Raw genomic sequence first — 144,179 nt, 5'->3', positions numbered from 1 at the left:
CAAGTGAAACAAGTGAATGAAAATTACACTGTCCACTTCTTTCAACCCTAGTTGTTATGTGCTCAACACAACATGTACCATTTAGAACACAGGCAGAACACATTCAAGGGCGATTCAGTTTAATATGCATTATATAAATAACAAGCAGCCTCTTGGCTGAGATAGCTCCGCTGTTAGTTATGCACATTTCACAAGAAATCTGTACCACAGTATAAAAAAGATGACCTGTATGCAGAGTGAATTGAAAGGCATGAATTTGATGTAGGGGATATTTATAATAACAATCAAAATTTAAAGCTGTGAACAGCGTTACACAGGTTCAAGCATATGAACATGAACCAATTGAAGACCCCATCAATTGATAGACAATCAAGAGAATTGAAGATATCATCACGAAATGAACAAATCTAAAAGAGGTCTACCCAAGGTTAATATACACCAAGTACCAAAACAATCAGACTTGCGGTTTTCAAGAAGAAGTCGAAAAAGTAAAAAGTTGACGTGAACAATCAGTAATTTGATTAGCTCCGCTTGACAAAGTCGACAAACAAACATGTTCAACTTCAGCTTTGGAAGGGGAGATGGCCAGTTATCATTTAAATCTAAACAAATTATAAATTACTCATGTTCATATCATTATGTATTGTAAACCATCAGGTCTTTGTACAAAATCATGTATGAGAATTAATAAACATGTGTTCCTATACGTGCACCATGGTATGAGTGGGAACAAATAACACAAGTTCAAATACCAATCACTTACTTATAGCTTGGTGATATGTATTGTTGTACAGCTGTTCACATGCTGGAACACTGTCCACCCATTCTATACCTTTTGTTTCAGATAGCTTACTAAATTCATCAAATCTTAGTCGAGATTTAATGGTTCGATGGGAACGCTCAACCTAAAAGTAGTATACATCAAAGAATGATTAGAAATTTGCAATCAATAATTTTATACTGGATTGTACCAACCACTGTTCAACAAGCAATTTATAAATTTAAAGAAGAAAAATGCTAGTTGAATTGTTTATTTACATGAAATTCAAAAATGCACTACCCGACAACAACCAACAATTCAATGTTTAACTGAAAATTACACAGAAACAGCCTGGATTGACACCGATAAACCCCCACCACCAATCATCACATACATACATACACACACACATGCATGCATGCACACCCATATAATACATACCTTCCCCTGAGATTGAGGATGTCTACTTCGACTTCTGATCATCCGTATATTGAAACTGCTACACAGTATAGGGAGATCGCCTTTAAACTCATTGCCCTGATCACATTGAAGTATTCTGGGGGGACCATAGGAATTGTAAATGGGAAGTAGAACTTCAGCAACTGTAGTTGGTTCTTTGTTGGACAAAGCACGCGCAAAAATATAAACCTTGAAAATATGTCCTCCAAAGTTAGAATGTAGCGGTATGTAATGCCGTTCCGTTCACATGGATGTTTGGACATATCTATGAGATCTATCTGATGAATATCCATTACAGACTGTGCTGTCACAGGTACTAAGGGTGCCTTCCCATCAAATATGGGCTTTTCTCTACCATGTGTTTTACTTTTGTTCAACTCCACTTGGACTACCTTTTCACTGATCCCTGCAAACACTGAATTGAGTCTATAGTGAATTGCACGTGCACCTGACCCTTTCATTGTAGTATAGTAGTACATAACTACTTTGGACACATCTTCCTTTGGCACCAAAATTCTACCATTAAATAAAATCAGTTCAGTTGTTTTCCCAGTCAAAGGATAAATTGTATTATCAACAGTGTAGCCATGGTCAGCTTTGTGAAGTGTTTTGTAAACACTCCTTCTGATTGGCCCCTTTGGTAAGTCTGTCAAGACTTTTTGCTTAGACAAAATATCAAGCATGACCTTGTACTTTTCACGTGTTGGAGAGATCACAGAGCCTAAATTAGGCATGCTGAAACCTAAGGGAATAAAACAAATTAGTAAACAATTAGAAAATCAAATGAACCAATAATTTCAGCAAACATGTGACAGAGCTATAGGTACCTCTCCTTATTACAAGCCTATAATGACTCACAACCTGGAGCCTGTGTTTTAGAATAGGGATATTTCACATTTTAGGGAGGTACACATTTACACTTGTTACTAACATTTATACATATTTTATGCTTGAACTCAACATTCTGGCCAATTCTCTGACAAATGTATTGTTTTAAAGGATACCCCCCTCCCTAAAAGGCATGCAATAAAAAAAAATATATAAACAAGGTTTACTTGAGAAAAAAAGCAGGAAAAATAGTTGGTCAATACTTGCTATTTAAACCCTCCACTATGAATGTGATTGGTTCATTAGTGATTTGAGAACTCTAAAGCAGCCCTCTAAGTAGCTGTGGCAATCACATTTTCAGACTGGCCACAACAAATATTTTCTTGGTAGCCAGGTGGCCACTACATTTATTTTACTTGACTACCAATACTACATATAATTTTCAAGGCTAAAAATTAACAGTAGTCTAAGGCACATAGGCTACCAGTTCTTCTCCAGGGGCCACCATTGTTGAACATTAGTAGCCCAATAGGACTACTAGAAATTTATAAAACTAGAATTTATCATCAAAACAAAGTATGGAACAACAAACTGGATATCATTCATGAAATGAGTATTGACAGTCACATCTGTTTATGACTTGAACCACAAATGTTGGCTACTAAAAATTATTATGGGCTACCAGTTTTCCAATTTACCAGCTACCGACAGAATTTCCAATATTTTGCGACAACCATACGTTGCCCCCCCCCCCCGAGACTACATATGATTTTTTTCAACATAGGTCAACGAACATATTTTTCAGATATGATGGGATGTTTCTGTCAAAGGAACCAATTATAAACTACCCAAAAATGAATTTTGGGTCATTTTGTGTGTGTGGAATAAGGAGTTAACATAAGAGTACATTAGAGTAAAGCAAATCCCTTCTCACTGGTTTTCCAGGATCTCTCAGTTTTGTTTCAAAATGGTAGCGAACAGTCGGATAGTTTAGCGCAAGATGTTGTGTTGCCCGATATCTTGACGGATTTTTTTTCAGTTGTAAACGGGTACTGTCAGTGAGTCGACAGTAATCAAAGTACATTGCGCTGTTCAGGTCGACATGAATCAAACTAATAACATACTACAAAGTAATACAATGAACACGGAATATTTCGCGGGCTCGAATATTGCTTGACACAGCCCGTACCACTTGGCCTGTACTGTACAGTGCGCCCGGGACACTGCCGTTCCAGCGAATAGATCCGTCGGTCAGACAATCAGACTGATTCACTTGCCCGTTTTTCATATGCTGGAATTTCCACTAATTATGAATAACTCACCTGTACTGTGTTGCTTTATGTCACCTCTCTGTACACCTATTTTATCGTATGCCGATCTGAAATCCGGTCTGCAGGTTTCGCGTTCTGAGAAAATAAAAAAAAATGGCGACCTTGTATGTGCGCCCTAGGTAACTGAAAACTCGTAATTCGGCGTAAATGTATGGATAATTGCACCAATACTGTTTGAGAAGAAAAAATATTAAAACAATTGGTATACTATCTCACTTTTGGTAGAATATGTATAAATTTTCTACAAAATTGTGTAATACGTTCATTACATGCAAAATAATTACGAAAAACTAATGAAAACTTCGAAATATACTGTAATGTAGGCCCCTATGGCGTTAAAAACCCCTACGGACGCTTAACAGTCGTGAGTGGCTGAAATACCAATGGACTCTAAGTCCCAGTACTTGGTGACTAAACGTTCTTCTGACGATCGCGTTTAATACAGAAACGTAGTTCAATTTAGACGGTCCGGGCAGTAGGTATCCTAACTTGGATGCAACGGCGGTAGGTCTACGACCTCTAATAATAAGTCATCAGCAGAAGACAAAATCAGTAATGAGGTTTTTAAATGTGGTGGTTATTACCTGTCAGACGCACTACAAAAACTTTTTAACATAGTGTTCATGTCTGGCAAATTCCCCGATTCTTGGAATACTAGTCTTATTGTACCCTTGCACAAATCTGGATCAAAATTGAACCCTTCTAATTACAGGGGAATAGCAATTTCAAGTTGTTTAGGTAAATTATTTAATAGTATTTTAAACACAAGACTAGTTTCATATCTAGAAAAAAATAATATCCTCTCTAATAAACAATTTGGATTCAGGAAAGACTGTCGGACAACAGACAATCTGTTTATCCTGAAAACTATTATTAATAAATACCTCCATCAGGACAAGGAGATCATCCATCAGGCAAATGATAAAAATAAATTGAAAACATCAAATAAAATTTATGCCTGCTTTGTAGACCTCAAAAAAGCCTTTGATAGTGTTTGGCATGAAGGTCTTTTTTATAAATTGTTGAAAAATGGTGTAAATGGTAATATGTACAAAATTATAAAAGATATGTATGGTGATGTGAAATATAAGGTAAAAACAAGAAATGGTTTAACAGAATCATTTTGTTCAAATATCGGAGTAAAACAAGGATGCAACCTTAGCCCAAGTCTGTTTAATTTATTTATTAATGACCTGCCTGATATTTTTGATAATGATCATTGTGACCCTACACTGTTACACAACACACCCATTAATTGCCTTCTTTATGCAGATGATATTGTGATTCTTTCAAAATCCAAAAGGGGATTACAAAACTGTTTGGATAAACTATCAGCCTACACATCAAAATGGCAGTTGTCTGTCAACACAGATAAAACAAAAATAATGATATTCAATAAGTGTAACAGACTCCTTAACAAGGAAATATTCTTTTATGAAGGAAAAGAAATCAATATAGTTAAAGATTTCAATTATCTTGGCTTAACTATGAGTCCAAATGGTAAATTTAAAGATGCAATGAAAAACCTAAAAAGAAAAGGAATAAAAGCCTTATTCTCATTAAAGACCAAAATTGGATCTGGTAATCTGGACATGTCCATACTACTGTCACTATTTGATAAACTTATCAGACCAGTTATTGTGTATGGGAGTGACATTTGGGGAGAAGAAAGCTCTACAAAATCAATTGTAGAGGATGTTCAGCTTACATACTATCGGTACATTCTTGGTATCTCAAAAAATACACCAATCATGGCAATATATAGTGAATTGGGAAAATTACCTCTTGACTCTTTTATTAAGAAACAAATGATAAAATATGCCAATCGTATTGCAAATTCCACAAATACTCTACTTCAAGAAGCATACTATGTCAATAAAATTATTAAAAGTAAATGGTTTAAAAAACTTGATCTGATATTAAATAATATTAACCATTCTTATCTTTTAAATGAAACAAATATTATCTCATTATCAAAATTAAAAACAATTGATGAGAAATTAAAAGAAGAGTTTACAACTGAGTGGAAAAATGAAATAAATAATGACAATAGGAAAAAATCAAATTCTAAAAATAAACTAAGAACCTACAAACTTTTTAAAACCAAAATAGAACAAGAAAACTACTTAACAATTATGAAAAACAGTGAACTTCGCAAATCCTTAACAAAATTTAGACTTGGCAACCACTGTCTGAAAATTGAAACAGGCCGGCATACAGGATTGGATTTTAAAAACAGAGTCTGCAATATGTGCGACAATGACCATGTTGAAGATGAACAACATTTTGTCACAAATTGTCCTCATTACAATGAAATAAGATCAAAACTTTACATTGTAGCTAATAAACGTATACCAAATTTTGACAAATTTAGTAATGAAAATAAATTCATATCATTACTAAGTGACGAGAAAATGTCAATTCCTTTAGCGCAATATTTAAAAAACTGTTTTAATACAAGACAGCAGCACCTACATAAACTAAGCCAGTAATACATTCCTTGTATTCAACTTATTATCTTTTTTTTTTTTTTATGCCTTTTTGTTCCCTTACTCTTTATGTGGTTATTTTTCTTTTACTAATATCTGATTTGTAACCCTTTTCATCCCCTCCGAGGGATGTTGTGTGTTAATAAATAAATAAATAAATAAATAAATAAATAAATGACACGGTCTTCAACTATAGACCAATAACAGTCTGCCCCGATTAGTAGGTCAATTTCGTACGTATTCCGTTGTTTGTTTTCCCGAAACTGCCTAAGCTGAGATGTTCAGTTTCACAGTCTTCGTCCTCTACGCGTAAGCGACGAGCGGTTGCTTCTGTAATAAATGTTCGTTGCGCCCTCCGTCCAACAAAAGATTCAATTTCGCGTTTACATGGTTACGGGCGACGGTTGTCTTTGCCGGTTTCAGCAATATAGGTCCCGATGTTGGTGTAACTTTCACATGAGTTGTATCGGGTTTGTCAGTCGAGTCAGTTCTGATACGGAAACTTTCAGTGTGTTTCTAGTGTGGCCCAGTTCCCACATGAAGGTTAGTAGCAGTTTCGGTGGTCGAATCGATCGCGGCTTGATTTGCGTGTATTTCTTTCAACAAGACTGTTTTTAGATCGGTTATTGTCTACGCTTGGTCGCCATGTTCCCGTGAAACTTGAAACTTGAAGTTTGATGGTTTGTGGCAATTTGTCGAGCACAATAGGAACCAGCAGCTCTCCGTAACTTTCCTCGGTTTTTCCTAACGCCTAGGCCCCATATATGAGTTTCCATAGAGTCATAGAAAGAACGCATACTCACAGGGCTGTTAATTGGTTTCGGTAGTTGCCATAACGCTGCCATATGACAGGCAATAAGTTTATGTGGTTGGCCATAACGATTCTTCAGCAACTGCAACGCTTTATTATAATTAGCATTGGTGAGTGATAGCCCTTCTATTGTTCTCGCTGCTTCGTCTTTTAGTTGCGCCATTAGATACTGGTATTTCTGGACGTTTTAAAGTGTGTCATTTTGATCGACCGACGCTTTGAATGTATCTATGAAAGTCGTCCATTTCATAAAATCACCATTGAATTTAGGAAGTTCTAGTTTGGGCAGGTTTACCTTTCGGTGTGATGTTGTTGGCGCATCTGATGGTGTTGATGTTATCGATATATCTGTCGGGTTATTCACGGGTTCTGATGGTTGCTGTGCTCTTCGTACATAACATTTGAAACTTGTTAGGCGCTCCACTACGCTAATATTGTAGTCATCGGCTTCTTCGTAAAGTTGGTCATACGTGTCTTGGTTAGGAGTGTTTTCCAGAGTCGTGTCGTCTACTTTTTGTATTTTCAGGATCCTCTCGTCGATACCGGTTATCGTAGCTTCCAAAACATCCAACTGGGTTTGGTTCGGGTTTTCCGCCGCAACGATCTGTTCGGCTTTCTTGATAAGTTTTGTAATTGACTTCGTTGGATCTTTGAAGATAAACAGCGTTTTGAAGATAAACAGATTGTCAATCATTTGTGAAAATTTCAAAACAAAAGGTCAAAGCGTCTAGGAGCTATTTTTTAAAGTTCTGGGATGTGCACTAAAAATAAGCTGAGTTATTTGCTATTTTGCATAACAATTCACTCAGTAAGAAGTTTGCTTATGCTCATAATTAAAATGGCTGTAATAGTTCCAAATGTAAATATATTGTCATGTTGTTAAAAGTTAAGTATAGTGCATAATATGGAGATCCCGTCATTTCTTTTTTTCACCATGTTTTTTTTTAATTATTTATGTACAGCTTGCTAAATCTTGCTATGCATTCAAAAAAGAGAATGTTTGCATCAGTTATCTATATTTTTTGAGTATGTTCCAATATTTACAATTCTACAAAACAGTCTATAGCCAGACTGTTTGGATAATAAAAAGCAAAGAAAAATCACTCCCAAGTACCCACGAACTTACGTATACGTTAGCAAATAATTCGTTATACTTGGTGTTATATCTCCACAGGTCGCCTTGTTGGGGGTAATACTGTCAAGCCTGCGTGGGGCTGGATTAGTACTATATGTTTTATTTAAAATTACATTAATTACTCCCAAGTTTTGTTGGTATTACTTTGGACTGACCATAATTTGCTAGAGTAATAACGTCTTTTTGCCGACTTGAGTAGTTTTGTTAAAATATTTTCTATACTCAGTTTGTAAATTAATGTTATTGGGAATTTTTGTAGTTTTCTAAATATTTCATATTTTGTGTGAATTGAATTGATTGACCGTTAGTAAGCCAGGTTTTTCCATTTAATTTAAACTTATCACGAGTGGATTTCAAATGATGATATCTGAATGAGAACTTGTAACATGTGCTGCAGAATATCGAATACGCTTCATTTGGGACTTAGCAGTCATAAACCAACTGCCATGACTCATTGATCATGTATCATAGAAAGCCGTTTAGATCATATTTACTAAAGTCGCAATAAAGGGAAACGGTCGATGAATTCGCGTCTGACTCATTATTAGTATTCGAGTGTTGATTATTGGAAGAAAATCATACTTGTTTAAACGGATCTGGTACTGTGTTGTGTTGTGTTGTGCAGATGTTTACGTCGCCAACAATAATACACTCAGTGCCATTGACAGACGAATTGTCAAATAATTCAATGTAAGGGGTATTTGATTTACGGTAAATGACTCCTACAATTAGTTTTTTGTTAACGAGTGTCCCAACAAAGAGATCAATTGTTTTAATGGTTGTAAAAGGCAGACAGCTGTGGACATACTGTGCCACATACAGTGCCCTCCCTTGGGTGTTTTCCGATTAGATGTAAGTAAATAAAATGAATTGAAATGGATCATGGCACAGAATGCTCAACGGCGCAACAAACTCAAAATGTTTTGGAACGAGATCTGATAGATGAAGTAAACAACATGGTTTGGGATAACAAGCATGCTTTAAATTGAACTGATCAATAGAATATGATTTGAAATCGGATTTGATCGGTAACAGTTCTTAAATTCATCACCAATATGTGGCTAAAATTGGGAAAAAAACATGGGGTTATTTAAACTATACAAACAAGGTCTTTCTGGCTTCGAATATGGAGGACTGAAGACAGCATCACATTTCAGGCTATTTTGGGTTCACTCTCTGTCAGCAAATTGTTGATTTTTGTATGTAATCAAAACGTACTATCTTTTTTTTTACCACTTTTCTCTTTCTGTATTTCATAAACAGCATCTGACAGTTTTTCGACAATCATGGGCCTTGTCATCTTTGTTGCAGCTACGAATCGCCCTTTTCTTTTCTTTTCTTGGCATGAAATCTTTATAAAATCGCCTCTCTGCAACTGCTTCCCAACAAGTCTCTAGTCATACTTTCGTTTCTGGCGTTTTGCACAATTTAGGATGTATCCACTGCAAATTATTTCTCAGCTTTTCCACATAATCTGTTATTATCTCTTCTCCCTCAGGTACATCGGTTTCATTAGAGTGTGTAAATAAAGGTAGATTCCTGTATCGCATTCCTATAGGACACTGTCTATATGGGAATATACTAATTTCAATCAGTTTGAACCACCTTGATGTATTTGGCAATGAAATCTATCAACGTTTTATTATAACGCTCAATATAACCATCATATTTTGGATTGCCTACTGTCGTTCGAGTCATTTTCGTAGCTGATATAGCTATGCTAACACATTGCTGTAAATAACCTAATAAATTTCGTGTTACCAATGTATGTGCCACAGTGACTTGGTTGCCTCTTGATTTAGAAGCACAAATGCCTCTATCTATTAGGTAAAATAGTCACAAACCACCACGATAACTTTTTTCCTTTGTGTGTCCCTCGTGCAAGTGGGGATATCATGCAATTCACTGCTATACTCACGGCCCTGGAAGTCACAGCGCTATGTCTCCCCAGCCAACCACATTGCCACATTGTGTTTTACATTATAGTTGTATTCCCCAAGGACTTCAACCCACTTGCCGAGTTGCCCTTCTGCACACTTAAAACCAAATTATATCTGTATGATCTGTCATGATTGTGAATTGCCTGCTGTACAGGCACTGCCTGTAGTATTTCACAAAATTCACCAATGCCAGTAATTCTTTTCTTCGCATCACTGAGCGACCTGATGCCATGCGCTATCACACTTTCCTTTCTATCTTGGACCTGTGATATGACAGCACCAATACCTTTTTCACTTGCTTCCGTATCCAGCACATATTCCCCTGTTTCCTGTGGATACGCTAGTAACGGGCGACCATCAGACACTCCTCTAATTCTTGAAAAGCATCTCACACTCTGTTTTCCAGTCAAACACTCCGTACACTAATCTATTGAAATGTACTACATTCTTGGCAAAACCCTCTACATGCCGTTGGTAGTAGAACGCCGTCCCCAAGAAAGTTCTTACATCCCTCACGCTCTTTGGTATTGGTCACTCTATTATGGATCTTTCTTTGTCTGGATTCATCACTACTTCATAGCTTGACACTATATGACCCAAATACATTACACTGAGTCTGGATTGGTTACACATATCTGGTTGAGTTTCAAACCAGCTGCCCGTAATCTGCCTAATACTATTTCCAACTCCTCTAACTCCTCGTCTACATCTCTCTCATACACAAGAATATCACCTACAGAAATGCTGCCATTATATGCCCCATAAGGAGCTCAAACGCATTGCGAAGCCCGAAAGCCAAATATAATATGAAAACTTTTTATAGAGCCTGCCAATCACGTCGTTCTGTTTGAAACTGTCGAATATTTAACTGCAACTATATTTAGTATTCCCCACTACTCATTGAAATTGATCACGAAGCTGGCTTATGTCATACCCATTCTACCTAGTAATCACACCATATTAAAACTCAACTGGTATGGGTTGTCATGGCAATATATAAAACTGCTACAAACATAACAAAAAACTGTTCATAGAGCCTGTCAATCACACCTCTCTGTCTGATATCATCAAACCATTAAACACACATGTATATATACTTTACTGCTCTTCTTTAACACGGATCACGTTGTTGGCAGACCTCATACACACATAAGGTGGCAAAATGGGTGTCATTTATATAATTACAATGGAATTAATACGTGCCCCACCAATAAAATGTTAGCACTGATCCAACCAGCGAATCCACAAAATTGTATTCCGGTTTTTGAAGTCCCCAAATGTTTAATTCCATTCCAATGAGTCGAAGACTCTAGTAAGAATGTTATTTTCTATTGTAACGTTATATAATCTACAAGTCAAGCGCAATCACCAATATGTTTTTGACGACCACCGTTTGGAACTTAGAAATCAGGCCCCGGACAAGTTTTTCCACGCGGAAATCAATATATAATATTGCAATATATTATAGTCCAGATTTACCAGGGAGACGGGTCTCCAGTTTTTGTATGTATTCACAATCAAAGAAATACCTTTCGCATGAGAAATATCTCTGTGTTGAAATACATAACCACGCACAAGTTGCCACAAAGTAATATAAAACTATATACTAAGGTTGTTTTTTCAAGGACTTTTATATCCGTCCTCGACCTAATAATATTCCCCTCTGAAATATAATCGTGCTCTGCATTCAGCTCGCCACTTTTCATTTCAATTAATTTACACTGAGTTACGTTCATAAAAGGTTTCCAGTAATGACAAACTCTTTATGCAATGTTTTTATTTTTGTAATTCTTGCAAGTGCTTTATTTAAAAAAAACAAATGTTTCGTTGCCATTACTTACCCATCGTACTACAGATATTCCAGACTTATTTATCAACATTTTACAAAATGTATTATTTAGACGACCAGTCGAGTGAACTTATTAGAACTTACCTGGACTCACAAATGCTTTTGCACTTAGCTCCACGCGTCTGACCGTTCGACACACACTCGAATACAATATTTTAAAATGATAAGTAATACGCCTGACTATTTTGGAATTTTCAAATAATAATAATTGATATGGATGTGTGTTTTTTTCAAAATCGTCTGTCTTTTGAATATTACCCACTTACTTTTACAGTGGAATACAGTGGAAATTCGGGGCCTCTGGACACGTATATAGTAAATGAATTTTATCCTGCTAATAATCAAAGAAATGTATTCGGTTGCAAGGACGGCCTATGAAAAGGCTCGTAGGATTATGTAGAACATGTCATTGAATTGTATATTGAATGTTTTGAGCCTGCCCGTACGGCAACGAGTCATTTGTAGTAAGCGTAATTTACGTTCACATCACATTCCCTGGATCAGTGAATTATAGTCCTTCAATTACAAGAACTTTCAACGGAATGTGTCCTTGTTTTAACCACATTCCAAATAAACACAAACCAATGATTACATATTTTTGACAGAAAATCCTGTATTGCCACATATTATATGTGTGTTTTTTACTAAATAATACGGTTCCATAAATTTCGGGCTAAAATGTACATTTCTCAGGAGAACATATTTGGATTTCATTAAAAAGATCGCACCTTAGTTATTTTTTTCAAATATTACATTTTTATTTTTATTCAGTTTATTGTAACAAAATAATTATTTTAATGTTTTGTTTTTCTTTGTTTCTTAGTGTTACAATTATCATTTTATAAACGTCCATATTGAAATCAGTTTGACATTCCCATATTTTTTTAATTGAAGCCAATTCACCTACGTCGAGGAGTTCTTAATATGTCACTATGTGACGGTGTCTCAAAATACATACATTTTACCACCGCGCATGCGTCATTACGTATGATCCCTTTTTGATTCAGCAAATCAAGACTGTAATATGAATGGACATAGACAAACGAAATGCGTGAATAATCAAATAAAATGAGAGAAGAGGATAGTAGTCGAAAAAGTTGGTACCTCGCCATGCCTGTGTCTGACCTCTCATATTGTTAGATAGACTGATATTTCACGATGTTATGTTCCAATATATTTGTTGAACGTGTTAGGAAAATGATTCGAATTCACCCACATTTGAAGACACACAGAACTATTGTTTACTAATTGTTCTATCATTTATAATTGCAGCCTTTACAGCAAGCATGAGATCTATAATGATTTTTGCTTTATTATTATTACTGGTCATCAATATTAGTGGTGAAGAACAGCAATTGACTTGCGTTGCCTTTAATTTCCATTTCATTATGCGAGGCGATAAACTGTCAAGTTAGACATTTTGAACTAACATTTATTGCACTATTTTAACGATCTAAATCAACATTTCTTCATTCAATTCATGTAACGAGTTTCCGTTCGAATACGAACACTGCGATTGCTGACCGTTTACTTCAAAGGCTTGACAGTATTGTTTTCTTGTGGCAATATATATATATATATTTGTATCTATGAATGATTATAAATATAATTATTTCAAACCAATTTATTATTTTCAACAGGATTTAGAAGGTGGAGCTGTCGAACAAGGTTTGATACATTCAGTTTATAAATTTATCAATTCTCGTTTCTTAGTTAATTAAACATTTCACTTATCCTGATCTACAATCACTTTCACTTTCAGATGTAAATGATGTCCGAGCACCTAATTTGCCGGTAAGTCAATAATCACAATGATAGGAAATAATGGTAATAATAATATATTGACTTTCTACTTCATAATTTACTCTGTGTGCATTTTCCACACATCGGAATGTATTTACGTAATAAAGCGCAGAATTAATATTCATCCCATTGTGTAATGCATCTGTGTTTCTCTCTTAGCATGATGTGACACAGGAAGAACATTTTGATGACCTGAGTAAGTAGTTTGCGACCATTTGTTGGGAAAAAGAATCAATGATAAAGTGTTTTATAATGGCATAAAAGGCATATGATATGTATTTTAACACACGTATTTCAACACATACTAACCTTCAAATAACTATTTATTATAAATCTCGTTTCAGCAGAAATTCTGCAGTTGAGTTGGGTTTATTCTTTAATTATTGGCCTGTTTACTGGTCGTGTTTGATTGGCCGATTCGAAATCGTGTGATTTCTACGTCATTAATTTATAAACAAAATACTAGCTTATTTAACATAATAATGCTTATGGTAGATATATTTTGTTATGTGGAATTTGTGGAATACTATACGGATTTAATATTTTTATATAAATTTGTTCACTTGTGTAAACTTGATTTTTCAGGCGCTTGGCCAAGAATCCATGTGTCATAGTTACAAATATTTTGTGGGTGGTTGTTGCTTTTGCATTGCCTGTTAGTTAAAGTTGTTGTACTCATTGTTTGTTCCTGCTTAATCAGGTGTTATTTTGGTGGTTTTAGTGCCTAGTGTGCATAGTATGTCACTAAGCATTGGCTGTCACCTATTTGTAACCTGACCAACATTGCCTTCACAATTCTCATCAACTCGTACAATATTGAGACGCCGGATACATTGCATAATTATTATATTTTGTATTATTTAATATAAACAATATAGGACATATGTTGGCTGCAGAATAATCAAACTAATCGGTGTAAAGACATGATGGATACTTGGCCATGCAGAACAAATGTGATTAGTCGAAAGATTCATTACATGTAAATTCACAAATGATATTGCTTGATAAATGAACGATTCATGTTATGAGGATGAAATACAAACAAATTGGACTGAATTCACTCAATAATTCTCTTGATGTGTACAACATGTACTTATGTGATTGTCTTTATGAATACATAACAGTTTTATTGCAGTGAATTGCCTACTGTACAGTTATTGTGTTTTCTAGGGTTTTCCTTGGGCAGGTAAAAATAAAATAAACAACGAATGGACCAGTCTATATCCTGTTGGAAGACATCACCAGTAAAATAATCAAAGATAATATCATAGTAATAGTGTTAATTATGAGATCAATTGAATAAATCACATGAACATTGAAAAACACAAGCTTAGTGCATAATTTCTCATAAGATTAACCAAAATATCATCAAAAGTACATTTGTGCATGTATTAGTGTTCTGACATAAAATTCGGGAAAGGGCCTTGTGGGGCAACCCCGAATTCAAGAGCTAGGAGCGTATCTTCAATGTAGGTCCAATAATAGACGTCTCTGATTGCCTGTCTATCTTATAATCTTCTCCCTTTCAGTTCGTCCGCTCTCAAGGGGTGGGGATCGATTGGTGAAATCATATCACCACAAGGCAAGGCAGGGACGGAAATATACCGGATTGGTTGTCTAGAAATAGCGGTCAAATCAGTGAATAGAGAATGCTAATTCAGTGGAATTAACTACTTTTTATTCAAGCTCTACCAATTTAAAATAGGGGCCTAAGCTCAAAGAAATCATATTTGTTTTCATCGCCAACAGCACTTGCCTCAGCACATTCCAACCACAATCACCATGCAACTGTCCAAAAAATACTGATATACTACAACTTAAATTAGTGACTGTAGTTGTGCAATTCGTTGTTGCTAAGTATCCAAATATGTGTGCTTTTCATTCACGCACCAAGGTCTCTGTGTTCTAAAAGTACTTACTTTAAAATGCATGCCCCATCATTCCAAATTGAATTCACCAGGGTTAATTACATAGCATTTTAAACAGACAAAGATTATCGTCAGGAATTGAAATTCGTTATACATTGGGTTGTAATTAATATCTGAAGCGTATTATCTCAATTAAAAAGATACACACTAACAAGGTGACGCTGGCTGCCATTTATTTATCCATTTCCCCAAACATAAAATGCTGGTCTGCAGCTCAGCAATAGGAATGTGGTTTGAGATAATTCTGACAACAAATAAAATAATGATTGTATTTTATGGATACAACAAACATAGAGAAATATAGAAAAATATATACTACTTTTGTTCATTGTAAGTTCAGTTACACAAAATTAAAATGTATATATATATATAGTAATAGTTACACCTGTATATATATATATATATATACAGGTGTAACTATTACTAAGAAAAATTTACTTTTTTTATATTAAAATTACTGATATACATACATATATATATATATATAGTTAAATAGTAACATTTTTCAGGGCAGTGCGAATTTTCCATACTACTTTGTTCACTCACAGTTTATAGTGCAGTCATATTCTGTGTTCTCCTCATCCGATTCCACAAAAATGCACTCTGTCTGGTTTTCACTTTAAGCCGATCTCCCCTACGGTCTTCATCACAACATCTCTGCATCTCTGCATCTCCCCGGTCTGTGTGGTTGCATCCCGATGTACTACCTCTGCTGCATAGTCTCTACCTACGCCGCGTCTGGGTCCGACTCCGCGTCTGGCTGTGCTTGTCAGGTTCTAGTTTTATTTCTCTTCCTTCACATGCGTTCTCATATGCTTGTTTCATCACGTCCATATCTTTTCCTTTCCACTTAATCACCGGATGCTTCCTCGGCGACGCTATTTCTTCTCAATCCTTACCCTTCATTCACCCTCTGACACTGGAGACATTCCGCAACCATCCCAGAGAGGTCTTGATTCGGGAAATAGTATAATTGTGCAGTTTCCTGGTATCAGCCGTTCCCATCCATATCGACGATGCAGCTGCTTTCCTCGCGTTTCGTTTACTATATGTAGTCTTGTTCAGTAATGTCTGTATCACCTTCACGGTTGTTATTATTTCATGGTGCCGCGTCACGTGGTCTTTCACTCGCCTTTCCGACCTGAAGACAGGATCACATTTCACACATTTCTCGCTATTTTGGGTTCACTGTCTGTCAGCAAATTGTTTAATTTTTTATGTTATCAAACTGTATTTTTAAACAACATTTGATGGTTTTTCGACTATTAAGAAGGGGCCATGTTATCTTTGTTGCAACTTAGGGGATCTCCGTTTTCGTTTCTTTGCAGAAAAAAAATACAAAATCGCATCTTTGCAACTGCTTCCCAACAAGTCTTTAGCTATACTGTCGTTTCAGGCATGTTGCACTATCTTGCAATTTAACATGTATCCATTGCAAAATATTGTTCAGCTTTTTTCCACATAATCTGTTATTATCTCTTCTCCCCCAGGTACATCCGTTTCGCAATGTCATTAGGAAGTGTAATCGCCTTTCCCAGCATCAGCAAGTTTTGTGTAAATGAGGTAGATTCCTGTATTGCATTCCTATAGGATACTGTCGAAATATAATAATCCCAATCAGACTGACCTACCTTAATATATTTTCCAATTAAATCTATCAACTTTTTGTTATAACGCTCAATATACCCATCATATTTTGTGAGTAATTTTCTCAGCTAATCACTATGCTAACACATAGATAATACATTTCTTCAAATAACCTAGATTAACAATTTCGTTCTTAATCAGAGTGTATTTCTATGGGAACACCATCACGTGAAATTAAACTGTGTTACCAATGTATGTGTCACGGTAACTTGGTTGCTTCTTCTCTTGGAAGCCCGAACGTCCATTAAGTAAAATAATCACCAACCACCAAGATAACTTTATTCCTCCGAGGAGTCACTGGCAATGGTCCCATTATATCAAGGACAATTTTTTTTCAGTGGGGCTCCTACCTTATACTGCTGCAGTGGTGATCAACGCCTCCAAGGTAAAACACTATGTTTTGCACAAACAGTACGCTGTTTCTTATTACTGCATATCAGTCCCCAATTATGTAATTTTTCTGGTTTACTCTCTCTCTCTGCAGTCCTTATCATGTGTCCTACAGTTATAATGTACCTACACCATTATGTAAAGCTGCAAAACCATGTATTTCAGTTGTAGGACATTCGGTAACAACCCGGTTTTCCAGGTTCTTACTCTCCATACTTATATAAAATGCCTTCCTCTATTCTGAGTTGCTTCATATTTCTCCAGTAAGCTTTCACGGTGTATGTCAACCGTGACATCTTTTCCAATTTCGATCTGATTCTGCATTCCTTTGCCGTCTTTACTGGACCTATTTTCACATCAGAAATATAGACTTCTTTTATCTGATCGCCGCCCATGTCTGGGTGAATGCTGACAGCTCGTGACTGGGTCACCATTTTCGTGTCCATCTTCTCGGTATCTACTATCCATTGTTTCCATTCCTGATTTTATATTCACATTGTCGTGTCCCTCATTCAAGTGGGAATATCATGCAATTCCCTGCACACTCTCGGCCTTGAAAGTCACAGCGCCATGTTTCCCCTTCCATCATTCCCGTAGATTTCCCATGTCCTGTGTATTACTTTATATTTTTATTCTACTAAGATTTCAACCTACCTGTCGAGTTGACCTTCTGTACACTTAAAACTCAACAACCAGCTTAGAGCTGTATGATCAGTCATGATGGTGAATTGCCTACTGTACAGTTACTGCCTGTAGCATCTAACAAAATTCACCAATGCCAGTATTTATTTTCGTTGTGATGCGATAGTTCCATTCCACTTTACTAAGCAACATGCTGCCATGTGCTATCACCCTTTCTCTTCCATCCTGGACCTGTGATATGACAGCACAAATACCAGTTTCACTTTCATTCATATTCAACACATATTGCTCATTTTCATGGGGATACGCTAGTATCGGAGCGGACATCAGACACTTCTTTGATTCTTGAAAAGCAATATCATACTTTGTTTCCTTTGTCAAACACTCTGTTACTCTATGCAAAGGTGCTGCTATCTTGGCAAATCCTTCTGCATGTCGATGATAGTTGAATTCCCAAGAAACTTCATACATCCCTCACGCTCTTTAGCATTGACCTCACTTTATGTCCCTCACTTTGTCTGGATCCGTTGCTACTCGTCGATTGTTCGGTTTGCTGTTGTGATAATCTACTTATATATGAGGCATTTTCTAGACGTTCACTCAATGTTTTCCACATCAAACTGCGGGGATGTCATGATTATGACACAGGTTAAATACACAATTAACTCTGACAACATTTCAATCGCTTCTTCCAACATTGCACACTGTTTTCTCATATTTTACGGTCAGCTCATGTGAACATCTGCTAATATAGGCTGCTTTCAACTGCCTTCCATTACAATCATCGATTTTAAACTGCGTCGTTCTACAACGATCCTGCATTCGTTATTACTGTTACGTCTATCACTTATCGTAGATAATCGTAAAATGTTTGTATTTTTTAAATTAATGGAAATCCTAATAATCCTAATAATCTTCAAAGAAACAAATTGTTGATGCCGTCGGTACGTACTGAGATTGAAGCTGTTAACGCACTTTGAAAAGTTGTGCACAGTGACTGCAAAGTTGTGCAAAGGGATTGCAAGAATGGTAGATGTATTTGTATATAAGAGCTAAGTTCTTGGCATATAGAACCGTGCAGTTTTCAAGTCGATAAATTTAATAAAAGCCAGTTAGAGGATGTTCAAATGAACTGACCGCAACATTTTAGAAACCAACGTGCAAAGCTGGAAAAAGCGATTGAAATGTCGGCGGATTTGCTTGTATATTTAACCTAAGTCATTGTCATGACAACTACGCAGTTAAATGTCCAAAACAATAAATAACCGTCTCGAAAATGCATCAGATATTAGTAGATTATCACAACATCGAACCGACAAATCGAGGACAAACTGCTTACAAAGTTGTGAAAAGGAATGGTAATGTTGGTAGATTCATTTGCGACTGTTACCTGTGATATAATATTAACATGTCCCTGGGTTAAATGTTCGAAAATGTGAATAAATATTTCGTAAATTGGCGTTAAATTAGCGTAGTGTTACTCGGAACATGTAGAGGTCATAGATCAATTTTAGAATGTGCTTGTGCAAGCGATACCAATGCTAAAACATTCTAAAACATAAAATATCCGCCAATTCGACTAAATTGTGGATAACCCATGCAGCTGTGTGGCTAGGTAATCGACCATTGTAAAGCACAAGTAAAGAACAATCAAGCGTGGTTAGTACTTGCATGGGAGACTCCATGACTCAACAAGGTGTTGGATTTGTTTTCTTTTTGCTTCAACAGACACATGGCAAAAATATAAAAAAAAAGTTTCCGCATTCGTTGTTACTGTTATGTCAATCGCTTATCGTAGATAATCGTAGAATTTTTATAATTTCCTAAATTAATGGAATGTTTTCAAATTCATAATAAGCTTCAAAGAAACAAATTGTTGATGCCGTCGGCACGTACTGAGATTTAAGCTTTTAACGCACCGTGCAAACTTGTGCAAAGTGACTGCAAGATTGGTAGATGTATTTGTATATATGAGCTTGTTGGCATATAAAATCGCGCAGTTTTGAAGTTGATAAATTTAATAAAAGCCAGTAGAAATCCGCCTATATTAGCGGTTGTTCACATGAGCTGGCGGAAAAATGTTAGTAAACGATGTGCAAAGCTGTAAAAAGTGATTGAATGTCGGCGGAGTTGCTTGTATATTTAACCTAAGTCATTGTCATGACAACCCAAACCGTAAAATCGACGACAATCTGCTTACAAAGTTGTGAAAAGCGATTGCAAAGTTGCTAGATTCATTTGCGATTGTTTCCTGTGATATCATATTAACTTGTCTCATGATTAAACGTTCTGAAATGTGAATAAATACTTTGTAAATTGACATTAAACTAGCGTAGTGTTACTCGAAACATGTAGAGGTCACCGCGTAATTCTAGAAGGTACTTGTGCAAGCGATACCAATGTTCAAACATTCCAAAATTTAAAAAAGCCGCCAATTCGACTAAATGTCGAATAAATCATGCAGCTATGTGGTTGGGTGATCGACCATTGTTTGAAGAAAATCACAATGAGGCGTTGTTAGTGCTTGCATGCTACTTGTGCCAGCGATACCAATGTTAAAACATTCCAAAACATGAAATAGGCGCCATCATTTAAATAACTCGTTTAGCTGTGTGGTTTATGTGATCGACCATTCCATTGGTATGTGTTGTCATGACAGTATACAAAATGACTAAATAAAAAAATAAAGCAGCTCATACAACCTGTCAATCACACCACTCTGCTTGAAACCATCGAATATTTAACTGTATAAATTATTTACGACCATTCTTTGACACGGTTCGCAGTGTTTTCACATTTCGTATCCAATTGAATAAGGTAATGTATCATTTCACTGCACATTACACGACGTTGGTCCACATTTAAACACACACTGAACTAATGCATACTAATTTATAATTTTATTATTAACATCATATACATCATATACATACCAATATCATAAATTTCTTTGAAAAATACATATCTGCCTTGAATGTTAATATATCGCTTATTTTAAATAATTCGTTACTTATAATTTCTGACCAAGCCTTTGACACGTGTTCGGGGAAAAATGAGTGTCAATTACATAATTAACAACAGAATAAAAGCGTACCCCACCAACTGACGCAAGATAGCTTTTAAAAATGTGTTCCATGGGTGTTATTTTTTGTCGAAATATCTCATAACCCAATTTGCCTTTCGTACTGTATATTTACTTAGTATATTGCTCAAATCAAGACTGTAATATGAATGGACATAGACACACGAATTGTGTGAATAATCAAATAAAATAAGCGAAGAGGATAGTAGTCAAAAAAGTTGGTACCTCGCCATGCCTGAGTCTGCCCTCTCCCGATGTTTAACTCTCACTAATATTTCACAATGTTTTGTTCCGATATATTTGTTGAAAGTGTTGAGAAATTGATTCGAATTCACCCAGGACTAGTCAACATTTGTACCTGATTATACAATCACTCATCAAGTAAACAGTCTAAGCTCACTTGTTAAACGTTCCACTGGTAGGTGTTGTCATGACAATATACAAAATTACTAAATATAAAAATAAAAGAGCTCATACACCCTGTCAATCACACCACTCTGCCTGAAACCATCGAATTATTTACTACCATTTTTTGACACGGATCGCAGTGTTTTCACATCTCGTATCCAATTGAATTGGGTAATGTATTACTTCATTGCACATTACACGTTGTTGGGCCACATTTAAACACACACTGAACTAATGCATACTAATTTATAATTGTATTATTTACATCATATACATCAGTAATACCAATATCATAAATTTTTTTGAAAAATACATATCTGCCTTGAATGTTAATATATCGCTTATTTTAAATAATTCCACTGTCATTAATTCATTACCTATAATTTCTGACCAAGCCTTCGACACGTGTTCGGCGAAAAATGAGTGTCAATTATATAATCGACAACAGAATAAAAGCGCATCACACCAACTGAGTCAAGATAGCTGTTAAAAATATGTTCCATGGGTGTTCCATGGGTGTTATTTTTGTCGAAATATCTCATAACCAATTTGCCTTTCGCACTGTATAAATACTTAGTATATTGCTCACTGCTGTCTTTCGTGAAATCATATAAGAACCATTCATCGGGAAGTTAAAAAGAAATTATCAGTAGAGTGGAATTAGATACAGCTATGAAATTGAAAGTATGTGTGAATTCGGACATTACCAATGACGTGATATTATTTAGTTTGCCAATTATTGTCAGGTTAGAGTAACTCGAATAGTTCAAGAGTTGTTTTATTGACAGTACATATTTTCACAGTTCATACATGCAGCTAAATAGGTGTTTATAAGAAAAATAAACCCGATACGCTGCTTTCGCAGCTAGTTCACGCGTATTCCACCGTTCGGCACAAACACAAATAATATTTTAAAATGGTAGACGCTTGAATATTTCGGAATTTGCAAATAATGATAAAAGATATGGATGTTTTTTAAAATCGACAGTCTTTTGATTATTACCCACTTAATGTTAGTTTACAGAAGGCGCTTAGTCGGGGCTTCTAGACACGTATATTGTAAATGAATCCGAGCCTGCTTATAATCGAAGAAATGTACTCGGTAGCAAGGACGGTCTGTGCAAAGGCTCGTAGAATTATGTAAAACATGTCATCGAATTTTTGATTGAATGTTTTAAGCCTGTCCATACTGCAACGAGGCATTTGTAGAAAGCGCAATTTACGTTCACATCACATTCCCTGGATCAGTGAATTATAGTCCTTCAATTACAAGAACTTTCAACGATTACATATATTTGAATATTTTAAATCACTTATTGTCGCATATTTCTTTTTTTTTACAAATCAATACGGTGTCATAAATTTCGGGTTAAAAATGTATAATTTTCATATATAATTTGATTCAGTTTAATTATTCAATTTTTTATTCTTAGTGTTACAATTATCATTTTACAAACGTCCATATTGAAATCAGTTTGACATTCCCATATTGTTTTTAATTGAGGCCAATTCACCTACTTCGAGGAGTTCTTAATATGTCACTATGTGACGGTGTCTCAAAATACATACATTGTGCAACCGCGCATGCGTCATTACGCATGATCCCTTTTTAATTCAGCAAATCAAGACTGTAATATGAATGGACGTAGACAAACGAAATGCGTGAATAATCAAATAAAAAAAGCAAAGCGAAGAGGATAGTAGTCGAAAAAGTTGGTACCTCGCCATGCCTGTGTCTGACCTCTCCTATTATTCAACTCTTACTGATATTTCACGATGTTATGTTCCGATATATTTGTTGAACGTGTTAGGAAATTGATTGGAATTCACCCAGGACTTGTACACATTTTCACCCGATTATATAACAACTCAATTATACAGTGTAAGCTTCCTGGTTAAGAATGCCACTAGTATGTGTTGTCATGACAATATACAAAAATACTAAATGAACAAATAAAAAAGTTCATAGACCCAGTCAACCACACCAGTCCGCCTGAAACCATCGAATAATTAACTGTATGCATTATTTACTACAAACCATTGATACGAATCGAAGTGGATGTATAATTTTATTGCACATTACACGATCGTTGTTGAATGACGTGTCCACGTTTGAAGACACATAGAACTATTGTTTACTAATTGTTCTATCATTTATAATTGCAGCCTTTACAGCAAGCATGCGATCTGTAATGATTTTTGCTTTATTATTCTTACTGGTCACCAATATTAGTGGTGAAGAACAGCAATTGTCAGTAAGTAGACTTACGTTGCCTATAATTTCCATTGCATTATGCGAGGCAACAAAATGTCAAGTTAGAAATTTTGAACTAACATTTATTGCACTACTTTATGGTCTAAATCAACATTTCTTCATTCAATTCATGTAACGGGTTTCCGTTCGAATACGAACACTGCAATTGCTGATCGTTTACTTCAAAGGCTTGATAATACAGTATTGTTTTCTTGTGGCAATATATATATATATATATATATATATATATATATATTTGTATCTATGAATGATTATAAATATAATTATTACAAACCAATTTATTATTTTCAACAGGATTTAGAAGGTGAAGCTGTCGGACAAGGTTTGATACATTCAATTTATAAATTTATCAATTCTTGTTTCTAATTTAATTAAACATTTCACTTATCCTGATCTACAATGACTTTCACTTTCAGATGTAAATGATTTCCGAGCACCTAATTTGCCGGTAAGTCAATAATCACAATGATAGGAAATAATAGTAATAATATTATATTGACTTACTACTTCATAATTTACTTTGTGTGTATTTTCCACACTTCGGAATATATTTACGTAATAAAGCGCTAAATTAATATTCATCCTATTGTGTAATGCATCTGTGTTTCTCTCATAGGATGACGTGACACAGGAAGAACATTTTGATGACCTGAGTAAGTAGTTCGCCGACCATTTGTTGGGAAAAAGAATCAATGATACAGTGTTTTATGTTGGCATAAAAGGCATATGATATATATTTTAACACACTTATTTCAACACAACACAAATAACTATTGATTATAAATCTCGTTTCAGCAATAATGTTGAAGTTGAGTTTGGTTTATTCTTTAATTATTGGTATGTTCACTGGACGTGTTTGATTGGCCGATTCGAAATCATGTGATTTGTACGTCATTAATTTAAAAACAAAATGCTAGCTTATTTAACATAATAATGCTTATGGAAGATATATTTTGTTATGCGGAATTGGTGGCATACTAAACGGATCTATTATTTTTTTATAAATTTGTTCACTTGTGTAAACTTTATTTTTCAGGGGCTTGGCAAAGAATCCATGTGTCATAGTTACAAATATTTTGTGGGTGGTTGTTGCTTTTGCATTGCCTGTTAGTTAAAGTTGTTGTACTCATTGTTTTTTCCTGCTTAATCAGGTGTTATTATGGTGGTTTTAGTGTCTAGTGTGCATAGTATGTCAGTAAGCATTGGCTTTCACCTATTTATAACCAGACCAATATTGCCTTCACAATTCTCATCAACTCGTACAATATTGAGACGCTGGATACATTGCATAATTATTATATTTTGTATTACTTAATATAAACAATAAAGGACACATGTTGGCTGCAGAATAATCAAACTAATCGGTGTAAAGACATAATGGATACTTGGCCATGCAAAACAAATGTGATTAGTCGAGAGATTCACTACATGTAAATTCACAATAGATATTGTTTGATAAATGAACGATTCATGTTACGAGGATGAAATACAAACAAATTGGAATGAATTCACTCAATAATTCTCTTGATGTGTACAACATGTACATATGTGATTTTCTTTATGAATACATAACAGGCAGGTAAAAATAAAATAAACAACGAATGGACCAGCCTATCTCCTGTTGGAAGTCATCTCCAGTAAAATAATCAAAGATAATATCATAGTAATAATGTTAATTATGAGATCAATAAATAAATCACATGAACATTGAAAAGCACAAGCTTAGTGCATATTTTCTTATAACATTAACCAAAATATCATCAAAAGTACATTTGTGCATGTATTAGTATTCTGACATATAATTCGGGAAGGGGCTTTGTGGGGCAACTCCGAATTCAGGAGCTATGAGTGTATCTTCATTGTAGGTTCAATAATAGACGTCTCTGATTGCCTGCTTATCGTATAAGTCTTCTCCCTTTCAGTTCGTCCGCTCTCAAGGGGTGGGGATCAATTGGTGAAATCTTTATCACCACAACTGAGGCAATGCAGGGACGGAAATATACCGGATTGGTTGTCTAGAAATAGCGGTCAAATCAGTGTATAGAGAATGCTAATTCAGTGCAATTAACCACTTTTTATTCAAGCTCTACCAATTTAAAATAGGGGCCTAAGCTCAATGAAATCATATTTGTTTTCATCGCTAACAGCACTTGCCTCAGCACATTCCAACCACAATCACCATGCAACTGTTCGAATAATATTGATATGCTACAACTAAAACCAGTGACTGTACTTGTGCAATTGGTTGTTGCTAAGTATCTAAATATGTGTGCTTTCCATTCACACACCAAAGTCTCTGTGTTCTAAAAGTACTTACTTTAAAATGTATGCCCCATCATTCCTAATTGATTACATTAGGGTTAATCACATAGCATTTTAAACAGACAAAGATTATCGTCAGGAATTGAAATTCGTTATACATTGGGTGGTAATTAATATCTGAAGCGTATTATCTCAAATGAAAAGATAAAGAGTATCGCTGGCTGCCATTTATTTATCCATTCCCCCAAACATACAATGCTGGTCTGCAGCTCAGCAGTAGGAATGTGGTTTGAGATATGTCTGACAACAAATAAAATAATGATACAATCATTACAACAAATGAATACAACAAACATAGAGAAATATAGAAAAATAAATACTACTTTTGTGTATCCATCACGCACAAGTAGAAGTTCAGTTACACAAAATTAAAATGTATATATATATATATATATATATATATACAGGCATCACTATTAAGAAAAATGTACTTTTTTATATTAAAATTATTGATATATATAAATCATATACATATAGTTAAATAGTACAATTTTTCAGGGCAGTGCGGATTTCCCATACTAATTTGTTCACTTACATTTTATAGTGCAGTCCTATTCTGTGTTCTCCTCATCCGATTCAACAAAAATGTACTCTGTCTAGTTTTCACTTTAAGCCGATCTCCCCTATGGTCTTCATCACAACATCTCTGCATCTCCCCGGTTTGTGTGGTTGCATCCCGATGTTCCACCCCCACTGCATAGTCTCTACCTACACCGCGTCTGGGTCCGACTCCGTGTCTGGCTGTGCTTGTCAGGTTCTGGTTTTATTTCTTCTCCTTTACATGCGTTCTCATATGCTTGTTTCATCACGTCCATATCTTTTCCAATTAATCAACGGGTGCTCCCTCGGCGACGCTATTTCTTCTCCATCCTTTTCTTCATTCACCCTCTGACACTGGGGACATTCTGCAACCATGCCAGAGAGGTCTTGATTCGGGAAATAGTATAATTGTGCAGTTTCTTGGTATCAGCCGTTGCCACTCCTATCGACGATGCAGTTGGTTTTCTCACGTTTCGTTTACTATATGTATTCTCGTTCAGTAATGTCTGTATCGCCTTCACGGTTGTTATTATTTCATGGTGCCACGTCACGCGGTCTTTCACTTGTCTTTCCGACCTGAAGTCAGGATCACATTTCACACATTTCCCGCTATTTTGGGTTCACTGTCTGTCAGCAAATTGTTTATTTTTTTATGTTATCAAAAATGTAGTTTTAAACAACATACGACGGTTTTTCGACTATTATGAAGGGTCCATACTGTCATTTCAGGTGTGTTGCACTATCTTGAAATTTAACATGTATCCATTGCAAAATATTGTTCAGCTCTTTTTCCACATAATCTGATATTATCTCTTCGCCCCCAGGTACATGCGTTTCGCCATGTCATTAGGAAGTGTAATCGCCTTTCCCAGCATCAGCAAGTTTTGTGTAAATGAGGTAGATTCCTATATTCCTTTCCTATAGGATATTTTCGAAATATAGTAATCCCAATCAGACTGACTACCTTAATATATTTTCCAATTAAATCTATCAAAGTTATGTTATAACGCTCAATATAACCATTATATTTTGTGAGTCATTTCTAATCACTATGCTAACACATAGATAATACAAATAACCTAGTTTAACAATTTCGTTCTTGATCAGAGTGTATTTCTCTAGGAACACCATCATGTGAATATAAACTGTGTTACCAATGTATGTGTCACGGTGACTTGGTTGCTTCTTCTCTTGGAAGCCCGAACGTCCATTAAGTAAAATAATCACCAACCACCAAGATAACTTTATTCCTCCGAGGAGTCACTGGCAATGGTCCCATTATATCAAGGACAATTCTTTTCAGTGGGGCTCCTACCTTATACTGCTGCAGTGGTGATCAATGCCTCCGGGGTAAAACACTATGTTTTGCACAAACAGTACGCTATTGGCACTATAACTGCATATCAGTCCACAATTATTTCATTGATATTTCTGTTTTACTCTCCCTCTCTCCTGGGTGAATGCTGACAGCTCGTGCCTGGGTCACCATTTTCTTGTCCATCTTCCCGGTATCTACTATTCATTGTTTCCATTCCTGATTCTATATTCACATTTTTGTGTCCCTCATTCAAGTGGGAATATCATGCAATTCCCTGCACACTCTCGGCCCTGGAAGTCACAGCGCCATGTTTCTCCTGCCAACCCAACCACATTGCTTACATGGTATTCTCATAACGTAGATTTCCCATGTCCTGTGTATTACCTCTAAGATTTCAACCTACCTGTCGAGTTGACCTTCTGCACACTTAAAACTCAACAACCAGCTTAGAGCTGTATGATCAGTCATGATGGTGAATTGCCTACTGTACAGTTACTGCCTGTAGCATCTAACAAAATTCACCAATGCCCGTATTTCTTTTCGTTCTGATGCAATTGTTCCATTCCGCTTTACTAAGCAACATTCTGCCATGTGCTATCACCCTTTCCTTTCCATCCTGGACCTGTGATATGACAGCACCAATACCAGTTGCACTTTCATTCATATTCAACACATATTCCTCATTTTTTGTGGATACGCTAGTTTCGGAGTGGACATCAGACACTTCTTTAATTCTTGAAAAGCAATATCATACTTTGATTCCTTTGTCAAACACTCTGTTACTCTATGCTGCTATCTTGGCAAATCCTTCTACATGATGATGATAGTTGAACGCCATCCCCAAGAAACCCCATACATTTCTCACGCACTTTAGCATTGACCTCACTTTATGGCCCTCACTTTGTCTAGATCCGTTGCTACTCGTCGATTGTTCGGTTTGCTGTTGTGATAATCTGCTTATATATGAGGCATTTTCTAGACGTTCACTCAATGCAGCTGTGTGGTTAGGTGATCGACCATTGTTCAAAGTAAAGCTCAGTCACGCGTGGTTAGTACTTGCATGGGAGACTCCCTGAATAAACTAGGTGTTGTTGATTGTTGATGCCGTCGGTACGTACTGAGATTTATCTTATTAACGCTTTCTGCAAAGTTGTGCAAAGTGTCTTCAAGGTTGGTAGATGTAATTGCATATATGATTGCATATATAGTAAACGATGTGCAAAGCTGTAAAAAGTGATTGAATGGCGGAGGAGTTGCTTGTATATTTAACCTTAGTCATTGTCATGACAACCCCGCAGTAAAATGACGAAAACAATGAATAACCGTCTCGAAAATGCCTAATATGGTAGCAGATTATCACAACGGCAAACCAAAAAAATCGACGACAAACTGCTTACAAAGTTGTGAAAAGCGATTGCAAATTTGATAGATTCATTTGCGAGTGTTACCTGTGATATCATATTAACATGTCCCATAGTTAAAGGTTCGAAATGTGAATAAATATTTCGTAAGTCGGCTTTAAATTAGCGTAGTGTTACTCGGAACATGTAGAGGTTATAGGTCAATTCTAGATGGTGCTTATGCATGCGATACCATTGTTAAACAGTCCAAAACATGAAACAGCCGCTAATTCGACTAAATTTCGGATAACTCATGCACGTATGTGGTTAGGTTATCGACCATTGTTTATAGTAAAGCAAAATAAGGCGTGGTTAGTATTTGCATTGGAGACTCCCTCAGTAAACAAGGTGTTGGATTTTGTTTCTTCTTGCTTCAACATACACATGGAAAAAATAGGTAGAAACGTTCCTGCATTTGTTGTTACTGTTATGTCAATCATTTATCGTAGATAGTCGTAGAATTTTTTGAATTTTTTGAGTTAATGGAAAGTTTTCTAATCCTATATAATCTTCAAAGAAACAAATTGTTGATGCCGTCGGCATCTACTGAGATTTAAGCAATTAACGCACTGTGCAAAGTTGTGCAAAGTGAGTGCACGATTGGTGTATGTATATGTATATATGAGCTAAGTTGTTGGCCTATAGAACCGCACAGTTCTAAAGTCGATAAATTTAATAAAAGGCAGTTGAAAGCATCCTATATTAGCGGATGTTCACGTGAGCTGAACGTAAAATGTTAGAAAACAACGTGCGAAGTTGGAAAAAGCGATTGTAATGACGGCTGAGTAGCTTGTATATTTAACCTAAGTCATTGTCATGACAACCCCGCAGTTAAATGTCGAAAACAATAAATAACCGTCTCGAAAATACGGCATATATTAGCAGATTATCACAACAGAAAACCGAAAAATCGACGACAAACTGCTTACAAAGTTGTGAAAAGCGATTGTAAAGTTGATAGATTCATGACGTGTCCCATAGTTAAAAGTTCGAAAATGTGGATAAATATTTCGTAAATTGGCGTTAAATAAGCGTAGTGTTACTCGGAACATGTACAGGTCATCGGTCAATTCTAGAAGGTTCTTGTGCAAACGACATCATGTTAAAACATTCCAAACATGAAATAACCGCCAACTTGTAAAACACTAAAACTAACAGAAACACATGGTTTTGCAAGGTTTGCATAATGGTGTAACTGCAGGACACATGATCGGGACTGCAGAGAAAGAGTAAAGCAGTAATATCATTGACATAATCTGGGGACTGATGTGCAATTATAGTTTAAACAGCGTACTGTTCAAATCATAGTGTTTTACCGTAGTCACATAGAGCACCACTGCAGCGGAATAAGGTATGAGGCCCAATGAAAAGAATTGTCCTTAATATAATGGGACCGTTGCCAGAGACCCCAAATGGGAATAAAGTTAACTTGGTGGTTGGAGATTATTTTACTCAATGGATAGAGGCGTTTGGGCTCCTAACTGAAGAAGCAACCAAGTCACCGTGACACATACATTGGTAACACAGTTTATTTAACGTGATGGTGTTCCTAAAGAAATACACTATGAGCAAGGATGACATTGTGAATCTAGGTTATTTGCATAAATGTGCTAGTGACTCGCAAAATCTGATGGTTGTATTGAGCGTTATAACAAAACGTTGATAGATTTAATTGCCAAATACATTAAAGTGGATCAGTCTGATTGAGATTTATACATTCCCATATCGATAATGTCCTTTAGGAATAGGATACGGAATTCTACTTCATTCACACAAAACTGAAGATGGGAAATAGTACAGTAGAAATGACATGAGAATAGTCAAACCCATACATTTTCTATAACAACCATTTTTTTTGTTTTAAACTCAGATGTTGTTTATAAAATACATTTTTCACCATACATAAACAATTAAACAATTTGCTGACAGGCAGTGTACCCAAAATAGCGAGTAATGTGTGAAATGTGATGCTGTCTTCAGGTCGGAGGGGCGATTGAAAGACCGCGTGACGCAGCACCATGCGTGAAGGCGATACGTACATCACCAAACGAGAATGCGTATAGTAAACGAAACGTGAGGAAACCAGCTGCATCGTCGATAGGGGTGACAATGGCTGATACCAAGAAACTGCACAATTATACTATTTCCCGAATTAAGACCACTCTGGGATGGTTGCAGAATGTTTCCAGTGTCGGAGGGTGAAAAAAGAAAGAAATAACGCGCCGAGGGAGCATCCGGTATTAATTGGAAAGAAAATATAAAGACGTGATGAAACAAGCATATAAGAACACATGTGAAGGAGAAGAAATAAAACTATAACCTGACAGGCACAGCCAGACTCGGAATCGGATGTAGATGCCGAGATAGTAGAGACTATGCTGTGGAGGTGGAACATCGAGACGCAACCACACAGACCGGGGAGATGCAGAGATGTTGTGATGCAGACCGCGGGGGAGATCGGCTTAAAGTGAAAACCAGACAGAGCGCATTTTTTGTTGAATCAGATCAGGAGAACACAGAATAGAACTACACTATAAACTATATATATATATCTGTTTTAATTTTTATAGAAGCACCTTCCCAAATAAAACAAATTCTAAAATTTAGATAACCAATCCCGTATATTTCCGTCAATGCATTGCCTCAGTTGTTGTGATATACTTTCACCAATCGATCCCCACCCCGTGACAGCGAACGTACTTAAGGGAAAAAACTTATAAGATAAGCACGCCACCAGAGACGTCTATTATTTGAAGATAACCTCCCACAAAAGTCGTTCTCGAATTTAATGTTACAATACTAATACAAGCAAAAATATACCTTTGATGATATTTTACTTAGCATGTGTTTGTCAATGTTCATAGGGTTTATTCAATTGATCTCATAATTAAATTATTACTAAATAGAAACACATAACACACTATGATATTATCTTTGACTAGTTCACTGGTGATATCTTCTAACAGGAGATAGACTGGCCCATTCGTTGTTTATTTCCTTTTTACCAGCCCATGGGTTGACCTAGAAAACACAAGTTGACAAAACTTTTAACCATGTATTCATAAAGAAAATCACATACATACACGTTGTACACAACAAGACAGTTATTAAGTGAATTTATTTCCTATTTGTTTTTATTTCACCCTCATACCATGAATGCTTAGTTGGCACTAGTCAATAAAACACCATAATAACACCTGATATCGAAAATTAAGCAGGACAAAACAATGTAGGCAGGAACTATAACAAGCAATGCAAAAATAACAACCACTCACAAAACATTTGCAACTATGACATGGATTCTTGGACAAGCCACTGAAATATCAGGTTTCCATAAAAGAACAAATGTCTAAAAATCATTAAATATGTTTAGTATGCCACCAATACTACATATATCTATATCATATACAGAATATATCTACCATAACCATTGGGACTATGTTGATAAAGCTAACCATTTTTTTTAAATTAATGAAGTAAAAATAACACGATTTCGAATCAAAATCAAATTTGCCGATCAACATGTCCAGTTAATAGGCAAATATTAAATGAATAAACCCAACTCAACTTCAGCATTTTAGTTGAAGGTTAGTATGTGTTGAAATAAGTGTGTTAAAATACATATTACATGACTACCTGATATTTCAAAATGCAACATTTTATAATTGATTCGTTTTCTGTCATGAATTTGTTTTCGCGTATCTGTTGACCGACTTAATTAACTGATTATTAGCTGAATTGCTGTGTTATGTCTGTCATCGTTTAGGTCTATTTGAAGTTTTGGACGGAACTTGGCTCAGTGATTTGGAACTAATTACAAGATACCGTCGCTATTCTGACATCCGTAGTTATTAATGTAGTGAACGATTAATCAAAAGATATGACGTATTCAGTGCTTAGTGTGATTGGCTTTATGATTGAAGGTTACGCCCTAGAGTCTTTTTACTGTTTTGTAATTGGTTAGAGTTTTGAAAATGAATAAAGAGAGTTTGAGTTGGTCTTGGCGAATACTCCACGATAGACGCAGTCGAGTGCAGTCCTGGGCAGTCGAGTCGAGTCCGAGAGAGTCTTGGGGCGAGCCTTGACGCAGTCCAGTCTTGGGCGAGTCTTGGTTCAGCCTTGTGAGAGTCTTGGGGACTTTTCCCCAGGGCGCTGTGTCTGGTAGAGTGCTCGATTGACCGACTAAGACGAGAGCTGAAACGTATTTCGTTGTGTGTGTCTTATTTGACTGTAAAGTATAAGTGACTTTCCCGATCCCGTACCTCAAGGGGACGAGATAGAGAGACGAGACGAGTTCCCCCCTGACAAGTGTGGAGAACCCGAGAGAAAGAGGTTTTACTCCTGATATTTCTAACAAATGGTCGGTAAACTACTTACTCAGGTCCTCAACATTTTCTGCCCGTGTCACGTCATTCTAAGAGAGAAACACAGATGCATTACTCAATGAAATGAATATTACTTCTGCGCGTTATAATGTAAATACATTCTGATGTGTGGAAAATATACACAAAGTAAATTATGAAGTAGTAAGTAAATATATTATAATTATTATTAATTATATTATAGCATTGTCAATACCAGCAAATGTTATGACGTCATTGCCACAGATTATTCGCGATAATGTATTGCATTATTGAGTGAATGCTTTGTACCATGTATAGAATAAAATGTTCGAAAAACAAATAAATAGACGGGCATAAGAGAAATTATTGGATGAAAACGATTAAATCAAAACTGAAAATGAATAACTCTGAGCTATATACAAAATAATAATTTTTTCTTAGTTTACATGAAAAATGTCATTGCCGCCACAACGACAAACGCAAATCGTCGTCTGGCCAATCACAACTTCGCGAGAAGCCCCCAGTACCGACGTCCAACGCGTAAACAAACGTAGCTCAACAACGGCAAACACAATGGCTCGTTTTATCGATGTCGACGAATCCCAGTTAAATGTGCTCGAAAATGCAAGAAATTAAAAAAATACTTCACAGCAGACTATTTGGGGAGTACGTGTTACGCCACCCAATTTGAAGACCTCCCTGTCGTTGAGCTCGCCGACTTGCTATGGGATATTTTCGCCTCAGCCGACAAGCAAGATAGGGTGATGTCTAGTTTACGAGCTTCAACCCATCTACACATCACCCCCCCCCCCGATCATCGCAAAATTAACATCGTGTAGAATATGGAGTTCCAAGTTTGTCTATTTGTTGTATACGTGTTATGTTGATATGGCCGATGCACACTGTATTGTGCTTGTGTATGTGAACGGGAATCGTTGCATGAACGCGTTGACGTTATATACAGTATACAGATTACAAGGCCCACGGGCGCTTGCAACAGGATTTATGGTTAAGGGAGATAGGCTTGGGTAGGGTTATATACTAGTATAGAAATAAAGACAGGGTATGAAAAGTCCGCACTTGGAATCGCTGTACACCAAACGAATACGGCTGGTTTGTGAATAAACTCGCACACTACACTCACCAAAAAAGCAATCCACTTGACTATCAGACTCTTATTTATCCAATTTTGTCATACGTTTGTAATAATTTGTCTGTAAATTCGCAAAAAATGATAATTTCTGGCGCTATGGAGCGTCGCGGCGTGAAAAACACAACTACTCCCTGACAAGCTCCGCCCATCGAACGCTCATTGGTAGAAAGGGTTCGGGTCAAAGGTCATACTCTCGCTCACCTCACCGGGGGATATCACCCTATATAATCAAAAGGTGACTCGTTTCGTTGACAGTGGTTGGTGCTCTCTCCGCTTCGTCGCAAGTCTGGCATCTCGCCGTTGATGCTTAATGGTGTCAATGTCATTGAATTCTTCGCCCAGGTCAATTTCACCGACATATTGATTTTTGCCGCCCTTATTTTCAAGCTGCAAATCTTCTTGTATGCTCATTTCATCCATTATTATATTGTCGTATATCCACCTAAACACATCTGGGTTGAATCCAGGCCTTTGATTGATGACATTTTTATACATCATTAACAATCTCGTGGACGGCAGAATCAAGTACTTGTTGTCAATGATATCCTAGTAACCTTTGAACTCCTGCACCAAAGTTGAATTGCAAACTGGATTACTGCCCTGTCCCAACTACGTTCTTTGGGTTGCACTTTACTACTATTGATTATTGGAGTCAATAACGAAAGCATGTTTGAATCATCGTTCGGTGCTATTATGTTTAACACATCCCTTACATTAATTTCCGAAACGACACATTTCTTCCTATCAGGGCTAGGCTCATCTAAAGTTTTTGGCTGGTAGCTTTTCTGATAGCAGAACTTTGCTGACAGCCACTACAAATATCGGAAGCAGAAGGCTGTGATAATATGCGACAACACTTTATATCACGCACACTTTGAACAGTTTTACTATTTACTGGATTAGATTCAATTAATAGGTTTTGTGTGACAATAATATTACATGGTTTGGTCACACCAGTGCATAGTTTTATCCTGTCTAAGAAGAGTACTAGAATATCTAAGTTATATTCTGTAGAAAACATGGCTGTTGGAAACCCATACTGTTTCAAATCAACTGCCGTGTCATTTATCTTAACACTAAAGGAGTCATCACTGGTAAACGTTACAGACATAATGTTGATAGCAATCAGCTTCTCTCGGATAATGTGCTTTCACAAGGTTACAGTGTTACTGGTAATATCAGACTGAAAGAACCTTTTATTCAACATTAATGTTGCGATTTCACATATATCAAGTGATTCGTTATATCCATCCTTATTGTGGCACCATGTTATACCTCTGTATATTTCTGAAAAGAAAATACACATCGTACTCAACTAGACTGAAATACAGTCAGATTATTATGACAGGGACCATGAAGAAAATTTGTGAAAGCCTCAATCACTTGGAAAAATATACTGCGAGTAATAATTGCGTATAATAAATTACAAATTAACTGTATAATAATTAGCCACTGCAATTATTGTTTAAATAACGAAATACCCGATTGTGATTTCGCATTGGAATTGTGCACGAAGAAGGATGGGCAAATCAACGCGCACGCATACTAACCGATTGAATACATTGATTTCTAAATTAGCTACAAAGGCTTGCAAAAATGACGACGATACAAGTTTAATATAAACTCATAATATTTCAATTTCACGAGGAACCGGACACCTTACAATCAGATTATTTTGTGTATGGCTATGCGATGGCATTTTCTCTTTCCATATAAAAATGCTGAATTTGGAACCCCATCTGGTGGCACATATGTGTATATCTTTTCAACGGGAGTACCCCCTAGAGGCCGAACAAATCCAGTGACGTTAACGACTCAGTCACGTTGTGATTGGAGTTTGACTGGAAACACAAGCTAAGGTAACGAGGGTGATTGTGACCAGTCGTAAGCGTGAACAATGTGACCGGTTTGTCTACGTTCCTTACACACCTTCAACGTGTCTTTTTTCACTTCTCGGTATATATTCTGTCTTATTATTTCCAATCACAGCCAACTGTTGTCTAGTGTGGTTAGACCTATATATTGTTGGTACAAGACATTTCAGAGCTCTAGAAAATATCTGCCATTGAAATCGGAAAATAATGATATTATACATTACTAAACAAACAAAGTCCTAGTCTATGTACCTTTTTACTGACAATCTTGTCGCTCCCAGTGGTGGCCGCAAATAACGTAGAACACGCTTTGTAAACTGACCCACACACAATACAATCACTCTCATTTGCACTTCTCAAGTTTGACAAAATCCTGTATATACATATACATGTAAAAACAGAATTTCAGTAAAAGGAGACGAACTAGCTTGTAGTGTATATACTGTGTAGATTGATGTATACTTATGGTGAAAAATAAATTCTAATTTATTCATATTAACGATTACAGTCATATTCGATTATCTATTCATTATAAGATATACATGTAATAGCGTTTTAAACGTGTTTTACAAGTGTTGTTTTAACTTTAAAGCAATCGGTACAAACGCGAGACCGTGTTCGACGAAATGCTACTTTAAGAGTGGGACCCCCTGTAAAGCAGCGAATTTTCGAAAAAGCATTTACCAACGCGTTGAGATTGGTGTAAAATAGTTGATGTTATATGCGATAGTACCTACCAATAACTATAAAATGCCATCTTCCAGCTTTCATAAGAAATGAAACGCCCATTTTTTCCGGATTTTGGCTCCCGTATTTACATTCGTAGTGACCGCTATTGTATTTGAAATCAGGGTGACCCTTTGACCCGAGCCCTTTCTACCAATGAGCGTTCGATGGGCGGAGCTTGTCAGGGAGTAGTTGTGTTTTTCACGCTGCGACGCTCGATAGCGCCAGAAATTATCATTTTTTTGCGAATTTACAGACAAATTATTACAAACGTATGACAAAATTGGATAAATAAGAGTCTGATAGTCAAGTGGATTGCTTTTTTGGTGAGTGTAGTGTGCGAGTTTATTCACAAACCAGCCGTATTCGTTTGGTGTACAGCGATTCCAAGTGCGGACGTTTCATACCCTGTCTTTATTTCTATACTAGTATATAATCCTACCCAAGCCTATCTCCCTTAACCATAAATCCTGTTGCAAGCGCCCGTGACAAGGCCCACATAATGTAGACGCAATTCTGTTGAATGTTTTTGGTCGTTTATTCAAATTATCTTAGTTTTAACGTGTGAAAATTCACTGGCATCGCCAAAGCAAAAAATAATAACAATAATGTACTCCCGGTGGTTCATACTGAACTCAAGGAAATTTTGCACTCCATAATGTGCTTTCGTTCATTTTGAGCCACCAGGGAGTACATTATTGTTTAATTATTTTCATTATGATTATAGACTTACCAGCAAATCTGCTCGAACATCATTTACGTCTGAAAGTGAAAGTGATTGTAAATCAGGATAAGATAGGGTTTAATTAACTAAGAAACGAGAATTGATAAATGTGTAAATTGAATGTATCAAACCTTGTCCGACAGCTTCACCTTCTAAATCCTGTTGAAAATAATAAATTGGTTTGTAATAATTATATTTATAATCATTCATATATATATAAATATATATATATTGCTACAAGGCAAAAATACTGTATTATCAAGCCTTTGAAGTAAATGGTCAGCAATCGCAGTGTTCGTATTCGAACGGAAACTGAAATAAGACATGTGGATTTAGGTAGCAAAATAGTGCAATGAATGATAGTACAAAATTTCTAACGAGACAATTTATCGCTTTGCATAATTAAATGGAAATTATAAACAACGCCGGCCTACTTACTGGCAATTGCTGTTTTTCACCAGTAATATTGACGACCAGTAAGAATAATAAAGCAAAAATCATTACAGATCGCATGCTTGCTGCAAAGGCTGCAATTATAAATGATAGACAAATTAGTATGCATTAGTGCGTGTTTTTAAATGTGGCCTTTTAATTCAACATCGACCATGTAATGTGCATTAAAATAAAACATTACCTTATTCGATTAGATACGAGATGTGAAAACACTGCGATTCGTGGCAATGAATTGTAGTAAATAATTTACACAGTTAAATATTCGATGGATTCAGATAGAGTAGTGTGATTGACAGATTCTGTAAGCTGTTTTATTTTGATATTTAGTATTTTTGTACATCGTCATGACAACACATACCAGTGGAATTCTTAACCAGTGAGCTTAGACCGTATTACCGATATATCACCATTCAATGCAGATATATATGTTTCAAACAATTTTATGAAATTGGTATTGTATACATCTCTGATTTATGTGATGTACAAACTACAATTACAAATGATAGACAAATTAGTATGTATTAGTTCAGTGTGTTTTTAAATGTGAACACGTAATTCTACATCGAACTGTAATGTGCAATAAAATAATACATAGAGTAGTGTGATTGACAGGCTCTGTGAGCTGTTTTATTTTAATATTTAGTATTTTTGGACATTGTCATGACAACACATACCAGTGGAATTCTTACCAGTGAGCTTAGACTGTATTACCGATATATCACCATTCAATGCAGATATAAATTTTTCAAACAATTTTATGAAATTGGTATTGTATACATCTCTGATTTATGTGATGTACAAACTAAAATTATAAATGATAGACAAATTAGTATGTATTAGTTCAGTGTGTTTATAAATGTGGACCAACAACGTGTAATGCGCAATGAAATAATGCAATACTTTATTCAATTGGATACGAGATGTGAAAACACTGCGATTCGTGTCAATGAATAGTAGTAAATATTTTATACAGTTGAATATTCAATGGTTTCAGACAAAGTGGTGTGATTGACAGCTCTATGAGCTGTTTTATTTATTTATTCGAATTAAATTTTTCAACATGTTCAACAAATCGTAAATGCCACCAATAAATATACTGCCTGACCGTGTCCGACCAAAACATGGTGACTAAACTCAAATGTATACAAGTGAGGTTATATGGTAACCTTGCTACCTGTATCTCTACATACATTTGGAATGCAGATGCTTGTAAAAAATATGATAGCTGTTGATAAAATGTATCCCGTATCGTTTTCGTGTGTATTTAAATAACATTTTCCTCAGTTTATTGCCCCAAAATGAAAAAATCACAAATTTATTTAACTGAATGTAGTAATATTGCTGTCAGGCTCTAACGGGCGTTGGATTCTCTTAGCTTGGCAGTTTGGGGTAATATGGGGGATATTACGCATCAATCACAGGGTAAAACATGTCTAATTTAGTAATAACATAGGTCGCTTAAAAACATAGTTTACTCTGGTATCAGTGGGGTTAAAATTTGGGGGTGGTCACTCTCAGTCATGGCGAGGTACCAACTTTGTTGACTACTGTCCTCTTCTTATGTTCTATTGAACTATTCACGCATTTCGTTTGTCTCTCTATTCATATTACAGTATGGGTTTCCATATTCTAAATTAGAAAGGGATCATGCGTAATGGCGCATGCGTAGTGGCACAATGTATGTGTTTTGAGACACCGTCACTTAGTGACATAATAAGAACTCTCCAAAAGAGGTGAATTAGCCTCAATTAAAAAAAATATGGGAATGTCAAACTGATTTTAATATGATATACAATGCCAATAGTAACACTAAGAATGAAAAGAAAAATAATGTAAACATTAACACATTAAAATAATTGTTACTGTTACAATAAACTGAATCAAAGTAAAAATGTAATATTCGAAATGACATCTAAGATGCTATGTTTTTAATGGAAACAAAAGATGCTCTTCATAGCATTATCTCTTTTTAGCCCGAAATTATGGAACTGTATTAATATGTAAAAACAGATATTAAGCAGCAATAAGTGAACATCATGTGATGCCTTAGAAAAATTCTGCATTAAAATCGCATTACCTCTAAACTGAATGAAACATCATCTATAATTTCAATACATAAAGCTTTGAGTCTAGCCGCAGCATCATTTCTGAAATATAGCATTTTCCAGTCAGCAAATCACATCTACTGTTAAAATTAAAATTAAATATTGAAATTAATTTATCAATATTACAAGCAGTGAACATCAAGTGATGCCTTGAATTAATTATTCATTACAAGCCTAATACCTCTAAACTGAATGAAACAGCACCTATTACTTGCATCCATAAGGCTTTGTGTCTAGCCGCAGCATCATTTCTGTGATATACCATTCCTTACAAGTAAGTTACCATATACAAATTAATTTGTTGAACACTATTTCATCTTAATAGTTTACAATCAATATCCTTATATTTGAATATATTTGAATCTGTTTCAAGACATTTTAAAAATTTAGAGGCATAACAATACAAGGACTAGATGTGGTGTCACAGTTTGCTCCCAATTCATACTGGAATATTGCCAGCAATAATTAATAAAGCTTGTTCAGCATACCATTTATTCTCGACATTATAGGATTTACAAAAGTAATAAATAAACATGTTTTTAGAAGACACCGCCATATTAAATTGTGATTGGCACCATACTATTTACAGCTGCAGGGTGTCTAAACAATGACCCAACAACCAATTAACACATCTTCCACAAAACATGTATTCATAATTGAACAACCAAAAAAGCAAATATCAAGCTGCATCCTGAAAACAAGACATCACTACCCCTCAGAATACACTCTACAACATTAACGGTTCCTATACTCATTTGAATGTATGTACAACAAGCTTAGCTAATAGATACACACGAATCATCAAACTTTTGACCATCCACTCATTATAATTATTGTAGGTGAGGGCGTTATTTACTAATGAAAAGGATCTTTGAAGGAATTAAACACATCTAATATAACAAGCAGTGAACATCAAGTTATGCATTACAGCCCCCCATATACTCATAGTGTGTGCATATCTGCCGACTTGTTCGAATAATAATTTTTCTTTTTTTCTTTAACTTTTTGGCAATAACAATTTATTGTATTGTTCAAAATACAACGCCACAAATGATATTATTCTGGATGATTTTAATGCAAATCTAGGATCGTCATTTGGGCGTGTACTTAGAAAATTTTGCACAGAAATTTCTATACATCGGATATATGTTTCCTTGGTCTTTCCACTGAAAAGTTTACATATTACAGCGAAGCTCATGAGAGTACTGTGTGGTTAGATCACACCCTCTGCTTACAATGCAATATTTAAGAAAATACGTATTATGAATGATTTCATGTCGTCGGATCACTGTCCTTTCAGCGTTTATATAGAGTATGTACGTCTGAATCAATTCAAGCATTGATTTGGCAATTCCATAAATCATGCTGAAATGATCTGAGGCGACTCAACATCAAGCTACAAGGTACTAATCTAGAACTACTCATCTCTGTGTGACAATAATACACCAAATAACGTACTGAGTTGTCGTGATCCTAATTGTGAAAATCGAGACCTACTATACTGACATTGTTCAATCATTGCATGTAGCGCCTAAGGATAATATGCCAACTGTCAACGCTAAACGATGTCACGAGATCCCAAGATGGAATGACACAGTTCGTGATTTGCATAACAATGCTATGAATGTATTTATGGTGAGAGTAATGAATGGAAGACCACCTACTAGACCAATATATGTATTGATTATAAGTTATCCCAGGGGAAATGGAAGTTTTGGAATTCAGTTAATAGTATGTGCTAGCATCATATGTTTTTGTCATATTACCTCAAACCCTGCAAATAGAAGTGTGCATGGGAAGCAACGCTGTGTATTGCCATGTTGTAACTGTCATAAAGGTGATTAACAGGTCATAATTGTTTTAAACTCTGGGAGAACAGTTGGAATATACAGGATGTGCACGTGTGTTTGTGATTAACATAACAACAAATGTTTACAACTTTGGAAGGAGAATTGAAATCTACCAGATGTGCTGTTCTTTGATGTTTATGATCTACTGCGTTGCCTACGTGACACATCTACTACCCAGATCACATTCTGATTGGCTCATGTAGACACCCAGGTGATATCACTGACTCTGGGCCATTCATGCTTATAAATTGGAAAGACCGAGGACAGTTAGGGTCTATCTTTTCAACTTAGTATCCTTTGTGTTTCTGCTACAATATTGTAAGGCAAATGATATAGACTTAAACCACCATTTTGGGAGACTTGTATGAACTGCTTTGTGATCTCTTGATTTCAGCAGTGCCCTCCAGAATAACAGCGTTTCTCTGCAAGTAAGACTCCTGTATTTCTTCGTTGTTGTGTCGCAGAAGCCATTGACTGTCATTCATTTCTACATCCTGGAACTGTGAGTCATCACCAATGCACACTTCTCTAAACAATCCACTATTTCAGTGCCTTTATTCATTGTATTTTTCTGTCTTTTATTTCTTGTAATTATTTTGAGAGGTATTAACTCGATATGTTTGTGTATGTGTATTTCATTTCCAGTACTATTGTCTTGTCTATCCCCATTCTAGCAGTGAAATAACCTGTGAAATGACCTCCTGTTATGTGGGTGCCCTCGCATTAGCAATAAGCAGGCCTTACATTGTTACACTAACAAAGTTGGCCCTATACCATCTACTATAGAGATTGTGATAAGCAAACAAGCATTTGTAATATGTGGAAAAAGCATTATGAATCTCATTTCAGTCTGTAAAAAATTACCAAAACAACAATCATATGATATCAGCTACGAATGTCGTGAATTACCATGATGTTATGATATGACGGTCACCTATAATGAAATCAAAGTAGCCGTTAATAAATTTGAAAAAGATAAATGTTTCGGAAAAGACAGACTGTGCTCAGAACATATCATATATGCTGATTAAATACTGTGTGACAATTTCGAAGATGCAATGATTGTCTCAATTATTAAAGATAAAACTGAAGATATCACAAGAGTGAATAACCTGTTGCTATAGTAACTTTTATCGAAATTATTTGAATCGAATTGAAGAAATTATCGTGACTAGTGATTATCCGTTTGGGTTTAAACGTAAGCATTTAACAGAGTTGTTTCATGAACGCAACAAAAGCGTTTGATACGTTAAATTATTTGAAGTTATTGTATCGAGGTCAAACTTTTTGACTTCAGAAATATCTGCGTTCTTTAGAGTAAGTAACCAATGGAGTTCGACAAGAAGGTATTTTTTCGCCGACGTTAATTCCTATTTATAGTGGTGATCTCAGTACTAGGCTGCAAAAAGCAGGTGTTGGGTGTCATTTAGCTGGTAAAATAACTAATAATTTTTTTATGCTGATGATATTTTGTTAGTTTCACCTTCTGTCAAATTATTGAAAAAGCTTGTTGGGATCTGCGAGTGTTATGCTAAGAAGTTTTACATTCTTATCCACACTACTAAAACAGAATGCATGTCATTCCTTTCAAAAACATGAGAACAGAGAAGGGTTCAAAGCGTGGCAATCCTCTCGTTTTCGTCTCAGTATTCTGGCCATATGGTGTTATTAGATGGCAAGGCTGGGTCAAATTTTATTTTAAGAAAATTTATAAAAAGCTCAGATCACGTTAAGTGTATGTTATTTAGATCTTATTTATACAGTATATTTTGCTTGAATCTAGTGCGAGTGACTTATAACAACGTCAACAAATTGATCTTTAGCATTACATGGGCTAGCAGATAGTGGTAATAGGGTAAATAGAAATTTTTTAAACTTTGAATCTCTTCAGCACAAAGAATTAAATAACTTAAGGTATAGATTTCGTTCGTTCGTGGGCACTTAGGTCTTAATGTTTTTTTTTTTTTTTTTTTTTTTTGCTTTTTATTATCAAAATAGTCTTGGCTATAGACTATCAAAATTTCGCAGTATTGTGAATAGTGGTACATACCCAGAAGACGATTTTAAAATATAGAAAACAGGTACAGACATTCTCTCTTTTTGCATGCTTAGCAAGATTTAGCAAGGCTGTACATAAATAATTAAAAGTAAACATGGTGACAAAAAGTAATGGCGGGATCTCCATATTATGCACTATATTTAACTTTTTACAAAACGATAATAGGTTTAAATGTGGAACTGTTACAACTATTTTAATTAACATGAGCATTAGCAAACTTCTTACTGTGTGAAAGGTTATGCAAATTAGCCATTATTTCCACTTGCATTTTTCGGTTTACAATGGAAGTTCAAATTTAAATAGTTCTCACAATTCTTGTTTATTTCGAGTGATACTTTCACACAACGTTTATCAGCTGTTTATTAACAAAATGGCGTCCAGGCGTATATATAGTGTGTTTTGTTTTCATATTACAAAGTTGTCAAGCAGGATGTGTGCCGTATATTGAATCCCGGTCAGTATTTCACACTTCGATTGTCATTGTCCTAGAATGCAAAGCTTTGAAAATAAGTCCAGACGTCCTTTTGTTCGTAGAGACGTTGTGAAAATTTCAAGACATTCATACAGTTATATAAACATGCGATCGACATTGGATGGGTTGAGTCTAAATTTACCTTTCCTCAAATCTTTTAAAAAAATACTCTGTATGACGCAGTTTTTTACGATCTCCTGTGAAATGGACCCCTCAAGATTAGACGGCCAGACTATTCGCAGTTTTTACTACTTAATTTCTTATACGCCAGTGAGAAAAAGTTGAAATGAAAGGCAAACTATTGTAAATCGAGACAGGTTTCATTTAACAATATCAAAAATGTACATACCATGTCATATGTCTGTACTATCAAAATACAAAACAGTCTCGTTTGTAGAAGTTACAAACTGTACTGGCGTGTTAAAAAAACATCAATAAAACCAATTCTGGGATGAATGATTCAGAAAGATGGGAGAAGGGGTTCTCAGACGAGTCCAGTGGTTTTACTGACCAAAACTGACTTCATTGCTGAGTATCACGGGAAGTATGCAAATGCTTGCATTGTTGATCATTGTGCACAATTGCTAACATTATTATAATAAATAAGTTAACTTACTAAAAATAGATAGATTAAGTATCCTTAATAAACCCTGTTTAAATATCCCCAAATCAGTAGAAATAAATAACTGTTATATAAATTAAATAACACGCTTATGGCCAAATTTTACTAATCATAGTCAATAGGAATGGTCCTCGTAACTCCTAGTAACTGTAATCGCCATGGTGATTGATATAGTAACTCCAATTGCTCTAAAGACAAATTTATTATAAAAGTGCCACAGGAGTGGCATCATTTCATGTTGAATGTAGGTTCCATGCGAGGTAACTGAGGTAAAATAAGTTATTTAAAGCGATTTAAATTGAAGACTCACGCTAGCACTCGCTTTTTATAATATTTTTATAAAAGCTGGTACGTGAAATTGAATTAACATTTCGTAAATTTGCATAACACAACTTTAAGAACAAGAAAACATAATTTAGGCTAACAAATGTGAATTATTAAAAGTAGGTACCCTGCACTCACATTTCCAAACGTTTTATTTGTAGAATACTGGGGGTTCCTATTCCCTAGACAAAACAATCTAGATTGTAACTGACCTCCAGGGACAAACAGGGCCACCTAACTTTGTTTATATTGTTTACAAATAGAACTTAATTTAAGAGAACCACTTAAAGTACATACTCTACGGTTAATTTTTCACAGATTCAACTGTTACGTATATATAGTACGTGAAGGTGTTAAGACAATATTGTGAAGACAGTGTACTGTAAATTAATTTAATCGTCATCGAGTACATCAAGTACTGCATCTATGGTCGAATAGTCTGTGATATCGCATAACCATTGTAACAATACGACTGTGACGATATTTCAATATTTGATCTTGTAGAAATGTATTTTTGCGTTTATACAAATTATTCATTAGCCATTGTTCTTTCTTAAGTTCATCTGATTTGAATATTCTATGACAGTTTGAGCCATATTATGATATTCGCTGCATTTGGGGAGATCTCTGAGTAAATATAGGGCAGTCATAAGGTTTGACGTTCAGTACTGTGGTAGATTTTGCGTTGAACTGCAGCTGGATGGTTTGGCGGTTATACGTGGACGTGCACTTCGTGGTGATTGATTGCACCTGTTTCAAAATACTTTCATGGCTTTGCCTTCTGCCTGACCGAAAGTCAACTGCTTCATGCACCGGCTTTACAAACAAACCTGCGGAAATGGTTGTGAATTGGACGCTTAAACTACCCGAAAATTAGACACTTTGACTAGTGTATGCCGCCTCTACAATACCAAGTCTCCGCTAAGAAGTTCCGAAGCCTGCTTCGTTTCCAGTGTGAACAATGAAATGTAGTTAAGCAAGTTACGTATAGCAAATTAAATTTATCCCTGCTACAGTGCTCAGGGTATTTGTATTTGTGCATTTAGTGCTTGGCATGTAATTGATTTTTGGATATACTTGTTTAATGTTCTGTAGATGCGAACGTTCTATTCTCGCATATATGTCACTCTGATTGACTGGGGGTTCCCAGTTCCTACTTGCCTCTTCCTCGTGTGTCCATAGCACGTGACAACGACAGTGCTATAATAACTATTTCGAATGATAATCATCAAAGTATTTAACACAAAACGCACACAAAGATCGATCTGACAGACACAATGTACTTTGAACTATCTGGAGTACATGTCGATAGTTGGCTTCGTGTTGTTCGTGCTAAATCATGAATATGTATAAATTGAAGGGGGGTGATTGTGGCGCAGCGAGTGTCCGAATTTCATGTAAAGAACCAATGTATTTTATACGCGTTGTGTACGTCGTTATAAGTCGTATATCGAACAAGACACGACACGACACGACGCGACGCCTCGACCACTGTCCTATATGTGGACCAGCCCCACCAAATAGTTTACAAGACTAACTGAAGGCTTTCAAAATGGGTTTGAGACAATACGTAACGTATACGTGTGTCAAAGCTTGTGTTCGAAGTGTGATGGCGATATCACGTTGGTAGTTTGATAGTCCTAGGGCAAAGCAAACAATACCTTTGTTTTCAACTCAATGTGTATCCCGCAAAACAGTTTCATCATCATCCACATAATAAGGATTTGCTTTGAGGGTGAAAAAGCAGTTTTCAATGCCAATATGTGTGTATGTCCGACAAACTCAATACTTTACATCAATAAATAGCATTAACTACGTCTTACAAGTCAATGTGATTTCATCTCCATAACGCGACGTGGCAGGAGGAACTTCAAAAACACCAGCTATGTGATGTATGTCGGATAGTATTTTGAGAATATCCGGTGAATTTGGGAAGTTCATTTAAAACAGGTTATTGTTTCAAGTTAGCGGGTGCTGTCGTTCCACGTACATATTCGATCAAACGTAAATATAAGATTTTCCAATTATGCTTTTTGCAGTAATTCTGCCAAACTTTACTGCACAGGTAGGAAAGCTCAGACCACAATCTGTTCTGAGTCCTTTAGTGGCCTGAGAGCAAACAATAATGTTCACTTTTTGTACATCAATAGCGCCATCTGCGACGAGTTTACCCGTCATTTGGAAATCACTCTAAAAGGAGCGGCAAGAAAAAAGCTAAAGTACTCATTGCATTTCATCAAATATTACAAAACGGTGATTCATTTTGCCAATTACACAACGTTTACTTATTAGCTTTTCCGAAATGCAACAATTTAGAACAACAGCCGTGTACGTAGCCTTAGAGAGGCATATATTACAATTTTACACACACAGAATTTTCAACAACGACAAATACATTTTACTTAACAGCACAAACACATACTATTTGGCAACCATTAAAATTCGCAATATTCCCTTCCCTTTCAGGTCAAAGGTCATTTAATTTGATTGACAATCATCATTCCTGATGGAAAGATTTTAATACAATCCGAGCGATCAGTGACTACAAGTTTACCATCATCAGTAATTGCAATACCTGTAGGACCATACAGTACTCTTCTACCACTAGCAATATTGGTTATAAATTCACCTTTACTGTTAAACAACTGCACTCTATGGTTGTTAGAATCACATACATGAATATTATCATTCTTATCAGTAGCAATGCCACAGGGCCAGTCAAACTTGTCATTTGGATGGCCACTGAATGCAAACATAAATAAACCATCAGACGTAAAAACCTGAATGCGACCATTCCCTGCATCTGAAACAATTATACATCCCTTACTATTGATAGCTATAAACATTGGATATTCAAATTGACATGACCCTTGACCCTCACTACCAACTGACTTAATATACTTAAAACCTGCTTTTTCATATAATCTTATACAATGTGCATCACTATCAACCACATATACAATACCATTATTATGGTTGATAGCAATTCCACACGGATCCTGTAATTCTTTCCCACCAAAACACATAACCTTTCCATATTGATTACATACAATCACCTGATTATTTCCTTCATTACCTACCCATGATCCATCTGTAATGAAGTATGTATTATCTACTGATACTGCTACATCTATGGGTCTGACTGGTTTACTATATCCTGTAAATTTTAACTTTGACTTTTGTGTACCATATATATCTATAATCTGAACTCTCTCATTCCTATTATCAGCAACCACAATATCACCACATGTATTGATACTCACTCCAAGTGGTACATCAAACATCTCCGGTGCCGTGCCTTCTCCCCCTATAATTTTCTCTAATTTCATTGGAGTATTTGTAACATGTGATGATTCTTGCGTTTGCTGATATGAATGTGAGACATAATCTACCTCTGTAGTCTGAAATGTTCCCAGCATGCCTTGCAGTGTGATGTCACCAGGATAAAACTGTGGAAGTGATCTATTTTTATCATTCCATGTTGTATCAAGTGACATCATACTTTTCAGTTGATTTGTTGTTTCTTTACTAGTTTTCATCAGCTGTGTAGCACTGCTATATTGTAATAAATTGTTTATAAACGTTATTGTACTTGTCAGTAGTTCCTCAGTTGTTTCATACTGGTGCATTTGTCTGTTAATCTCTTCATTCATTTTGTCATAATCAGTTTTTAATTTAGTCAAGTGACTGCTTTCTTCCTGCTTTATTATTTTTGTTAATTTCTCAATAGTTTCTCGTGAATGTTTCTTTATCTGTTGTTTTCGCTGCAAATGTTGTTTTTCTAAATCCTCAGTTAGTTTTGTGGCACTTATTTTGCTTTGTTTTACTTCACTTTGTTTTGCTTTCAAGAGTTTTATGTGATCTGTTGCCATCTTACAAAATCTATCTGCAGCCCCCTCTACGTCGATTATTGCATGACCTTTGTGCTTTGACCTCAAACATAAATGACAGATTGCTACTTGACATTGCTCACAGTAAAGTTCAGTAAGTTTGTCTTGATGAGAAGTACAACAAACAGAAGCCAATGCTATCGACTTGTCCCGTAATTTGGCCTTTTCAAGTTCTTCAATAGTCATAATACGATGATGTCGACTGACTGGCATTTTACTGTGAACTTTGGTGCACGTTGTACACAAATCCATAGCACAGTCTACACACCTGTTTGTTGATGAGTTTTCTTCACAACCATGGCATGTTTTATCGTCTGGATGCCTTTCCTGTTCTTCAACCATGTCTATGACAGAATTAATTATCGTACTTGGCGGGAGTTCGTGGATGTTACTCACGGATATACGTTGTCTGCAGTTTGGGGCATTTAACCGTGTCATGTGGTCCTTTCAACTTCACCAAACACTGCTCACAGAATGAATGGCAACATGGTAAAATCTTTGGATTCTTGTAACGTTCCAAACAAACAGAACATGTCAGTAGATCTTCATCAATCTTGTTGACAGATCGTTTAGCTGCCATGGTTCACAGTGATTCGTGGTTCGAGAATGATTTCGAAATATGACAACGACAAACCAACTGAACGTGCCAACAAATAAATACTTACTTCCTCATATCTAAAAACGACCGAAGAGGGCGCCAGGCTGAACTTGCCCAGCGGAACCGTTTGACTACGGTTAGTTATCGCCAACATTTTCCTAAGCAATACAGTTACAGAGATTGGTGTGTTTCTCGAAATAGTTGCATGAGATATTTCACCCAAGAAATCAATCCCTTTGATATAACATAATTCTTACGCTTACTGTTACTGTAAACAGTTTGGGCAGTTATTCGGTAATAAAAATTACAAATTCATTTTTGCCTGTAAGTAATAAAAAAAATTTAAAAAAATATAGAACGTGAAAATAACATAAGATCAGGCAGTAAAATGTGAATGCAGTTTGTGTTTTTCAAAACATTTTCAGATACCCTGACCCGTGTCTAATTAGTTGGTTAGATGGATAGTATTTATAAGGATAAGAAACTTATTGATATTGTTTTTAAACTGGAAAGTGTGGATTTCTTTGGTAAATTCAGCATACATAGTACCCCTTTCATTTGTGTAATAGCTACAGTGTGTAATGAAATTCACTACATCTTCAATACTATCATGTTGGCGACTTATGTCTGCCTAATTCTACATTACTAGAAACAATCAGAAAATCATTATTGTATAGGTTTTTAATTGTTTTAATGCCTTCATATCAGTAATGTTCAAGTTCTCTAACTGCATTAAAAGTCATATTAGGAGGACTATTGTTTTAATGGTTTGTAGTAGTTAACGGCTTGAATTTGAATCTTAGAAATTAAAAGAACAGGTGAGAGTGCGAAAATACGTGCGGCTCTATATGTTGGGAAACATGAAGCGGTCACAGACGACTTCCCAAGTACATTTTCAGGCGTTTTCCCAATATTTGTTGGAGAATTCTCGAACCTTTTTCATTTAAAAAAGCCCAACCCACTTTTAGACCCACTTGGTACCCACTTCTATACTAATGGGTGTGACGACACAAGCCCGTATACATTTGTTATGGAATACACCATCCCCCGGAGAGGATTATGTCTGCTGATTATTCCGAATTAGTGGTATTTTTAATATTGACATTTGTCTGAATAGCCGTAGAGAGCGGATGTCCAATTTCATGAAATATTTTTTGTACAGCATATCCAAAGTAAAATTCAAATTTCTGAACCAAACATGAACTTGAATATACTGTCTATGTTTTGATTCAACAAGAAAGGAGCATGTACACGGCATGAGAATCCCAACAAATCAATTGGCTTCAGTTGGCCTTTGACAGTTTCTCAAGTTCGTTGAATGTGAAAACATGCAATATTTGCATAGGTGATACATTGATGACGCCATCCCGATGCATCGTTGCTGTATAGAGATAGTTTGTGTTACTCAAAATGTGAATAGCTGTGTGTGTGATAATGAAGTATCCGATTATAACTTACCATCACAACTACCAAGCATTGTATACTGATATAGGGCGCAATTTAACATTGTCGTTGCCAGCACGTGCAATGACTGGCATTCCTAATATAAAGTTCTCAAAAACCGGTCGTACAAAATCACATTTTTATCATTTTGAGTCAATGCTCAAATATATTAAGACATTTGAAAAGTTGCATATACACATGTGAACCAAAACGGCTATTGTTTTTTTTTTATTTACAGTGTTTGTTGGATATATATGTAATGCTGAATTAAATAGTGTTTTATGATGATACATACTAAAGATATGTTTTATGATAACTAGATGCGATGATTTTTTTAATACAAAATATCACAAGTGTATCACAAAATATCAATATTTGAAACCAAAGGATAAATATGGTCATAATCATTCCCATGCCCTACAACTAGAGTCAATACGAAGCTACTTCCAACATCATGTCTGATTGGCTGCACAACCCTAACATCTAACAGTCGGCCCAATCAGAAAGCAGCTTGTTTGTTGGAAGATCTTTGTCGACGAATCATATTCTACCTTGTATATGAACTTTGACCCAACTGTACTGCTGGCAACTGATACATACTGCATGTAACAATCTTAAAAAGTGAAAGTGGTAAATAATAAGTGCAATAACAAATAAATAGAAATTACTGAAAAAGCATACCTATTATATAGTCAATTGTCAATATGGTTTTAAGTTCACAACCTTGGCAGGTAAATAAATAGTTCTAAGTGCACATATATTTAATTTAGCGGAGTTTAAATATTAATGCAAAAAGCGAAAATACTAACCAATGAGTAATTAATGTGAATTATTAATACAGTGATTAAATCCAAATATCAAAATCAATTATATGTAATCATGCAGATATGATTTAAATAAACGTTGTCTGCAATCGGTCGTTCCATGAGTCTGTAAAGTTTACCGTCGATTGGCACGAAATATATCAGATATACCAGAATTTTAAAAGAGCCATATTATTGACCAATTACATTCTGTAATACCAAAAATCCTGTCCCATTTATTTGTTATCGATCGTGTGACAAATTTCACGCTCGCAATGTACCAATAATAGTCCCGTAATGTTATGATTTGTTTAACATTACAGAAACCAATGTATGCCTCGAAGTATGTGAAATTTGAATGTCCAGTGTTATATTGAGCCACTGTTTCGGTAAAGCGTTGATTAACATGAATATTTAATTCACTCAGTTTGGCTAGATCGATAGTTACATTTGTTAAAACTTTATATTGCGCTTGGTATTTTCTGATTTTTTGTGTGAAATTCAAAGCGTTGATATCGTTTTGATTTGAAGTCGTCAATCAATGAAGATTGTTTTATTTATTGTAGATGGTGAACAACAACCGAACACAAGACAAGCATATCGGTCAAAAAACACTTAGTAACCAAAAAACGCAAGTCATGTGTGCATTTATTTATTTATTTATTTATTTATTTATTTATTTATTTATTTATTTATTTATTTATTTATTTATTTATTTATTTATTTATTTATTTATTTATTTATTTATTTATTTATTTATTTATTTATTTATTTATTTATTCAGTTGACCAACAGAAATACATTTTCTTGTAATACTAAACATGCATGCAGATTTAATATATATATATATATATAGATATATATAAATTAAAATCCTGTTTTGATATCTCATTAAAACAAGACAACGCTCGTGGAAGAAAAGAATGGTTACGAATAGTATTTCTAAAGATGTGATATTCATAGTCTACTAGTATATTGGCGTGTTTACACTCGTGCAGAAAACAAAGATCTGCAACCTATCTACGTGTGAATAATGATGGTGATTTAAATAACTTAAATAACATAATTCAAAATAACGATAGGAAGAATATTGTAAAATACATTTGTAACACAAGAAACGAATACATTTTTCTGCACGCATTCAATCTTATCAATCAAAACATTTTGCCAGGAATTCCAAATAACAGAACAATATTCTAACTGACTACATACCAATGCAACATATAATGATTTTAAGGATTTAATATTAGTAAAATCTGCACAAAGACGTTTTAAAAAACCAAGCATTTTCACCACCTTTATTGTGATGTCGTGAACTGGAGCTGACAAGTTTAATGAAGTAGATAACTTGACACTCAGATCATTTACAAATGTGTCACGATCAATGACTAGATCGTGTCGGGAATAATTTGAACTAACTTTTCCAATTTTACTAGTAAAGGAAATGACACAAAACTTTTCAATGTTAAGGTAGAAATGCAGTTTACCTGACAGGTATTTTAATTAGTTAATTAGGAACCCAAGATGACCTCCCTTGTCCACAAAACTATATATTTTCCAAAAGCTTATTGTATTAATTTTGTTAGTATTTTTTTTTTCATTGACACTGTAGTTTGAAATATGCACAAAAATGTGCTTCTAAACCATGCTTCTGTTTCCTGTCAAAATTGGTTTATGGGTACATCTGTTTACTATGAAGAAAATGCCGTCTTGAAAACTATCTACCAGTTGTCAATTTTGCAGGGCATCAGCTCAAATTTCACTACTTTAAGCTTATGCATAACTTAACACCCAGGCTAGTTGTCTGTGCGATTGTTGTAACACTGTTCAACTAAAAACAATGCCTCGACGGCGTTTTGAAGATAAACACATTGTCAATCATTTGTGAAAATTTCAAAACAAAAGGTCAAAGCGTCCAGGAGCTATTTTTTTTAAGTTTTAGGATGTACACAAAAAAGAGACTGGGATAATTGCTAATTTGCAAAACAATACACTCAGTAAGACGTTTGCTTGTGCTCACAATTAAAATGGCTGCAACAGTTCCAAATTTAAATGTATTATCGTTTTGTTAAAAGTTAAATATAGTGCATAATATGGAGATCCCGTCATTTCTTTTTTCACCATGTTTCTTTTTTTATTATTTATGTACAGTCTTTCTAAATCTTGCTAAGCATTCAAAAGAGATAATGTTTGCACCTGTTATCTATATTTTAAAATCGTTTTTTGAGTATGCCAAGACTGTTTGGATAATAAAAAGCAAACAAAAAATCACTCCCAAGTACCCACGAACCCGCTCAAAAAGCTTATTAAACAAGGAAGTCAAAGATACCGGCTTATAGTTGTGTGCATCCTGCTTATTATTATTTTTGAAAAAAAATGGAAAATGTCTTTGAATAGTGTTATTGCATTGACACATAATACAAACAGTACAAATCGGACCAGTTCTTACGTCAATTATTCAGTTAAATTCCACATAATACAGTTGCTTCTTAAAAAGGAATTTTACTGCTATGGCTATAGCGTGTTTCAATCGGGGCGGGTAGGAGGATATCAATTCGTATGTCCGTATACCAAAATACTGTGGAGGTAATTGACCAAGTTTGCAATGTAAATGGAACAGTAAAACATTAGATATTGATCAAATATTGGATATGCACTGCTGTTGTTACTCCAAAATTTCCAATTTTTGGCGCAAAACATGTACTAAACATCGATTATTTTGATGCCTATTTTTATAAGGCTGAGGAGCACTCCCACCAAGCCCCTCAGATCAGATTTTGCTTTGAAAACTTCTTACACATAGCTAAAACACCGACTACAGGTTATTAATGACAACATTAAAAATTATAGATTACAAACTGCAAATAGAGACAGTGAGATATAATAACACAGAAAGGATTTATTATGTGAGAAGAACTCTGCATAAAACAAAAATGTTATGTTAACATGTGATATTTATGTAGGAGAAGGACAAAAACAAACATATTTCAGCGGTTATCACCTCACCATTTAGCAAAAAATATAACAAATAAATTGTAAATAATGAGAAAACAATAATACAAAATGCAAAATACACAGAACAGTTGCAAAACCAGAGAAGAACAATTGAAAACAATAAAGTCAGCTACCCCAAGATATGGTCATGTACTTACATCAGTGAACTAAATATTTCACCAGCGCTAATATGATAAACAGTTTTCTTTCATTTTATTGTAGCATCTCTATTGCATTTCAATAAAAAAAAACTAATAAGGTTAGGGACAAAATAATTATTACTTCATCATTTTCCCAAAGTTGTAAACTTACATTTTCATATCAAGTTATTTAATTAATTGACTGAAAGACAAGAGTCAACATTTTCTGCAAAAACACAATTATAGCTTAATTTCCTGTTTGCATAGATTAAAATAATAACACGAGAAATAGTGAAACCATTTTGGTACTACACAATTCACAACCGAATTTGTTGACTGATTTACTGTAAAGGTTGTTAACTGCTAAGAAAAAAACACTCCTCAAGTTGAAAGCATAACCAGTTTGATGCATTTACGCTTTGTAAGCTGGAACATCTTAATCTTAAGTCTTTCAGTCCGAATAATTTGTTCGCATATTTGAATGAATGAATGAAGTTTATTTCACTATAAACATATATACATATAACAATATTCAAATAAATGTGATATATAAACAGATGAGTAAATAAAATTAAGTAAATAAGTCTATAATTTGAATTTTAGATATATATATTTTTAGATATTTATATAAATTGTTTATAGTGAGGATCATGAAAATAGTTCCCTGGAACTAGTCTAGTCCATGACCTTATAAAGAATGAACAAAATAAACAATAAATAATAATTTGTTGATTAATGATTTGAAATGGTTGATGCCTTCTCAGCAAAATTAAGGATTAGCATTATTTTGATTTTGTTCCAGGCTTGTCGTTAGACCTCTTTGCTATCTAAGTCTTTTGATGTTTTGAGAACGTGATCATTTTTACTTTTAAATTGCCACACTCGCTACAAACCACTGTGTATGATGTGGGACCCATGCAACTTGTACAAAACATTGTTTGTTTACACCAAATGTTACCGTTAACAAATATTTATAACAAAAAAATATCTCAGTGAGAGGGTTCAATATCAGAAATCCAATTACTAATTTTTTTATCCAAATTACCCTCTCAATGGGCTTCAAATGGTCACAGCAATTTAGGCAGTTTTTTTCACGATATTAAAATGTATAATTAGTCCCCGTTCGGACGAAGTCCGAAAACGGGGACTTATAATTCGGTCTCCGTCCGTCCGTGTGTCCATGCGTCCGTGCGTCCGTCCGGAGTCATATCTCAGAATCCCTTGGACCGATTCTGTTCATTCTTTGCATGTGCCTAGTACTTTATGTGGGACATATGCACATGCAGTGGTTTAGCGATTCGATTCAAAATGGCCGACTGGCAGCCATCTTGTTTTTTGAAAATGTTGTATTTTGGACATGCTTTGTCAGTTTTCATTCAAACTTGGTACATAGATTATACATGTTAGGATACATGTCCATGATGATTTATTTCACAATTGGATCAAAGATGGCCGACTGGCAGCCATCTTGTTTTTTTGAAAATGTCGTATTTTGGACATGCTTTGTCAGTTTTCATTCAAATTTAGTACATAGATCATACATGTTAGGATACATGTCCCCGACCGTCCGTGAGTTCCTGAGTTTGTCTGTCCGACCGTCTGTGTGTCCGTCTGTCCGTGTGTCAGTCTATCCAACGTCATATTTCAGAATCCTGTGGACCGATTCCGTTCATTCTTTGCATGTGCCTAGTACCTTATGTGGGACATATGCACAGGCAGTGGTTTAGCGATTCAATTCAAAATGGCCGACTGGCAGCCATCTTGTTTTTTGAAAATGTTGTATTTTGGACATGCTTTGTCAATTGTCATTCAAACTTGGTACATAGATTATACATGTTAGGATACATGTCCATGACGATTTATTTTGCAATTGGATCAAAGATGGTCGACTGGCAGGCATCTTGTTTTTGTTTTTTTATGCAATATCTTGGACGTGCTCTGTCAGTTTTCATTCAAATTTGGCACATACATGTACTTTATACATGTTAGAATGCATGTCCATGACAATTCGTTTCAAAATCTGGTCAAGGATGGCCGATTGACAGCCATCTGACTTTTTGGCCTTACTACTATATTTCCACAATTTATGTACCATTTTCATTCGTATTTGGCACATATATCATACATATCAGTGTGTTTCATAATCAGATCAAAGATGGCTGAATAACGACTGTTTTTATTTTGGCCATATTACTATGACACGAAACACGTGTTTTGATGTAAATAAACAATCTGTTGTATATGCCACTTGGAACTCAAGTTTCAAGGACATGCTCGCGACAACCCCTTCGCTTTAATATGACGAGCACAAAGAGAACTTAACGGGGACTGTGTCATTTTCAATGACTTGTTTGTATATTAAGTTGAATGAACAGTTGTAGTTATGTTACATTGATAGAACATTTGAAAACACAAACAAGAAAGATTAACTACTGGGGTCAAAAGTCATAAACAGGAAACTGCTGTACTATTATGAAAATATTTTAATACAATCCGTGTTATCAGTGACTACAACTTCACCATCATCAGTAATTGCTATACTATCAGGGTAATCCAATACATCACTACCACTAGCAATATTGGTTATAAATTCACCTTTACTGTTAAACATCTGCACTCTATGCTTGTTAGCATCACATACATAAATATTGTCATTCTTATCAGTAGTAACTCCACGGAGACAGTCAAACTTGTCATTTGGACGGCCACTGAATGCAAACATCAATACACCATCAGATGTGAGAACCTGAATACGATGATTCCCTACATCTGAAACTATTATACATCCTCTACTATTAACAGCTATGAACATTGGATATTCAAACTGACATGACCCTTGATCCTTAATACCAACTGACTTAATATACTTAAAACCTATTATTTCATATAATCTTATACAATGTGCATCTCTATCAACCACATATACAATACCATTATTATGGTTGATAGCGATTCCACGTGGATTCTGTAATTCTTTTCCACCAAAACACTGTATAACCTTCCCATATTGATTACATACAATCACCTGGTTATTTCCTCTATGGAAACCCCATGTTCCATCTGTAATAAAGTATGTATTATCTACTGATACTGCTACATCTATGGGTCTGACTGGTTTACTATATCCTGTAAATTGTAACTGTGACTTTGGTCTGCCATAGATATCTATAACCTGAACTCTCTCATTCCTATTATCAGCCACCACAATATCACCACATGTATTGATGGTCACTCCAAGTGGATGATCAAACATCCCTGGTGCATTGCCTCGTCTCCCTATGTTTTTTACTAATTTCATTGAAGTATTTATAACAGGTGATGATTCTTGTGTTTGCTGATATGAATGTGAGACAGAATCTACCTCTATAGTCTGAAATGTTCCCAGAATGCCTTGCAGTGTGATGTCGCCAGGATAAAACTGTGGAAGTGATTTATTTTTATCATTCCATGTTGTATCAAGTGACATCATAGTTTCCAGATGATTTGTTGTTTCTTTACTAGTTTTCATCAGCTGTGCAGCACTGCTATATTCTAATAAATTGTTTATAAACGTTATTGTACTTGTCAGTAGTTCCTCAGTTGTTTCATACTGGTGCATTTGTCTGGTAATCTCTTCATTCATTTTGTCATAATCAGTTTTTAATTTACACAAGTGATTGTTTTCTTCCTGTTTTATTATTTTTATTAATTTCTCAATATTTTCCTGTGAATGTTTCTTTATCTGTTGTTTTTGATGCAAATGTTGTTTTGATAATTCTACAGTACGTTTTGCTGCATTTATTTGGCTTTGATTTGCTTCACTTTGTTTTACTTTCAAGAGTTTTATGTGATCTGTAGCCATCTGAAAGAATATATCTGCCGCCCCGTGTATGTCAATCACTGTATGACCTTTGTGATTTGACCTCAAACATAAATGACAGATTGGTACTTGGCATTTCTCACAGTAAAGTTCAGTAAGTTTGTCTTGATGAGAAGAACAACAAACAGAAACCAATGTTATCGACTTGTCCCGTAATTTGGCCTTTTCAAGTTCTTCAACAGTCATAATACGATGATGTCGACTCACTGGCATTTTACTGTGGACTTTGGTGCACGTTGTACACAGATCCATAGCACAGTCTACACACCTGTTTTTTGGTGGGTTTTCTTCACAACCATGGCATGTTTTATCGTCTGGATGCCTTTCCTGTTCTTCAACCATGTCTATGACAGAATTAATTATCGTACTTGGCGGGAGTTCGTGGATGTTACTCACGGATATACGCTGTCTGCAGTTGGGGCATTTAACCGTGTCATGTGGTCCTTTCAACTTCACCAAACACTGCTCACAGAATGAATGGCAACATGGTAAAATCTTTGGATTCTTGTAACGTTCCAAACAAACAGAACATGTCAGTAGATCTTCATCAATCTTGTTGACAGATCGTTTAGCTGCCATGGTTCACAGTGATTCGTGGTTCGAGAATGATTCCGAAATATGACAACGACAAACCAACTGAACGTGCCAACAAATAAATACTTACTTCCTCATATCTAAAAACGACCGAAGAGGGCGCCAGGCTGAACTTGCCCAGCGGAACCGTTTGACTACGGTTAGTTATCGCCAACATTTTCCTAAGCAATACAGTTACAGAGATTGGTGTGTTTCTCGAAATAGTTGCATGAGATATTTCACCCAAGAAATCAATCCCTTTGATATAACATAATTCTTACGCTTACTGTTACTGTAAACAGTTTGGGCAGTTATTCGGTAATAAAAATTACAAATTCATTTTTGCCTGTAAGTAATAAAAAAAATTTAAAAAAATATAGAACGTGAAAATAACATAAGATCAGGCAGTAAAATGTGAATGCAGTTTGTGTTTTTCAAAACATTTTCAGATACCCTGACCCGTGTCTAATTAGTTGGTTAGATGGATAGTATTTATAAGGATAAGAAACTTATTGATATTGTTTTTAAACTGGAAAGTGTGGATTTCTTTGGTAAATTCAGCATACATAGTACCCCTTTCATTTGTGTAATAGCTACAGTGTGTAATGAAATTCACTACATCTTCAATACTATCATGTTGGCGACTTATGTCTGCCTAATTCTACATTACTAGAAACAATCAGAAAATCATTATTGTATAGGTTTTTAATTGTTTTAATGCCTTCATATCAGTAATGTTCAAGTTCTCTAACTGCATTAAAAGTCATATTAGGAGGACTATTGTTTTAATAGTTTGTAGTAGTTAACGGCTTGAATTTGAATCTTAGAAATTAAAAGAACAGGTGAGAGTGCGAAAATACGTGCGGCTCTATATGTTGGGAAACATGAAGCGGTCACAGACGACTCCCCAAGTACATTTTCAGGCGTTTTCCTAATATTTGTTGGATAATTCTCGAACCTTTTTCATTTAAAAAAGCCCAACCCACTTTTAGACCCACTTGGTACCCACTTCTATACTAATGGGTGTGACGACACAACCCCGTATACATTTGTTATGGAATACACCATCCCCCGGAGAGGATTATGTCTGCTGATTATTCCGAATTAGTGGTATTTTTAATATTGACATTTGAGTTTTAACTTCATATTCATGTATAGTGTCGGATAACCTTATAATTGTACATAACTATTCTTCCTTGCTATGTCTGAATAGCCGTAGAGAGCGGGTGTCCAATTTCATGAAATATTTTTTGTACAGCATATCCAAAGTAAAATTCAAATTTCTGAACCAAACATGAACTTGAATATACTGTCTATGTTTTGATTCAACAAGAAAGGAGCATGTACACGGCATGAGAATCCCAACAAATCAATTGGCTTCAGTTGGCCTTTGACAGTATCTCAAGTTCGTTGAATGTGAAAACATGCAATATTTGCATAGGTGATACATTGATGACGCCATCCCGATGCATCGTTGCTGTATAAAGACAGTTTGTGTTACTCAAAATGTGAATAGCTGTGTGTGTGATAATGAAGTGTTCGATTATAACTTACCATCAAAACTACCAAGCATTTTATACTGATATAGGGCGCGATTTAACATTGTCGTTGCCAGCACGTGCAATGACTGGCATTCCTAATATAAAGTTCTCAAAAACCGGTTGAACAAAATCACATTTTTATCATTTTGAGTCAATGCTCAAATATATTAAGACATTTGAAAAGTTACATATACACATGTGAACCAAAACGACTATTGTTTTTTTTTATTTACAGTGTTTGTTGGATATATATGTAATGCTGAATTAAAAAGTGTTTTATGATGATACATACTAAAGATATGTTTTATGATAACTAGATGCGATGATTTTTTAATACAAAATATCACAAGTGTATCACAAAATATCAATATTTGAAACCAAAGGATAAATATGGTCATAATCATTCCCATGCCCTACAACTAGAGTCAATACGAAGCTACTTCCAACATCATGTCTGATTGGCTGCACAACCCTAACATCTAACAGTCGGCCCAATCAGAAAGCAGCTTGTTTGTTGGAAGATCTTTGTCGACGAATCATATTCTACCTTGTATATGAACTTTGACCCAACTGTACTGCTGGCAACTGATACATACTGCATGTAACAATCTTAAAAAGTGAAAGTGGTAAATAATAAGTGCAATAACAAATAAATAGAAATTACTGAAAAAGCATACCTATTATATAGTCAATTGTCAATATGGTTTTAAGTTCACAGCCTTGGCAGGTAAATAAATAGTTCTAAGTGCACATATATTTAATTTAGCGGAGTTTAAATATTAATGCAAAAAGCGAAAATACTAACCAATGAGTAATTAATGTGAATTATTAATACAGTGATTAAATCCAAATATCAAAATCAATTATATGTAATCATGCAGATATGATTTAAATAAACGTTGTCTGCAATCGGTCGTTCCATGAGTCTGTAAAGTTTACTGTCGATTGGCACGAAATATATCAGATATACCAGAATTTTAAAAGAGCCATATTATTGATCAATTACATTCTGTAATACCAAAAATCCTGTCCCATTTATTTGTTATCGAACGTGTGACAAATTTCACGCTCGCAATGTACCAATAATAGTCCCGTAATGTTATGATTTGTTTAACATTACAGAAACCAATGTATTCCTCGAAGTATGTGAAATTTGAATGTCCAGTGTTATATTGAGCCACTGTTTCGGTAAAGCGTTGATTAACATGAATATTTCATTCACTCAGTTTGGCTAGATCGATAGTTACATTTGTTAAAACTTTATATTGCGCTTGGTATTTTCTGATTTTTTTTTTTTGTGTGAAATTCAAAGCGTTGATATCGTTTTGATTTGAAGTGGTCAATCAATGAAGATTGTTTTATTTATTGTAGACGGTGAACAACAACCGAACACAGAAGACAATCATATCGGTCAAAAAACACTCCGTAACCAAAAAACGCAAGTCATGTGTGCATTTATTTATTTATTTATTTATTCGGTTGACCAACAGAAATACATTTTCCAATTAAAGGTTCCACAACAAACAAACAATCTAACAGCAAACTTGTAATACTAAAAATGCATGCAGATTTAATATATATATATATATTAAAATCCTGTTTTGATACACCTCATTAAAACAAGACAACGCTCGTGGAAGAAAAGAATGGTTACGAATAGTATTTCTAAAGATGTGATACGAAAAGGAAAAGTATGTCTCAAAGTACATTGTACGTTGAAAGCGAGGAATGGTCGACATTAAATATTCATAGTCTACTTGTATATTGGCGTGTTTACACTCGTGCAGAAAACAAAGATCTGCAACCTATCTACGTGTGAATAATGATGGTGATTTAAATAACTTAAATAACATAATTCAAAATAACGATAGGAAGAATATTGTAAAATACATTTGTAACACAAGAAACGAATACATTTTTCTGCACGCATTCAATCTTATCAATCAAAACATTTTGCCAGGAATTCCAAATAACAGAACAATATTCTAACTGACTACATACCAATGCAACATATAATGATTTTAAGGATTTAATATTAGTAAAATCTGCACAAAGACGTTTTATAAAACCAAGCATTTTTACCACCTTCATTGTGATGTCGTGAACTGGAGCTGACAAGTTTAATGAAGTAGATAACTTGACACTCAGATCATTTACAAATGTGTCACGATCAATGAGTAGATCGTGTCGGGAATAATTTGAACTAACTTTTCCAATTTTACTAGTAAAGGAAATGACACAACACTTTTCAATGTTAAGGTAGAAATTCAGTTTACCTGACAGGTATTTTAATTAGTTAATTAGGAACCCAAAATGACCTCCCTTATCCACAAAATTATATATTTTCCGAAAGCTTATTGTATGAATTTTGTTAGTATTTTTTTTCATTGACACTGTAGTTTGAAATATGCACAAAAATGTGCTTCTAAACCATGCTTCTGTTTCCTGTCAAAATTGGTTTATGGGTATGTCTGTTTACTATGAAGAAAGTGCCGTCTTGAAAACTGTCTACCAGTTGTCAATTTTGCAGGGCATCAGCTCAAATTTCACTACTTCAAGTTTATGCATAACTTAACACCCAGGCTAGTTGTCTGTACTATTGCTGTAACACTGTTCAACCAAAAACAATGCCTCGACGGCGTTTTGAAGATAAACACATTGTCAATCATTTGTGAAAATTTCAAAACAAAAGGTCAAAGCGTCCAGGAGCTATTTTTTTTTTAAGTTTTAGGATGTACACAAAAAAGAGGCTGAGATAATTGCTAATTTGCATAACAATACACTCAGTAAGACGTTTGCTTGTGCTCACAATTAAAATGGCTGCAACAGTTCCAAATTTAAATGTATTATCGTTTTGTTAAAAGTTAAATATAGTGCATAATATGGAGATCCCGTCATTTCTTTTTTTCACCATGTTTCTTTTTTTATTATTTATGTACATCTTGCTAAGCATTCAAAAGAGATAATGTTTGCACCTGTTATCTATATTTTAAAATTGTTTTTGAGTATGCCAAGATCGTTTGGATAATAAAAAGCAAACAAAAAATCACTCCCAAGTACCCACGAACCTGCATCTCTACCTTAAGTTTTTAGATTGCACATTGTGTATACCGGGCACAAATCTGCAGACTATTTAAATCTATTTGCAACAAAATGGAATCTGAAATAGAATCAATCAGTAAGTTTTGTAAGACTTGTAAGTTTTAGAATTGTCTGCATACAAAATTACATTTGATGACCGAATGCATGTTAAAGTAAATAACAAAGGTCCAATAATATATCCTTGCGTTACACTAGAAAACAAAGACGACCAGTTAGAAACCTTCCATCCACAACAGTACATTGGAATCGGTTAGGCAGATTAGACAGCTACCAGTTACCACAGAAGCAAAATGAAGGAAGTTTATGAAATGATAGTGTATGTAGTATAGAATCAAATGCCTTGCTAAATTCGTGATAAATTGTTATTGAAAGCTGTTGAAAGAAAAACAGAAAAAGTAGCAAGATTGGTTTGTACAGTTTTACAACGGACAAACCTGTGTTGACATGACATGACTGTAAATATTATTAAAAATAACCCGCTCAAAAAGCTCATTAAACAAGCAAGTCAAAGATACTAGATAATAAAAACAAAGATAATAAAAACAGTACAAATCGGACCAGTTCTTACGTAAATTATTCAGTTAAATTCCACATAATACAGTTGCTTCTTAAAATGGAATTTTACTGCTATGGCTATAACGTGTTTCAATTCGTATGTCCATATACCAAAATACTGTGGAGATAATTGACCAAGTTTGCAATGTAGATGGAACAGTAAAACATTAGATATTGGTCAAATATTGGATATGCACTGCTGTTGTTACTCCAAAATTTCCAATTTTTGGCCCAAAACATGCACTAAACATCGATTATTTTGATGCCTATTTTTATAAGGCTGAGGAGCACTCCCACCAAGCCCCTCAGATTAGATTTTGCTTTGAAAACTACTTACACATAGCTAAAACACCCACTACAGGTCATTAATGACAACATTAAAAATTATAGATTACAAACTACAAATAGAGACAGTGAGATATAATAACACAGAAAGGATTTATTATGCGAGAAGAACTCTGCATAAAACAAATGTTATGTTAACATGTGACATTTATGTAGGAGAAGGACAAAAACAAACACTTTTCAGCGGTTATCACCTCACCATTTAGCAAAAAATATAACAAATACATTGTAAATAATGAGAACAATAATACAAAATGCAAAATACACAGAACTGTTGCAAAACCAGAGAAGAACAATTGAAAACAATAAAGTCAGCTAACCCTAGATATGGTCATGTACTTACATCAGTTAACTAAATATTTCACCAGCGCTAATATGATAAACAGTTTTCTTTCCTCTTATTGTCGCATCTGTATTACATTTTTATTAAAAACTAATAAGGTTAGGGACAAAATAATTATTACTCCATCATTTTCCCACAATTGTAAACTTACATTTTCATATCAAGTTATTTAAATAATTGATTAAAAGACAAGAGTTAACATTTTCTGCAAAAACAAAATTATCGCTTAATTTCCTGTTTGCATAGATTAGAATAATAACACGAGACATACTGAAACCATTTCGGTACTACATAATTCACAACCGAATTTGTTGACTGATTTACTGTAAAGGTTGTTAACCGCCAAGAAAAAAACACTCCTCGAGTTGAAAGCATAACCAGTTTGATGCATTTACGCTTTGTAAGCTGGAACATCTTAATCTTAATCTTAAGTCTTTCAGTCCGAATAATTTGTTCGCATATGTTTTGATTATTGCTTTGAAATGGTTGAGCCCCCCTCAACAACATCTAAGTCTTTTGATGTTTTGAGAATGTGATCATTTTTACTTTATATTGCTACACTCGCTACAAACCACTGTGTATGATGTGGGACCCATGCAACTTGTACAAAACATGTAAAATTCATTGTTTGCTTAAACCAAATGTTACCGTTAACAAATATTTATAACAGACAAAATTTCTCAGGTTCACTATCAGAAATCCAATCACGAATTTTTCTATACAAATTACCGTCTCAATGGGATTCCAATGGTCACAACAATTTAGGAAGTTTTCACAATATTAAAATGTATAATTTTTATACTAAGTTGAATGAACAGTTGTAGTTATGTTACATTGATAGAACATTTGAAAACACAAACAAGAAAGATTAACTACTGGGGTCAAAAGTCATAAACAGGAAACTGCTGTACTATTATGAAAATATTTTAATACAATCCGTGTTATCAGTGACTACAACTTTACCATCATCAGTAATTGCTGTAGCTCTAGGTCCATTCAATACATCACTACCACTAGCAATATTGGTTATAAATTCACCTTTGCTGCTAAACATCTGCACTCTATGCTTGTTAGCATCACATACATAAATATTATCATTCTTATCAGTAGTAACTCCACGGAGACAGTCAAACTTGTCATTTGGTCGACCACTGAATGCAGACATAAATACACCATCAGATGTGAGAACCTGAATACGATGGTTCCCTACATCTGAAACTATTATACATCCTCTACTATTAACAGCTATGAACATTGGATATTCAAACTGACATGACCCTTGACCCTTACTACCAACTGACTTAATATACTTGAAACCTATTATTTCATATAATCTTATACAATGTGCATCTCTATCAACCACATATACAATACCATTATTATGGTTGATAGCAATTCCACGTGGATTCTGTAATTCTTTCCCACCAAAACACTGTATAACCTTCCCAAATTGATTACATATAATCACCTGATTATTTCCTCTATGGAAACCCCATGTTCCATCTGTAATGAAGTATGTATTATCTACTGATACTGCTACATCTATGGGTCTGACTGGTTTACTATATCCTGTAAACTGTAACTGTGACGTTGGTATGCCATGGATATCTATAACCTGAACTCTCTCATTCCCATTATCAGCCACCACAATATCACCACATGTATTGATGCTCACTCCAATGGGATGATCAAACATCCCTGGTGCATTGCCTCGTTCCCCTATGTTTTTTACTAATTTCATTGAAGTATTTATAACACCTGATGATTCTTGTGTTTCCTGATATGAATGTGAGACAACATCTACCTCTGTAGTCTGAAATGCTCCCAGCCTGCCTTGCAGTGTGATGTCACCAGGATAGAACATTGGAAGTGATTTATTTTTATCATTCCAAGTTGTATCAAGTGACATCATAGTTTCCAGTTGATTTGTTGTTTCTTTACTAGTTTTCATCAGCTGTGCAGCACTGCTATATTGTAATAAATTGTTTATAAACGTTATTGTACTTGTCAGTAGTTCCTCAGTTGTTTCATACTGGTGGATTTGTCTGGTAATCTCTTCATTCATTTTGTCATAATCAGTTTTTAATATACACAAGTGACTGTTTTCTTCCTGTTTTATTATTTTTATTAATTTCTCAATATTTTCCTGTGAATGTTTCTTTATCTGTTGTTTTTGATGCAAATGTTGTTTTGATAATTCTTCAGTACGTTTTGCTGCATTTATTTGGCTTTGATTTGCTTCACTTTGTTTTACTTTCAAGAGTTTTATGTGATCTGTAGCCATCTGAAAGAATATATCTGCCGCCCCGTGTATGTCAATCACTGTATGACCTTTGTGATTTGACCTCAAACATAAATGACAGATTGGTACTTGGCATTTCTCACAGTAAAGTTCAGTAAGTTTGTCTTGATGAGAAGTACAACAAACAGAAACCAATGTTATCGACTTGTCCCGTAATTTGGCCTTTTCAAGTTCTTCAACAGTCATAATACGATGATGTCGACTCACTGGCATTTTACTGTGGACTTTGGTGCACGTTGTACAGAAATCCATAGCACAGTCTACACACCGATTTGTTGATGAGTTTTCTTCACAACCATGGCATGTTTTATCGCCTCGATGCCTTTTCTGTTCTTCAATAATGTCTATGACAGAATTAATTATCGTACTTGGTGGAAGTTCTCGAATATTACTCACAGAAAGGTGTTCTCTGCAGTTTGGGCATTTAATCGTGCTACGTGGTCCCTTCAACTTCATCAAACACTGTTCACAGAAAGTATGATGACATGGTAAAATCTTTGGATTCTTGTAACGTTCCAAACAAACAGAACATGTCAGTAGATCTTCATCAATCTTTTCGACAGATATTTTAGCTGCCATGCTTCACAGTGATTCGTGGTTCGAGAAAGATTCCGAAATATGACAACAAACTGACTGAACGTGCCAACAAATAAATCAGCATACTTCCTCATCTCTAATAACGACCGAAGAGGGCGCTCAGTTGAACTTACCCGGCGGAACTGTTTTACTGAAGGACGGTTAGTTATCGCCAACATTTCCGTATAAAGCAATACAGTTACAGAGATTGTTGTGTTTTGAGAAAAAGCTGAATGAGACATTTCACCCAAGAAATCACTATCTTTGATATACCATAATTCTTACCTTGTTGTGTTTACCTTGTCATTAACTGTACATAGTTTGGGCAGTTATTCGATATTAAAAATCAAAAATTCATTTTTGCCTGTAAGTAATAAAAGAAAGGTAAGAAATATAAAAAAACATAAAGGTAAAATAACATAAGATCGGGCAGAAATAACAATGCAGTTTGTGTTTTTTAAAACACTTTCAGATACCGTGTCACGTGTCTAATTAGTTGGTTAGTATTAATAAGGATAATGTACTTATTGATATTGTTTTCAGACTAGAAAGTGGGGTTTACTTTGGTAAATTCAGTGTACATAGTATACCTTTCATTGCTGTAATAGCAACAGTCATACACTTATCACAAATCCTGTTCTTTAAAGGGATTTTAGATCTATTATGTCTGCCTTATTCTATTTAGAGTTTGTGACAACTAAGTCTTAATTGAGACATTAATTTGATATCTTGTCATGATTTAAATATTAGATATTAGACAATATTGTCTATTATATTATAGCAGTATATTGGTGGTGTTAATCCATCGATTTGATTGGTCCAAACACAAAATTTGCATATGTAATTATTGGTATATTGGCTGATAATGCATAGTCACGCTAAACAAAGTGGCCCTGGAACATGAGTTGACTTAATGCGAAAATACATAAAACCGGTAATATTTGATTTTCGAAAAAAATAATGGAGAAAATACCGAATTAAAACATCTGAAAATTATATAACCATATTATTGCTTTTTATTTATGGCGAGATCCAAGTTGTGAGTGTCGCGATCGGTCGTTGGGTGATCGTCGTTCGTCACACAAACCTAACGAACGCCAGAACGCTGTGTTTACTTGTAAAACATGTCTTGTCCTATGTGTTGTGACTTTGAAATGGATTGCAAACCTCCAACAAAGAAAAAACGATTTTTAAGTTTAACTGGTGACCAACTAGATGAGATTGAGGGATTGAAGGACGAAAAATACAGAAAAAGCAAACAGGGTGGGGAATAAACATTATGAAAGGTGAGTGTCTTGTTTTGATTTCATTTCGCCGGTAAGACTATGCTGTTTACAATACGGTTTTCAATTTTACTGAAATGCTGTTTCCCATTTTTTTCAACAGACTGGCTAAGATCAACTGGGAAGAACCTATAAATAAACAAGCCATGCATGACACAGTCCTCGTTAGTTATCGAATTTAAGATATATAGTTTTGTTTATAGTAATATAGCTGGAATATAATCATATCAGGAATATAATTATGATGATTGTTTAATATTAAAATGATTGACATTTGTATCTGATCATCAAACAAATACTTGTCCATATTGAGAGATATTGCTCTGGAACAGCATTAATTAAAACAAAATCAGCCATTTTGATGTATAATGAATATTTCAAATTTGAACATAATCAGTCAATGCAAGTCAGAGATATGGGTCTAGAAGCCCATGTATTGAAACAAAATGGCCGCCAGTCAGCCATTTTGAATCTGATCTGAATTAAATGATATATCTGTATATCTATGACATAATGCATAATGAATATTTAAAATTTGTACATAATCAGTCAAAGCAAGTCAGAGATATGGCACGAGAACCACATTCATTGAAACAAAAAGACCGCCAGTCGGCCATTTTTGAACTTATCCGAAAAACAAAATTATTTGCATCAATATCCCATAATGTCTAATGTATATACAAAGTTTGAACAAAACCCATCTGTAAACAGCCGCAAAATGCTTGATTTCGATGATATTTTAGCACAAAAATGGCCGCCATTCGGCCATCTTGAATCAAATCGTAAAAAAAATTGATGTGCATATGTATAATATCATGTATGATGTATGTGTGAAGTTTGATTATGGTTGACGTAGGTATTTCAGAGAGACGCATGCACGGACGGACTGAAGCACGGACGCACGAACGCACAAGGGTCAAAACATTAGTCCCCGTTTTCGGACTGCGTCCAAACGGGGACAAATTAATGACGTAATGCTCATTTATAATTAACGCTATTAAATTGTCACTGTGTTGCAAATAGTTAGCACAGCAAGAAAACATTTTAAACAAACAGAGTAATACTATTCATACTTACACTTGGCATAGGGGCATACCCTGGAATCCTTCATGTGTCTCTGTTGAAATGAACCTCGGGCCATGTAAACAAATTATAATGATTCAATTATTCAGTGCCTAAAAGGGAGAGGGCAAAAAAATTGTGTTGCTTTTTCAAATCAACAGGTGTTTTTTTTAAGTCCTATTTATTTGTGCTTAAATTATTTTCATTTCTAATATCGGCTACATGTAAAACCAAAAGACAAAAATATTTTTGCAAACTTATTCTTCCTTATTTATAGTAAAATATAGACTTACATTCAGTATGTACACCTGCAGTCACCTACAGTTTAACTATGATAGCACCTTTTGATAGCACCACGTGATGATGGCTGACTCTAAACCAATCATAATTATTGTTTTATTAGCCCCTCCACAACACTGGTATAAACCTATGACCCAAAAAACACTAAATCACTGTGTGACCTCTGACCTTCTGAATACATAGTATATTCTTAAGTTGGTATGTATGACAGGACAAGAATGCAACTAATTCAATGAGATCACAACAACAAAATGCAATGACATACACCAAATAGTTTGTAATTCTTTACACCTCCATGTACTATATAGATGTTAAAGTTGAATCTGTATGGTTCACTGTCCAATATATACACTATGAATTGTTGATTGTGAGTAATTAAAAATTAACTGTAGAGTATTTCTTGAATTTAGTTCGATTTGTAAACAATATACACAAAGTTAGGAGGCCCTGTTTGTCCCCGAAGGTCAGTTACATTGCAAATATTTTTAATGGTTTGAACCCGCAGTACTCTCCAAAAATGTAAGTGCAGGGTACCTACTTCTAATAATTCACATTTTTTATTAAAAAATATGTATTTTTTTTCTTGTTCTTAAAGTGGTGTTACGCAAAGTGTCAACGAAGTGTTAATTCAACTTCACATAACAAGTTTTAAAAAAATAATATAAAAAGAGAGTGCTAACATGAGGTTTCAATTTAAATCGCTTTAAATGATGTATTTTTTCTGAGTTGTCACATTGAACACAACAATATGTCCCAACTGTGGCACCTTAATAATTAAATCTGTCTCAGAGGAATTACAGTTACTATGGCAATCCCCTTGCATATGTAAATATACACAAAATAATGGAGTCCAAAGCTCCATCGCCAATACATCTACCATCGAGGAAAAAAACAGATATAAAATATATTTTCTTTAAATTATTAACGGATATTTTACGAAAAATAACACAATAACAGTAGCATTATTGCATAAGTCGTGTTCAACATTTATATTATTTTCAGTAACACACCAAAACATGAACAATGTTATTATAAAATAATACCAGGAAAACTAAAAACTAAGTTTGAAAAAATTGTAAACAGATTTTAGACAATGATAAAACAAGGGAGAGATAACAAAAATAAATGTGTGCACTTACAGAGAAATGAAAACATTGAAAACTAGTTACATGTATTCAAAAACACAGTCATCACTGTCAAAATTAAGGATTAGTGCTCATAAACTACAAATATAAACTAGGAGATATAATAAGTTTATTTTGTGAGAAAAATACCATAGAGGATGAAGAACATTTTATGTTAACATGTGATCTTTATGCAACTCCACATTTAGCAAAAACTAAAGACTAAAATATGTTTTTTAAATAATAAAGATGAAAAAACAACAATAATACAAATAGCAAAATGTTTTATTAAAAACAATAAAGTCAGTAACCCCAAGATCAGATCATGTATATGCATTAGTAAACTAAATATTTCACATAACAATTTTTTTGTAATTTATGTGGTCAGTTTAGTTGTTTTTCCTTCCTAACAAGGATACAAATGATATAAGGACTATTATTATACATCTGTCACCGTAACGCCATAAGTTACAGCGTGCTGTAATTTTACGGTATTGCACTGGGTATTTTCATCCTACCATATTAGGAAATGCGAATTCCACATATAAAATGATTAAGTGCGTAAGCGTCCTCTTATAATAAAAACAAACATGATCCCATACAAATAAGTTCGCTCAATCTGTCCTAACTTTTTGTATTTCGGCATTCCAATGATGTATCCTTGGGAGGAAAAGATGTATAATATTAAAGTTATTATGAAGATACCGAAAAGTATGCACTCAGACAGTACACGATTGCATCAACCTCCGTTGCGCGTCGGTCGATACTCCTGCTTTACTGTCTTCGTGCATCCTCGTAATAACCTCATATTATTACACCATTTATTTGCATTGACAGTATTTTTCACATTCGTAATCTCTCATCATCATATCAAGTTATGATTTTTTATTTAATCAGCTTGGTTGAAAGGTAAGTCAACATTTTCTACAGAATTTTAACAATTCTGTGATTGAGTGATTTTGTTGCAAAAACACAATATAGCTTCATTTAACACTTCCAGAATTTCCAAAAATAAAACAAAAATACTGAAGCCTTATTTTACTTTCTTAAGCGAAGTATAACATGCAAATACTTTAAATCACAATTTACAACAGTGTTCGTTGACTGATTCACTCAAGCTTACCCGGTCAAGATAAAAGCACCCCTCAAGTTAAACGCATAACCAGTTTAATGGATCAAACTCTTTGCAGGGGTAGATCTGGTAGGTGTAATTGCTTACAAATTGTATGTTTCAGGTGTCAACCATTTGAAATCATGGGGGTTGGGGTGGAATGTGTTGAAAACAAAATTAAAAAAAAATGTTGTGAGGGATTGGATATCATGGGCAGTACAGGATGGATCAGAAGATATGACTACGACAGCAGCCATGTTGAACAGAGCATCATGGGAAAACTAATCAACATAACATTTCAACATCGCTATACTCCATATTGCCATAAAGCAGGATATAAAAAAACTAGATATCAAGAGAGAAAAATTGCATGTAAGATCTTTACAATTTTGTCAAAAGTGAAGAACAAAAATGTACAGACAAGAACAAAACATAGTTGAACTCTGGTAACCTTGCCCTTTGTTATATAATATAATTCCCTTTATCATAGTTTGTTTCAATATAAATATGCATTGTCATAATTAATTTTGAATACAAACAAGTTTTGGGGTTGAACCAACAGTGGGGAATCAGTCTACCAAATGTCCTCAAAAGATGTGAATATCTTACAAAAACATTTGTGCCTTATTTGTTTAATTATTTTAAGGGACATAATTTCCAGCTTTATTTAAAGTAATTCAGATATTTTAGTATAAAAACAAATGCCTCATCGCAGACAAAAGTGCGGCATTTAGACATGAATAGATTCATAAAACATGCAAGATAACAGAAAATTCTAGCTGGCCTTTGTCCAAGTATTTTGTACAGGTGTCTGTCAAAAATTAATGAATCACTGAGACAAATATGAACTGCCTCATTGTGTGACTACGGTACTGTGTTATATGAAAAGTAAAAAAAACACCCTCTATGAATAGCTATCATGCTGCAAGCTCTGCTTTGCATGCAAATCAACTTAAATAGTTAGTTGGTGTCCATTGGAGGGAGAAGTGTGTTTTTAAACTACTGTACTTCCCCGAGTATAAGCCAACCCCTCTGTTTTTGAACATCCTCTAGTATAGGCCCAAGGTGTTTTTACCGGGCGTCGACGACATTTATTAAAATATGCATGTAAAAAGTGTATTTCATTGCATAAAAATTATGATTGGTACAGCAGTTTGGTTCCAGCTTTTATGAGGAAACTCGCATTTATTTCAGAGTGCACGGCGGGCGAACGTACATAGTTCGCACGTTTTCTATTCTGTTATTCACTCAGGATCAACCCCGATGTTGCAATACTGAAATAATCCATATTTCTTTTGATTAGTAGTTTCTCAAACGGCAAAAATGTGATTGTCAAGACCTGGTCACTATCATTGTTTTACTTTTCCGAATAATCTTGTCCACTGAGACTATCGTGAATGGGGTGTGAATGAGCAAACTATTTTTCGACATGACTTGTTGGCGGCCGTGAAAGGTTTAAATACTTCCCTCGCCCTCAGTTTACCTTTCGAAAATTGCGAATCAACAGCTTTTAGAGAAAAAAGTTATCGTATTTTGTCGAAATCCATGATAACAGATCGCATTTTAACATCGCAGTAATACACTTCCGCATTGCGTTGATAAAAATACTTTGTCAATAATCGGAAAACTTCGACTGTGTGACAGAGCATTTTCATTGGTTAACGAAAGACGTGATCGACCTGATAGGTCAAAGGAAGTTGTTCAGGTCAAATTATGATGAAACCATGACGGATAGCTTTGTATCGAGAGTTTGCGTACGATCTTGCCTTCGACCCTTCTCCCACAGACCCTACCCATTGTTGCACCATAAATTCAGGCGGTATGTGAGCCGTATTGTAATAATTTTTTTGTTCATATTTGTTTCTTCATTGTAAAAAGCATCATTGAAATCATTGATGGCTCGTTTTGCATTTTTGTTTTATCAAAAAGACGTAATATTTTCGCTGTGAACGAAAAATGTAATTTGGATAATACTTTGAGGCTGCGAAGATGGTTACAGTTTTAAACGCACCAAAATATTATTTTTTCTGAGGTGGTCCTCGAGTATAAGCCCATCCCTTATTTTTTCTGATTTTACATGTTCAGACCCATGGGCTTATACTCGGGGAAGTACGGTAGTATTATAAAAACTCTATCATTCTGTTCTAATAGCTGAAACATATTCCTGTGAGTTTTCATTTGTCAAATGAACTGTTTGTCAAATAAAGAATACATATATTTTAGTACAATTTTCTTTTCAAAATGTGGATGCAACGTTTTGCTTTTTATGTATTGTTTTTGATTTGATAACTTTGAACTAAACAGATTTTCTATTAGCTTCAGATCTTGATCAAAGTTTGGCACCCAGTTCATAGGAGTGCTTATATTGATTTTCTGACATCTTGTTTTCTGTAAAGATTTTATTGGTAGGTTTGCAAATGTGTATCAGATTGTGCACAAAATCTCTCCATGAGTTGGTTTTGAAACCCAGTATAGTATTCCCATGGGATTTGGGGGATACATTACCAAGGATATTATTACAAGATAAATGATTTGCTTCATTGAACACATACAACAATGCATATGAGATCACTGAGATCAGTGACCTTTGATGTGTATCACCAGTGATCAGTCAAGTAGAAACAGTCAAAAAAAATTATCAGATTTTCTCAATTTTTGCATGATATTTTCATACAGAACATCTGTTGTTCAAACTCAGGGAAGACTTTATACTGATGAATAAGGTGATCAAGTTAGATGAAGTTTGGAATAGAATTAGTAAAGTTATTATGCACACAATAACAATTATTAACGACGACGACGACAACAACGACAACAACAACGCCTGACAATTTTTTCCCTTAATATACCTTTCCCTTCCATCTTTGAGTCACATTGTTCACTCCTCCCAAGATTTCAAATGTTTGATGCCTTACAGTGGTAAAATATTCATTACAACTAAATCAATCTCAACCTTAATTTTATGTCTTAATAATTCACTCGCATATTTAATTATTGCTTTGAAATTGTTATGTCTTCCTTAAAAACCATTAAAGTTCCTCGTTGTTTATGCCTCGTTGTTTATCCCTTTGCTATATAAGTCGTTTATAGCTTTGAGAACGTGATCATTTTTACTTTTAAATTGCCACATTTGCTACAAACCACTGTGTATGATGTGGGTCCCATGCAACTTGTACAACAGATGCAAAACAATTATTGAAAATAAACATTTCAAAGAGAAGAGCTCAGTAAGTGGTTCACCATTAGAAACATTCCCCTGTAAAATTTTCCTAATGGACTTTTTTTTTCTAAATCCTCCATTCCCTAAAGTTCCCAACTGTCATACACAAACATAGCAATTTCTGCAGTTTACACAATATTAAAATGTCTAATTTGCACAATCAGATGAAGGAATAATTTTTAATTAAGTTGTACATCATTAAAAACATATAGTCATAAAGACAACGTTGTTCCATTATGAAAAGATTTTAATACAATACGTGCAATCAGTGACTACAACTTTACCATCATCAGTAATTACTGCAGCTGTAGGTCGAAGCAATACTTCTCTACCACTAGAAATATTGGTTATAAATACACCTTTACTGTTAAACATCTGCACTCTATGGTTGCTGTAATCACATACATAAATATTATCATTCTTATCAGTAGTAACTCCACATGGGCAGTTAAACTTGTCATTTGGTCGACCACTGAATGCAAACATAAATACACCATCAGATGTGAGAACCGGAATACGATCGTTCCCTGCATCTGAGACTATTAGACACCCCTTACTATTAATAAGTATAAACCGTGGGTATTTGAACTGACATGACCCTTGACCCTTACTACCAACTGACTTAATATACTTAAAACCTGTTATTTCATATAATCTTATACAATGTGCATCTCTATCAACCACATATACAATACCATTATTATGGTTGATAGCAATTCCACACAGATTCTGTAATTCTTTCCCACCAAAACACTTTATAACCTTCCCATATTGATTACATACACTCACCTGATTATTTCCTTCATTGAGTACCCATGACCCATCTGTAATGAAGTATGTATTATCTACTGATACTGCTGCATCTATGGGTCTGACTGGTTTACTATATCCTGTAAATTGAAACTGTGACTTTGGTGTGCCACAGATATATATAATCTGAACTCTCTTATTCCATTATCAGCCACCACAATATCACCACATATATTGATGCTCACTCCAAGTGGTGTAACAAACATCCCTGGTGCCTTACCTCGTCCCCCAATGGTTTTCTCTAATTTCATTGGTGCATTGATATGTGATGATTTTTGTGTTTGCTGATATGAATGTGAGACAGAATCTACCTCCATAGACTGAAATGTTCCCAGCATGCCTTTCAGTGTGATGTCGCCAGGATAAAACCGTGGAAGTGATTTATTTTTATCATTCCATGTTGTGTCAAGTGACATCATAGTTTCCAGTTGATTTGTTGTGTCTTTACTAGTTTTCATCAGCTGTGCAGCACTGCTATATTCTAGTAAATTGTTTATAAACGTTATTGTACTTGTCAGTAGTTCCTCAGTTGTTTCATACTGGTTTCTTGTTTTGTTGATTTCCTCATTAATTTTTTCATAATCAGTTTTTAATTTACTCAAGTGACTGCTTTCTTCCTGTTTTATTATTTTTGTTAATTTCTCAATAGTTTCCTGTGAATGTTGTTTTATTTGTTGTTTTCGCTGCAAATGTTGTTTTGTTAATTCTTCTGATTGTCTTGTGGCATTTATTTTGCTTTTTTTTTGCTTCACTGTGTTTTGCTTCCAAGAGTTTTATGTGATCCGTTGCCATATTACAGAATGTATCTGCAGTCCCCTGTAAGTCGATCACTGTATGACCTTTGTGATTTGACCTCAAACATAAATGACAGATTGGTACTTGGCATTTCTCACAGTAAAGTTCAATAAGTTTGTCTTGATGAGATGTACAGTGAACTGCAAGCAATGATATCGGTTTGTCTCTTAATTTGGACTTTTTAAACTCTTCAATAGTCATAATACGATGATGTCGACTAACTGGCATTTCACTGTGGACTTTGGTGCACGTTGTACACAAATCCATAGCACAGTCTACACACCTGTTTGTTGATGAGTTTTCTTCACAACCATGGCATGTTTTATCACCTCGATGCCTTTCCTGTTCAATAATATCTATGACAGAATTAATTATCGTACTTGGTGGAAGTTGTTGCATATTACTCACAGAAAGGCGTTGTCTGCAGTTTGGGCATGTAATCGTGTCACGTGGTCCTTTCAACTTCACCAAACACTGTTCACAGAAAGAATGGTAACATGGTAAAATCTTTGGATTCTTTTAACGTTCCAAAAAAAACAGAACATGTCAGTAGATCTTCATCAATCTTTTCGACAGATATTTTAGCTGCCATGCTTCACAGTGATTCGTGGTTCGAGAAAGTTTCCGAAATGTGACTACGACAAACCGACTGAACGTGCCAACAAATAAACAACATATTTCCTCATCAGTCAATTACTGTAAATAATTCGGGCATTTATTCAGTATTAAAAATTACATATTCATATTTACCTGTAAGTAATAAAAGAAAGGTAAGAAGTAAAAAAACAGAACTTTAAAATAACATAAGATCAGACAGTAAAAAAATAATACAGTTTGTGTTTCTCAAAACACTTTCAGTTACCGTGTCACGTGTCTAATTAGTTTAGAATGGTTAGTATGATTAATTATGATATGGTGTTCTGACTGAAAAGTGGGGATTTCTTTGGTAAATTCAGCGTACATAATATACCTTTCATCGCTGTAATAGCATCAGTCCTACATTTATCACAAATCCTGATATTTGATGGGATTTTTTTGTGTTTACCTACTCTAATTGGAGTTTCAATTGAGACATTAATTGAATATCTTGTCATAATTTAGATATTAGACAAAACTCTCTAATATACCATTTCGTTTAATTTGCCTTTATTGATCTCGTGTGTTATCCATGATAATTATTGCCACAGAATAACAATAACAGTTGTAGGTATTTAGCTGGACTAATATCACTTTTAAGTAGTCTGTAAGAATTGATTTTTGTATCTTGTCTCCTGATATTATTAGTTCACATGTTAGTATAATGGTTTTCAGTTTTCTGATAGAGTACATTACTAGAAACAATCAGAAAATCAATAATGTACAGGTCTTTAATTGAATATTGTACAGGTCTTTAATTGTGTTAATGCATTCAGCAGTGATTTTCAAATTCTCTAACCGCATCGAAGTTAAATTAAATAGACCGTTGTTTTTAATATTTTGATAGTAGCACTTAACGGCTAGAATTTGAATCTTGGAAATTAAAAATAGCCTGCCAGTTTCAAGTCTACAACCTGTTGTACTACTTCCATTATTACTTTTTAAAATGAGCCTGCAATATTTTAGAAGGAATTTTTCAGTAACACAAGTGTCCCACTTTTCTGTCTTAACCGATAAACCCCATAACTCAGATGCGTATAGTAAAATAGGTAATTGTAAATATTCAAAAAGTTTGATCTTAATATATAGAACAGGTAAGAGTTCAAAAATACGTACGGCACTATATGTTGGGAAACGGTCTCAGACGACTTCCAAAGTACATTTTTAGGCGTTTTCCCAACAATTTTTTGACATTTCTCGAACCTTTGCATTTTAAAAATACAACCCACTTTTAGACCATAAACGTGTCAATATTGATACCCACTTCTATACCTATTGGTGTCAAAATGATACTCAGTCGCCCACAACCCCGTATACCTTTTTTATGGAATACGACATCCTCCAAAGGGGACTATTCCGGATTAGTGGTATTTTCTTGAATATTGCCATTTGAGTTTTAACTTCATATTCATGTATAGTGTTAGATAACCTTATAGTTACCTAACTATTCTTCCTTGCTATGTCTAGATATTCGTTGAGACAGGATGTCCAATATCATGAAGTACAGCATATTCAAAGTGAAATTCACATTTCTGAACCAAAAATGAACTTGAATATACCGTCTGTGCATTGATTCAACAAGAAACAAACGATTATCCCATGGACACGATATGAATATCCCAATAAATCCGGTCAGCATTTGAAATAGGTCTGCTCTCTGAAAAGGCATTTTTATTTATATCTTCACCAATACAGCTCAAAGAATAAATTATATCATTTAATTGTCGTGATTTGTTTACATTTATGATTGTAGTCACGTTTCATCTTGAATGAAATTCGATACATTACACACGCATGTGTATACAGCTGCTATTATGTTTTCCTTCGACTAGTTTTAGTTAGATTTTTTAACGATTATAATTCTCCTAAAATGTTCTCTTCTTTTAATTCTCTATCAAGTGCCCTGTCTCTCATGTTTTTACATGTCAGATTTAGAGGGACGCCACCAGTGGCGGATCCAGAGGGGGCATGTCCCCCAAACGCATGAAAATGCATTTGGATTACGCATAGCATCGTCCGAATCGCACGGTCCCGTGTCTTCGACCTATAGGGTTAGACCTTCCCCCAATACATTTTGATGGATCCGCCCCTGGGCGCCACCAACAAAGTTTCGTTACTCATATCACGTAAAAGTGCAACCCTAGTTAACAAAATATGCTGCATCTACCTGGTTCACTGGCGTATTTAATAATAAAGACAGAATAATTAATTACAACAGTACAGAAAAGTTGATATTATTTTTTTCATAATCATGAAATAACATAAGTTATTGAACGATATAATGAACAAGTTAAGCACCATGACTGGGTCAAACCAGTCTGATTGAAACAAGATCGTAATTTATTTTGTTTTTTTTCGCTCATTTATTTTTCCAAAAATTTGTATTTAATCATTTACTTTATTTTATTTGAATGTATTTATTTTGCAGGCAGAGTTTTAAAGTGTTGGTAGTTGCGAAAATACAAAAGATGTTATACAATGTGACGTGAAGATAGTTATAATACAAAATAAGATATATGTAATAATAACAAAATAATAAAAGAAATATACAAAAATAAATAAATACCTGATTGTTTTATTAAGACTTTTGTTTTTAAGTTCCCCTGAAAAGCATGTCTCTAATAAAAGTAACATTAAAATATTACTATAGACATAGCTCTGGAACGTACGGAAACATAGAAAAAGATCAAAAGTGATAAAATTATTTATTTGACTTGAAGTAATATCAATATGAATTTGAATAGATAATCACTTTGACCTTTGACATTAGAAATATCTCAAAGGTCTATGTATTGACATGGAAGTTCAGTGGTAATCGATTTCAGAGTGTTTATAAAGCGCATTCACTGACATCTTTATAAGCAACGAAAATTCTCTTTTTGTATTTTATATGTCTTGTAAATTTTGCACATAATAAGTATTTACTTGTGATGGAATGTTATAGAAAAATTAACAACCTGAAAGGATATCATTTCCGGTAATTTTTGCCGAAATTTAGCCCCCCAAAACCTATTTTCTGACAAATATTTAAGAATCATTTTCCCGAAATGTTGACTTATACCTCATGAATTTCAAGAGGAAAGTGTGAGCAGCACACTATGTACATCTTTTCTATATGTGTGCCACCGATGTTTTGAATCACACCGCTGCTGTGCTAATCTCCTTCTGAAATTTCAATTTACAAATGAATCTCTAAAATTCTTGGCTTTTTACAAGAAATATAACAAGATAAACACCGCCCCTAACCCAAACCCTAACCCTCAATATCCAATGTAAGTATTTTTGTACTTCCAGATACGTGTTCTGAAGAGGGCATGTACACTTATAATAGGGGAGGGCCTGGAAGGGCGATGTTAATATTTAATTAGTTACGGTGAGCGGGGCCCAAGTAAGTCTTCTTGATTATTGTAACTATGGCATTATGTACAATAATATCAACAAAATCAACAGAAATAATACACATATACACACAAGTAATTTTATACAAAAAAATGTAATATGTTAATGTCACACACATACATGTAAAATGGGTTGAAATACAATGCTGAGAAAAACGCGAAAATAAAGTACAGTTAAAGGCAACCAACTCGTATTCATAATTTGCACAAAATACATTTCATGATACCGCAGTTAATTTTTATCTCTGCATTTCCCTCACATGTGACATATGTGTCATGTTGTATGATGCCCATATAAGGATATATGCAAATCAATGAAGAATTCCGATTTGTACATACTGTATATAGACACACTCTATCTGTACTACAAGGTGATAATGTAATTCATGTTAAACGACAGAAAGTTAAAGTTGAGTCACCTTGGCATTCACAAATACTACCCAATTAGAACCATCACCATAACACAAACCTCAGCATCAGAGCGGTGTGCTAACATTTTGGAGTGATAATGTAAACAACAAACTCCTCTACAGATTTTACAACAAAATGGACGGACCTGGAAAATTGCACCAAATATTTCTCATCACAACGTTATATTACATGATATAATAACAAGAATTATTTCTACAAACCAATGTCTATTACCGGGTTTTTATACGATGAAAGCTTTGTAAAATTGTTTCCTATTAACCAAAACTGTCAATATTTATTGTAGATAGATGGAAACTGGTAATCATAGTCCTTGATAGTCATTCATATAACCAGACATAGAAGTATCTGATTAACTATTTTTTTTTGCTTCTATTGAATAATTACCAAAGACTACGATCACCAACTACCACTTAACACAACTGTCAGTTTTGCAGCTTTTAACTTTTTTCAATGTTTCTTGTTTACTGATTTATGTAAACAATTTATTTGATTATAAAGTTGAAAAATTTTCATTTTTATTAATTCTAATCCTGCATCTTGTTGAGATGCAAATATTTGTGTTGAATATAAAAACAATAACCACAATTCTGTCAGCGTATTAATCCATTAACTGGTGGCAATGAAAGTGGTTGTCCACAGAAACAACATCCACCACAAGCATCATGGATCAAAAAAGGAATAAACAAATTCTTTACAAAATAACAATATTACGACAATGTGCAAAAAAATCACAAAAGCAAAAACAAATTATCCCACTCATAATTGTTGTATTTATCAATTCAGAGGTCAGTTCAATATTTGAGGTCAATGTGTAATTATATACCTGCAGTTAGGTGTATATAAAGTTATATACCTCCAGATAGTTATACATGTATATATAATTGTATCTCTATTCAGATGTACATACACATGTAGTTATACACCTCCAATAAGGTTCATAATTAGTTCTACACCTCCACTTGTGTATATACATACTTACTACTTTTCTGTAGTAAATATATGTATTTAAAAACCTACTTCACAAGAAATCCAATATATCAATAAAGACATAATTGTTACCATACATGTACTTGTAACAGTTGGAGAAACTTTGTCTCAAATTGAACGTCCATGATTTCAATTACATTAAGGCAGCTTTTTGTTTGGCTCATTATTTAGGTGAAACTCGTGATTGAATCATAATTACATAATAATACATAAATACATAATACATAATTACAGTATTTTCTGCCACAGTAATTTTTATTTTAAATATTAGCAGCAATTTTTTGTAACTCTCTCTCAAAACCCACTTTTAAACAATTCATTTGAAATTTGTGTCGTTAAAATGTACACAAAGGTACAATTTTCACTAGCAATAGTTCATATTTAAGCCACAGTTAAAGATCTTGTAAGGAGTGGTGGATGTGGATGTTTCTTTGTATCATGCGTGTGATCATCATAGAACGTATCGGTTGCCTTGATACTCCTAGAAGAAGAAAAAAGAAATCTTTATTATGACATGTATTCAACCTTACATTTATTTAATGTGCTTTTACAGATAAAGTTGTAGTACATTCAAACTTGTATTAGTAACCATAGTAACCACATTGGCAAGCGTCAATGTAATTTACATGTGACATGTATATAAAGGATCGACCTGTTTAAAATATTGTACGGCGTGTATTTTATTTTATATATTTATTTTACTATTTTTATTTACTTATTTTATATTTTTTTTACGTTTTTTGTTCTGTACTTGTGATTTGGTATATTTTTAACTATCGCCATTGGCTTTCGCAATTATCAAAACTTCAAAAAACTATCAAAAAAGAAATACTAGATCAAAAAATGAAAAAAAAAATCCAAAACTATCGGGGGTAGGATTATATTTTAATCTGATAAATGAAGGCCATGTGTCCAATGTGACCAGTAGTAACCCTTACGACACCAGTTTGGTCAAATAAACCCATGTAAGACTGTAATGATGGTTGTATAATTGCATTTTTGATTTAATCTGTCATCTGTTGATGAATTGCTTCTCAAACAAAAAAAATATTTGTAATCTTTTACATTAATCAACCTCCATATAAAGACCACTTGTCTATAATGAACAGTTTATTTAAAGTGCAGGGGAGTCGTCAGCTACGTACGCATGGAAATTTAGTCTTAGAAAAGGCTTGTTGGTACATATTTAAGTGTGAACAACATCACGTTATAGTCGTCAACCGTATGCGCAGGTGATGATTCCCCTGCTTTAATAATGTTTAATAATCACTATAAACTGAACCAGTACTTATGGTGGACCACCACAGTCACTATACTGCAGTATATCTTACCTTGCAACGTATGGATGTAAATGTCGTAGCTGTGCCGTGGTGTCAATATCATCACCCAGTGAATGAACTGCTGTACTACGTGTAAATCCATTCGGTAAATGTTCCATGACTGATCCAAATGTACGTCCAGCTCTCGCTTTACCTTTAGGATTCATGTCCCAGAACCTGAAAGTCATGAAATCACAAATGTTTAATGATATGATCTACTTAAATTATTTCTACAATGAACGTTCGAGATTTGATTATTTAAAGAACACTTTTCTAGGTATATGTTGAACATTTATTGCATAATTGCCAAAACATCTTTTGAACAGATCACAAATATTTCCATATCATATGTGGCACACTTCAACTGTACAAGAAATTGACAACAAAATGTGTGAGATACAGATTTCAAACTGACATGATGATAAGAAGCTAAATATTTTGAGAAGTTTTTGATTGAGTTCCACTGCTAAATTAATTAAGGTTATTTTAACATATATACAACATCCTCAGGATAAGTGAGAAAAATTAAAAATTAAATCTGATAAGAACCCAATGGAGCTTTTTAATACGAATATGTCTACAAAGATTTATCTTTTACATACGTGTTTTCTATACTACATATTGAATCAAAAGCCGGCTTTCAGTGAAATTAAATTCCATCAACAAATCTACAGTTTTCAAATTAATACACTTCGGTTTGAGAACACATACTTTGTGTATTTATACAGTGGACAGTGATATATTAGGAATACACCATAGCTGACTAGCTATATACCATACCTTGTATCATAGTGTGTCAACCACCTCCTTGGATCATCTTCACCGTATGCCTCCTCCTTATCCTGGTTACTACTGTATCCGGATGATTCCTAAATAAAATGAAATAAAATTAGAATTTTGTTCACTTCAGCATCATTCACTAATATGCAAATATATCTGTTATTGTTTTGTGAAAAAAAAGCCACTGCAAGTTTATCTATAGAAGGCCATCCAAGCAATTATTATTAATATTATAATTAATATTTCTTTTCTGTGACACACATGGCATTATTTGAAATTAGGTCATTATTATTATGTATGCTAAAAAATATCCATGGCTGAAAATCAAGAGCAACACATTTTTATGAAAACAAATGCATAATACATTCCAACACTAGATGGCAGTATACATACCTTCAAACCAATTGCAGTTTTTGCCAGTCTATCACATTCACTTGGTGATGGTCTCTGTTGACCTTGGAAAGCTTTCATAGCCATAGATGAATGGTTATTGGGATGGGTCAGGTTCAAATACTCAGCTGGGTCTCCTTTTTGAATTCGGGCACGAGCAGCCTCTGGAACATCGTGTAATTTGGTGTATGCCTATTGACGAGATCAGAACATGGCGATCAGTCATATGAAAATACTTAGATAGAAGTCTAAGTTTTAAAACAAGGTTTATTGCTGAATACTTACATTACCGGGAATTGGATTAACGTAAAGAGGTTTGGCCACTTCTCGTGTAAAACCAGTGTCCCTGGTAGAACGGTCTATGACAACTGGTAATTTTTCATTTCCCTGAAAAAAAAAAAACATTGTTTGTATGAATAAACAAACAAGAACACATACAAATCAGTGTGTATATATAGATCAATCTAATATGATATGGAATGAGGTCATTATTCATAATCAGTTCAGTTGAACGATAATTTTTTGTCTGCCCTAATATATATGCAGTTCTATTATTTGAGTAGACTGGGATACTTTTACTCACACGTAGGTATTCAGATGGCTGGTAGTCAGTCTTCATAATAGTCCTGTTACCAATTGGTCTGTCTGTCATCCAACCCTGTTGTTTTAAATAAATTATTAGTTTTAAAACAGAACAATATATAACAAATAATCCTATTGGTTAAATAAACAGGCCTTATCTGACTCGAACAGCTTGATTGGTCATTAATTCAGGTCACTTTTTACAACTGATCTCATTGGACCAAAATAAATGAATTCATCTAAAACAAACAAATTTATTGGTCGATATATTCAAATCAAATTGCAATACTCACAGGTCTAACATTCTTATGTGGCGATGCAGGATGGAAGGTGATTGGTTCAATGTTATAAGCGTGCGTATATCCCGTCTCTTCATTATTGCCCACCGATTTATGTTGTGTATTCACTGAGGAAGTAAACAACAAACACACAAATAAGTAATAGCCAACATATTTGTTTGTTTATTGAAATGCAGTGGTCGTATTGCATGTCATGTTCAATATACAATACATTCGAGTTATACCTGTCATTCACATGAAATTCAAACACACGCACTGCCCTAACTTTTAAACATATTAATTTGGTACAATAAATTACTTCATTGACACAGTACATATCAATTTTCTCATTAGTGACTGGATGGACTATGATTTTGATTTAATTAACGAAATCTGAATTTCTGAAAAAGATGGACAACAACGAAACAACAATAAGAATTCTAGATATTTTGCTGAAAGAAAAGTTCAAAAAAATAATAAGGAGATGATGACAAATTGATGGGGTTCCTGAACTTGTTACCATGGAAACAAAAACTATGTGGTTTTCGCTGCAGTGTTAAGCCCTTTGTCTGTAGGCCACTCTGAATTGAATACAGGTCATGAAATACATTTCAGCTTGAGGTTCAAATTTAAAAACAAGTTCTGTACATTCGTTCAGTGCCTGTGAGTGTTATCCGTGCCCACCATTAAAATAAAGACATAAAATTACTGTGACAATAAAATAAGTTACCGTAACTGTTAACAATGTTAACCCTTTGAGCACCATATTGTTTTCCAGCTTAAATTTAGGTAATTTTTTTCTGTAATTTTCACTCAATTTAATATTTAACAAACAAAATGTGACAATGCTTCTATTTTTGAAATCTTCACACCATTTCATTAAGAAGAGAACATACTATGAATGGTACTATTTTATTGAATGGTGTCTTAAGTTGACTTGGGCACTCAAAGGGTTTAATACTAATTTATTAAGAAATTTATACTTATCCTACATTATTCTAAACTATACTCTATAATCTATAACAATTACAGACAGCATCTTATATTATTGTTTAAACATATAACTAAACTAATGAACACTATGTTGTACATTATTATATACTTGAAAAATGTCAAATGGATAATACATGTATAGAACTTGAACTTTGGAGGTGAAAGGTCACCGACTTTCAAAGTCAAAATTTAGCACATAGCACATAGAAATTGCTGCATATATAATAATATCTCAGTCTCAGTCAGTTGATACCCGTTTTACTATATGCACAATTTGTCAACAGAATAATTAAAAGAGTTTGATATGAATTAGAAATCAAATCCACTGAAAGTTGACAACATAGTAAAATCGCTATGGAGAATAAAATACCAACAATACTACGTGTATAAAGGAATTTATCTAACTTGAAGCGCACAGTTGCCGCACTGCATCATGGGTACCATGTGATGTAAACAACGCAAATCAAATACATTATTTGTTTACATGACATATGAACCCATGCTTCGTGACAACTGTGACAAATTAACATTGATGGGATTTTTTAAGATTAAATGATTACAAAACATATTTATTTGATTATCTTACCATGTACTGCATAGAGAACACATGTATAATGAAGTCAGCATGCGTCAATGAATCACGCCAATGTAAGACACGTAAAGTGCGTGGCAATGACACATTTTTAAAAAAAATGTATTATATTGGTTATCATGCAGCAAAGAAAGGAAGAAAACACATCACCCAGTTAGTAAGAAAACAAGCATGCAGTAATAAAATAAGTAATATATAAAAATAAATTTGTTATTATAATTGATTATTGTATAATTTTGATTATATATGCAATTGATTATCATTTTTAGACAAAAACATGAAACGAACAATATGATTCACTTATGATTGTTGTTGCACAAATGAATAAATTTTGAAATAAATTATTAATAGATTCCAAGCTATTTAATTCTATAGACGAACAAACTTAAAAAAAGTGAAAAGCATAAACAGTGATTAGCATTCCCTCTATTGATTATGAATAGCGCCCTCAATATTTCCATCACCAAAACTTTTGTTTTTAATCCAATTTTAAAAGCTGTGTATTAATTGCAGCAAAACCCAAAAAGTGAAGTTCAAGCTTGTGGTATTTATAGTCTGTGCAGTTTGTTTTATAGAATAGTGAACTAAACACTTTACCATTTATTGAAATGGTCGGATAATACTAAAGTATAATACGTACACTAGAAATGCACGGCAATATTTATTCACGTTTACAAATTATAAATGCCAAATAATGTGCAATAAAAAAAATAAAGTTATTATTTAGGATTTGTTTACTAATTCAAGTGTTTATTATGATTGCATACCCATGACAAATGAAAGTCTGGTAACAAATGCAAGTGACAAGACTGGCAATTTGAAGATCGTGTCTTTTTATTTTGTTTTTGACAAAGTCTTGGCAACATCAAATGCAGGTTTATTCTATGAACGTAATTTTTATGATTATATTTCACTCCAATGACTGAATCAAAGGACCTTATGAATAAATTAATGACGTAATGCTCATTTATAATTAACACTGTTAAATAGTTACTATGTTACAAATCATTAGCACAGCAAGAAAACACTTTAAAAAAACAGAGTAATACTATTCATACTTACACTTGGCATGGGGCATACCCTGGAACCGTTCATGTGTCTCCGTTGACATGAACCTTGGACCCTGTAAACAAATCATAATAATTCAATTATTCATGTTCTAAAATGAAGAGGGGAAAAAAGTCTTGTTGCTTTTTCGAATCAACAGGTGGTTTTCTGGAACCTATTTTTTTGTGCTTAAATTATCTTCATTTCTGATATTGGCTACATGTATGTATTTTTGCATATTTATTTTTCCTTATTAATTGTAAAAAGTAGACTTGCATTGTATGCAGTCACAGGGTTTTCTCTGAGATTTTGATAGCACCATGTGATGATGGCCGATTCTCAGCCAATCATAATTATTTTAAGGTTTTATTAGCCCCTCCACAACACTAGTATAAACCTATGACCCGAAGCACACTAAATCACTGTTTGACCTCTGACCTTCTGAATACACAGTATATTCCCAAGCAGGTATGTGTGACAGGACAAGAATGCAACTAATTCAATGAGATCACAACAACAAAAGGCAATGACAGGAACCAAATAGTTTGTAATTCCAATCTATTGACCTGGAGAGCAATAGCGACAACATAACAATAGACTATTTGAAATATATAGGTCAGGTAACACATCTCAGATAATAATCGAAAAAAAGGGAATTTTATGTAAAGAGGCTCAAACTTCAGTGATTCATTAGACTGACAATTTCAGTTTGTTAATAGAATTTTGAATTTCCATCATACAAAATTCTTTCTTCTTCAAATAACTTTTAACTGCACAAAAGATAAATCAATTTTTAATAACATAAATATATTACTATGTACATAACCATTTTTATTCTATTAGAAACTCATGTTTCATATAATCACTTTAACTCAGCAAGAAACTATTTTTGTGAGTCAGTGAAAATTTGTCTGGGGTTCTAAGACAGAGTATCAGTGACTTTTGCAAATTTTTGTCTCAATGAATGCCATGAAATCATCAAATCATGAAAAATCAAAACAGCGTAACAATTAAACAGTTTACAATATACCAGTATGTAAGTTAAATGTATTATACTAGTGTACCAACCTAACACTTTCATTGTAAACTGTTTTGAGTGTTTACATACTTGTAACGTCATACACTTCTTAAATAATGTAAACAAAATCTTGTAGGATAGTCTGAGTTACTGAATTTAATCTGTATACTTTACAGGGTAAAGTGACTTTATGAACCACAATACCATGCATGAATTTACAAGAAACAGTAAACAAGCAGCCTATCGACTGAGATAGCTCCGCTGTTAGCAATGCACATTTCAATTAAAGAACTGAAGACATGATTAGAAAATGAACAATATGAATAGTATCAAAGCAATCAGACTTACAGTTTTTAACAAGAAGTCGAAAATATCACTTTTTACCAAAAAATTACAAAAATATTCACCAAAATAAATTAATTAGAGAATTGAAGATATCATCACAAAACGAACAAATCTGAGAGAGGTCCACATGTAGTACCTATATATGTAATATCAAAGCAATCGGACTTACAGTTTTCAACAAGTCGAAAATATCACTTTTTACCAAAAATGACAAAAATATTCACCAAAATTAGAGAACTGAAGATATCATCACAAAATGAACAAATCTGAGAAAGGTCTACATGTAGTATCTATATATGTAATATCAAAGCAATTGAACTATTGGTTTTTAACAAGAAGTCGAAAATATCACTTTTTACCAAAAATTACAAAAATATTTACCAAAATTAGAGAATTGAAGATATCATCACAAAATAGACAAATCTGAGAGAGGTCCACATGTAGTACCTATATATGTAATATCAAAGCAATCGGACTTGCGGTTTTTAACAAGAAGTCGAAAATATCACTTTTTACCAAAAATGACAAAAATATTCACCAAAATTAGAGAATTGAAGATATCATCACGAAATTAACAAATCTGAGAGAGGTCCACATGTAGTACCTATATATGTAGTATCAAAGCAATTGGACTTGCGGTTTTTAACAAGAAGTCGAAAATATCACTTTTTACCAAAAATGACAAAAATATTCACCAAAATTAGAGAATTGAAGATATCATCACGAAATTAACAAATCTGAGAGAGGTCCACATGTAGTACCTATATATGTAGTATCAAAGCAATTGGACTTGCGGTTTTTAACAAGAAGTCGAAAATATCACTTTTTACCAAAAATGACAAAAATATTCACCAAAATTAGAGAATTAAAGATATCATTACAAAATGAACAAATCTGAGAGAGGTCCACATGTAGTACCTATATATGTATTATCAAAGCATTTGCACTTGCGGTTTTTAACAAGAAGTCGAAAATATCACTTTTTACCAAAAATGACAAAAATATTCACCAAAATTAGAGAATTGAAGATATCAACATGAAATGAACAAACCTAAGAGAGGTCTACCCAAGGTACATATACACCAAGTATCAAAGCATTCAGGCTTGTAGTTTTCAAGAAGAAGTCGAAAAAGTAAAACATTGACACGGACGACGACGACGACGACGGACAATCACTCATATGATAAGCTCCGCTCGACAAAGTCGACAGCGGAGCTAAAAAAATGAAGAAAAATTTTAGTTAATAAAGTTCATTGTAGATACCAGTAATTAGGTCACATGTCTGGTGAGTGAACTTTGCTCAGATCAGGGATTGTAAATTTATAAACCACAAGTGACATATCTGAAAAGTTAAAGTCAAGTTTTCATTCGATTTGATTTTTGTTATCGAATGAGTGGACATAATCCTATAGTTTGTCAGATTGTATTTAAAGGCCATGTTAGCCATCCCTGGGAAGACCCAGGTAGTAGCGATAGTAGCAGGAACTTAACATTTTTGATTTTAGTTACGTCAAATACCTGACCAACAGGCTACAAAACATGTCAAACAAGTGTGGGGATAAAAATAACCAAGAGAAAATAGACAAATTTCCTTCTACTGGAATTATTGTTTTTATATTATACTATTTCAGTCATTGAACTTCACTTTACTGTGTTTACCACAATAATGCCTAGAGCATGATGGGAAATACAGTAGTTTAGTTTTAGGATATGGCTGACGAGACCTTGATAAGAGCGAGAGAGCTGAGTTGTTTTTTTCCTAAAATAGTGTTTTATTCCCTACGTGTGCCACATCGTGTCTACTGTTCAATACCATGGTACCATTCATAGGTCAAGAGAACAGTCAACACGATGATAAAAACAATAATACCATATTTAATTCTCAATATTAAAAAATTAATAAATAAACTTACGTGTCCAACATTTTCAAGTTCTACTGGGTCTTTGGATCTGAGATGATGTAATCGTGGTTTGTGTTTAGGTAATACACCACTGGCAGTTATTCCGGGACCATGGTCACGCGTATCAACACATACACTATGTACCTATAATTGGAAAGATTATTGATTATTATAATAATAATATAAAACACAAATCAATACAGTTACACTTTAGTGTTCATCTATATCTATATATTATTTAAAGCTACTTTTAATTAAATATTTGTTTTCATTTAAGAACGAAATATCAAACAAGCAAGCTCCACTGTTAGCAATGCACATTTCAATTAGAGAATTGAAGATATCATAACGAAATGAACAAATCTGAGTGAGTCCATCTGAGCACAGTCTCTCTGTGATCTGAGATACCTATATGTATAACATCAAAATATTGCACTCGTTTCAGGTTTAAAAGATGTACATTTTAAAATGAAATGTAATGCAATTTATTTTATGATGTGTGTACATGCAGAAAAAACAAATTTTTGACAAAAAAAGCAGGAGAAAATGCTTTCTATGTCTGTTTTGTAAAAGCTTCAGATAACCAGAACTAAATGTTTTGTTGTAGTGCAGATATACAGTGACCACACCCTTAGTCAATAGAATAGGACTAGCCAGTGTTTGTACATTTGGTGTTTGTATGGTAGGTGTTAAGTGAGAGACTAGGGTGAAGACATACAGTAATTTACCATACAAAGAGTTTTAACATTAATTCTACTTACATCTCGCACTATTGGTGTTGTTATGGGAACCTGGCGAACGAACCCACTCCCAGGCATGTGTAGATTACATGGTAAGGGGTCAGTGCCGTCGGAATCTCTGGACGATTGGTAATGCTTAGTTGTAATAGAGTGGTAATTGTCAGCTACGATACGTCTGAAATTAACAGATTTATGGTTTAAAATTAAAATCTATTACTGCATAAGTAACTCAGTTAATTCTGCATTAAAATGCTTTCAACACTCAATTTTGTTGGACTTCAGAAACATTTTTACTGCTACAAAATTTCACTATTTTAAAGTGAGAGGGTCGTCACCTGCGCACACGCGGGAATTGAGTCCCAAGCGATGATAACGACACACACTAAGAAGACAAAGGCTCATGGGTAGATGCTTGTTTGTAAACATGACAGTTTTAACTGACTCACATAATTTATCTCTTGTAAAATTGAAGTGGTATACAATAGCACAATAAAGTGATTTGGGGAAAATTATAATAATTTTATCATTAAAACTGAATTGTTATGACATTTTTTTGTTTATGTACACAATGTGTGGTTATTTATTTCTTTTCTTACCCCATAGCTGGATTGTCCAAGTCATCCAGTCTTTTGGTGTAATACACTCCAGGTCGGAAGTTTGACTGGTAACCGGTTCCAACATGCTTTCCATATCTGGGAGTAAATGGATCCTTGCCATACTTTGTTGAATAAATAGTGGAATAGAACTTCATGAGATCAGTATCTGGACCATAACTGGCACAAACATGAGGATTCTTCCTGCCCCAGGGAAGCCGACCCATAGTGAATTACCCTGTATAAAAGAACAAAATAATTTAAAATATGAGAATTAATGCAATACGATAATGTGTTATTTAAAATAGTTTATGAGAGACATTTCACAAAGTAATCTTACAGCACTGTTTTGTACTGTAAAATACTTTCTTTTAGCTGCTGTTCATTTTCGCTGAGAACACTATTCGAGTGTTTTGTATGGAATTTATTTTCACTGATTTCTGATGAGTTAAATGTATAATATTGGAAAAAAGGTATTTTCGCTGGATTTTTATTTTCACTGAATCATTCCTTCAGAGAAAATAGTGAAAATTAATTCCAAGTGAAAATAAAGTATTCTACAGTACTTTAAAACCTCATGTATGGCAGAACCAAACACTAGTGTATTAGTGTAGAACTTTTTGTTTTAGTTTGAACTGTGGAGTTTATAATATTTATAAAGCTGAAAAAAAAATGTTCATAGACTGTGGTTTATATGCTGAGAGTACTGCACTATCACAATGGGCCATTCCAGTTTATATCTGCACCCCCCCCCCCCTGTTGATGTGGTCGGATTTCCAGCACTGTATGAGACGAGCATGGAAAACAAATTTCTGGAAATCCAGGCAGTTATGGCTGCTAAATAAAATATGGCTTAGTTTATCTCGCCACATACTGGTTGATGAGGTTGGATTTCCAACAGTATGACTAAAAAAACTTGGAATTCTGACTGTATATGGTAAAAAAATTGGGCCAGTATGAAATAATTATTACTGACATTAGATAAGGATGGTGTCACGAATGAGCTCATCAACACCGTGAATCAGGACTAGTTTGGATTTCCATTATCAAATATAAAATTTTGAACTTGGTAAATTAGCATATGATGAGAGTTATATTTGGAAATCCTACTCTGTATGGTGGCACAAAGGAACTCATCAACACCATAAGTAGGAACTATAGTTTTGGATTTCCATTACTGTATGGTGAATGGTGATTTGGAAATAAAACTTTGTATGACTTATACACCCATGGAAATTATACCCTGTATGAAGTAAACACACAAGCTCATCAACAGGGGGGTGCAGATATAAACTGGAATGGCCCAATTCAAAAGTTTCCGAATACATTAAGTACCATGTCAGCCTCAGAGGCCCTTTCAAATACATTCATGCCCAGCTTCTACACACAAAGGATTGAAAAAAATCTTTGTAATACAAGATCATGAAATCAATAAAAGTTAAACACTTGTTGTTAAATTGCAGTATTCATGTTCAAGGTCAGAAACTTTAAATGTCAGTCCTAACATAAATACCGAATAGACGAATTGAGCATAATACGGCTGGCAATGTTTAGAGGTTAGGGACAAAATCCTTAGACAGCAGCTACATTTTGAAATGAAAACAAGCTTATATTCATAGGATTACCATGATACAATTGATGGTGGTACAACCTGGTTACTAAGCCACTCAAAGACATGTCAATATAATTACTGCATAATAACTGTCTTCAATTGCATTCAGGAATTGTTAGAATATGCCCCGATAATCAAATCAAGTTATTGGCAATTGACTCATCTCCTGGGCAACAACATCAAGTTTAATGTGGCAATTTGTTGTTTATATTGGCTTTTTTATGTACATGGACTAACACCACAAAGATAACAACAACACGCCAAGCACACAAATTATTGTGACTGGCACCTCAATCTACATAACAACACGTGTCAACAATAGGAAATTTACAGTCAAAAACATAATTACTGATATTATAGCTAGGTTTTACTTGTTTGTTACTTCCATGTCGGTCAAATAAATAATAAATATAACAATAACGAGATGGTTTTATTAGATACCAGTACAGGCTGTCCAGTAAAAAATGGCTTTATACGCGATATAAAACGCGTATTTTAAAAATAAAACGATGATTTTTTTTCTTCATCGACAAGTTGTTGTGGGCTGGGTTCGCTAATTTAAATAATCGCACGAACGTTATACCAGCCGATGCACTGCTTGCAATTCAAAATGTTGCCCTGATTAGAATACCATTTACACTAAGGTGCCTCGGGAATGCATTTGTTTGTTAATAAACATGTCCCTTCAATCGTCAGTCTACTCTAAAACTGAAACAGAGTCACAGGTTAATCGTTCCCACACAAAAAAGAACGACGATATTTGACTCTCTGATGATCTGAGCGGTCGGCGTGGTATCCGTCTTATAATCGAGTCTTACCTTTTACGGCTGGTTCGAACAGTGCGAAGACGACAGAGATATGTCTGGATATCACTTGAACAAGGACTGAGTTCAGTCAGCTGAACGGCATTGATATTTTTTCCGCGGTGATTGTTTGGTAGGCGTCGCAAGTTGCATGGCAACGAGTGCGCATGCGCGGAGTCTCGTCACTCATTAGTGTCCGTAAAATGCAACGTCATCAGTTCATGCTTCATGAGTTATTTTTAGCACTGTGTAATGCAATGCACCATTGTAAAATCACCCGTACCCATCATGTATTATACCGCGGAGCGATAAATGATTTTTTTTTAAATAAATTATAATAGACTCCCATGGCTAAGTATATTATTTTGCAACTGTGACCACGTTAAAGTACATTTAAGTATTTTTTTTTATTTTCAGAGCTCGGCTGACGCACTACTTTGTTTACTACCCTTAACATGTTATTTGCAAAAGGTGTTCTTCGGTCAAAGTGACTGAATTTACGAAGAGTCAGTCAGAAGACACTGTCAGTCTTAATCCCGGGGTCTTAATACACAGATTTTATCTGGATTTGATACTTGTATTGCCAATTTACACAGCATCCTGTCAGAAGTTATTAGCGAAGTTTTGCTTGACGAAAGTCTTTCGGAAACCCGCTGATTGAGGTCACAGATTAAAACTCATACCTGGCAGGAATCATGAATTTCGCTTCGACACACGTTTATAACTATGATCATTCGGACGAAGAAATATTTGATGAGCACGAGTTGGAGCAGGGTATGCGATCTCCTAGGTGAGTTGATAACTTCTCCATTCCAACGTTCTTCCATTTATTCGTCAATACTTCCGTGTTGGCTAGGGGGTCACGACCCCCCGATACATGTACAAACTATAACAAACGTGACAGGAATACACCGATACACATAATTTTTGAATCGCATGACGATATTTATTGATTTATTATGTAAAATCATGGAGCTATTGATCTATGCACAGTCCAGTCACAGGTACTGTGATCCTTGGTACCATTAAATAGCACTCTTTTGTGTTTACACAGACGTAATTTTTAGAAACTTGTTCTATAATATTTAAAAACAAATGATGGCTGTTTTAAGATCAAGTCCATAGAACACAATGTTGAAAAAAAAATTGCATATTTTTTAAACTTTTCAAAATTTTACATAATTCAGGTCAACAAAAAGTAATTCATCATTCACAATTTATAAATTGTTCACCAGCCAACAATTTGAGATATGGCATAATACATGTATCACTCTGTCATGGAAACCAATCATGGTAAAAGGTGTCTGCCGAAGTCTCCCAGTTTAACCTTTGCCGGCGGTAGAACTCATCCAGCGGATGAAGTAGGCAGTTTTTTGTGGGTGTTAATGGTCTGCGATTGTTGTTAATTTTAGTCATATTACGATAAAAAAAATATTTAACGATATTGTTGATTTTTGTGACGCAGCTGAGTGCTGTGTCATATTACAGAAAAAAAATAAAATATGATACACAGCTAACCAGCATTATTGTGTTTTCATTACATAGCCTCAGAGCCAGACAGTCGCTGATGCAATGTCTGTGTTTTCGATGTAATGTCAGTGTCTTTTTGTAAACTTCCGTCACTGAAATCGACAACAGTCACAGAAATTATTGAAATCAACAACATTTCAAAGAACAGTAGTGATGCTGAGCATGTTGTGTGGCATGTAATTTCTTTTTTTTTGTGTGGGAACTTTCGTCACTGACCAACTTTTTTTATTTGGCTGATTTAGAATCTGGCAAAGATCATGGTAAAGGTATTATAATACTGACAAAATAGCCACTATTCACTAGCATTATGGAACATAATGGAAAACCAGGTCTCATATCACCAATTAGCCTATCAGCATTCATAGCATGAATCTTATGGTTGCTGTTAGCCAATGGGTTTTCTTTCACAGTGTTTTATCTGATAAGTGACGCAGGAGGGCATACTTCAATCACGTCAGCTGTTAGACCTGTGTGTCTAGCTTTGTTAGTTGACAAGTACCGGTGACCTGTGGATCTGGGCAACTTTCAATTAGACACTTCAAAACTGGCTGCTTTTTTTAGAATATTGAAGGTACATACAAGTACAACTGTACATGTACATGTAGAAAAACTGACAAATCTGTGTGTTTTGTTTTGTACACATGTAGGAGTCCGAGCTGGCCAACATGTGCTTTACTGGCCAGAATTCTAATACATCCATGTGGCTTCAACAAATTAAAACATTATTTCGACCTTGGTAACCCTTTTTCTTGGAGTAATTCACCAAAACGTTAACATTGTCGTCTATGGAGTTCTAATTAATGGTACATGTAAATGTATGAGATCACTAGTATCACCATAGAAACTCACTAAAAATATTGAGATATGAATAATCTTAAAATAGAAACCAGTTTAAAAATAATAATTTTGACCATTTGAAGCTCTTGAGTCTTAAATATATCACCTGGTTACCCAATTTTTTTTTAGCTCCGCTGTCGATTTTGTCGAGCGGAGCTTATCATATGAGTGATTGTCTGTCGGCGTCCGTGTCAATGTTTTACTTTTTCGACTTCTTCTTGAAATCTACAAGCCTGAATGCTTTGATACTTGGTGTATATGTACTTTGGGTAGACCTCTCTCAGATTTGTTTATTTCATGATCATATCTTCAATTCTCTAATTTTGGTGAATATTTTTGTTATTTTTGGTAAAAAGTGATATTTTCGACTTCTTGTTAAAAGCCGCAAGTCCAATTGCTTTGATATTACATATATAGGTACTACATGTGGATCTCTCTCAGATTTGTTCATTTTGTAATGATATCTTTAATTCTCTAATTTTGGTGAATATTTTTGTAATTTTTGGTAAAAAGTGATATTTTCGACTTCTCGTTAAAAACCACAAGTCCAATTGCTTTGATATTACATATATAGGTACTACATGTGGACCTCTCTCAGATTTGTTCATTTTGTAATGATATCTTTAATTCTCTAATTTTGATGAATACAATGTATTTTTATCATTTTTGGTAAAAAGTGATATTTTCGACTTCTTGTTAAAAACCACAATCATTTATGGTGAAAAATGATATTTTTGAATTCTTGTTGAAAACAGCAAGTCCCATTGCATTGATACTATGCATATTGTTCATTTTCTAATGATATCTTCTGTTCTTTAATTGAAATGTGTATTGCTAACAGCGGAGCTATCTCAGCCGAGAGGCTGCTTGTTTGGGTATTCTGATTGTATGAAATCATAATACTGGAGGTCAAATTCGGATTGAATCTCATTATTGGACCTACATTTTTGTACAGTCATGCATGATTTAACGCATGTACATTTAAAAAATGTACTCACTAAGTTTACTAGCTCTCAGACAGAACTTGTAAAAAAAAGGTTGAGCAACTTTCAGTCGTTGATTTCTACCACTCAGTTATATTTCTTGGGGAACTTTGTCACCTCAAAATTGTCCATTGGCTGCTTTCGTTCATACACTATGTTAATTTACAACAAACAAGTACAATGTATATTTCCAAATTTGTCAACTCATTTATGTGTTGAAAAATAGTAAAAAGAGTGCATTTTGAACAATATTTGAGTCCATTCATACATGTATGTGAATTATAATATTAGGTTATTAACCTTATTATTATACATCTTTTCCTTCCAAGGATACACCATGGAAATGCCGAAATTCAAAAAGTTTAGAACAGAATCAACTTTTTTGTGTGGAGTCTGATCAAACTCTGGTGGCAGCCATGTTTATTTTTATTATTAGAGGACGCATACGCGCGTAATCATTCCATATCTAGAATTCGCATTTTCTAATATGGTAGAATGAAATACCCCCTAACATACGGCACACTGTAACTTATGGCGTTACAGTGACAGATGTACATTTGTATAATAATAGCCATTATCCATTAGTTTATATAAAGTGCGTTAACGCGACCTCTGAAGTGCAATACGTCAGTTTTCGGCCAGTATAACTCGCATACTATGTTACTCACAATTGAATTGACTTTTATCCAATAATACAACTTTAAGATTACCGATTTTATAATTTGTAATTGACATTTTCAGTAGCTGTATCCATCAGATCAAATGAAATTAATATTGTGTTTCTGGTACATGTAACATTGATAACAAAAGTAGGTTAGGTAATTGTAGGTAGGAATAACTATTCATTTAATCATGACTTGAAAATTAATTAATTACATGTACATCTATTCCCAATTTAATATTCCACAATGCTGCTTGCAATATATATATAAAAGTATTTTTCAAAAATACACCACATTGTGCATGTACAGGTTGACATTTTGGTTCAAAAATGCAGAATTTCAAGTAGAGATGAAAGGTGTTCCTACAAGTGACTATTTTCTAGTTTGGCCATAAAAAGATACAGGGTCAGCCTGAAAAATCAGGTTACCAGGAATGCATTTTTTTTTTTTTTTGGCCTCAATATATTTTTTATATTTGCTGTGACTTTATCAAAGTTTGTCATTTATTTTCTAATCTTAACTGTTTTTGTTTGTTTTTTTGTTTTTTTTACCTAGACCTGGTTTATCATTTGGGCAATCCAATTGTAAGTATGACTTATTCTATTTTATGTAACCTTAAAGGGCGATGGTCACACAGTGCATGTTCAAATTTTATGTAAACAAACAAGAAGTGAGTCCCATATCAAACAGGACACTGCACAACAACCACCACCCTTTAAAACCATATGACATGAGCTTGCTTGTTGTCTTCATATACTGTAAAATACTTTATTTTCACTGGAATTAATTTTCGTTGAAATGACTTGTTATATGTAAAATACTTTATTTTCACTGGAATTAATTTTCGTTGAAATGACTTGTTATATGGAATTTATTTTCACTGATTTTTGGCGAGTTGAATGTAAAAGATAGGAAAAAAGGTATATTCGAATCATTCCTTCAGCGAAAATTTGCAAAAATTAATTCCAAACGAAAATAAAGTATTCTACAGTAGTACATAATGTAATTTATATAACCTCTTGCAGTACAGTCTGAGTAGACTTCACTGTACGTCTACATGCATCAATTGAATTGGCATTCCTACTCATTGGCATTCCTACTCATTGGCATTCCTAATAATTCCTAGAACAATCTTAAAACATAAAAGTGCGTAAAACTGATGTTGTTATCAATGTCAATATCATTTTGGTATTTAGCATATCAGTTATTCATTATATGATTGTTTTTTAGACAGTTTTTGATTACGTTTTGAGTTTTCCCATTTTTTTGATAATTTTTCTACCATTATGAGGTGTTTTATCAACATAGTTTGACTATATTTTTTGTTTTAAGCATTTTTTTGGTGCATTTTCTATTCAGAATATTTTTGACTCCCGTGTGCGAAGCACAAAAGGGAGTCTTTGCAGTTACCCTGTCTGTATGTCTGTATGTATGTATGTATGTATGTCTGTATGTACAGTTGTATGTATGTATGTCTGTATGTACAGTTGTATGTATGTATGTATGTCACTTTTTTTGTTCCATCGTTATCTCAAGAACCACTAATCAAATTTTGGTGAAACTTGGTACATAGATGCTCTGGGATAATGCGCAGAGCTGATTAGGTTTTGGTAAAAATCTATGAATATTAATTACCTAATTTGCATGATAATTAGCTGATTTCAAGCTGTTCCATGACTGGTCCACTGATATTTGAAGAACCACTCATTGGATTTTGATGAAACTTGGCACATGGATGCTCTGAACTAATGCGCAGATTTGATTACCGGTAGTTTTGGGTAAAAATCTGTTAATCAATTTTCGGCTTTTCCACTGATATCTCAAGTACTAATCATAACATTTCAATAAAACTTGGTACATAGATGTCATATGACACTGCACAGACCTAATAGTTTTTAGGGTAATATCAGTACATATTAATTACCTAATTTGCATAATTAATTAATTTTCAGGTTTTGATATTTCGAGTAATAATGATCATGTTTCAATGAAACTTGGTACATAGTTACTTGAGGACTGTGCAGAGACCTAATTAGTTTTGGGTAAATATTTGTGCATATTAATCACCTTATTAACATAATTAGTTAATTTTCAGCTTTTCACCTGATATCTCAAGTACTAATCATCACATTTCAATGAGACTTGCGACATAGATATTCTAGGACTATGCAGAGACCTGATTAATTTTGGGATAAATAATTGTGCCTATTAATTACCTAATTTGCATAATTAGTTAATTTTTTGCTGTTCTATGGCTGTTGCACTGATGTCTAAAAACCACTCATTGGATTTCAACGAAACTTTTCAAGAGTACCTGTCACATTTCAATGAACCTAGGACTATACACCATATTAGTTTTTGGTAAATATTTATGCTTCTTAATCACCTAATTAACATAATTAATTAATACTGTATATCTCAAGTATTGATCATCACATTTGAATAAAACTTGGTACATAAATGGTCTAGGACAATAGACAGCCTGATTAATTTTGGGTTAAAATCTGTTCATATTAATTCTCTAATTAGCATAATAATTAATATTTGTTTGGTTCTAATCACATTTCAATGAAACTTGGTACATTGTGCAGACCTTATTAGTTTTACACTTAAATCTGTTCGTTACCTTATTTGCATAATTCATTTTCTGCATTTCCATCAACATCTCAAGTTCAAGTAATTTTGAATTAATTTTTAATGTGTCTCCAATACTCTCAGCACACGGGAGTTCTTTCTAAGCTTTCTTTGATTTAATGTGTCTCCAATACTCTCAGCACACGGGAGTTCTTTCTAAGCTTTCTTTGATTTAATGTGTCTCCAATACTCTCAGCACACATGAGTTCTTTCTAAGCTTTCTTTGATTTAATGTGTCTCCAATACTCTCAGCACACGGGAGTTCTTTCTAAGCTTTCTTTGATTTAATGTGTCTCCAATACTCTCAGCACACGGGAGTTCTTTCTAAGCTTTCTTTGATTTAATGTGTCTCCAATACTCTCAGCACACGGGAGTTCTTTCTAAGCTTTATTTGATTTAATGTGTCTCCAATACTCTCAGCACACGGGAGTTCTTTCTAAGCTTTCTTTGATTTAATGTGTCTCCAATACTCTCAGCACACGGGAGTTCTTTCTAAGCTTTCTTTGATTTAATGTGTCTCCAATACTCTCAGCACACGGGAGTTCTTTCTAAGCTTTCTTTGATTTAATGTGTCTCCAATACTCTCAGCACACGGGAGTTCTTTCTAAGCTTTCTTTGATTTAATGTGTCTCCAATACTCTCAGCACACGGGAGTTCTTTCTAAGCTTTCTTTGATTTAATGTGTCTCCAATACTCTCAGCACACGGGAGTTCTTTCTAAGCTTTCTTTGATTTAATGTGTCTCCAATACTCTCAGCACACGGGAGTTCTTTCTAAGCTTTCTTTGATTTAATGTGTCTCCAATACTCTCAGCACACGGGAGTTCTTTCTAAGCTTTCTTTGATTTAATGTGTCTCCAATACTCTCAGCACACGGGAGTTCTTTCTAAGCTTTCTTTGATTTAATGTGTCTCCAATACTCTCAGCACACGGGAGTTCTTTCTAAGCTTTCTTTGATTTTCTTTAGTTCCTCATCATACTGTAGAGTGCTTTATTTTCGCTTGGAATTAATTTTCGCTGAAGGAGTGGTTCAGTGAAAATAAAATCCAGTGAATATACCCGTTTTCCTATATTTTACATCCAACTCGTCAAAAATCAGTGAAATTAAATTCCATGAAAAACACACAAAAAGTCTTTTCAGCGAAAATTAAATCCAGCTTAAATTAAGTATTTTACAGTAATTTATGGATAGGACACCCTAGCCATGCATAGCATTGTATGGTGTCAATTTATGTTTAAAGACAATCTAGCATTATAATACCATGAACAAACCAAGTCATTCACTGTCAAGACAGCTAGCTACCCACATCCATGCTACAAACAACTCTGCAAAATAACTTTGAACCAACCAACACCATTCTGTACTCATGTATTTGTATACGAGGGGTATACATTGTATGTGCACAGATACACTATATTACATTCAAAAATATATTCACATCATAGCCTTCATAATAGTGAAAATAACAAAATGAAGCAGAGCATCTTCAATAATTTTGTTATTTTACTGTTTTACTAACTTCAAAGCCACTTTAAAATCATCTTTCATCCACCCTTCAACATAAACTTCTACAATTTATAACACATATAATGCATATCATCTTCACCGGCCAAGATTTGTTTATTTGGTCATTGTTTCACCATTACTCCTTGGCAGATGTTACTTGTATATTGCTAATGTATAAATTTTACTTCTGCATCACTGCATTGTCCAATCAAATTGCTTGCTGTAGCTGGACAACATCATGGACAACGGAAGAAGATTTATCTCCCCAGTCAGGGATTGAGCTAACAATTTATAAACAGTTAACCTTTTCACCATTAGTTTCCTCGTTTCATCACAAATTAACAAAATAGTCCTGTTTATAGGCTGCACTTTACATTTGTTGTACTTCAAAAGATTTGGACAAAAATGAAATTTTGACTGTTGGCTCCAAAATTGGGGCTCATTTCCAGAAATATTGAAAATATAAAAGAAAAAAGTGCAGACAAATTTGGGCGAGAAAGTCTGGTGGTGAAAAGTTTAATGAAAATTTCTATGAATAATAAAATTTAACTACATAGTGATCATAAATGTGCAAAAGTGAAATGAATATTGAGTATATTGCTTGGATTAGGAGTCATTTACAGCTGTGGGGAAGACATTACATATTCTCTCCAGGCCAAGCATGGTGTTTTTGCCATGCATGGATTCAAAAATTGCATGCTTAAATTTCAAGAAAACAATACAAGTTAAAATAAATATATAAATCAAATGTAATTGTTATGCAAATTATGTACTATTGTTATGCAAATTACTCACCATGCCTGGGCGTATAGCTAGAATATTGGAAGCAGGGGTTTAACCTTTTCACCCCCAGACTTTTAATAATTCTGGAAATGAACCCAAAGTATGAAGTCGACAGACAAAATTTGAGTCAATTTTCAGTTTTTACTCACAAAATTTGGCTATTTTGTCCTAATCTTCTAAAGGCAAGTGCTATAAATTGGACTATTTTGTGAATTTGTGATTCAAAAGAGGGAACTGGTGGTGAAAAAGATTAATATATTTTTAGCTCCGCTGTTGACTTTGTCGAGCGGAGCTTATGATATGAGTGATTATCCGTAGGCGTCCGTCGTCTGCGTCAACTTTTCACTTTTTCGACTTCTTGTTGGAAACTACAAGTCTGAATGCTTTGATACTTGGTGTATATGTACCTTGGTGTAGACCTCTCTTAGATTTGTTCATTTCGTATGATATCTTCAGTTCTGTAATTTTGATGAATATTTTTGTAATTTTTGGTGAAAAGTGATATTTAAGACTTCTTGTTAAATACCGCAAGTTCAATTCCTTAGATATTATACATATATAGGTACTACATGTGGACCTCTCTCAGATTGGTTCATTTTGTGTGATATTTTCAATTCTTTGGTGAATATTTTTGTAATTTTTGGTGAAAAGTGATATTTTCGAATTCCTGTTGAAAACTGCAAGTCAGATTGCTTTGATACTATGCATATTGTTCATTTTCTAATGATATCTTAAGTTCTTTAATTGAAATGTGCATTGCTACAGCAGAGCTATCTCAGTCGATAGACTGCTTGTTTGAAAAATGTGCTCTTATATAAACATCATGGAATATTAAGCTATACATGTACCAATTCTGACTGAAGCATATTCAACTTTAACCTTCATAGTGACCTATGACCTGCACATTGGTGATTCCCCGCCAGATAGTATGCCATCAGCATCACCTCCTGATGCACCATATGACAGACTCAGATCACCTCCACCTCGTAAAGCTGTCTCACTCTCTTATGATAACATAAGGCCAGGCACCCCCCATTTACGTGCTAACACAGGTGAGTTTTCCCTATATAAGGATTATGTTTTTATAAGAATGTGGAAGGATACAATCAATGGATTTGAAGTGATACATGTACCAGTACTTGTAGTTTTTCCCTTGCAGAATGTCATCAGGTCATACAGCCAATCATAAAAGTCAAAAAGATAATCCTAATGTTTATTGGTGTTGTGTTTACCCTTGTTTTGACTTCTTGTACACTAAGTCTCCATGCATACAAAATTTATTATCGTAGTTGTGGCGTAAAATCGCTGCCGCAATATTCATTGTCACAAATAAAGATCTACTGTAAATCACCTTAACCTTTTCACCACCAGTTTCCTCTGTTCATCACAAATTCACAAAGTAGTCCCGTTTATAGTTTGCATTTTCCTTCAGAAGATTGGGACAAAAATTGCCAAATTTTTGGAGTAAAAACTGAATATTGACTCAAATTTTGTCTGTTGGCTCCAAAATTAGAGTTCACTTCCAGAAATTTTGAAGAATATAAGAAAAAAAGTGCAAACAAGTTTGGGAGAAAAGTCTGGTGGTGAAAAGGTTAATTTCACTAAATACAAATTTTCGCAAGTCGTAGAAAATGCGGAATTTTGTAGGGCCGGATTAGATGAACATTTTTTTTGAAATTTTGAACCCCAAGTATGGGTCCACCAGCTGTAAAATTGCCTGAGATTATTTTTTGAATGGGCTAATTTATGTCAGAATCTGGTATTACAGCTAATGGTCATGTGACTGTTAGTAACAAATCTTCTTCATTTGTTCTACCTCACAGAATCAAAGTATGATAACTTATCGCCGCTGCCAACAGATCCTCCACCACCGAAACCCCCACGGAGGAAGAAGAAAAAGAAGAAAGGGAAGGAGAGTACAATCGAAGAGGATGCCGAGTTGGCGGGATATGCAGAACCATATGATGTACCACGGAAACCAAATCTATATGCTTCTATCGGGGGTTCGTTTAATGCTATCTCTTCTCAATAAAAAAACAAATAAAACTTTCTGACAACAGCATATCCATCTATCTTTAATTATACTAAATTTTATATACTGTAAAATGACTAATTTTCACTGGGTTTAATTTTTGCTGATTTACCATTTCAGGCATATTCAGTGGGTTTTAAATTCATGGTTTTATCATTGAGATAATGTGTTCTATGCTAAATTTTACATATTCATTGGGTTTTAATTTAGCGCATTTTACAGTCAGCGAAACTGGCAAAATTAAAACCATTTGTAATTTATGGAAGCACAAGTGCTACTAGATTACTGTAGTTGTTATATTTACTGTAAAATACTTTATTTTATGGAATTCATTTTTGCTGAAAAGACTTTTTGGGTGTTTTGTATGGAATTTATTTTCATTGATTTTTGACAAGTTGAATGTAAAATATAGGAAACAAGGTATAATCACTGGATTTTATTTTTGCTGAATCTTTCCTTCAGCGAATCTAGCGGAAATGAATTCCAAGCGAAAATAAAGTATTTTACAGTATAGCGTCCACGTAAATGACAGATGTACGCTGTGACCAACACAATTCATATTGTAAGAGACTGTTTAACATTAAAACTGAGATATGAGAAACGTAAGTCATTTAATTTGGTGTGGAAGGATAAAATTTAATTTAGTACATGTGGCAACAAATACAGTAAAAGAATATATAAAACAGACACGAGTGAATGTTGAACATTGTAAACATGATACAAACATAGGCAAACAAAGTGAAAATGTACAAGCTGGACTAATGAGGGGTTTGTAAAATTTTGCATTAGGAAACATTTGTAGGGGTGGTCAGAACTAGTTACGAAAGACTTACATTTCCCATGCAACACTTTTAAAGATGGACCATACATGTACAAGCTCACTAAAATTTGTTAACCCTAAAATAAAAGCAGTTAATACTAGTAAGAGGGAACACTATCAATATCATACCGTATCTGCTTTATTAAAAGTGCAACTCTATTAATAATGCATACAAACCATAAATAACATGCGTTATATACTGAATCAATACAATATGAAATAATATTAATATTATCTATTTATCAGCTAATATGGCTATCTGATCAGATGTAGGTTCACTGCTTGAAAAAACACAATTCACATCAAAATTATCTGCAGTCTGTGGATTTCCTATGGCTTGACTTCACAACTTGTCATTTGTACATGTAAGGTTATTGAGATGCATGTTCACCCTTGATGACTCAACACAAATTTAAATACAGTATTTGGAATATTTCTGGAAATTGTTTGAACATATAACAAAACCAACAATGCCAACCTAAGTATGTTGAATGGCTAATTACCGGTGGGCACCTGTTACAGTGGCTTTTCAGAGCCATGTACAAACTCAGTAAAATTGTAAAATTTTAATTGAAATAAACGTAAAATAATAGTTAAAGAAATGATTTAAAGGGTTAACAGAATTTCAGTTGAATTCACGCAATTGCCAATTGAAAAGTTAATGTACCGAAATGTACCTCGATAAGATAGTAAACGCCATTTTGCATGACAACCAAGCTGCTGGCAATGAAGTTATGCCCTGTAACAATGTCAGTGTACACTTAATGTCTGTTTGTTGTCATCGTTGTTTTCATTGATAAGTTTTTTGCAGTTTACAATGGCATTTGAATTTATTTGCAGAAGGAGGTGCAGCACTGAAACCACCGCCATTGCCAAATAGACCAGAATCACATCTACATGATAAAAAGGGTTTGTATTTGTAAATTTTATAGTTGTGGACTAATGATATTAACTTTCATATCAAACACTGGTCCCCTGTTTGTACAAAACTACATCTGACTGTATTTCATTTTCATGCAACACTCACCTGACAGTGAGTTTTGTTATCCAATTGAAGTGAGTGTTATTAAAAAGTGGTATGTATATGTAACACTAGATTTGATTGGTTGCTGATCAACCAAGACCTGAACATGGTATGTAATTGGTCAGATAGGTAGGCTGAATAAAACAAATCAGTGTTTCTTGGATAGGTAGATAGATTGTTTTTGTTTTTTCATTTTATTGTTTTTTTCCCAGTTAGCTGTATTGAAAACTAATTGCTAGAACATAATCATGGTATAATTTTCACCACTAGTTTTCTCTGTTCATCACAAATTCACAAAATATGTTTATAGTCTGCATTTTTCTTTGGGATAAAAACAGCCACATTTTTTGAGTAAAAACTGAATGTTGACTCGAATTTGGTCTGTTTGCTCCAAAATTAGGGTTCATTTCCATTTCAAGAAAAAAAGTATAGAAAAATTTGGGCGAGAAAGTCTTGTGGTAAAAAGGTTAAGTACAGAAATGAAAGTTAGATTTATATATTTTTTTATTCACTACATAGTTTTGGCAGTAAATAAAATAATGAATAACAGCAAAATGACAATTGCATAGAAATAAATAATATGGGACTAATTTGCATAAAATAAACTTTTCACCCCACCCCAATACTACACCACATTTATCTTTATATATTTGGCTGATGTACTTGATTGGTTGTGTATTAATAGTTCACATAACATATCTACTCCTATCCAAAAATTCAATTCCAAAATTTTTTTGGCCTAATCAATCAATCAATCATTAAAGTTGTTTCAATAGTAAATAATTTTTCCAATCTCGTCACCAGGTGGAAAAAAGTATCAATGTCGTCGTGCTGATACCAATGTGATATCAGTAAAGTTTGACACACTTGTGAAACCAAGTCACATGCATACCGGTGATTCAGTGACGTGTGAAGGATGCGGAGCAGTGCTGTCTCATCTTAGTATTCTGACAGACTCTGGAGATGGAGGCAAGGTAAGTCAAAGTCAAATAACTCAAATGAAATAATATTGAAATAAAAAAAGAATGACTGAAAAGCATGTCTGAATAGGGACAGCAGAAATAGACAGACTGTTATATACATGACAATTTTGACGAAAAACACATTATTTAGTACTAATTATTTTCTATACATATATGTATAGCCAGTGAAAAATTATATCCATTTGGTCTAGAATTATCAAATCAATCATCAGAAAATAATTAAAAAATGACAAAAAATTCAGAAACGAATTGATGGAAAAAATTCAAACTAATGGTTAAGGGTGGTCAACTCAAAGTGCGTGTTCAAATTTCATGTAAACAGTTTATTTTACATGCATTGTGTACGTCGTCATAAGTCCCATATCAAACAGGAACCATCACCTTCCTTAAATCAATCTTTCTTCCATATTGATCATTGGCGTCATTGTCGTGTCAAGGTATATATCCACTTACACGGTAGTCAGATTTGCCAGAAAGTACCAAATATAGTAAAAATTTCGCAAAAAACTAACAACAATGTGATATTCTCTAGAATTCGAATGGCATCACGAATATTTCAGCTTCAGTGGCAAAACCTAAGAGGCACTCCTGGGAGTTGACTATTCCATGAGCATATACCCATGTTCTGTTTTTCTTTTTTCGCTTTATTTGTAGATTTGGAAATGCGAGTTTTGTGAACATATCAACCGAGTCGACATAATGGACGGGGAAATTCCTAAAAAAGATGATGTGACATATATGTTACAACCGTCGCCAGGAACGACAGACCCTGCCGGATATTTTGGGGATGATTCAATTATTATATTTGTTATGGACGTGTCTGGTAGTATGTGTGTTACTACACCGGTATGTACCTCACATTGACAGATTTCCAATTACTGATAGTTTAACATTTTCACCACCAGACTTTTAGCCCAAATTTTTCTGAACTTTTTCCTAATATCTCTTTAATTTTTTCTTGAAATGATCCTTAATTTTGAAGCCGACAGACAAAATGTGGGTAAATTTTCAGTTTTTAGTCAAAAAAGTTGGCTATTTGTCCCAATCATTTGCAGACTATAAACAGAACTGTTTTGTAAATTTGTGATGAAAAGATGTAACTGGTGAAGAAAAGGTTAATTAATTTAGCAATTTGTTTTTACCTGTAATGATAATGGAGGTTGCATGGTAAAGATTTTTGTCATTAACATATTCTTTAAAATACCTCCATGAATCCCCAAAATGAAATTGAAAAAAATGACATCGTCGTGGAATCTAACTTTTTGGTCAAAAGCAATGTAAAGATTTCTTTACATGGTCTATCCATTAGCAGAATTTTGTGCTGATGTATCACTTTGTTTTCAGGTGCCAGGTAAATTTCCTCTGAGAGCTAACGATTCTACAAGGGCATTAGAACTGTATAACACTTCACCAGATACAGACCAGTACATGCCGTCTGAAAGACGAGGTACCACCTATGTGTCAAGATTGCAGGTAAACATGCACACACTCTTGTTTTATTATTCCCTTTATCCTTTTCACCAATAGACTTTCTCGTATAAATTTATCTGCACTTTTTTTTTATGTTCTACGATATTTCTGGAAATGAATCCTAATTTTGAAGACAGCAGACAAAATTTGAGTCAATTTTCATTTTGTACTCAAAAATTCAATCTTCTGAAAGAAAGTGCAGACTATAAACAGTACTACCATAAAATCTGTATTAGAAGCCGCATCTCTAATATAATTCGCACCCATTCTTTTTGAACAATTTCCATTTCTCATACGTGTAGGTGCTCTAAAAGAAGCTGCATCCCCTCTGTTGAATTGTACCATTTTAATAGAAGTCGCAGCTTCTAATACAGATTTACAGTATTTTGTGAGTTTGTGATAAAAATGGGGAACTGGTAGTGAAAAGGTTAAGCAGCAAACTTTGCTGTGTTTTCGCTTAAAAAACTTTGCAGACAATGTGAACAAAATCAATGAATGTTAATATTCAAAATTAATGTAAATATGATTTTGAACATATTTTTATGGATGGTTAAAATGTATAATAATCTGGAGTATTCCGGTAAATCATGTCATATGTGTTTAATTTTCAGGCAATGCAAAGTGCAGTAGATCACAATCTCAGTAAACTGTGTAAAGATTGTTCTACCAAGAGAATTGGACTTGTTTCTTTTAATAATGAGGTAAATAATAATTTGTATTTATGCAAATTTAAACATAAATGTGTCGGTGTGCATTTCACACACACTTTAATTGTCACAAAATTTAAATGGCGATGGTCATTGCGCACCACACACGTGCGAGATATGGGTTCCTTACGAGCAAAGATCACGACTTTGATTGATGCCCTTATAAACGCATATACATTGTAAGTCACGACTAAGATGACCCTCTAGGTAACTGTGATTGGTGATGGCTCTGACATTCCTATATTAAAATATTTCATCTGACCCCCTAGGTAACTGAGTGGTGATTGCTCAGACACTCCTATATTCATATATTTCATCTGTCCCCCTAGGTAACTGTGATTGGTGATGGCTCTGACACTCCTATCACATTAGCTGGAGATAAACTTTATGACAAAGAAAACCTCATCAGTTTTGGAAGTCAGCTACCATTGCCAATGTTTATCAAAGAAACCAGAAATGTCCTAGCTGATAAAATTTTCAAGTAAGTCCTAGAAAGCAATTGTATTGGAAACATTCACTATGCTTCTTCTGTTAGTAGTAAGCTCGGACTTTTCAGCAATGTGTTGTGAACAAAACCCTTGAAAAATGATTGGATCGTCACTGCAGTACTTCTCACCACCAGACATTCTCAGCCAAATGTTTCTGCATCTTTTTTTTTTCATAGTCTTCAATATTTCTGGAAATAAATTTTAGTTTTGGAGCCAGCAGGCAAAATTTGATTCAATTTTCAGTTTTTAGCCAAAAAATTGGCTATTTTTGTCCTAATCTTCTTAAGTAAAGTGCAGACTATAAACGGAACTATTTTGTGAATTTGTGATGAAAATAGGAAACTGGTGGAGAAAAGGTTAAACAAACAAACAGCTTCATGAATAATTTATCCCATGACATCATTTGAAATGACTTCACATATTATTACATAATGTTTATAATTAGTCATGAAATCATTTGCATCAGAGTGAATAACTCTGTGATTATGCTCAAAACCTTGAAATAGTGAAATCAGTTTGCAGTGAAAATCAATATTTTTACAGTACCAATCATGTCACATCATAGATTTTGTAATGTGATTATAATTTTGAAATATTTTATTTCACATGCCAGTCTTGAAGAAGGTGGACAGACTGCGCTAGGGCCATCACTTTTGGTTTCTGTTGCCATGGCATCTCAGAAAGCAGGGTCAAAGGTCATAATCTGCACTGATGGTAAGGCTAACATAGGCTTGGGATCGCTAGAGGCAGAAGAAGATGATATGGCATATGACACTGCTGCTATGTTTTACGAAGATTTGGGGACCTATGCCAGAGATAAAGGGTGAGTCAGAGGAAATGTCTCATATGGTAATAAAGGAGTCAGAGGAAATGCCTTATATGGTCATAAGGGAGTCAGAGGAAATGCCTTATATGGTCATAAGGGAGTCAGAGGAAATGCCTTATATGGTCATAAGGGAGTCAGAGGAAATGCCTTATATGGTAATAAGGTAGTCAGAGGAATTGCCTTATATGGCAATAAGGGAGTCAGTGGAATTACCTTATAAGATAAAAAGGGAGTCATAGGATATGCCTTATATGGTAATAAGTGAGTCATAGGATATGCCTTATATGGTAATAAGTGAGTCATAGGATATGCCTTATATGGTAATAAGGTAGTCATAGGAAATGCCTTATATGGTTATAAGGTAGTCAGTAGAATTGCCTTATATGGCAATAAGGGAGTCATAGGATATGCCTTATATGGTAATAAGGGAGTCATAGGATGTGCCTTATATGGTAATAAGGGAGTCGGAGAAAATGCCTTATATGGCAATAAGGGAGTCAGTGGAATTACCTTATAAGGTAAAAAGGGAGTCAGAGGATACTGTAAAATGACTAATTTTCACTGGGTTTAAATTTCGCTAATTTACCATTTCAGGCATATTCAATTGGTTTTAAATTCACAGTTTTATCATTTAGATAATGTGTTCTATGCTAAATTTTACATATTCACTGGGTTTTAATTTAGCACATTTTCCAGTCAGCGAAATTAAAACCCAGTGAATAATTGACCCTTCTACAGTATGCCTTATATGGTAATAAGGGAGTCAGAGGAATTGCCATATATGGCAATAAGGGAGTCAGAGGAATTGTCTTGTAAGGTAAAAAGGGAGTCAGAGGAAATGCCATATATGGCAATAAGGGAGTCAGAGGAAATGCCTTATAAGGTAAAAAGGGAGTCAGAGGATATGCCTTATATGGTCATAAGGGAGTCAGAGGATATGCCTTATATGGTAATAAGGGAGTCAGAGGAATTGCCATATATGGCAATAAGGGAGTCAGAGGAATTGTCTTGTAAGGTAAAAAGGGAGTCAGAGGAAATGCCATATATGACAATAAGGGAGTCAGAGGAAATGCCTTATAAGGTAAAAAGGGAGTCAGAGGAAATGCCTTACATGGTTATAAGGGAGTCGGAGGAATTGCCTTATATGGCAATAATGGAGTCAGTGGAATTACCTTATAAGGCAAAAAGGGAGTCAGAGGATATGCCTTATATGGTAATAAGGGAGTCAGAGGAATTGTCTTATAAGGTAAAAAGGGAGTCAGAGGATATGCCTTATATGGTAATAAGGGAGTCAGAGGAATTGCCTTATATGGCAATAAGGGAGTCAGAGGAATTGCCTTATATGGCAATAAGGGAGTCAGTGGAATTACCTTATAAGGTAAAAAGGGAGTCAGAGGATATGTCTTATATGGTACTAAGGGAGTCAGAAGAAATAATTCTGTGAAATACTGTTGAATTTCTCTGATTTGCAAAATTCTCAAAAACTTTCTATTCAGTAAAATGAATGCTCTTTATGAGTATAACTTTGATTACCACTCTATATCACAGAGAATTGCCTCCACCTCAATTATGACATTGTTCATTGTATTTATTTTTATTTACAGTGTCTGTGTGTCTGTGTTGACGCTGCAAGGCACCGATTGTAGGATGGTGGAACTCGGCAATGTCGCTGACAAGACTGGGGGACAGGTAGTTTAAATTGAATGAACCAATATATCATGTTGTTTTGACAATTCCACTGTCATTGATATTGTTTTACACTTGTTGTATATTGTGCATGGGATGCACATCAAACACCACACAGTGTCATGATTGTGTCACTTTAAAACCATTTGGTAAATACTGTAAAATACTTTATTTCAGCTGGAATCAATTTTTGCTGAAAAAAACATTTTGGGTGTTTTGTAGGGAATTTATTTTCACTGATATAAAATATAGGAAAAAAGGTACATTCCTTCAGCGAAGATAGCATAAATTAAGTCCAAGCAAGAATAAAGTATTCTACAATACCCAATTCAGAATCTTGGTGTTGGTTCTAAGCAGTATAGTCCCATTTATAGTCTGCACCTACCTTCAGAAGACTGGGACAAAAATAGCCAAGTTTATTGAAACTGAAAATTGACTCAAATTTTGTCTGTTGGCTCCAAAATTAGGTTTCATTTCCAGAAATGTTAAAGAATGTAAGAAAAAAGTGCAGATAAATTTGGACGAGAAAGTCTTGGGGTGAAATAGTCTTCCATCTGTGATGTACGTCTTCTCTTTTAAATGTTTATTGATAACATCCTTTCTGTTTTTCAGATCAATATTGTTGACCCATTGAAATTGAAGGATCAGTTTGGATTGATTTTGAATGATCCAATTATTGCGACAAATGTTACAGCTAAATTACAGTTACATAGAGGACTGTAAGTGTAATGAAACCATATTGAACCAGTTAAAACCAGTTTCATCTGATTCATTCCCATTTCATCTTGTGTATGGCATGATAGTAAAAACTCATTACTACCTTCGCCCATAATATTAATGTAGGGACAATGTGCTTTCCAGAAATTTAAACCGCTGTGGCAGTATCCAATTTGCATACTAGTTTGCATAGAATTTACATGCCATTTGCATACTTATTTGCATAACATTTGCGTGTGATTTGCATAATCATTGCTAATGAAAAATGTCATGAGTAAAATACTCATTAAATCATGTACACACAATAAACAGAAATAAATTGTTGAAGCAGTCATGAATAATGTCTGTGGTAGTGTCAGATAGGCAATATAAACAAATTACTATGGCGATACCGCCATGCTGGTTGTATCCTAGGGAGAACAGTGAGAGAGTCTTGTCAGTGTTATAAAGGCGCCACAGTCGCTTCATTAAGGCATGTTCTATATTGGTTGAATGTAGATTACATTCAATTTGTTTGTTTACTAAATTTTGTCAAGAGACCTCTGACAAGAGATTTAGTGAACCCACATATTTCATTATTACAGAATCAAAAACCCATCCATTCTTCTGCAATAAACAACTATGAATATCATAGCACTGACTGTATGCCAAATTTATAATGATTACTTGTGCATTGGTCAAGATTTTCTTAAAAACCAAGTTCACGAGCAGAGTTAAAAAAGTAGAAGTCCTTTGTTAATAAATTCTTGTCAGCCACTGTTATGTATCAGTGACTGTAAATGTTTATGCACAGGCTTTACATGGACACTGTCTTAACACTTTAACATACAGCCAGCTAGCACACTGAATTAGAATAATCACAGCTCCATAATTCTGTCCTTCGTGGCAGTTATTAACGGTGCTGGTACTTTCATGACACTTTGATAATGCCCACTACCCATAATCCAATGTGTCATTCTAACAATCATGGCTGATTTACATAAACAAAGATATTCATGATGTTTATTCAAAACACTTCAAATAAATTTTGAGTATGATGAGTAGTGTCGTCACTAAAAGTTGCTACAGGGTGTTAAATTGCAGATTTATTTTTTAGCACCAATGAAAATTACTTTTTGTGTTAAAAGTGGAATTGACCATTGTAGAATTCTGTCACAATGGTAGTCATTTGCGAATGCATTGTGACTGGGGTTTGATTGCCATTTCAACTTTATAAAAAGTTCATGTTGATTTTAAGTGAAAAAATTCATCCCTGAATGTCTGTAAAAATGTTTCAGGTATTTTCGAAACGAAGAGACTGGTCCCCACGAAAGTCAAGCACATCGAACAATCGGTAATGTTACCGCAGAAACTGAGATCACGTTTGAGTTTGGGGTAAAAAAGAAATCAGATCTTCAACGAGCAGGTCAAAATGGTAGGTTTCATGTACATTGTATAATTCAGTTGTTGTGGGGTCATTGTGAAGCTTAATACAAGATTGTGTGTGATTGGCTACCTAACCTTAACACCTAAAAATAAGACCAATCAGAGAGCAGCTTTCATTGTGTCTGACTGGCTATCCAATCTTAACATCTAAAAAACAGACCAATCAGAGAGCAGCATGCATTGAGTCTGATTGGCTACCCAACCTCAACACCTAAAATTCAGACCAATCAGAGAGCAGCTTGCATTGTGGCTGATTGGCTACTCAATCTTAACACCAACAAATCGGACCAATCAGAGAGCAACTTGCATTGTGTCAACACTTGCATGCCAATATCTTATAAATCTTGGATTTCACTACGAAAGACCTAAATGTCAAAAACCTAAAAAAAATTTCAGTGTCCATGGGAAAACAGTGTGAGATATGCACATTGGGTTGTACAATTTTGATCAATTGTTGATGTGCTTCCTCTCAACCAATGGACAAGTGTGATTGGTTAAAATAAATCATGTGTGCCATATGGAGGATATGATTGGACTGTTCTTGTGCTTCCTTCCAAGTGTTTTAATCTATGGACAAGCGTGATTGGTTAAAATAAATCATGTGTGCCATATGGAGGATTATGATTGGACTGTTCATGTGCTTCCTTCCAAGTGTTTTAATCTATGGACAAATATGATTGGTTAAAATAAATCATGTGTGCCATATGGAGGATTATGATTGGACTGTTAATGTGCTTCCTTCCAAGTTTTGTTAATCTATGGACAAATATGATTGGTTAAAATAAATCATGTGTGCCATATGGAGGATTATGATTGGTCTGTTATTGTATTTTTTTATTTGACTTTCTAGTGGTGTATGACAACCAAGGTGGTACAGTTGTAGAAGCTGGTGCAGCTGCTAGTAAGTATTTGACACTTCAAGAAAATATATTAATTTTGTCAACATTATGAATAATTACCAAGTTCTAAATCATTATTTTTCAAAAGTAAATGCATTTAGAACATGATATGTACTGATACAGTATTATTCCAATAACTGTATTTATAAGACATGTTCTAATTGGCTGGGTGAGCTGATAGTGGTGTGTTTCACAAGCTCTGATTGGCTAGGTGAGCTAATAGAGATGTGTTGCTCAAGTTCTGACTGGCGAGATGAGCTGATAGTGGTATGTTACACAAGCTCTGATTGGCTAGATGAGCTGATAGTGGTATGTTACACAAGCTCTGATTGGCTAGATGAGCTGATAGTGGTATGTTACACAAGCTCTGTTACACAAGCTCTGATTGGCTAGATGAGCTGATAGTGGTGTGTTACACAAGCTCTGACTGGCTAGATCAGTTATAGTGGTCTGGTACACAAACTGATTGACAAGATGAGCTGATAGTGGTATGTTACACATGCTCTCATTGGCTAGATGAGTTGATGTGTGACACAAACACTGACAAATAGTGAAATATTTCTGTGAGAAACTATAAAAATAACTTTGTTCTTGTTCTAGATAAGCCTTTGTATGATGTATCATCATCTAGTGTTGCTGATGCTCAACAGAGTGCTTTAGAAGGAGTTGAGAGATTGCCGTTCCAGTTGCAAATACAGTACACCAGCCGAGATGAAGCACAGTGCCTAAGAGTCATCACTCAAGACAGGCCAGTAACAAACGACAGGGACCTTGTAGAGGACAGTAAGTCATGCCCAGATTGTCTTCTATATTTGGAATTTAGTTACAGAATTTACATCAATATTGGGAAGTAGACTACTTTGACAAAATCACTTTTGGTGTTTGGTGTCAATATGTTTGACACCCTGACCCTTCTAAGCATTGATGGAGTTTGTTCCCTGTGTCCCTATCTCTTATAATGGTATCTCCCTCCAAACACTGTGAACTACTTTAATTTTCGCTGAAATAACTTTTTGGGTGTTTTGTGTGGAGTTTAATTTCACTGATATTTGATGAGTTGAATGTGAGACATAGGAAAAAAGATATATTGGCTAGATTTTATTTTCATTGAATCATCCCTGCAAAAATTAAATATTTTACAATAGTTTATTTATTGGCTACTTCATGATTGGTCGACAGATTTGAATGCTGCTGTATACAGTGCCCACACTGCTCAGACCACAGCAGCCTTGGCAATGGAAGGCGAATACACCCATGCGAGACTGCAAACAGCCGCCTCGCATAATCTAATGAAACGACATGCGTGAGTATTTTATCACTCAAAAGATTGAAGAAATATTTTGTGAACCACAGATATAGCTCAGTTTATGTGTTTGTAGACAATTCTTAGAGTAATGATGTCAGAACCCTCAAACTTATATCAAGACAACAAAACTTAAAATGTATATAGTCGTAGTTAAAAATTTTGAGAAAAAACCGTACACCTATACTGATTTTGCAGATTATTTTCAGGACATGAGTTATGCATAAAATAATATATTTTTGAGGCTTGATTATCAATTTCTGGTGATGTTTTTTCACAATGGAATTATCTAATCCATAAATCTTGGTGAGATGAGGCAAAAGAACTAAAAGTGTTTTTGTTGACATTAGATTTGATGGTAATTAATTATTAGTAGTCAAGTGTTTGACAAGATGGAATCTTTAAACTAATTGCAATACTATCTGCTGTATTTTCTTTATTGGAAGCACAAAACTAAATATCCCATTTGTTGAATACTGAATCATTAAAATATTACTTATTTTGACAATAGCAGTACTTCTGTAATTTATGTAAGCACAGGTGCTACTAATAGAGCAAATAGGGTAAAGCGTTTTTCAATTTATATATATATTTTGTGAATATAATGTTTCTATTTTCAGAGTTCAGAAAAATGATTCTCACTCTTACGAAGCCTTTATGTTCAATATAGCACCAATGTCGCGTGCCATGGCACAACAGCAGAAGGTAAACCAATGTATTTCCTTATTTATATTTTAGAGAAAAATTGCACTTATATTAAACCTGTATACATTTAGCTCCAACTTTCTTTTTTTGTATTTGTTAAATTGCTGTACTGTAAATTTTTAGAATGGTTTGAGCAATTTCACTGGATTTTAAACTTCAAAAATGTATTTGACAAGAAAACATTGTTCTATTGTTATTTTACATGTTCACGTACATTTAATTTAGAGGGTTGTATTTATCAACAATAATAATATGAAATTAAAAACCAGTGGGTAATGAATACGTATACAGTAGCTACAAAAATAGTGAAAAGTTACAACCACACTACAGTACTTCAAAACTGACAAACAATAATTTTGTTATCAGGTTGAATTAAATGAATATGGTCAAAACTTGAGTGAAGATGAAGATGTATATGGTGATGTGGACGATTGTGAGTCAAAAGAAGTCAAGACAAAGAAAACTAACAGATTGGGATTTCTACCCAAAAAAAAATCAAAAAAGGTTTGTAAACAATTACATATTTGCACATGGTTGCATGTTTACTTTTTCCTGATAATTAAAACCTTTTTACTCCGCTTTGAAGTGTTTATCAAAATATAAATGGCTTTGTTTATGTACTCATTATGTTGAATTACAGTTTATCTTTTGAGGTGAAATATTTTAAAAATGTCTAGATCTCATTGAATCTTCGTCAACATTTCATTGGTTTAACTTTTTCATCACCAGTTCCCTCTTTTCATCTCAAATTCACAAAATAGACCCATTTATATTTATATCGATTGGGACAAAAATAGCTGAATTGTTTGATTAAAAACTGGCTTTGTTTCCAGAAATATTGAAGAATATAGTGAAGAAATAAGCGAGAAAGTGTGATGGAGAAAAGGTTATCTGTCAAAACAATTGCCGCCATGGCCTTCTTGAATTTCGAGTTTTTGTCAGGATACTCATCGGTACGAAAATTACGAACAATTAGGGAAATTATACGAGTGGGATATGGACATGTGTTTTTAAAAGCCGAAAACACAGACTACATAAATCCATGGAGGTAGAAAAGAGAAGGAGTGATGACGCTATTGTTTCCGCTGGTTTCATGATGCTTTGGATTTTTTTACTCACATACACAATGTAATTAGTTTGCAAACACGCTGTACAATGTCACAGTTAATCGGCTTACGTGTTTCAGCTGTATTCGGAAGCTTCACGAAGATTCTCAACGCACTGCGCATGCCCAAACAGATAACAATAATACAGAATGCAGTGAAAGACGTACGCTGAGTGTACTCAACGCCCGAAATCTATTACAACAAAATGCGCGATTTTAAACATCTGCACAGTTCTGCACACCAATGAAAAATGACGAGTCAAAACATCTTGTTATAATCTTATCATGTATATTTAAATTTCACTGCGGAAATTTGCGGGATTTTTTTAATCAATGTCCAAAGTTGGACGACTATTGCGATGTAAAATATCAGAAAAGAAGTAATCACACATCTTGGTGGCGTCCGTATGCAGAATTTCCGGTACCTACAAGTGTGAAATGACCTTTGTGATCTGATAAAGGTCATTGCGCATGCACAATTCTTTTATTTATGGTTTGCGCATTCAATTTTATAGACGATGTTTAAACGGAATTTATTTTTTTCAGTTCTACTCGCGTTTTCTTGTGTAAATAAGCGGCTATCATCATGTAGATAAAACGACTTCTAAACAAAAACAATAAGTGGCTTAACCAGAGCGAAGACAAAGGATGTTTATAAGATTAACATGGGCTTAAATAGCGTCCTCACTCCTTCTCTTTTCTACCTCCATGATAAATCCACTCTACAAATATAGAAAGGCACTACGAGACAGTCCCAAGATATTCTTGTATATTTCACTAACTTATTTGCTTGCATAAAATTAGTATTTTTCAAAATGTGCGATTTTCTCATGATTTCATGTTACCAGGCCTTGGATCTTCAATATGTGCGATTTTCTCATGATTTCATGTTACCAGGCCTTGGATCTTCAAAATGTGCGATTTTCTCATGATTTAATGTTACCAGGCCTTGGATCTTCAATATGTGCGATTTTCTCATGATTTCATGTTACCAGGCCTTGGATCTTCAATATGTGCGATTTTCTCATGATTTCATGTTACCAGGCCTTGGATCTTCAATATGTGCGATTTTCTCATGATTTCATGTTACCAGGCCTTGGATCTTCAAAATGTGCGATTTTCTCATGATTTCATGTTACCAGGCCTTGGATCTTCAAAATGTGCGATTTTCTCATGATTTCATGTTACCAGGCCTTGGATCTTCAATATGTGCGATTTTCTCATGATTTCATGTTACCAGGCCTTGGATCTTCAATATGTGCGATTTTCTCATGATTTCATGTTACCAGGCCTTGGATCTTCAATATGTGCGATTTTCTCATGATTTCATGTTACCAGGCCTTGGATCTTCAATATGTGCGATTTTCTCATGATTTCATGTTACCAGGCCTTGGATCTTCAAAATGTGTGATTTTCTCATGATTTCATGTTACCAGGCCTTGGATCTTCAATATGTGCGATTTTCTCATGATTTCATGTTACCAGGCCTTGGATCTTCAAAATGTGCGATTTTCTCATGATTTCATGTTACCAGGCCTTGGATCTTCAATATGTGCGATTTTCTCATGATTTCATGTTACCAGGCCTTGGATCTTCAATATGTGCGATTTTCTCATGATTTCATGTTACCAGGCCTTGGATCTTCAATATGTGCGATTTTCTCATGATTTCATGTTACCAGGCCTTGGATCTTCAATATGTGCGATTTTCTCATGATTTCATGTTACCAGGCCTTGGATCTTCAAAATGTGCGATTTTCTCATGATTTCATGTTACCAGGCCTTGGATCTTCAATATGTGCGATTTTCTCATGATTTCATGTTACCAGGCCTTGGATCTTCAATATGTGCGATTTTCTCATGATTTCATGTTACCAGGCCTTGGATCTTCAAAATGTGCGATTTTCTCATGATTTCATGTTACCAGGCCTTGGATCTTCAATATGTGCGATTTTCTCATGATTTCATGTTACCAGGCCTTGGATCTTCAATATGTGCGATTTTCTCATGATTTCATGTTACCAGGCCTTGGATCTTCAAAATGTGCGATTTTCTCATGATTTCATGTTACCAGGCCTTGGATCTTCAAAATGTGCGATTTTCTCATGATTTCATGTTACCAGGCCTTGGATCTTCAATATGTGCGATTTTCTCATGATTTCATGTTACCAGGCCTTGGATCTTCAATATGTGCGATTTTCTCATGATTTCATGTTACCAGGCCTTGGATCTTCAAAATGTGCGATTTTCTCATGATTTCATGTTACCAGGCCTTGGATCTTCAATATGTGCGATTTTCTCATGATTTCATGTTACCAGGCCTTGGATCTTCAAAATGTGTGATTTTCTCATGATTTCATGTTACCAGGCCTTGGATCTTCAATATGTGCGATTTTCTCATGATTTCATGTTACCAGGCCTTGGATCTTCAATATGTGCGATTTTCTCATGATTTCATGTTACCAGGCCTTGGATCTTCAATATGTGCGATTTTCTCATGATTTCATGTTACCAGGCCTTGGATCTTCAAAATGTGTGATTTTCTCATGATTTCATGTTACCAGGCCTTGGATCTTCAAAATGTGTGATTTTCTCATGATTTCATGTTACCAGGCCTTGGATCTTCAAAATGTGTGATTTTCTCATGATTTCATGTTACCAGGCCTTGGATCTTCAAAATGTGTGATTTTCTCATGATTTCATGTTACCAGGCCTTGGATCTTCAATATGTGCGATTTTCTCATGATTTCATGTTACCAGGCCTTGGATCTTCAAAATGTGTGATTTTCTCATGATTTCATGTTACCAGGCCTTGGATCTTCAAAATGTGTGATTTTCTCATGATTTCATGTTACCAGGCCTTGGATCTTCAAAATGTGTGATTTTCTCATGATTTCATGTTACCAGGCCTTGGATCTTCAATATGTGCGATTTTCTCATGATTTCATGTTACCAGGCCTTGGATCTTCAATATGTGCGATTTTCTCATGATTTAATGTTACCAGGCCTTGGATCTTCAAAATGTGCGATTTTCTCATGATTTCATGTTACCAGGCCTTGGATCTTCAATATGTGCGATTTTCTCATGATTTCATGTTACCAGGCCTTGGATCTTCAATATGTGCGATTTTCTCATGATTTCATGTTACCAGGCCTTGGATCTTCAATATGTGTGATTTTCTCATGATTTCATGTTACCAGGCCTTGGATCTTCAAAATGTGTGATTTTCTCATGATTTCATGTTACCAGGCCTTGGATCTTCAATATGTGTGATTTTCTCATGATTTCATGTTACCAGGCCTTGGATCTTCAAAATGTGTGATTTTCTCATGATTTCATGTTACCAGGCCTTGGATCTTCAATATGTGCGATTTTCTCATGATTTCATGTTACCAGGCCTTGGATCTTCAATATGTGCGATTTTCTCATGATTTCATGTTACCAGGCCTTGGATCTTCAATATGTGTGATTTTCTCATGATTTCATGTTACCAGGCCTTGGATCTTCAATATGTGCGATTTTCTCATGATTTCATGTTACCAGGCCTTGGATCTTCAATATGTGTGATTTTCTCATGATTTCATGTTACCAGGCCTTGGATCTTCAAAATGTGTGATTTTCTCATGATTTCATGTTACCAGGCCTTGGATCTTCAATATGTGTGATTTTCTCATGATTTCATGTTACCAGGCCTTGGATCTTCAAAATGTGTGATTTTCTCATGATTTCATGTTACCAGGCCTTGGATCTTCAATATGTTCGATTTTCTCATGATTTCATGTTACCAGGCCTTGGATCTTCAATATGTGCGATTTTCTCATGATTTCATGTTACCAGGCCTTGGATCTTCAATATGTGTGATTTTCTCATGATTTCATGTTACCAGGCCTTGGATCTTCAAAATGTGTGATTTTCTCATGATTTCATGTTACCAGGCCTTGGATCTTCAATATGTGCGATTTTCTCATGATTTCATGTTACCAGGCCTTGGATCTTCAATATGTGCGATTTTCTCATGATTTCATGTTACCAGGCCTTGGATCTTCAATATGTGCGATTTTCTCATGATTTCATGTTACCAGGCCTTGGATCTTCAATATGTGTGATTTTCTCATGATTTCATGTTACCAGGCCTTGGATCTTCAATATGTGTGATTTTCTCATGATTTCATGTTACCAGGCCTTGGATCTTCAATATGTGTGATTTTCTCATGATTTCATGTTACCAGGCCTTGGATCTTCAATATGTGTGATTTTCTCATGATTTCATGTTACCAGGCCTTGGATCTTCAATATGTGCGATTTTCTCATGATTTCATGTTACCAGGCCTTGGATCTTCAATATGTGCGATTTTCTCATGATTTCATGTTACCAGGCCTTGGATCTTCAATATGTGCGATTTTCTCATGATTTCATGTTACCAGGCCTTGGATCTTCAATATGTGCGATTTTCTCATGATTTCATGTTACCAGGCCTTGGATCTTCAATATGTGCGATTTTCTCATGATTTCATGTTACCAGGCCTTGGATCTTCAATATGTGTGATTTTCTCATGATTTCATGTTACCAGGCCTTGGATCTTCAATATGTGCGATTTTCTCATGATTTCATGTTACCAGGCCTTGGATCTTCAATATGTGCGATTTTCTCATGATTTCATGTTACCAGGCCTTGGATCTTCAATATGTGTGATTTTCTCATGATTTCATGTTACCAGGCCTTGGATCTTCAATATGTGTGATTTTCTCATGATTTCATGTTACCAGGCCTTGGATCTTCAATATGTGCGATTTTCTCATGATTTCATGTTACCAGGCCTTGGATCTTCAATATGTGCGATTTTCTCATGATTTCATGTTACCAGGCCTTGGATCTTCAATATGTGCGATTTTCTCATGATTTCATGTTACCAGGCCTTGGATCTTCAATATGTGCGATTTTCTCATGATTTCATGTTACCAGGCCTTGGATCTTCAATATGTGCGATTTTCTCATGATTTCATGTTACCAGGCCTTGGATCTTCAATATGTGTGATTTTCTCATGATTTCATGTTACCAGGCCTTGGATCTTCAAAATGTGCGATTTTCTCATGATTTCATGTTACCAGGCCTTGGATCTTCAATATGTGCGATTTTCTCATGATTTCATGTTACCAGGCCTTGGATCTTCAATATGTGCGATTTTCTCATGATTTCATGTTACCAGGCCTTGGATCTTCAATATGTGTGATTTTCTCATGATTTCATGTTACCAGGCCTTGGATCTTCAATATGTGTGATTTTCTCATGATTTCATGTTACCAGGCCTTGGATCTTCAATATGTGTGATTTTCTCATGATTTCATGTTACCAGGCCTTGGATCTTCAATATGTGTGATTTTCTCATGATTTCATGTTACCAGGCCTTGGATCTTCAATATGTGCGATTTTCTCATGATTTCATGTTACCAGGCCTTGGATCTTCAATATGTGCGATTTTCTCATGATTTCATGTTACCAGGCCTTGGATCTTCAATATGTGCGATTTTCTCATGATTTCATGTTACCAGGCCTTGGATCTTCAATATGTGCGATTTTCTCATGATTTCATGTTACCAGGCCTTGGATCTTCAATATGTGCGATTTTCTCATGATTTCATGTTACCAGGCCTTGGATCTTCAATATGTGCGATTTTCTCATGATTTCATGTTACCAGGCCTTGGATCTTCAATATGTGCGATTTTCTCATGATTTCATGTTACCAGGCCTTGGATCTTCAATATGTGCGATTTTCTCATGATTTCATGTTACCAGGCCTTGGATCTTCAATATGTGCGATTTTCTCATGATTTCATGTTACCAGGCCTTGGATCTTCAATATGTGTGATTTTCTCATGATTTCATGTTACCAGGCCTTGGATCTTCAATATGTGTGATTTTCTCATGATTTCATGTTACCAGGCCTTGGATCTTCAATATGTGTGAATATCACATATATTTTATCTAGAAGCACATCATCAAAAAAGTTGTATTTTCTTTTTGCACCTAAGGCTCCCTTAAGTTACATCTGCATATACAATACATGTAGGTCAGAACACATTCAAGACTCCCTAAGCTGTATCATATTTTCATCTGTTAATTGGACTTTTAAAGAAGATATTGTTCTGGTTCACTTCTTTTACTCGTCACAAGGTTTGTGAGAGCAAAAACTGTGAATTAATAGAAATGTTCTTTAAGATGATGACTTCTTCAGACAAAAAAACAGAAATACATCATTGCGATAAATAGTGCCCTCTTGCATGAGTGACAATAATTTCATTCATATCGACAACTGTGTTAGGTTGCAACAATTGACACTTTGACTTCATGAACAAAACTATGGTTGTATTTTGGGACACAAATGATTATTTTAAAAATAATTTGTATATATTTCTGGGTGCCATATATGAATCGAAAATTGGAGCAATATTTGGCAGAGCTCCAGAAGGAGTACCTACACTTTATGCAAATTTTTTTTAAAATTATGCTAATTCATTCATGACGTAGCAGTTTCTGTGCTCATGAATATTCATTAATTTGTGGGTCAATACATTTTAAAAGGGGCGATATATTATTTTTGGGGGAAGAGTTAGAAAGGGGGATTAGCAATCCTTAGGGGGTCAATACAAAAGAAGGGACCCATTTGGATAGCAGCCATGCTCCTCGTGTCGTTGCACGTGACCTACAGCTGTCAACTGTGTACGTTCTTCGACTGTGTTCGTTCTTCGACGACTTCGACTGGCTTCCATGTGGGGTAGTATTCTTGTGTTCTGTTTTCCTGACTTGAGTTTTTGAATCCGCTGTTTATGTTTTTAACGTCTTTCATGTCTTTTGTAGGAGTGTCCAATCCGTGATTCGAACTTGCGATCTTTGAGTTCCCAGCGCACTGTCTTGTCCACTGTACCACGAGTGTCTTCACACAGGAGTTAGGATTTAAGTCCTATTCATAGGAGCACTGTCTTCACTAGCATTCAAAAATCTAACTAAACATACTGGATTCGAACCAGCGATCGCTCACATTGCTGACATAGTACAAATCAACTGAGCTATGTGGGTAGTCATGCAAATTAAGTAATTTGTTGTCATATTTAGCTTTATTGCCAAATGGTGTTTGTGAGAAAAAGATGGGCAGGCAAGGGAATTGAACCCAGGTCCTCCTGATCACTATGCAGAGAACTGACCCACAAGACCACAATGGATTGACGGAATGTGTTTGCATTTGATAAGACTATATAGTGTGTATATATATAGAAATACAACATATTTCTATTATTGAGTTACAATTGTCCAAAAAATTGCCAATTTTGTGTTTTTACTTGTGTAAACTATATGCATGCCATAACCCGTTAGTGTACATCTTGCCAATTGGGTGTTTGCCATTTGCGTTGCCCATACCTGACCCGACCCTAACCCTAATGTCAAGACACATTCCTGTTAATAATTCCGTTGCCCATACCTGACCCGACCCTAACCCTAATGCCAAGACACGTTCCTGTTTATAATTGCTCAATAATGATACTCTGTTGTGCACTGTCTGCGGGTAAGTTGCATTGATGTCAACTGATTAAACAAGTCGCATTTAAGTAATTTCCACTATTAACAAGTGGTTAAATTGTGACAATAAATGTGTGGACAAATATTTGAGATTAATTTTGGTGTAGACAACTCTCGTTTAATTATTTTACACCATTACAAGTTGTTAAATTGAGAGAATAAATGTCTCAACAAATATTTAATACTTAGTTTGATGTAAACAACTCACGTTTGATTAATTCCCACAATTACAGGTTGTTAAATTGAAAGAATAAATGTGCGGACAAATATTTTAGACTTATTTTTGTGTAGACATCTCTCGTTTGATTAATTCCCACAATTACATGTTGTTAAATTGAGAGAATAAATGTGCAGACAAATATTTTAGACTTATTTTGGTGTAGACAGCTCTCGTTTAATTATTTTACACCATTACAAGTTGTTAAATTGAGAGAATAAGTGTGCGGACAAATATTTTAGACTTATTTTGGTGTAGACAGCTCTCGTTTGATTAATTCCCACAATTACAAGTTGTTAAATTGAGAGAATAAATGTGCGGACAAATATTTTAGACTTATTTTGGTGTAGACAGCTCTCGTTTAATTATTTTACACCATTACAAGTTGTTAAATTGAGAGAATAAATGTGCGGACAAAATATTTTAGACTTATTTTGGTGTAGACAGCTCTCGTTTAATTATTTTACACCATTACAAGTTGTTAAATTGAGAGAATAAATGTGCGGACAAATATTTTAGACTTATTTTGGTGTAGACAACTCTCGTTTAATTATTTTACACCATTACAAGTTGTTAAATTAAGAGAATAAATGTATGGACAAATATTTTAGACTTATTTTGGTGTAGACAGCTCTCGTTTAATTATTTTAAACCATTACAAGTTGTTAAATTGAGAGAATAAATGTGCGGACAAATATTTTAGACTTATTTTGGTGTAGACAGCTCTCGTTTAATTATTTTACACCATTACAAGTTGTTAAATTGAGAGAATAAATGTATGGACAAGTATTTGAAACTTATTTTGGTGTAGACAACTCTCATTTGATTAATTCCAACAATTACAAGTTCTTAAATTGACAGAATGAATGTATGGACAAATATTGACCATTATATTTGTGAGTAAATACCTGTTGTTGAATTAATTTCCACCTCTACAAGGTTGAGAGAATAAATGTGTCGACAAATATTTGATACTTATTTAGGTGTAAGAACTCGTGTTTGACCAACTTCCACCATTGCAAGTTGTTAAAATAATGAAATAAATATACTGGTATCATTGGATATTTGATTTAATTGTGAAACTTTCTAACAAAATGTTAACTGCTGGCTTCGAACCCTCAATCAACAATTCCGCAGACACGGTATAAATTCAACAACACCACAGAAGATATTCGTCTGTTGCCTGAATTGTTTTCGTAATATAGGGAACGCCATCGACACTTTAACAAAACTTACCTTGACTTGGGTCTTGTTTATCTCTTGTCACAATCTGGAAACTGTTGAACAAATTGCGCGTCGTCCAGTTTAAGACGTTAGTTATTTTATTATTTATTCATTCCGTTTTGTATGGTGGAGTTTTGTGAGGTTTGTTATTTTTTTGCGACGTTCTTTGTTTACTTGTTTACGGTTTGAGAGATTTCAGTTTATTTGATTTACGTTTTTACGGTAGATCTGAGCGGGACTCGAACCCACTGTCTTTTCAAGCTAATTTTGTTTTATTTTGATGGCACGCTTGTGTACCACGCCACGACGTTGGTCGTTAAGTGGTGTTCATTTTTCTAACTACTCCAGTGTTCCGATGAGTTGAACGGAAAAGCCAAAACGATTGCTGGTTTCTGATTGCTTCGGTTCTGATGAGTGTGTATCTAGTGTGATTCGAACCCATGTCGTTTGTATTGGGCGTTTTTTTATTTCCCATGTTAGCTACGCCGTAATATGCAACCACTTCCCCGTTTTAGTGTGATTTTGAGTGTTTAATGATGTCTTCCTCACCCGTCACGCCATGACCCAGTTTCAACCACACGGCCATTTTGCAACACAGTTCGTGACCCTCGGCGTCACCCGACTGACTATATGAGCGTTCTCTTCAACTGTTAAGCTAAGATTTATTACCGTTATTATCATTATATTGTCACGTGATTTGTTTTACCTTATGTGTAATGTCTTAAGTATCTTTATTGTAATTTGTATATACCAATTCGTATATACCGAGGAAACGACCCCGATTGAAGGTCATGTATTTTATGACGTCACCAATTCGTGTGTAGGTACTGCTTCTAGATCTGTGCCCAATATTTATTGATCCTATAGAGCTTTTATAATACTAATTTAAAAACGCACTTCAAAAACAAAGATTGCAGTGTTTGAAGATGTGGATTCTCAGGAGGCAACAGTATTGTTGATTTCTCTCTCCCCTGGACACCAACTAACTATTTACATTCTTTGGCAATTCAACATCTGTCTAATGTCATATGCTACCGGTATGTCAACTCTGATTGGATAAGCATTCCAAACATTAATAACTATTTAAGTTGATTTGCATACAAAGCAGAGCTTACAACATGATAGTTATTCCTAGATGGCATTTGTTTTACTTACTAAATAATACTGTAGTCACACAATGAATATAATAAGGCACTTCATATTTGTCTCAGTAAATCATTAATTTTTGACAGACACCTGTACAAAATACTTGGGCAAAAGCCAGCCAAGATTTTCTGTTATCTTGCATGTTTTATGAATCTATTCACGTCTAAATGCAGCACTTTTTTGTTGAGATGAGGCATTTGTTGTTTTTTTATACAAAAATATCTGGATGACTTTGGAAACTGGAAGTTATGTCCCTTAAACACAAATTAGGCACCAATGTTTTTGTAAGATATTTACATCAATCAAAGGTCCTGGTAGTCTGCTTTCTCACTGCTGTTTCAATTCTAAAACTTGTTTGTATTCAAAATTAATTATGACAATGCATATTCATATTGAAACAAACTATGATAATGGAAATAACTATGTTGTATACATGTAATTTTAGTCATGTTTTTCAAAAAAACAAGCGATTAGACTTCAAATTGTAAGCAAGTCCACATACAAGAATTCTGTGGAGCTGCTTCGTAATTTTTATACATAGAAGCTTTTTGTCACTAGATGGCGCTATTTATAGGACAGGTTTATTGAGGTTCGATTTGTCAATGCAGAATAATTTACTGTATAATTTTTTGCTTGTTTTGCAGACATTACGTCACAAAGCTGTGTCAGACACGCAGGCGAATGCATGGTTCAAGATGAAAAGTGCAAGTAGTGATATGTTTTAACCTAAGACACTCATCAGGGTTACTGAATCTCAATAACAAATCTAAAGGGTTTGGCTGAATGATTGATTTTTCAAACAAATTTGTTTTTTTTATTTTATGATTTCATCAGAGCTCATGTGGTGATACTTAAGGCTAAGTTTTTATTTCTTCAGAGGGTATACTAACAGCCAAATTAAAAACTGGAAAACAAATCAGTATTCTGTATAAATTGAGACACATGGCTTCTACATAAGATTTTTAAAGACAACTGGTATTATAATTCCAGTAAAACAAAGGATATTCAGACAGTGTTTCTATTTTGCATAACTCAACTTTCATTGTCGCATACTATAAATGACAAATGACAACCCTCCCACTGATTACTGTAAAAGCATTAATTATTCAGTGGGTTTTAATTTCGCTATTGTCACTGATAAGTAAGATTAAATTAAAATAACAATAAAACTCATTGTTTTTATGGCAAATTCATGAAATTAAAACACAGTTAATATACTTAAAACATTAAAATAGTGAAATTAAATGTCAGTGAAAATAAATGGTTTTACAGTCTACACTATATCTTGGCCATTATATGGTGGATCATTTCATTATTCAATTAGGGTAAAATCTCTAATTTAGTAGGTGAAACTAGAAATGGTACCTTTAATATAACCCAGAATAACATTTCAGGTTTTAATGTATTATAATAATCGTGTGTAAATATTTAAATTTTTTTCAATCATGGCAATAACATATATCATGTTTTTATTGAAAATATTGTATATCTTGTTTTTACTAAATATTTGAAGTTTTATGCTTCTGAAGTATCTGCATTTTTATTATATCACAATATGATATTGGTATGCTAACATCATATTGGTGGTGATCCTAATCGATTTGTTTTGTTTTTTTAACCATTTAAAAAAAAAAAATATTGCATATTTATAACCAGTCACATTAATAATTTTAAAAAATATAAGGTTTTTAGCTCAACAGACTGGATGTCTCAATAGATGTCTGGACAGATGCTCATATGTTTATCCGGCAACAATTATGCAATTAGCTACTACAGTGGATGTCAGATTTGTTCATTTCAAGAAAATACTTTCAATATTCTGTATTTAGCAATATTGTCATTTTTAGTAACAAATGATATTTTCGATGACTTCTTGAAAACTACCAGCTCAATTGCTTTGGTACTCAGTATGTAGGTTCTTTGGGTGAATCTCTGTCAGATTTGGGCATTTCATGACGATATCTTCAATTCGAATATTTTTATCGAATATTTTTGTCATAATTGGTAAAAAAAACTTAAAATAAGTTACATTGTGCCGTAATTTTGCAGTATTTCACGGGGTATTTTCATCCTACCGTATTAGGAAATGAAAATTCAAAATATGTAACGATTACGCTCATAAGCATCCTCTTAATAATAAAAACAAACATGGCAGCCCCCAGGGTTTGACCCAACCCCATACAAAGAAGTTCGCTCAATCTGTTCTAAACTTTTTGTATTTCGGTATTCCCATGAAAAGATGTTTAATAACTATGCAACTGATATTTCGATATCCTCGTAATAACCTCATATTATACACTACCCTTCTCCCAAATGTATTGAAATTTTGTTGGAGCAAAAACTGTTAGGCGACGGGCTAATTGGCCTATTTTTTAAAACTCTTCTGATTTTGAAATAACTTTCTATTTGAATACCAGACTTTATTATCATATTTGGAGCTAGAAGTCATTATATATTGAAATAATGAAGAGAGACTGCATCTCTTCATCATTTGACCTTTCACCTTTTCTAACCAAACTTTGCTTGTCATGTGGAGATGTATCATTTTAGTAAATAAAATTATATTTGTATTTACAATATTTTGTCTTTTTATTAGCTCCGCTGTCAACTTTGTCAAGTGGAGCTTATGATACGAGTGGTTTTCTGTCGTCGTCCGTGTCAACTTTTTTTATACACTCAATTACTGTAGTTTGTGCATTCACAAAATATTCACGGCGGTCGATATCCACTTTGTATCATATAAAAAAGATTGCCATATACCAATGATCAAAGACCGAGTTTTATTATTATACAGTCAAATTAGGAACATTTTCAAGGGGGTTGGCGCTTAGCCGAACATGAACCCGAAAATAGAAATTTCCCAAAAGTGGTCACTTAGCTGAGCATGGGCGATATCGCGGTCGAGTACGGTATAAAAATGTGGTTGTTTTAAGGATAGTCTCATAGTTCAGTTTGTAATGTTTTCTCAACTTAAGTTGTTTTCACCGGCTCTTTGCCAGGCGTTCCACAGCAGCTTGTACAGAGCCCATAGAAATACTTTTTACAGTGGTATACGTCTTAACAACTTAGAATGTTCTGTGACGTAGCTCCACCCCGAGAATAGTCTACCATGTGCCAAATTGTTTGAAAGTCAGTTGCCCCGTTATACGATAGACACAAAGTTGTATCAAATCCTCTGCTAACCCAGGCTCATTAGAAGATATCATTGCCAATTTGAACAAACACCCGAGAATGCGGCCGGATTATATTTGACTGAAGTACAGTTCACACAATAAAACTATCATGTTTCAACCCAGGCATCATTTTTTTTCAACAAATCCAAATGGTTATTTTATTAGTTATCCCACAGTGGTTATCCATTCATTTTCTGCTGGTTTATTGTCCCCAAGAACAATATAAACAGTTACAAATGGTAAGTGTTTACACTAGAAAGTAAGACGGTTCTAGAATTTAGTGTCATACAGGAATATTCTGACCTATTTATATTTCATCAAAATATATTAGAACGTAATGTTATACATTACTTCAGATACATATGAATATCTTCCGAAAGACAACATTTCTCCCATTTTTAATGTAACTCGAGAAACAATTTTAATGTTTTCTCAAACGCATGTGCAATGAAAGACCCAATGATTGGATCGATATATTGCACCATGGTTATTCACATATCGAGAAGCCCCCAAGCTAGTTTAAGCTTGATCCATTCCAATTGTTGCATGGCTGGAACATCATGGGGACTAGTGACTGTTTTAAGAGATTAATGGACCTTTGGATTTATAGACTCCGAAGTTAAATGTACTTATGAGTTTGTAATGGGTGGGGTTAAATTGGAGGGTTGACACTATTTAACCAATACCGACCTAAACAAAGGGTTATGGCAAATATCTCTATCCCCAAATACCTCTATCTGCCTCGACAGATCTTCAATTTACCAACAAGAGACAACTCGAGATAGGTCACGTGACCAGATAATAGTTGCGCAATAATTAGAGAGGACAAACGGTCGGTTAATGCATATGTATTATACAAAACAAATTTTAGCGCTTTTAGAACTATTCTGAGATCCAGTGTTCTACTACAAACTGACTTATAACGTGTGTACATTATCTATCTATAACAGTACAGATGTATTCAAGGTACATTTCAGTATTGTATGTATGCTAGTATATGGAGCTAAAATAATAAATGATAAATGAATTTGTTTCTGAGTAAGACGTACAATTTGCTGCTTTGAACGGGCCAGTTGTTTAATAAATATCTCTTATTTATCTTGATACACATTTAGATCACCTCAATAGACACATACACATTCATTAAATGTTCTTTGTCGATGCATGGCAATATACGATGCAATTTCCTCAGTGCTGGGAATGAACTCAAAATTTATGTAAACAAGTTTGAAAACGTTCATAACTTTCGACCATGGAATAATCGTCACAGTTATGCACTTTCTGGTGGCCATGAAAATCCAAATCGAGGCACAATAGTATTAAACAGATCAGTTATGTATTCGCTGGAGGAAAAACTAGAGTCGCCAGATCAGATGGAAGTGAAACACACCCAGTATGAATATAACAGGAATACACTTGATACACACTGCTCTGTAACGACTGACCACTTAGTTCTGTGGTGAAACTTGAAAGACAGTAAAGTTGATAAAATTGTCTGCAGAGACAGAATATTCCGAGAACGTGGTCAATACGTATAGTTATGAGGTTAATATACAGCCTGATATGTAGGCGTGAGTGGCGCCCTCGCCGACAGAACCGTGACGGCATCATTTATGCCTGACAAAATGTCTCGTAGGCAAGATCAATATTTCGAATTCGCAAAGTTCACGCCTTCTTGCAATGAGTTTCAATGATTGGTACCGACAGAAGATCGTCGAGGGAAGTGAAAAACTACATCGTTCTGTCTGTATTTACAATTTTTTGTCTTTTTATTAGCTCCGCTGTCAACTTTGTCAAGTGGAGCTTATGATACGAGTGGTTTTCTGTCGTTGTCCGTGTCAACTTTTTGTATACACTCAATTATCGTAGTTTGTGCATTCACAAAATATTCACGGCGGTCGATATCCACTTTGTATCATATAAAAAAGATTGCCATATACCAATGATCAAAGACCGAGTTTTAGTATTATACAGTCAAATTAGGAACATTTTCAAGGGGGTTGGCGCTTAGCCGAACATGAACCCGAAAATAGAAATTTCTCAAAAGTGGTCACTTAGCTGAGCATGGGCGATATCGCGGTCGAGTACGGTATAAAAATGTGGTTGTTTTAAGGATAGTCTCATAGTTCAGTTTGTAATGTTTTCTCAACTTTACCTGTTTTCACCGGCTCTTAAACCGACGTTCCACAGCAGCTTGTACAGAGCCCATAGAAATACATGCAACAGTGGTATACGTCTTAACAACTTAGAATGTTCTGTGACATAGCTCCACCCCGAGAATAGTCTACCATGTGCCAAATTGTTTGAAAGTTGTATAAATCCTCTGCTAACCCAGGCTCATTAGAAGATATCATTGCCAATTTGAACAAACACCCGAGAATGTGGCCGGATTATATTTGACTGAAGTACAGTTCACACAAGAAAACTATCATGTTTCAACCCAGGCATCATTTTTCAACAAATCCAAATGGTTATTTTATTAGTTATCCCACAGTGGTTATCCATTTTTTTTTCTGCTGGTTTACTGTCCCCAAGAACAATATAAACAGTTACAAATGGTAAGTGTTTACACTAGAAAGTAAGACGGTTCTAGAATTTAGTGTCATACAGGAATATTCTGACCTATTTATATTTCATCAAAATATATTAGAACGTAATGTTATACATTACTTCAGATACATATGAATATCTTCCGAAAGACAACATTTATTCTCCCATTTTTAATGTAACTCAAAAAACAATGTTAATGTTTTCTCAAACGCATGTGCAATGAAAGACCCAATGATTGGATCGATATATTGCATCATTGTTATTCACATATCGAGAAGCCCCCAAGCTAGTTTAAGCTTGATCCATTCCAATTGTTGCATGGCTGGAACATCATGGGGACTAGTGACTGTTTTAAGAGATTAATGGACCTTTGGATTTATAGACTCCGAAGTTAAATGTACTTATGAGTTTGTAATGGGTGGGGTTAAATTGGAGGGTTGACACTATTTAACCAATACCGACCTAAACAAAGGGTTATGGCAAATATCTCTATCCCCAAATACCTCTATCTGTCTGGACAGATCTTCAATTTACCAACAAGAGACAACTCGAGATAGGTCACGTGACCAGATAATAGTTGCGCAATAATTAGAGAGGACAAACGGTCGGTTAATGCATATGTATTATACAAAACAAATTTTAGCGCTTTTAGAACTATTCTGAGATCCAGTGTTCTACTACAAACTGACTTATAACGTGTGTACATTATCTATCTATAACAGTACAGATGTATTCAAGGTACATTTCAGTATTGTATGTATGCTAGTACATGGAGCTAAAATAATATTTTAGCTAGTAGCAATGTCGTATCGAAACAATTATGCATCTCGATTTTGTTATGATAAATGAATTTGTTTCTGAGTAAGACGTACAATTTGCTGCTTTGAACGGGCCAGTTGTTTAATAAATATCTCTTATTTATCTTGATACACATTTAGATCACCTCAATAGACACATACACATTCATTAAATGTTCTTTGTCGATGCATGGCAATATACGATGCAATTTCCTCAGTGCTGGGAATGAACTCAAAATTTATGTAAACAAGTTTGAAAACGTTCATAACTTTCGACCATGGAATAATCGTCACAGTTATGCACTTTCTGGTGGCCATGAAAATCCAAATCGAGGCACAATAGTATTAAACAGATCAGTTATGTATTCGCTGGAGGAAAAACTAGAGTCGCCAGATCAGATGGAAGTGAAACACACCCAGTATGAATATAACAGGAATACACTTGATACACACTGCTCTGTAACGACTGACCACTTAGTTCTGTGGTGAAACTTGAAAGACAGTAAAGTTGATAAAATTGTCTGCAGAGACAGAATTATATTCCGAGAACGTGGTCAATACGTATAGTTATGAGGTTAATATACAGCCTGATATGTAGGCGTGAGTGGCGCCCTCGCCGACAGAACCGTGACGGCATCATTTATGCCTGACAAAATGTCTCGTAGGCAAGATAAATATTTCGAATTCGCAAAGTTCACGCCTTCTTGCAATGAGTTTCAATGATTGGTACCGACAAAAGATCGTCGAGGGAAATGAAAAACTGCATCGTTCTGTCTGGCGCGTGTTAGGTTTGGAGGACCACGGAGGGCGCAATTCACGCGACCTTGTCAGGCTAATTAATACATAATTACTGTAGTATTTCACATGTATTTTGGCGGGGAGTACACTCCTGCAGATTACTGTGGTTATTGTGCATTGTGCTTACTTTCTACAATTTCACTTTATAGACAGACATATGCTAGAGCCATGAGAGTAGTTATTTTTGTGTGATTTAACACCAGTACGTTTATATTGACTCCGAAAGAAAAGGAGTGTGATAATGTTACAATTGAGAAGCGAGATTAATCAATGACTCTCCGTATTCACCCATTGGAGACACACTATCAGGAGCATATTCACACGTATTTACGAATCAGATTGGCAACGAAGTAAATTTAAAATAAAAAAAAACACTGCGATGGCCATCACTTTACATCACTGTTGCCACTGTGCGGCATCACTTTACATCACGACTACCACTTTACGGATCATTTTACATCACCGTTGCCACTTTATGGTGCGTTATCTGAATCTCTACACAGCATTTCAGTCCCACGCAACAAGACACACACATAATTATGAACCCATACACAAAAGTGTTTTTTTTTTCTATTTTATTTCTAGAGCTGTACTCATTGCTACCTAAGACAAATCACAAGTTGTGGATGTTTTTTCCCAGGCTTGTGTTGACGTGATTTCTGTGGATGAAAATAAACGAATTAGTTGTATTAAAATATATCTACGTACACATCTCATCAATTACATTGAAATGTACAACCGTACATAACCTTATGTACATTACATATTTAGAATGTGCCGCATTTTTTATGATTTTTTTTTTTCAAACATTTTTTGTGCCTTCGGGCTGACTAAAATAGTCAACAGTCACTAAAATATAGTTTATACGCACAAGAAATGTTTTAAAGGGCGGCAGTCGTGGTGCCGCGTCCTGTTCGATATGGGACTCATAGCGACGTATGCAACGCGTGTAAAATACTAGTACATTGTTTATTTACATGAAATTCGAACACGCGCTGCGCGACGACCGCCGCGCTTTAACAGTTTCTCACGCAAATGTGCTGCGTGTTTATTATATCTGCACAGTGTTATCAAGTTGGCATCGACTATAAATTAATAAGTAAAGTAGTTAAATTTAATAACTAACAAGTTATCCATATTACAAGCTGTGCCGAGTAGTTTTACCTGACAATAAATATCATAATGTTCTCAAATATTTTCTGTTGATATATTAGATCGTAAATCTGTGTATATACTAGGTAGATAATATCATACAAATCCATTGCTTACATGAATCTACACAGCACACTTGGTTTCCCTCACAGCTTCTTTTGCACCATGGTTTTACAGTCTGCTCCCCTGTGCAACTGTCCTGGCATTGTCCACCACAAATATCGCGACAGTTTCGTGCTAATGCAAAAACAAAAGAAAGAAATGCGTGAATTCGTAGAAGAGCAATTAAAGATTTTACTGACATCAGAATTTTATTTTATTAATAAATAAATGTTTACTCTTCCGTGCAACCATGAAAAATCATTTCCAGGAAAAATGGGTCATTTGATTCTATAAAAAGCTTAAAGGTCGTCACGCCACGCACGACGAGATATGGGTCTTATATAAACAAAGAAGGCGAATTCTGACTGTTGCGCAGACCAACACATACAAACTTAGAACACTTACCATTTGTGCAGCAGTGTTGCTCTCCTGGACAGCTTCTCTTGCACCATGGTCTTCGTGTCTGGCCTTCTTCGCATGCATCACGGCACACACCGCCACACACATTCACACAGTCACGTGCAGCTGAAGAAGGAAAAGAAAGGCGTAATTTGTGACCCAAACACTGACTTTGCCAATAAAGTACATTAACAATAATATAAAGAATCGTGTGTGTTACTCGGCTGATAAAAACAAATTGCATCAAAAAATATTAAGTCAACATCAGTACATAGTGCTTATTTATTCCTAAAATAACTTTGGAAATCATATTTGCAAAATTGGCAAAGATCGTCTTTCATATCGCCTGCTACTGCTGTACACAGAAGAGAGCATGCTTAATATACAAGTAGTCTACCTTGGTCGTTACAAATAGAAAACATTCAATATTGATGTATAGTCAGAAAAAGAATTGCGAAATATTTGTGTTGAATTTATTTGAACCTACAATAATAGGTTTTTGTAGAATTGACGTTTTTGTATACAACCTGATCGGTCACAGATTGATTGAGATTTTGTATCATCCTTTGCTAACTGTTTAGCACAACATATGTATTCATACTAGTAACGTTGGTGAGTAAACCATTACAGTGTATACAATGAAATCTGGTAATAGCATTGTGTTTGCGGAAAAGTAATCTTGTAAATTTACCACACTATGTAACCTGGCAAAATGGCAAGCTTTGGAATTAGAGGGAATAAGGTTGTCCCCTAATTTATTGGAAAATGAACTTCAAAGTAGCATTCTCGGTCAGTTACTGTACACGTAACTATGATCATTTATACTTATTCTGAAAGCTTGGATATTGGGGAACAGTCGGATAACTTGAACATTATTTGACAAGAATGAATCTACAGTACATGACGTGTACACAGGTCACAGGTCGCAGGTCACAGGTCGCTGTGATGTTCGAAACTATTCTACAAGTTAATGGGCACTGTGATTTTGATACCAAGGTACCAATCTCAATTTCAGTAACGTAATTTCACTTCATATGCTGTGTTATCTAAACTAAATTCAGGGGATATAATACAAGGATGCAATTCTGAAATTTACCATACAACAAACATGTCAGCGACCTAAAGTGAAATTTGTTTATGTACCGTGGAAGACGGTAAACATTTCGAAAAGAGAAAATATGAATATATATTACTTACAATGCTCGTCTCCCGTAGCAACCACCTGTAATACAAATATTAAATTATCCTTTAATTGCATTTAATTATTGGCTAACTTAATTAAATATTATTGCAAAACAATTTGTGATTCAACATTTAATAGTTAGTGGATACTTACAAACATCAGTGCTACCAACATAAACACCAAACTGAAATGCATCTTGAATAAATGTATTCTGTGATGATCGTCGAGCAATGTATACACGTTATCAGTCGGATCTAGGTTGAGTAACTGCATTTCAGACGTCGTATTTATATGTTTATTATCGGGTCAGATCAAAAAGTGGTTGCGGTGAAACAAACACTATTTACCATATGCTTATTTCCAAACAATGTATTATGCAAATTTGAAAGCACCCTAACTATCTGGTTGTTGTATATCGGTATATTTGGTGATCTATTTGAAACACCAAGAAACATTCTACAGGCAAGATATTGGACTCGTTCTAGACATTTACACTCTCTAAAACCCCAGATTTCCGCCCCATACGTTAGTATTGGTAATATCATTGTATCAAAGACCTTAAAATAGGTTATGTAGGATAGAGGGCGTAAGCAATTCAGAGCTTTAAATGTACAAAATAAAGTTTTTTTCGCTTGTTGCGCCAATAGTTTTGTTGCCATTGACCAGTGTAGTCTACAGGAGAATATAATTCCAAGATATTTGTAGTATGAGACGGTGTGGACCTCCATCCCTCCATAAACCCACTTTTCGTTCCTTGATAAATGTCCCCCGCCCTTGAAAACAATAATTTTGGTCTTCTCCAAGTTTACAGACATACTCCAGCGCTTACAATACAATTCTAGTTTATCTAATAACCCCTGGACTCCAGAGGCGGCACCTTATGGAAAACGCTGAAAGCAATAGCCTTCCCAGCGTCTATGTACTGCCCTCTATGTACACTAATAAGGTTATTGACAAAATACCGGATACCGGAGCGCGAAAGGTCAAGGGTTAAACAGAGTACAATAACTTGAGTATAATAACGAAAACTATTGCAGTGGTCATCGCCAATGATTGCAGAGCTAGGCGTAGAATAGTATTTATTATCAGAATTGAGTAAGCAAAACAATTTGCATCAATTGTCTAGTACCCAGTATCGTGCGGCAACTAAAAATATCAGATACCGACGTTATACCTAGGTGATAACCAGTCTACAGCATAAAAATACAATATTCTGCAACATATGAAAGTATTTTTTCTGACTCTATGTCGATAATAATATATACTACCCAAATCAAGTAGACTAGACAGCAGCAAACATCTGCTATTTATTAATGGCCAGACTACTGATGACAGATGACATTAAAGAAAATTGCCGCGTTTTCAATACGTATTTTGGGTTATTAAAAGATTAAATTGGCAATATTCAATGTATATTCCATTAAACAATTATACGCCTTTATACTGAAAAATGGATTTCTC

General features: G+C 34.6%; 8 protein-coding genes and 2 long non-coding RNA genes across 10 annotated transcripts; 2 read left to right on the top strand and 8 right to left on the bottom strand.

Moving 5' to 3' along the window:
* Positions 1-1,301: 1,301 nt before the first annotated feature.
* LOC146735454 (uncharacterized) lies at positions 1,302-3,475 on the bottom strand. The gene is made up of 3 exons (XM_085505860.1): positions 3,370-3,475; positions 1,516-1,961; positions 1,302-1,316 (listed from the first exon to the last, which is right to left on the bottom strand). Exons 2-3 carry the CDS (start codon positions 1,951-1,953, stop codon positions 1,302-1,304), a joined length of 453 nt encoding a protein of 150 aa, XP_085361986.1. The 5' UTR covers positions 1,954-1,961; positions 3,370-3,475.
* Positions 3,476-20,738: 17,263 nt separating this feature from the next.
* On the top strand, positions 20,739-25,491 carry LOC144363053 (uncharacterized). The gene is made up of 6 exons (XR_014931075.1): positions 20,739-20,829; positions 23,669-23,757; positions 24,072-24,099; positions 24,194-24,225; positions 24,394-24,430; positions 24,573-25,491. It is a non-coding gene; the product is annotated as an uncharacterized LOC144363053 (long non-coding RNA).
* A 6,405-nt stretch (positions 25,492-31,896) lies between these two features.
* LOC102802992 (uncharacterized) lies at positions 31,897-38,909 on the bottom strand. The gene is made up of 6 exons (XR_438560.3): positions 38,812-38,909; positions 38,616-38,704; positions 38,309-38,336; positions 38,187-38,215; positions 33,735-33,771; positions 31,897-32,378 (listed from the first exon to the last, which is right to left on the bottom strand). It is a non-coding gene; the product is annotated as an uncharacterized LOC102802992 (long non-coding RNA).
* A 9,480-nt stretch (positions 38,910-48,389) lies between these two features.
* On the bottom strand, positions 48,390-50,601 carry LOC100373444 (E3 ubiquitin-protein ligase TRIM71-like). The gene has a single exon (XM_006823508.3). The coding sequence runs from the start codon at positions 50,388-50,390 to the stop codon at positions 48,537-48,539; it is 1,854 nt and encodes a 617-aa protein (XP_006823571.2). The 5' UTR covers positions 50,391-50,601; the 3' UTR covers positions 48,390-48,536.
* A 7,794-nt stretch (positions 50,602-58,395) lies between these two features.
* Positions 58,396-60,409, bottom strand: LOC146735453 (protein meiotic P26-like). Its single transcript, XM_085506089.1, has one exon. It carries the CDS (start codon positions 60,366-60,368, stop codon positions 58,401-58,403), a length of 1,968 nt encoding a protein of 655 aa, XP_085362215.1. The 5' UTR covers positions 60,369-60,409; the 3' UTR covers positions 58,396-58,400.
* Positions 60,410-65,979: 5,570 nt separating this feature from the next.
* On the bottom strand, positions 65,980-69,129 carry LOC102804187 (E3 ubiquitin-protein ligase TRIM71-like). Its single transcript, XM_085505859.1, has one exon. The coding sequence runs from the start codon at positions 69,127-69,129 to the stop codon at positions 67,162-67,164; it is 1,968 nt and encodes a 655-aa protein (XP_085361985.1). The 3' UTR covers positions 65,980-67,161.
* An 8,331-nt stretch (positions 69,130-77,460) lies between these two features.
* LOC146735452 (uncharacterized) lies at positions 77,461-79,230 on the bottom strand. Its single transcript, XM_085505858.1, has 3 exons — positions 78,789-79,230; positions 78,257-78,517; positions 77,461-78,116 (listed from the first exon to the last, which is right to left on the bottom strand). The coding sequence occupies exons 1-3, from the start codon at positions 79,228-79,230 to the stop codon at positions 77,461-77,463; spliced, it is 1,359 nt and encodes a 452-aa protein (XP_085361984.1).
* A 5,282-nt stretch (positions 79,231-84,512) lies between these two features.
* LOC100372546 (stabilizer of axonemal microtubules 4-like) lies at positions 84,513-97,429 on the bottom strand. Its single transcript, XM_002740280.4, has 12 exons — positions 97,293-97,429; positions 94,866-95,100; positions 94,291-94,444; positions 93,542-93,673; positions 90,281-90,341; positions 87,649-87,761; positions 87,357-87,431; positions 87,059-87,160; positions 86,777-86,965; positions 86,384-86,472; positions 85,616-85,780; positions 84,513-84,765 (listed from the first exon to the last, which is right to left on the bottom strand). Exons 2-12 carry the CDS (start codon positions 95,087-95,089, stop codon positions 84,666-84,668), a joined length of 1,404 nt encoding a protein of 467 aa, XP_002740326.2. The 5' UTR covers positions 95,090-95,100; positions 97,293-97,429; the 3' UTR covers positions 84,513-84,665.
* Positions 97,430-97,737: 308 nt separating this feature from the next.
* Positions 97,738-135,141, top strand: LOC102800640 (circularly permutated Ras protein 1-like). Its single transcript, XM_085506373.1, has 20 exons — positions 97,738-98,067; positions 101,845-101,873; positions 107,099-107,263; positions 108,035-108,214; positions 109,904-109,972; positions 110,892-111,061; positions 111,725-111,916; positions 112,415-112,543; positions 113,152-113,241; positions 113,577-113,728; positions 114,349-114,558; positions 116,166-116,250; positions 116,860-116,966; positions 118,242-118,378; positions 119,240-119,290; positions 119,889-120,071; positions 120,468-120,591; positions 121,212-121,296; positions 121,663-121,800; positions 133,209-135,141. The coding sequence occupies exons 1-20, from the start codon at positions 97,973-97,975 to the stop codon at positions 133,287-133,289; spliced, it is 2,472 nt and encodes an 823-aa protein (XP_085362499.1). The 5' UTR covers positions 97,738-97,972; the 3' UTR covers positions 133,290-135,141.
* A 5,326-nt stretch (positions 135,142-140,467) lies between these two features.
* LOC102802689 (uncharacterized) lies at positions 140,468-143,006 on the bottom strand. Its single transcript, XM_006823498.3, has 5 exons — positions 142,872-143,006; positions 142,733-142,757; positions 141,542-141,661; positions 141,152-141,271; positions 140,468-140,541 (listed from the first exon to the last, which is right to left on the bottom strand). Coding segments are annotated over exons 1-5 (387 nt in total). The 5' UTR covers positions 142,992-143,006; the 3' UTR covers positions 140,468-140,539.
* Positions 143,007-144,179: the final 1,173 nt, after the last annotated feature.

The sequence above is a fragment of the Saccoglossus kowalevskii genome, chromosome 12 (genome assembly GCF_978046115.1).
Source record: "Saccoglossus kowalevskii chromosome 12, keSacKowa6.1, whole genome shotgun sequence".
NCBI classification, from domain to species: Eukaryota; Metazoa; Hemichordata; class Enteropneusta; family Harrimaniidae; genus Saccoglossus; species Saccoglossus kowalevskii.
The sequence above is the reverse complement of the archived record's forward strand: the minus strand, read 5'-3'. Positions and strand labels throughout refer to the sequence as shown.

Excerpts from the sequence above, each read along its gene's own strand:
- LOC146735452 (XM_085505858.1), bottom strand. The coding sequence starts at position 79,230 with ATGCAACAACTTCCACCAAGTACGATAATTAATTCTGTCATAGATATT. Across the intron at positions 78,518-78,788 it reads ACTCTTGGAAGCAAAACACA|AATATAGCAGTGCTGCACAG; the intron begins GTGAAGCAAAAA and ends ACAATTTACTAG. Across the intron at positions 78,117-78,256 it reads GAAAACCATTGGGGGACGAG|GATATAGTAAACCAGTCAGA; the intron begins GTAAGGCACCAG and ends TTCAATTTACAG.
- LOC102800640 (XM_085506373.1), top strand. The coding sequence starts at position 97,973 with ATGAATTTCGCTTCGACACACGTTTATAACTATGATCATTCGGACGAA. Across the intron at positions 116,967-118,241 it reads TTACAGTTACATAGAGGACT|GTATTTTCGAAACGAAGAGA; the intron begins GTAAGTGTAATG and ends AAAATGTTTCAG. Across the intron at positions 118,379-119,239 it reads TCAACGAGCAGGTCAAAATG|TGGTGTATGACAACCAAGGT; the intron begins GTAGGTTTCATG and ends TTGACTTTCTAG.
- LOC146735453 (XM_085506089.1), bottom strand. The coding sequence starts at position 60,368 with ATGGCAGCTAAACGATCTGTCAACAAGATTGATGAAGATCTACTGACA.
- LOC100373444 (XM_006823508.3), bottom strand. The coding sequence starts at position 50,390 with ATGACACGGTTAAATGCCCCAAACTGCAGACAACGTATATCCGTGAGT.
- LOC102802689 (XM_006823498.3), bottom strand. The coding sequence starts at position 142,991 with ATGCAGTTACTCAACCTAGATCCGACTGATAACGTGTATACATTGCTC. Across the intron at positions 142,758-142,871 it reads TGTTGGTAGCACTGATGTTT|GTGGTTGCTACGGGAGACGA; the intron begins GTAAGTATCCAC and ends TTTGTATTACAG. Across the intron at positions 141,272-141,541 it reads GCAACACTGCTGCACAAATG|CACGAAACTGTCGCGATATT; the intron begins GTAAGTGTTCTA and ends TTTTTGCATTAG.
- LOC102804187 (XM_085505859.1), bottom strand. The coding sequence starts at position 69,129 with ATGGCAGCTAAAATATCTGTCGAAAAGATTGATGAAGATCTACTGACA.
- LOC100372546 (XM_002740280.4), bottom strand. The coding sequence starts at position 95,089 with ATGGGTCGGCTTCCCTGGGGCAGGAAGAATCCTCATGTTTGTGCCAGT. Across the intron at positions 93,674-94,290 it reads CAACACCAATAGTGCGAGAT|GTACATAGTGTATGTGTTGA; the intron begins GTAAGTAGAATT and ends TTCCAATTATAG. Across the intron at positions 86,966-87,058 it reads TTAATCCAATTCCCGGTAAT|GCATACACCAAATTACACGA; the intron begins GTAAGTATTCAG and ends TCTCGTCAATAG.
- LOC146735454 (XM_085505860.1), bottom strand. The coding sequence starts at position 1,953 with ATGCCTAATTTAGGCTCTGTGATCTCTCCAACACGTGAAAAGTACAAG.